At 40.2% G+C, this 112,856-nt stretch overlaps 5 protein-coding genes across 7 annotated transcripts; 4 read left to right on the top strand and 1 right to left on the bottom strand.

The window, feature by feature from the left end:
- Positions 1–2,031: 2,031 nt before the first annotated feature.
- Positions 2,032–11,839, top strand: zgc:56622 (uncharacterized protein LOC326033 homolog). The gene is made up of 10 exons (XM_037765963.1): positions 2,032–2,395; positions 3,995–4,171; positions 5,217–5,333; positions 5,997–6,074; positions 7,016–7,132; positions 8,134–8,246; positions 8,938–9,025; positions 9,100–9,183; positions 11,420–11,502; positions 11,572–11,839. Exons 1-10 carry the CDS (start codon positions 2,306–2,308, stop codon positions 11,603–11,605), a joined length of 981 nt encoding a protein of 326 aa, XP_037621891.1. The 5' UTR covers positions 2,032–2,305; the 3' UTR covers positions 11,606–11,839.
- Positions 11,840–12,409: 570 nt separating this feature from the next.
- klhl36 (kelch-like family member 36) lies at positions 12,410–21,034 on the bottom strand. Of its 2 annotated transcripts, none has more exons than XM_037768473.1 (9): positions 20,540–21,034; positions 19,050–19,133; positions 17,594–17,788; positions 17,199–17,321; positions 15,917–16,138; positions 15,425–15,736; positions 14,244–14,471; positions 13,826–13,983; positions 12,410–13,640 (listed from the first exon to the last, which is right to left on the bottom strand). In XM_037768473.1, exons 2-9 carry the CDS (start codon positions 19,107–19,109, stop codon positions 13,067–13,069), a joined length of 1,872 nt encoding a protein of 623 aa, XP_037624401.1. In that variant the 5' UTR covers positions 19,110–19,133; positions 20,540–21,034; the 3' UTR covers positions 12,410–13,066. The 2 variants fall into 2 exon arrangements, with proteins under 2 accessions (XP_037624401.1, XP_037624402.1); XM_037768474.1 differs by having other exon boundaries at positions 12,411–13,640; positions 15,431–15,736; positions 20,540–21,032.
- A 3,700-nt stretch (positions 21,035–24,734) lies between these two features.
- On the top strand, positions 24,735–38,624 carry cotl1 (coactosin-like F-actin binding protein 1). Its single transcript, XM_037768343.1, has 4 exons — positions 24,735–25,189; positions 26,079–26,161; positions 36,106–36,263; positions 38,468–38,624. The coding sequence occupies exons 1-4, from the start codon at positions 25,113–25,115 to the stop codon at positions 38,576–38,578; spliced, it is 429 nt and encodes a 142-aa protein (XP_037624271.1). The 5' UTR covers positions 24,735–25,112; the 3' UTR covers positions 38,579–38,624.
- Positions 38,625–55,148: 16,524 nt separating this feature from the next.
- On the top strand, positions 55,149–67,582 carry meak7 (MTOR associated protein, eak-7 homolog). The gene is made up of 9 exons (XM_037768458.1): positions 55,149–55,241; positions 56,840–57,016; positions 57,181–57,444; positions 57,606–57,750; positions 58,767–58,981; positions 60,617–60,803; positions 62,881–62,999; positions 65,237–65,416; positions 66,000–67,582. The coding sequence occupies exons 2-9, from the start codon at positions 56,846–56,848 to the stop codon at positions 66,123–66,125; spliced, it is 1,407 nt and encodes a 468-aa protein (XP_037624386.1). The 5' UTR covers positions 55,149–55,241; positions 56,840–56,845; the 3' UTR covers positions 66,126–67,582.
- A 4,297-nt stretch (positions 67,583–71,879) lies between these two features.
- Positions 71,880–108,993, top strand: plcg2 (phospholipase C, gamma 2). 2 transcript variants are annotated; one of them, XM_037768046.1, is made up of 34 exons: positions 71,880–72,043; positions 76,934–77,014; positions 79,651–79,842; positions 81,714–81,863; positions 83,843–83,936; positions 84,040–84,087; positions 84,775–84,859; positions 85,156–85,236; positions 85,336–85,379; positions 85,482–85,554; positions 87,438–87,539; positions 89,001–89,119; positions 89,448–89,533; positions 89,725–89,842; positions 91,236–91,404; positions 91,505–91,600; positions 93,017–93,103; positions 93,233–93,402; positions 93,629–93,829; positions 94,732–94,854; positions 94,955–95,135; positions 96,682–96,750; positions 96,855–96,964; positions 97,134–97,230; positions 98,040–98,112; positions 98,976–99,148; positions 99,419–99,521; positions 100,836–101,039; positions 102,573–102,712; positions 102,968–103,076; positions 104,860–105,024; positions 106,843–106,931; positions 107,047–107,213; positions 107,762–108,993. In XM_037768046.1, exons 3-34 carry the CDS (start codon positions 79,659–79,661, stop codon positions 107,802–107,804), a joined length of 3,753 nt encoding a protein of 1,250 aa, XP_037623974.1. In that variant the 5' UTR covers positions 71,880–72,043; positions 76,934–77,014; positions 79,651–79,658; the 3' UTR covers positions 107,805–108,993. The 2 variants fall into 2 exon arrangements, with proteins under 2 accessions (XP_037623974.1, XP_037623973.1); XM_037768045.1 differs by lacking the exon at positions 76,934–77,014.
- The last annotated feature ends 3,863 nt before the right edge of the window (positions 108,994–112,856 follow it).

Here is a 112,856-nt window from a genome sequence, read left to right as displayed (position 1 = left end):
GCCAAAAAAATTAAAGAACTCTGTCTGGAGCCGCAAAACATATGAAGGCCTCATAATGAAGGTAACACAGCCTGTTAAGTCTAATGCAGTGAGGACCCAAGTCCAAATGGGAGGCAGGACATTGAAGAAACATCTCAGGAGATTTTGCTGAAAGCTCCTGCTGGCTATTCAGCAAATGCAGTGTGCTTGTTCTGAAAAAGTCTTTCAATATTATTTTTTTGTTTTTTGCTGCCTACATTGTAGGCAGAGGCTGGCCTCAGGTAGCTCATATAAGCCACATGCCAGTTACCACAGGTACTGCTGATTAGGAGAAGCAAATGTTGCTGGCCTCAGGCCTAGGGTGTACCAGTGGTGGCTGGTGACTAAAAAAATTGGGACAGCCTGTCACTGAAAAACAAAATGTAATAACGCAGGTGGGGAAGCAGCACCTTTTGTAGTCCATCTTCGGAACATTGTAGTTTCAACACAGCAGACCCGCATCACTCACATTCGCCGCTGTCGCATCATAATTTCGGAGCCTTGTGTTAGTGCAGTCAGATTCTCCTAACACCACGGTTGTCTTTCCTTAGTCCTTATGATTTCTCCTTCACATCTTTCCTTGACCTCAGGACGTTTTCCATCGAGGTCAAGGATAAATGGTTAGGAAAAGACGTTAGGACGTAATTTTCAGACTTTTCGACTGCAGCCTCAGAGCTTTCGGTTCCAGAACAGCTGATCAGAGTCAGTTCAATCAACTCTGAGTAGGTTGAACCTGAACATAAAAAGCCATCATCAATAGAGCTCCGATACTACGATTCACATGGCGACAGGTAAATAAGAGGCAGAGCCTCCATTTTAATCCAATCGACATTTAGATTGTAGTACATGTACGTACAGTATACGCTGACAGTGCACATTTATCTATAAAAAAATTCAGAGCGGGGAAAAGTGTCAATAATATAATAAAGTTTTATTCAGTGTGGTCCATTAATTCATCTTTTACCAGACTTACATTTCCTTAATGATAAAGTGGTGGAATCTGACTGTGTATCAGACTGTAGCCTACATTACATCTACAATATATGTGTTCAGCTCTGATGGGGACAAAACACAGGAGCAGCAACTGAAGGTGAAAAATAAAGTTGAAGATTTAAAAATATATTTAAACATAGAGACATGATTGTAAACTCACAGTCTGATCCAGTAATAATGTGTTTGGTGATTTAAAGGTTAAATAGAGTAGATGATAATAGACACCTTACATAATATAATCTTGTATAAACTGTCTTATCTTGTTTGTAAGGTGTCCTGGGTGTCTTGAAAGGTGCCTATGAATAAAATGTATTATTATTATTATTATTATATTATTAATAACATATAATCTACAATATTATTATGTTCCATCAGTGCGACCAATCACACCGTGAGTGACAGAGATCATTATTCATTGATCCTGTGTCTGAGATTCATACCGATCTTTACTAGCATATTTAAACTGAGATACACATTATGTGCAATGAACTAGTTAGTGGAACTGCTCCAACAAACTGGCCGCTGTTTCAGTCACAGTGTTATAAAAATGAACTTCGCAAACAGAAGAACAAGCAGAGGCTTTATTCTGAGATGACGGTGACTTGATTCTGTGTGTACATATATTCTTCTCACACATACATATATTCTTCTCACACATACATATATTCTTCTCACACATACATATATTCTTGTGCGAGTGAAAATATATGTATGTGAAAGGAGAATGCATGTGTGTGTGAGTGCAAGAATGAATTATGTCTTGTACGGCCCCTCATACATATTTACAGCATTTGTTCGTTAAGTGTGCATCACAGTGATACAATATCACCATCTAATGCTGAACTTGAAATATTAGAGCAGGTTGTTTCTTACAGTGTGACCCTGCCTCGGTGTGTGTCTACATTATGTGTGTGTGTGTGTGTGTGCACTGCTACCCCTGTGAGAAGAGTGACCTTTGTAACATGCGCCTCCTCACTTACTGACTATACACGTGAATACTTAATGGTGGTGAAGTACTTTGTGTGTTGTCCAATAATTAACTACTGGACTGATAAGGTAAAAATAGGAGAGAGAAAGAAACAGTGAGAGGGGAAGAAAAGAGAGAGAGAGAGATTGAAGGAAAGAAACACGTCAGATAGAGAAGTCAAATCAGCAAAGAAAAAGGAAGGACGTTGACTCAGCAGTTGCAGATTAAGGGGAGAAAGAGGAAGAGGAAATATCTGACAGTGAACTAGTGTGCGCTGCAAGCGTATGCTGAGTTTCTCATTTGTTGCTTTTCCCTTGCCGTGGTTAAATGTACTCCACGGAGGACACACAGGTGGCCAGGACCATAGAGCTGAATGATGGCACACAAATGCCAGTTTTGGGTTTCGGGACATGGAAGGTAGTCTAAATACTCATTCCTATATCTTTCACTGTCATCAATTTGTTTTTTTGCATACTATTTGAGAGTAATGTTTTTAATTATGCGTTGCAAGAAGTCTGCCTAGGGAGGCAATTGAAAATACTGGCTTCTGATTGGCTACTGGCAGATTATTCGCCCTCCTCCGGGTCTAATGGCAAGGGACTTCCTCACAGTGGAGGTTCTAGACCATTTCAAATGGTGGGGTAAGGCTGGGGCCAAATTAGATTTTAGGGGTAGGGGAGACCGGGGCAATTGTAGCATCTCAAATATCTCCTATCAGAAACGAGACAGAACCATGAAACTCATTATGCACATGGTCTGTGATGATCTCGCTCTGCCTGCCAAAGGACAAACTGATGTCTCATACTTATCAAAGTTTTTCTGCCAAGACTCATTTTTGAGGTATACAAGTTTTTTTTCCATCTGCAGTATTTTCCTCATACAGTCTTAACCTTTAATGTCTATGAATTTAAATCTGTCTATTTTTTATTATCATAATGTTGTCTAACATTTGAAATCTTTGTCAAATGTTAGCTTTGTTGTTTCTAGCCAGCATGATTGCTTTTGTCGTGGGTGGTACGATTGGGGTCGATTGTAACGCTGTATTACAATTTTGACACCAAAAATGGTGTCTGACTTAGTAACAACTTCAAAAAACTTAAAAACGTGTTTTGTGTTCAGTTTAAATGTCTACGTAAACTCTATTCATCATGTAGTTTATGGCAGAGTCCAGTGTTTACGTCTCTTTCCTTTCAATCTGGGGACAAGGACTCAATTCAATTCCAGGGTTAAAAAAGACAGTAGTGCCATATTGGCTGACAATCAACACATAGCCTATTGAAACTCAGTAGTATTGAAACTCAGATTTAAAACCCGGTTGGAGCCATTTCATTTTTACACATTATAAACAAGGGACATGTGTAACATCTCAAATAGCACCAGTCAGAAACGAGACAGAACCATGAAACTCATCATGTGCATCACGGTGTGATGATGCCTCCCAAAGGACAAACTGATATCTCATACTTTAAAGTATACTCTCATAAACTAAAAAGTGGGCTACAAGTATATAACTAGTAAACTAACAGTATACCTAGAAGTTCACCTGTACTATAGATCACTTCATAGTATAGTAAATAGAACTTAGATGTAAACTACTTGAGCACTCAAAGATTACTATTCTCACTCTTAAAGTACACTTAAAAGTATACTTTTATAAACAAAAAATCGGGCCAATTTAGTCCCGAGAAGTATTGAAGTAGTACACTTACAAGTATACTACTAGTACATTGCTATTAGTATACGTACTACATAAAGTATACTTGGGAAATATACTTGGCCTTTACTTAAGTTAAAATAAACTTGAAGTATACTACGTTTTCGTAAGGGATATTACCATAAAGACCAGAAACAGATAATTTCTGAGAATATAGGCAGCATGCTTAAACTCCTTAATGCATTTTACATCGTGAACAGCACAAAGAGAAGTGAAGATTTTATTGTTTTCTTTTATGGCAGATAGTGGTGGAGATGTAAGAGAGTGAAAGGCCTATTTTAAAAATGTTTTAATTCTTGCAGTCCTGCAGTCTTCCCCGCTCCTCAGTCCAGGGTGCAGTGGAGGCTGCCATCGCAGCTGGCTACCGCCATATAGACACCGCTCACAGCTACAACAATGAGGCTGATATTGGCAAGGCTCTGTGCTCCAAGACACAGCAGGGCATCATCAGGCGCCAGGACATGTTCATCGTCAGTAAGGTGATTGCTTAGAAGAACAGGTGTTACAGCAAGGCCAGGGTGCAACATGAGGAGGGGGTATGACATTGTATTTGTTCACACAACAGATGCATTTTTTGAATTGCAGAGAGTAGGAAATAACACCTGTCATACCCATGCCCTGCATGAAAGTGGACAATCTGAAATTCTGTCTTTAATGTCTTTTCCTTTAGTGCCTTCAAATGAAACTGGTGAGCTTGTGTTTACAACATGAAAAGTCGTGTACACGATATGCTTGGCGTTCAATTAGTTACAGTAAGTCGTGAGAACACCGCTGCTAAGCAACCGCAATATTAACGTTACCATCGGCGTCTAGAAGCCACAGAGGGTAACGATTTAGCAAGCTAGCAAGTAGGTAACATAATGCAGGAAATGCAAAGGTATGATGACAGAGGAAAAAGATGAGGCCTTTGGGAATATCAACATTTTCCTCAGACATATTATAAAATGATTATGAACAACAATACACGGCTAAATTTACAATATATTCACTTATTATGTACCGAAAAATCAACTTCCAAGGCCTCCGCCATTTCTGACGACATCAACAAACACGTCACAAGTCTTGAACTCGGAGCTTTTAGAAACTTTCCACTTACGAGGTCGTGAATACCACAAGAGGGGCGCGTTCATGTGGACTCCACCACGTTTGAAGGCACCATAATTCCGAGATTAAAGTCAGAATTTTGACTTTAAGCAAAAAAATTCAAAAACTTTATTTTCAGAATTCTGAGTCTAAAGAGCATTATGAGAGCAGCGTAGAGCAGCGAGCCAGTTGGGCACGCTCACATGCACTAAAAGGTATGCTGGTAAAAACAACAGATGGAAGCTCAGATTACAACACACACACAGGTAGACATTACTCCACTATAGTTGTTTGCTGCTATATTAATGCTCTGAATAACATATAGAGAACCCTTAACAGAACTCAAATTTTGTCATATGTGGCCCTAATCCTATTCCGTAGCTGCCTTATATGATATTTTATTTCTCTGTTAACCCTTCTGTCCTGTACCTTTTTGCATAGCTGTGGTGTACCCATCATGCCCCAGAGGACATCCCTGTGTGCCTGAATAAATCCCTGAATGATCTCCAGCTGGACTACCTTGATCTTTACCTTGTGCACTTCCCCGTTGGCCTAAAGGTTGAGCGTAACATCCAAAACAGTTGACAGAATTCAATTCTTACAGCCTCTTATCCCCAAGGTCCTTAGCCCATACTAGGAATAAAGTATTTGGCTGAAGCTGGTATTTATTTTTGGGGCTTTAGAGACCATTATTAACGCTAGGGCCTGCCCGAACAATAAATGTGTTAAAGCAGCATTACACGATTCTGGACCATCAGGGAGCTGAAACCCTCCAAATCAAACTTAGAGAATAGCTCTAAAACACTAATGGTTTATCACATTGTTATGGCTAACACAAGCATCCCATTGGAGTTGTGTTTCTAACAACATAACAAATATAACTCCAATATTAATTCTGTTGCGTTTCCCCACCAACACCTCGACATTTATAAGTATACAAATAGAAAAATATCTGGGTCTTAACCACAGAGTTTTTGTGCAGGCCAGAGAACCACAATAATGAGCTAAAACTGTGTAGAGCGGCAGTGTTAATTCTAAGTGGGTTTGTGATATCAAAAATATCCCTTTGTGCGGAGTAATTTCTCTCTATTTGTTTTTCTAAATTTGCTAAATATCCTTGAAAGAGGGAAGTAATTATAATTATGTTGCAAAAAGGACACATGCCATATCTTTGCTCAGCTAGAAGCATCTGTTTGACTGTTACCTTTACATTTCTTCCAGAAAATGGGTGATGACCTTTTCCCAAAGAAAGACGGAAAGATGCTGACCTCTGATATAGATTATGTGGATGTATGGAGGGTAAGCACACATGTGTCCTTTCTGTTTGCATGTGTACTGGCACCACCACACCCACCATATATACTGTATATGCAGCTCTACACATTCATTCACAATATACTTATACTTCACTGCAGTTTGTTACGGCAGTTACAGAAAAACAGAGTAGAAATAGTTTCCTAAAATTAGTAGTTTTCTCCCTCAAGGTTAATTAGATTTTCTCTGGTTCTACCTTCCTATTGTGTTCGGGTCAAATTTGACACGTTGTCATGTCTTTCATATTTTTTCTGATCAAAACAAGGCTTCATCACATCCTCAACAACGGCCTACTAAATACAATAAAACACTAAAAAGTTACATCTGTGGTCTTATGACCCAGTAGTAATGCAGTAATTATGGGTTGTTTATGAAGAGAAATACATAGTAAATGTTGCAAAACCATCATGAAATCTTTTTTTTTTTTACAACAAAAGAAAATAATAGTAATACTATCCTATAGTAGTATAATAATGTTGTGTAATAATAATATTAAAATAATGTTTCATGCCAAGAAAGCATATTGACTTCAATTCAATTGTACAGTGGCATATATATATTTATATGTATAGTATATATGCATACATTATCTTTAAACATTTATCCTATTATCATAGGGTCGACACATAGAGACAGACAACCATTAACGCTCACATTGTCTTTGGACTGTGGAAGCCAGAGGACCCTGGGACGCTAACACAGGGAAAACATGAAAACTCCACACAGAGTGAATAATGAGTTAGTAGATAAAACATTTTACTGGATGATAATTTGCAAGGTCGGAGGGTTTAAATAAAACTTACCAAAACAAACATCCACCTGGCATGGGAAGGACATTTAGAATGTTTTTCATTGAAATCACATCAGCCTTTTGAAGTGGATGGTAGAGGTGCGTTTACTGTCTCTGTCTGTTGTTGTGTTTGCAGGGGATGGAAGCCTTGCAAGCCTCAGGGAAGGTTAAGAGCATTGGTGTGTCCAACTTCAGCATCCTGCAGCTGGAGAGACTTCTTGCTCTGTGCAGGGTGCCCCCTGCTGTCAATCAGGTAGGCAACTGCATATTTAGCTCCTTTATTGACATACTGTTAGCAGGAGAAGGTCTGTTCATTCAAAACATTATTATTTCCCTATACCTTCATACCTCTTTAAGTATGGACCCATGTCCCACATTTTCATTTATCGTGCATGTAAAAAATGAGCAGTCCGACCTCAGTTGGGTTGTCCAAATGAATAACCTGCCTCATTGAGCTCACATTAATCATTATTTGTCTTGCCAATAGAACGTGGTAGACATGAGGAACAGAGGAGATACTCCGGTTGGAAGTTGGATTTAGAATCCGTTCCTATGCAGGACTGAAATGTAGTTCCAGGAACATGAGTAAAAGTGAGGATGGCTTTACTTTATATTACATTCTTGTAGTGGGACGATATGCCCACGTAGTATCACACACAACGACGCCTTATAATGACACAAGACGATGGGTCCCACGGTGATGTGATACAGTTTCATGTGGTGACATTATATGGCATAGTAAGATAACAGCTAAAAGCAACAAATCATCTATATTTATCCATGATATCATAAAACATCATTCAACTTGATGACTAGTGTCATTTGATGTCATCATATTGAATGAATGAATGACATCATATGACATCACATCATCGACATTACACAAACAACATCATCATATGTCATGTTATGATTCAATATTTTAAATTATTTGCATAAATGGTTATCATATTACAATATATGATGTCACGCATGTTACACATTCACATTTTCGTGTTGGCCACCATAGTTTCCCTTCACGCCTGGTGCACGGTAGAAGTTTCAGTTGATTACAATCTGCAACCTCACCGCTAGATGCCGCCATATTTACACACTGCAACTTTAACATTGTTCTGTAGGGAGATCCTCCTGGAAAAAAAAATGTTGCTCCTACTCAGCAGCTGACTATAAATCCAAGTTCAGAAATTTACCAAGCTCTGTCTAGATCGGCATCCGTATGTATTTAGCTTTTGTTTGGTATTATATCATCCATAGATTGAGCTACATCCCTACCTGGTGCAGACAGAGATGATAGAGTTCTGTAAATCCAAGAACATCGCCCTGACTGCCTACAGCCCCTTTGGCTCGCCTGGGAGACCCCCAGAGCTGTAAGACATGCAGCATCACTCACTCACACACTCCACTGACTCAGACTGATGATTAGAAACCAATCAAACACCTGGATGCTTCTGTTGATAAAGGGGTGATGCTCCGAGGTCATTTTGTGATCCATAGAGGAATAAATGTTTGTGTCTGAGTGTTTGTGTGTGTGTGTGTGTGTGTGTGTGTGTGATATTTATTTATTTTTAAATATAAAAAAAGTATAAATTCATTCCTTTTTATTTCTTCCTTTACTACTACCTTTATATAGTTTGTTCTATGATGTGGCTCCTGAGAAGAGCTCCTTGTGGACTCCTCATAAATTCCAACTTTGTGAGTTGTGGAGGATCTTACTGATGTAGTCTGGCTTTGTGGGGTTATTAGGGAGTAAGCAGATGTCACAACACCCAGCCTCATTATGCTATATAGGTTTTTATTCCATCTTTCTTTTAAGCCTTATCTGATCCACCACTTGAGCTTGAGTTCAATAAGAAGTACATTTACAGTTCATAAGGATAGAGGATGACATGAATGACTGCAGACAAGGTGGGGTGGGTCTTTGTTGTTCCTGATGTGCAGACTGGTGTAGGATGCGGCATCAGACTAGTGAAATACGGAGTAATAGAAACTAGCCATTGAGCCTACTAATTCTTGTGAATGAAAAACCCTGCAGTGCTCTGTACTTTTTTTATTGTTTAGGTTCAGAGGAGACACTGATCCACATAAGCTCCTGGAGGACCCAGTCGTATCAGATATAGCCAAGAAGCACAGACGCAGCCCTGCACAGGTCAGTGTGAGGGTGTCTACTGTTTATGTGTACGTGTGTGTATTCCTTTGTTAGTAATAGAGGTATTCTCCCAGGTACTGCTGAGGTACCATGTGCAGCAGGGTATTGCAGTCATCCCTAAGAGTGACAAACCTCATCACATCCTGGAGAACACAAAGGTAAAACCTCTCTACTACTCTCTTTAGTGCTCACGCTGCTTTGTGGTAGTAGTGTGTTCATTAGACATTGTTGAATTTTTTATCTGGACTCTCACAGATTGTGGACGTTTGAATTATTTAGTTGCTTTAGGAAACTGCAGAAGGCCACTTGCTATTAAATGCAGCCGTGGACCAACAGAGCTCTGAGATCAAATTTAGTTTTTGAAAAACAAGCCTGACTTGTTATTTTGTTTTTAATAATACTGTATATATTTCTGGTTTTGTGTAGTAGTTAAAGTTTTCATAAAATATGATACAAAAATTACGGCAAAAAAAAAAATCACGTTGCAGCAAATTAATACAGAATTGCTCAACTGAACTACTTCATTATAACCCCGCAACAACATAGTTGGGGCTATAAAGCGCTCCGCGTCTCCCTCCGTCCGTTCGTGTGTCACACTTGGTTTCCGGAGCAGAACTCGGAAACTATTTAACTTAGGAACTTCAAATTTGGTATGATGGTTGACAGTGTGGTCTAGTTGTGCTTTTTGGGGGTTAGAAGTCCAGGGTGCCCATTAGTTAATTAGTTAATGCCCATTAATTCCATTAGTTCCAAAAGGGCAAAACCTTTGGCCATACTTTAGTAGAGGTCAAGCAGTAAGTGGGGGTATGTGAGCCATGATCACTTTTGCCCTGTATAAACCTGGCTATATCAGTGTAGTCAGAAAGTAGCACGACGATGTGCTAGATGAGATGTTAAGGGATCAAGTTATTACAATTCATCCGGGGGTGACATGAACAAATTTTGTGGAAATCCATCCAGTAGTCATCAAGGCATTTCACTCAAATGTTTCAGGAATTCACCCTTTGGGGTCTGTACACAATTTCAAGAGATAATTCAGTCTGAACTAAAATGGTGCACGAACAAATTTTTTGAAGGGGTGTTACACATCACGTAGGTTTGAATTAGTTTCATGGCCTGGAGTTAGTGTGTGTAGGCATTTTTGTTTTCCATTGGACTGAGAAACGTCATCATCCCTACAGCTCTGCTGCTACAGTAGTGTGGCTAAAAATCACTACAAACATTTGACAGTTTTTCTCGTTCGCTTTGGCTCAATTCTTGAATGAGAGTTATTTTTTTCAAAACAGTAAATTCAAATCTCTGAACAATTAGTTTGTTGCTCACAACAGATTCGAATTTTTCATTCATTCAAGCAAATTGCACGTGTTTTAGCAAGTGTGCAAAAGAGTCAGCACAATAACCACTTGCACACGTCTTGCTGATCAAAACTGATGAGTTGATTCTCAGTGAAACTGTCGTCCTCTTCATAACTTCTAGACATTATTTCATCGTTTGAGCCGTCACATGCAAAATGATCCATTCAATTATCAAAATTTGACAAACATGCATGTATATTCCATAAATATCTATGATATGGAGGAGGTACATTTAGCTGTATTTGAACTGGACTACAGCAGCTTTTTTTCATTTGTGCAGGGTTGTTTTTTTGGCATGGATGTCATTTTGTGGCAGATTTTCTGTTCATTGTTTATGACTTTACAGGAAAGATCAAAAGAAATGTTTCACAAATAAATGTACTGCATACATACAAATGTGCATATCCTTTTTCTGTGTAGCTACTAGACTATTGACTTTTCCCAGTAAACGTTTACGACATAACAGATACACAAACAGCATTCTGCTGGACAAAACTGACATCCTGGTATCGTAGTATGCAGTCAGTATCAACAAAAAAGTAGAAGAAAACATAGATTTGCATATGAGAAACATTTCCAGGGTTGTGTGTTGAACAAACATGTAAACATTTGACCAGTACGGCTCACACGATGACAAACAAACTTGACCCCATGACTCATCAGACAGTTGTGACAATTGCACTGACAGTTTAAAGAGGATGTTAAGATTATTTCAAGCGACTGAGAAAAACAGTAATATTAAATATAGTTCCTCATGTTGCATAATGCCATCATTCAACACAACATGCATACATGTTATCATGGAGTATGTAATGTATTAGGGACACTGGTGTTTGTCTGTTTTCACTCCTTAATAGCTAAGTTGACCAAATAGGCAATCAGCCCCCAAAGTAGTGTATTTCCCCTTAGAGGGGCTGGTTTATTAACTGTATAGCAAGAATGATAAAACACTATTGTCTAGGACTTTAGAAAACTTCTGAGCATCAATATAGTTGTCTGTAAAACCCATTTGTCAAAATCAGTTTCAATGTTTGTGCAGACCTTTGACTTCAGTCTGACTGAAGAAGACATGAGAGCACTAAGAGGACTGGACCGAGGGTGGAAGGCCTGCACGCTGGACGAGTAAGTCGACACAATGCAATAGTCTTTGGCAATGTGCAGCTATGTTCACACTGTTGTCCTGTTTGTCAGAATCAAGTCTCATCCATACTACCCCTTTGTATGAGGCTGCCAGGAGAGTGGGGAGAGAGAGAGATGGCACACGGGACCTACTGATACCGTAAACACCAAGACTGCAGACTACAGGGTCACACACTGTATATCATCAGTGCCTCGTTTACATAATAATAATGATAGAATGTGAAGACATATCTTCCAAATGAGGTTGTAATGAATGATGAAAAGTGAGGTGCTTACTTTTCTAATGTTTCCATATCATGAATAAAATACTTTGTGTTTACACAATCACAGTATTTTTTAATAAAAGGCCATTTGACAGGTTTAGACTTACAAATGCACAGTAAATAATTAATTATGTTAATTATGACAATATACAATACTGAGCACATTATCATTTTATTACATACTCTCTCTGCATATGTGTGTTAAAGTAGGCATTGCTGGAAGGACATTGAAAAGGCATGAAACTATTTCGCTGTGAGAATTTGTGCTTTGGTGTAGGGATGCATCGATCCGACTTTTTCAGTCCTGATACCGATATCAAGTGTTTAATTAATAAGCTGTATGCCTCACTGTGTGGAAGTGACTGGATCATTCTGTTATGTGTAAGGCAACGACAGGCATTGCTTACATAACTTTGTAGACACCAAATGTAACAAACAAATACATAGATATAACATTACATCAATTTAGAGAATTGTTATTTATTATTAAAATAATAAATCGTGCACCAACAACTTTGTAAAAAAAACTTCAAAATTATCAGGAATTAAAACTCAGGTGTAAACCTTTTTAATGCAACAACAAATTGGTCAAACTTTAAACAGGAATTAAAATTTCAGTATATGATATATATAGTATATAAACATAAAATTGAATTGAATAGATCGGCCCAATTGTCACCGATACGCGATCCGGTACCGGTGCATCCCTACTTTGGTGTCTAACAGAGTACAGGCGAGGCTTTTCAGTCTGCGGATCACTTTAAATCTGTCCATAAATTTATAAAATAACACATAAACAATCATTTAAATCCATCTGTACTCCAGAGGCAGCGGTTACAATGTTTCTTTTAGACGATGTCAATTGCACCACTCTTAGTCCTGCAAAGCAGACTGACTTTGGAGCTGAATGAGGAATTATGAGGGACTTTACAGATTTGTTTTGGGTAATGTGATCCTGCGTGGTCAGGTAGTGTGTCTGTTCAGTGTTAATGCTCCGGCATACAGTATGTTACTCAACTACAGGTCTTGTAGGAGATGTTCCACAAATGAAAGCAGAGTGAATTCTTTTTTCCCCAATCCCCTAACTAATCAGTGTCAGTTACCATTATCTCTCTCTTTGTGATGCTGCAGTGCCCTCGAGCTTGTGAGAAAATGTTTCTGATACCCGTGTAAGGGACATCGCAAAATATGTATCTTCTATTAAAGATTTTGTATCAGAAATATGCATCAGGCTCCGTCTCAGCCAAAAGTCAGGCCTTAGAGAAAGTCCTTCATCACTGTTGTTACGACAGGTGTAATCTTCCTTTTATCCCTTGTCCCATCTTCTTCTTCTCCGGAGAGGGTGATGATGCTGAGGGCTTCACAGTGCACACACACGCCGAGGCCCCTGCGATGCATTTCGGCAGGTCGGGTCCTCTGGACCACGAGTCCTTGTCAGGGTCGTACACCTGAGTGGCTCTGGAGAACGCCATGCTCTCCCAGCTGTAGCCCCCGAGCACGTAGATCCTCCCTGCCCAGACTGCGAGCCCAGCCTCGCTGGCTGGCAGCAGCAGCTTTGCCACCCGGGTCCATTGGCCGCTGCGCGGGTCGTAAGATTCCACCTGCAGGATGTCGAAGCGCTCTGTGGTGTCCTCGTGGTCGTCGCTGCCCCCGATGGCGTAGATGAGGTGGTTGAGGGAGGCCATGCAATGCCAGCCCCGGGCCTGAGACATGGCCTGGCGTTCCACCCACACTTCACTGTCCCGTGATGGATCATAACTCAGGACATCCCGGCGGTATGGGCCGATCTGATAGTCGTGACCACCTGAGATGTAGACTACACCACGGTGGACCGTCCCAGCATGGCCATAAGTAAACCTAGAAAAGACAGTATTCATTAACATGTTTTCCACAAAAAGATGAATATCACACACACAGTGTTTTGATCTTTTGGTAGTGCTATTTGAAAAGTCAACCAGCCACCAAAGCCATACATGAGGATATATCCTCAGGGGACCATAAATGACAAATTTCATGGAGACCCAGTAGTAATGTGTTCCTACCTGGGCAGTCCTGCAACGTAGGACCAGCAGTCCTCAGCGGGACAGTAAACCTCCACAGAGGACAGCGCTCCGGTGTCATTCCTCCCACCCACGGCGATCAGGCAATCTCCCACCGTCCCCAGGTAAAAATCCACTCGCCGCTCGTTCATTGGAGCACCCTGGAAAAGCATCACACTGTCACTGTGTCTGGGCTACTTAGCTGCTAAAAGACAAGCACACAGGAAGCGAGAAATAAAAGAATAAATAATGGCAGCTGGGGGGTGGGGGATCTTCTCAGATTACTAATTCGCTGAATGCTCTGACACTTTTTTTGTGCTTGAGTTGAGATGAATATCCAAATCGGCATGTTCTGCACACTTCATTTGTAAACTGAAAAGTATTTGACAAGGAGAATGGAACTGGCTCTTTGGTACAGTACCCTGGTCCACTGGTTGTGGCGGGGGTCGTATCTGTACAGCAGGTTACAGGCGGCGTCTCCGCCGTTGTCCCTGGACGAGCTGCCGCCAGCAGCGAAGATGAAGCCCCCCAGCACTGCCAGGCAGTGGTGGCTCCGCTGGGCCGGCAGCTCAGTTTCTACCGCCCAGCTTCCCGTTTCACCGTCCAGCCGGCAAACATTGGCGCTCAGCTCCTCTCCACGCTCTGACACCTTGAGTAGTAAAGGGAGATTGTTACAGGAACCAATGTCAGGCATAGTTTTTAAAATGCAAAGATGTGTGGCTGTGCAAAGCCTGCCAGTCGCTGTTTTTCTATGGTTACGAGATATTACCAGGTCAAAACTTAGAGCTTAAAATTCCATAATAACCTTTCAGCATATTGTAATTCAAGTGTTCTGAGAGAAAACTAGACTTCTGCACCTCCTCATGGCTCTGTTTTCAGGCTTTACATTTTTTAAAGCACCCCTCGTAGTTTCAGGTAGATCAGCTGTTCGAGCAGCGGAACATATCGTCATTCAAACCCGACAGAAACAAAATAAAACTCTACGAAACCGTCTTGGTTTATCTTTCCACCGGCCTCTTCCACTGTTCCAACAATATGGTTGAAATAAACTCTTAATCCACAGCGTTAGATGGGAAAATGTGTCGACCCTACACGCTGTTTTCCCACCACCGTGTCTCTCTCTCCCCACGGAGCAGCTGCTGCGGAAGGTGGGTGGACGGTGTTGGGGGGTTTTGGGGAATATGCGGCGATTTTCAAAAAATAATGAACTAGTTCCCAGTGATTATCGAATAGTATTTTTGCTTGGAATGCACATCCCTACTTTGTTTCATGTACGTATCATAACAACAGCTTGAATATCCGCCGTCCTCGGTCTTCCAGTTTCCCGTTTTTGAATGAGGAATAAAGACTATCGTGACCTGTTGGTACGGAGAGTTATTACGTACGTGGCAGTTGGCCGTTGGCTGTAGTCTTTGCGGTGTGTTCGAGTGCAACTTTTTGGCCAAGACAAAAGCGACGTGAGCCAACTCAACGGTCGGCCTTCGTCGCTGCTAGTTCTTTGATGTCAGGTTGGTGTGTCTGGGCCTTACATGGCTCCATCTGATTTTGATATCTCTCAAAATTGAATCATCATCATCAAATTGATCTGTCACCTTCACCCACATGTACCTCTCCTCCAATCAGCAGCAGCCGCTCTGAACCTCCCCTCAGCGTGGTGCGTCTTGTTTGCAGGAGCGGCTGGGCGCTGGGCCTGGCGTGGTACCCCAGAGCTTCCTCCACCAGGGCCTCGCAGCCGGCCTCCTCCGTAAGCAGGGCCCGCACCGCCGGCAGCACTTGGTCCACTAGGTCCCCCGCTGGCATCAGAGGGAAGCGGATGTGGGAGAGGAGCTGTCTGGCGTGGGCAGTCCGCTCAGGAGTCTCACTGAGCCACTGCAGGGCGGCCTGGAGAAGTGCCTGCTCGCTGTCATGCTGAACCTGATGATGGAGAGAGGAGCTCGGGTATTAATGATGGTGGCTTCTTATAATCTTACCCCACGTCTAAGCCTTATTCCCCCAAACATGATGCGGATCCCATGTTGTGTCGTGATGTGTGATTGTTTCCAAGGTCAGGACTAAACTTTCAATGTCAACATATAAACAACGAAGAGTATTTACCTGGCCACTGGAGAGGTAGGATGTGAGCTTGTGTAAAGGAGTGTTGTGAAGGAAATCGAGGGTGAAGGAGAGCGTAGCGAAGCGTGTGAGGATGAATTGGTCAATGAAGGTGTCGAGTCGCTCCAGACTGTAGAGCAGAGCCAGCTCCTGCAGGTACAGGTAGTTGTCCTCACTCACCTCCCTCTCCAGGTACTGGCAGCAGAAATCCACCACTCGCCACACCTGAACAACACCAGCTTTTTGCATTTGACTGGTCTTTTCAATTTTTTTTTATTTATTAACAATTTAATAGTATATTGTAACCGTATGGCAAGCCGTTTTAACATTTAATAGCTAGACAGGATATTCATTAGAGATATCTGCAACGTCATTTTGCCTCGTCAGACTCTAATTCAAAATATCCCTGATTACATTTTGACTGGTACGTTCAGCTCGGAGGACTAAAGGCTCGTTGCGATTAAAATGAGCTTGTAGCTGGTTGTCTACCTCCAGTAAGAGCCCTCGTTGGTGTTTTAACTATGTTTCTCTTATGAGTTATTGATCCAGGAAGTTTGAATCTGTGAATATCTTTCACTCTTTACCGAACTATCCAAGTGAGCAAAAGCTTCTGCTGACACTGTTCAGATGCTTTGTTGGGGCGATATCCGATGGGAAGCCTTAATGAGCAACGTCATGACAACAACTCTGACTAGTCATAATGAGGTTTGACATATCTGTAACTGTTATTTAGGATAGTCAGAACCGAACTACAGATATCTCTGTCGTTTTGACTAATCACAATGACCTTATACATATCTGGAATAAGTATTCTGACTAGTCAAAATGTAATTGTGGATATCTGTAATGTTGATTCCGTATAGTCAAGCTTAGCTATTAAATGTTAAAACGGCTTGCCATAGTAACCTCTATCATTAAGCATTTATAACCACTATATAAACAATGAATCAGTGCTTACTCTAAACAGCTATAAACCTCCTCTTAATTTGCACAAATTTATGACATTCTTTATAATACACAGTAAAATAAATATCTTACAGTTGATATTCATGTCACTATTTTAAACCCTAACCAACAAAGGATTTGCACATGTGCATAAATAAGGTATTACAACACTGCAAAACATCTAAGGTAACTGGTTCAACTTTGTTGGAAGGCGATGCATTCTCACCACTGAGTTTTGGCCTATAGCTGTCCTTCTGTCTTTCACATACAGTGTAATACGATATGATCACTCTAATACATTTAACATAATGTGTTGAACAGAATGATCTCAGTTTCTTACCTGCAGAAGGTGGGCAGCTTCCAGCACATAGTCAATGTTTCCTCCATCTAACGGCAGCTCCCCGCTGTACAGGAAGTCCACTACAGCGTTCAGACCGATGTAGGACATCCCAACCAGCTCCACCTGCAAACAGGAAGAGGACAATGGAGGTTAATCAGGAGTCGGACATATGATATGACACATTTATCAAAGCATGAGTTTTCCTGGTGACTTTACTATTAATAATCTACATGTAAATTGAGGCAGAGAAAGTGAGAGGAATGCCTTAATTAATAAAGAAACACAGAATGAGGAAGGGAGACAAAGAAACAAGGGCTCCCATTGTTCAAATGATTTACAATTCCCTGATTTTCCCAGTGTAGAAACATTTCTCTGCATCATCCTACAGTATGTACCTCCTCCTGGCGTTCCTCCCTCATGCCCAAGGTGAACATCGCGTGGAAGTATGGGCTGGAGACGGCCAGCAGGGCTCTGTGAGCAGGGACCCGCTGGTTGTCAGCCACCAGCACCACATCACAGAACTGGCTGTGCTGCCGCTGCTCGTTGAGGCCCTGTAACACCTCCACAGCTTGATCCACCCAGCGGAACACCTGCCAACACAACACGTTTGTTGAAGGTCTCGGGGTCTGCTTTTTCTGCACAAAATCAGTTTGTATGTGTCTGCTTAGATTTGAAGGTTCAGTTCAGCCTAATTCCGTTGAAACGAGTCAGTCAGTCTTTCCCCTTACCCTTGATCCCTCACATAACATACTACATAGCCACACCATAACCAGTCTGACTAATCGATAACAGAAATTTAGAGCCATCTAACCAAATAATACTTGTATTATTTTTGGCATATTTAATAATTGAACGCGATCGGACATTATATAAAACTCCACACTGCAGGACATTAAAGTATGGCATATTATTGATTATTCTGCATAAATACTTTGAAACGTTAACCGTTTATCATCGTGGAATAAGCCGTTTCTACCGGCATAGATATGATAGACGTCAGGGTATTTTCTTACTATAATCTATCTTTTAAGACTAAGATAGAGGATATACCCCGTTTATGCCAATCATATTTATGTCGGTACAAAACGGCATATGCCGCTGCAGGGAGTTAAATGCTGTGAATTAATAAATGTAGATCCCCCCTTCCTGGCAGACAGGCTGTATAGCTGCCTCTGCAGACTCCAGCCAATATTGAAATTTACAGTAAAACTATCAGGTGGACACGTAAAAACACACATTGTCATTTCAGACAATCCAAAAATAGATTATTGTGAGAAAATACCCCGACGTCTTTCATATCTATGCCGGTACAAACGGCTTATGCCACAATCACAATGTTTCAAAGAATGTATGCTGAATAACAATTAATATGCCATACGTATGCCTAATTAATGTTACGTGATGTGGAGTTTTATTAATGTGTGACTGCGTTTTATTATTAAACATGATAATAATAATACAAGTATTATTTGGTTAGTTGGCTCTAAATTTCTGTTATTGATTAGTCAGACTGGCTACAGTGGTTAGGTGGCTAGCTCTAGCCTCGGGGTACATCGGTGAGTATCAAATGACTTTATATATTAATATTTACAGCACTATGTTGTTAATAAAGACAGAAAACATATCAGGAGCCGGTGCTGGTACGACTGTCTGACAGTGGCCGACCACTTTCAAGCGGCACCTGCCGTTTGGAAACGGTATATGCCGGTGGAACAGGAGCGGCGTACCACTCCAGGGACCGACTTATGCCGCTGAACCACAGTGGCACACCATCAGCCACTTTTCGAGAGTCTGACTCTATGGCTAAAGTCTGTGATCAGACCTCTTACTGACACAGACACACACACTGACCTTGGACGATTCACTGATCCGCTGGGGCCGACACACACGACTTGGTTTGCTGTTATCCATTATATTCCCTCAGGCAGGCATCATCTAAAGGACACACACACACACACACACACACAGTATTACTCCCCTAACTAATTGTGCTCCATCCCTAGTACTAAATCATTTCCTCATGGTACGTGTCCATCGGGCGTTTTTTATCACGAGCGGACGCACCGCTTCCCAACATTGGACGCTTGGTGGGCTGTCACTAGACCCAAGGCACTCGGCACCTGATTGGACGAACGCTTTCCCTCAGTGGGCTGCTGCTCCCCGCTTTCAAACCGGAAACAACATGGCCGCTCGTTTGGAAACTTTCTTCTCTTATTTCACAAAAATAGTTCACCGAAATGTGTTTCTGAAAACATTTGAGGCGAGAAATAAGCCATGCAGTTGCTGAATCTGTCTTTATTTTGGGTCAACAACGTTTATTTTAAAATATTCTCGGGAGTTTCGAGAAGCAGCGAGTCGCATCGGACGCCCCTGATTTGCATAAAGTAGACTAGACCTCAACTTTATGCAAATGAGGAACGGCTGTCGTGACGGTCCGTCTCTCGAATCGCGCCGCCACGCTACCAGAATGCATTGCACGGCTGCTTTTATAGACAATGAAACGGAAGCGTGGAAAGGACGGATCCTGTGGACACGTACCTTCACAGGAGTGAAAACCAGGGAAGCTATGTCTCCTAACTTAAAGCAGCAGTTGGTAGAAATGGAGCATATATGATTAAAAAAAGTTATTTTTATAAAACGGGTTAGGGTCACTATATCCTGACAGTAGTGCATGAGACAGGTAATATGAAAAAAATCATGTTCCCCTGTGTCCTCCAGTGCTCCTAACGGCATCTGCAAGATTTCACAGACCGGAGGAAAACAACCAATCAGAGCTGATCTGGAGTCTGCCGTCCAGCTGCCGTCTACGAGAGCCACGAGTCAATCACTCGTGAACTCCGACCAAACGGTCAAACTAGGCGGCGCTGATCAAATATGAATCAATAGTCTGTTACTGTAATGCCTATTTCTCTCCTCAAATGTTTTCAGAAACATCTTGTAGTGTACTGTTTAGCTATCAAATGAGAAAGTTTGTGTCCCGGCAGCCATGTTGAGATCAGCTGAGGAAATACCAAGCACCGCCCACCAGCCGGAGCACAGCCAATAGGAACGCTCTCTCTCTGAAATGACCTGTGATTGGTCAAAGTCTCCCATCACGGTCTACATTTTTCTAAAGCCTGAAAACAGAGCCATGAGGAGGTGCAGAAGTCTAGTTTTCTCTCAGAACACTTGAATTACAATATGCTGAAAGGTTATTATGGATTTTTTGCCCAATGATGCCAAAAATATACTGCGTCCATCTATCTAGGCTTGTGATTTGGTCCTCATGCCGTTAGCTAGAGTCACTTACAGTCAAACAGACAGTTACAAGCTCCCATTGTTGTGAACTGACTAGTACTTACACTTGGACTGATCGTTGAGCAGAAGACATCTGAGTACACTGTGATGAAGTCAGCAGCATCAGCAGCATCTCTTGTTAGCGCAGGTTAGCATAAGAAGGAGGAAACGATCAACATGCGACGCTTTTCAACGACGACACAAACTGAACCGCTTCCCGAGACAGTCTCTTGTAACAATGTCACTTCGCACAGAGACATATTCCTGAATACATCGCTTCTTACACCACGGAGAGAGCTGAACAATGTAGCACACCGTCAGCTAGTCTGAATAAACAAATGGACTTCCGGTGTAGGTTTTCAAAATAAACTCCATTGTCTTATTACCAAAAAAGAAACACAGCATTCAAACATTCAACAGAGTGACTAAAATAATCTTAATGCTGTGTTAATATTCATATAACTGTTTTTGTGTATTGTCCAAATATTTGGACTAATTGTATTTTGATGCTAAATTGATGCAACATTGTTTTTGAAACTTTCATGCCAATAAAGCCTCATCAAAAAACTGTTCATCTGTCAAATGTTTCAAAAGTAGCTTAAAGGGTCATTTAATTGCTGTTTTGTAATTGCTGTTCCCCATGTTGTCCACGTATCTGTTATGTTTTTTTATTTTTTCCCACTCACAATGTTGTTTGGTTACGATTGCCCAGAATTCTTTATAGATATTTAAACAATATCCTCCTCACAAACACTAACCATACACTTCCACGCAACACACACACACACACACACACACACACACACACACACAATTGAATTGAGTGATAATGAGTACAAATAATAATAACCCCCAACCCAACACCTGACTGTGTGATAGCTTCCTGTAGGCCTATAGGGTTTCTAGAGTTGTTGCAAGTTTTGCTGCAGTTACAGCATGTCACTGGGATTTTTTAAAAGGGGGGAAAAACGGATAGCCTACTACTGACAGTAACCAATGGCTCTCAAAATGTGATTGTTTATAGGTTTTTCACTTAAAGATGTTATCATCCCATTATTTTCCCTTTTTATTTTGAAGCCAAAACCTTTCAACCAGATGTTATGACTCTTGGGAAATGCAGATTAATCACCCATGAGCCATCAGTTTAACGGAACTGGCTTTAAAAACACATCCAAGGCCTATTGAAGGAGGATAGGACACAGGTCTTGGGGTCTGAGGTATGACGCATGCGCAGTGTAACTGAAGCTGCAGTCGTGCGTTGCGATTGGCTCAATTTAGGCGAGTGCAGACCAGATTCTACTGCGCATGTGTTATACCTCCAAAGATATGATGCACGGACGAAGTGTGACCCAATCTTTTTCAATAGGCCTTGAAAACATCCAGGAAATATGCACCTAATGGACCAATCACAACCAGGACATTCAAGACTTGCAATGTCACCGAACATTTAAAAGAAATGTAACTAGGTCATATGACGATGTAGGGGTGCATTTCTTTCAAGAAGGATGGAGTTTGTGATTGCAAAGAGATAATAACTACACACTTCACTAATAAAACATCTTTAAGATGACAAAAGACTGTAGTTTTCCATACTTCTTGCTTTACAATATCCTGGACCATAGACAAACCATGTGCAATAACTGTGTAGTAATTTACAGAATACTCATGTCATGATGGAAGAGATGAAGTATAGGGCTCAGTCTCACAATTCAAAAATTGGAATACAACCCACCCACAAAAAATATTTCTAACTATCCTATAAATTCTGTAAAACTATATTGTCCCCAAAATTACCTCATAATAATGTAGGCTATGTAGAGCAGACATTTGGTATATTCCCCCTACATGCCAAAACAAAAAATAGGAGTGGTTAAATTGTGGCTCTATAATCAGAGCTGTGTATGTGGAACAACTGGAACAGCAAACCGAGCTGCCTAACATCCCTCAACAGAAAAATTCAACTGATAGAACATAAAGAAATATAGGATCTGAATGGGAGCCAAATCTGAACTAAATCCAGAGTGAGTGACCATAAACTAGAGATCAAAAGAGGTCACATATACAGAAAAGGACCATATCACTTAGACATTGAAATGGAGATATATTTTCTCTGTATATGTCCAAATTATAAAACCACTGCAGATCAATATTATGAAAGTCTTAAAAAAAGGTTTTCCAGACTTTATGACCCTGCATGATGATGAAAAACAATTTTTTCTGTTGGGGGGAGGAGATGAAAATACCAGCAGCTCACTTTGTTGCCTGCTGCCGCAAAAAATTAAATGTCTTTAATGACATATAGGTCTATTATGAAACCTACAGAATATATAGTAGTACAATATAAAATAGGTTAACCTATCTGGAGTTTCTGACTTGACAGTAGGCCTATTTGTACAATCAGACTGTAGGCTACATTTAACATCAATAATATCCATCCATCCATGTATTATCTGTAACCGCTTATCCTATTCAGGGTCATTGATGCTAATAATGTAAGGATGCTGGTAATTCTCTATTTTTATCCAGCTGCCGTCTATGAGAGCCGGCTGTCAATCACTCGTGAACTCCGACCAAACAGTCAAACTAGGCAGCGCTGATCAAATATGAATCAATATTATGTTACTGTAATGCCTATTTCTCTCCTCAAATGTTTTCAGAAACATCTTGTAGTGTACTGTTTTTCTAAAGCCTGAAAACAGAGCCATGAGGAGGTGCAGAAGTCTAGTTATCTCTCAGAACACTTGAATCACAATATGCTGAAAGGTGATTATGGAATTTGTGCCCAATGATGCCAAAATATACTAGCCTACTGCAGCTTTAATGCTCACTGTTGATAGTTCTTTTTTTATATAACCGTATAACCAGTTTGTACCATTAACACCTGAGTCATGGGCACTACTTTGCTATGAACAGTTGGGTGTAATGGGTTGGTGGACCAGCAGGTGGCGGAGGGATGCTGTAACAGACTATACCCAGAGTGATGGAGCTCAGACCTGGTAGATGGTGGTCGTTCCTCTCCATCGGGCCTCATCACTGTCAGTCATCAGAGAGCCGGTGGTGCTGATGGACTCAGTACTCCCAGAAGGGGGGAAATGACCTCTGACCTCTGTGCTGTCTGCCTGCTGTACTGACCCACAGCCTACATCATCACTGAACTTCATGCAGTCTACTGACACGTGCAACCACCCTGCTGACAGATATAGGCTGCTGTATTGTGTAGATGTATAACGTTTGTATTGTATGTAAGTGTATAGTAGCCGCTAGTCTTGTGCTGTAGGCCTACCTGCATTGTTAAGGATGTTGCAATGAACAGGATTTTGCGACAGGCCTATTTAATGTCCTACAGTTTTGTACTGTATAACCTAGTATATATGTGGGTGCTTGTATTTAAAAAGAATTGTCCCTCAGGGACAAATCTTATAACTGAAATAAAACAATTGAAACACAATTGGCGGATTTTAATACCGCTGCACTGGACAATTACACAGATTTAGCCCATTTAAAACCGGAAGTGGATTGTTTTGTTTCAGAATAAAACAGTGTGAAATAGACTAATCCCCTATTCTGCATTTTATGGCGTACAAAAGCAAATCAGTTGTACTTCCAACAATATATAATCCTTCACAGGACGTCAACAGACATGAAATGCATTTTACAATTTAACTCTTCTGTTGTTGGTGGCAGTTATTGTTTATTAAGGATTACTTTAGACTCAAATATAGCAAATGTGGGGAAATTAGAAATACTAAATGTCTCATAAAGATAATAGGCTGTCAAATTACGGAGAAAACTTTTTTTTTTTTTAAATAAATTGAAAATTAGGCCTACTGGTGTCCTAACCAGGTTGGTGAGAGGTGACGATTCTAAGGCTTTACGCTCATTTTTTCACCGGGCCTGGTGTTTATATCATGTTTATTTTTGTTTATAGCTCATATTGTATACTGGTAGAATTTCAATTTTTTTTATTTTTATTTTATTCTAACGTTTTTATCTATTATTTTGTTATTATACTGCTTATTTGCACCAACAAAACCAAAGCAAATTCATAGTGTATACCTCTTACACCTGGCAATAAACACCATTCTGATTCTGATTCTGATTCTGATAAAAAAAAAAAAAAAAAAATAAAAAAAAAAGATATATACTGTATATGTCTGGAATAAATACATCACAGCAGTGTTTTGTCTACTTTGTTTTGAAAGCCCGTACCGGAAACGCACTGTTGTATGTCGTGGTTGCCTTGACGACTGGCCCTCATCCTACCAGTGACCATTCACAGGCAGAAGGTGAAGCCGACGTCTGGAGGGACTTCTTCTTCTCTTCTCTTCTCTTCTCTGCTGGCAACCTGATCGACGAGCATCACCAACGCCCATAAAGTCTCTTAATACAGGAAATAAAGAAGCGAGCTGCCTGCAGAAGAAGAGACACGTCCTGTTCCGTTACATGAAGACCGGCTCATCGTTGCAGTGCAGTGGTCGTGATTTAGTAGTGATTGTATAACGATATCTCAGTGGATAGATGTATATCATCAGCTGTATAAGTTAGCTGCTGTATCACTGTGTAGCTCTCTCTCTCTCTTCATCTGGACGCAACGTTGACTACCACTGTTTCATTCCTGTCTCACGTTATATACGAAAAATGGCAACCCAGATCGATAAAGAGGCTTGCAGAGAGGCTTACAACGATGTCAGAGAAGATAGCAAAGACGTTAACTGGTGAGTATGCGGATACTTATCCATACTCCCTTAGAGAATGGGACTATTATGTCTATATCCTATGTTAGTACATGTTTCCTACATATAACCGTGTACATCATAATGAATAATGAAGATTTACTAGTCGTGTTTTAATTCGGCAACCATATAATACATCAATAAATCCTGTTTTTTTTCTCATCTCAGTTAAAATAATTTAATTCACAGCCCGTTACCGCCCACTGTGTCTTCACGGTGGCGAAGGCTGCTAAAATAAGAGGCGGACCTCTCATAAAACTTTACATTTTATTTAAATAAGCTCAGTTTGGCTCACTGGATGCACGCCGAATGGATGATAGATTAATAAAGACATAGAAAATGTAATCAAATGTATTATATGCCGCATGAGGGTTTGCATTTAACCAAGGCGAGGTTAAATTGCGTGATATTTTAATGTAGTTCAACCTGCTCACTCTGAATACGCGCTATAATGGCACATTGAGGGGTTTGGTTGGAGACATCCTGATCCCAATGCTTAGGCTTATAACAATATTGGGCTAAAATAGCCTCCATGCAGCATCCAGTGTCCTGTCCTATAGCGGATCCCATCTAGCTGATCTGTATTCTGGCTATTTAGCGGTCACACACTGCACAGTTATCAGGCCCAGCGGGGTAGAAGTAATTTCCTTTGTCCTGTATTCAGAGAGGATAACGTTATAGCTAGTAGTGACACTTGCACATGGCTGACACACACACACAGCTCACCACCTTGCATGGGTGTTTTAGGCATTTTTTGCATTGCTTCAGGCTGCAAAATGAGCCTGATGTGCACCCAATGCTATTATGGTGAATCAACAGATTATGAGACTGGGTAATACAGTAAGTGATAATGTATTTTTGCATCTTCCAGGGCTGTGTTTAAATATGAGGATACTACGATCAAGCCTGGCGGACAAGGAACTGACTATGAGGACTTCAAGAGCATGTGCACAGGTAAAGAGCAGATTTTTTATTTTAAATAATCCGCCCTATAGTTGTTAACCAAACGTTAACAAGTATCTCCTTTGCTGCTGACTAGTCATTTTGTGTTGTCTCTGGACGGGTTAAACAGCCTACTGTATATATGCCACGCAGCTTGACTTGGCAGGACACTAATCTTTTAAGACTCTGTGCTCTGTCACCCATTGGCCTTGAGCCCTGTAGCCTACAATAACTACACTGTCAAAGCACTTACCAGTGTATGCATTGCATAATCTCTTCTACAATACCCGGTGCGTGGTTTTTTTACAAGGTGAAATATTTAAGGTCAACCTTTTTGTATGGCAGTGCAGAATTGGGAGGATGCAGAAGCCTACTTTAAACTTTAGGCCTTGTTCTCCAAATAGTTGGCATTCATACAAGTTTGTCACTTACTTTGAATAAAAAAAAAATGTGCCTAGTACATGTTGCTGAATAACATGTTTTCCCTCTTGTCTGATTGTGTGTCTGCTGTATATTCACTGCACAGCACAGTGATTGATTAGTAGTATGTCTGTCTGCATGGAGCCCATTCTTTGTTCATCACAAAAAGAGAAAGATAGCAAAAAAAAGTCGAGGAGGGACTTTCAAATAATGACGTCCAGTGAGCAAAAATAACTATGGGTGCTGGCTGGATGTAGAGAAAAAATCTCAGTCTCTGTGTAAGGTCCCTTTCTTGTGTGTTATAGAGTAAAGCATCTGCTCCGATGTTGGGTGTGGCTCTTTCTGATGCTTGCTCTTGTTGTTTTTAAAGCTTGCTGCCTCAGGGCTGTTCTCCTCTTTTTCTTCCTGATATTTCAGAGCTCACATTCCTATGTTGAAATAAGTCATTTATCACCATGCTTTACAACACTTTAGCTGGTGCATTTTACCGTCAGTTCCTGTTCAGAGATGACACACGTATGGGCTTGTTTTTCTTATTTAGCAGTGAAGTTGTAACTCTCCAGAGAGAAAAAAAAACCCTCTGAGTGTAAGAGGAGCTGATGCAGACGGCTCGTCTGAGTGAGACTCAAAGAGGAAGACTCCTTTTGAATATTGATCTTTAAGTTATCCAGCTGCAGGAAGTAGGAAGTGGATGGATTGTGGTGTGCACAACCTGGATCAATGCAAGATAATATATATTGCATTAGGGTTGGGGAATAAAATCGATTCGCCTATGTATCGCAACTTTTTTTTTTACGATTTTGATATCTATTTTTTAATGCCAGAATCGATATATTTGTTTCATTTGAGTCTATGCGGAGGTAGAAGGAAGTTACCGCTTTTATTGTTGTAGTCTGAGTAACATGACGTCATATCTGTTCTGTATCCTTCAACCAAAACGAAACGAAAAAGTAGAAAACGTTGAAGGGTCTGCATGAATACGACCTGCACCCTCACATGTTAAATCCAACGTGGTAAACACTACACATCCAGTAAAGTAGGGAAACACTTTGGGTTTCACACATTGCAGGAAAAGCAGAGCTAGACATCACGGTTGAATGCAAATTTTAAAATACCATTACAAAAAATAACAAAAATAACACAGCAGTAAATCAGTCTGCATTTATCTATAAATTCATATGAGTGATTCTTACAGTATCTGTTGTCCACAGCTGATTTGTGTTGTATGAAAACCTCCTTCAGTTCCTTAAATCCCTGCAGCCATCTGAAGGCAGGAGGACAGACATGTTGCTGAATCTGGAGCCTCTGATTTGAGATGACAAAATACTTGAAGCAAATGTGCCATTACAGCCAGTGGACGGCCACTATGTGTACCTTGATTATAACCAACTTGTAACAACCCATGAAGTACTTGTTGAGATATTTCGCTGGATAAGTGTAAAGTCTGACCTGCTGGTGGCACTAGATGAAAATTCAAAGGATTAATTAGGTAAGGAATTTCACAGCAATCCAGGTGAAAGGTTGTCAAAATCCAAAATGGCAACCTGATGGTGGCACTAGAGTTTCTTCTAGTCTGTAGGATTCATCCTCCGGGGACTATGAATGTCTGTATGAAATTCAATCATGGCAATCCATCCAATATTTGTCGAGCAATTTCAATCTTGACAAAAGTGGTGGATGGAACGACCAACATTTCCTTCCCTAGAGCCATGCCTCTAACATGGCTAAAAACACTAGAAATCTATTTTGAAGATTTGAGGAAAATCGGAGAAACACCTTCCCATCAGGGGACATTCAGGACGGATAATTTGGTGACTTACAATGAATCATTTATTTTATCAGCAGAAACCATGTTTTAAAAGTCATGGTGGCAAATCAAATTAGATATAAGGATTTAGGACTCGGTTGAACAATGTCCTATAAAAGCAGTATAGGGCTCGAACGATACACGCATCTCCCGATTCGATACCATCACGATACTTGGGTGCCGATTCGATATGTATTGGGATTTTTAAATATTGTGATTCTACAAGTATTGTGATTTATTTTTGTTAACTTTTTTAACACTAGACCATGGGAAAAAGTTAAATCTTACACGTCTAGGGACTTTTACTTTGGAAAATATCTAAATTAATACAGTAAGAATGTTTGATTTTCAGCATGTATGGCTGAGCGAGGGCTCAGAGAGGGTACACAGGAAGATAACCTTTGGTGTGCTAAACTGAAGTAAATTTTTGCAGAGCAACGTGTCTCCCAACAAGTCTCTTTTTGCTGTCTCATCATTGCTGTAGTTTCAGTGCAGTTTTCTCTGCAGCGGGGAGGGAGGGGCTGCATGCAGTGTCAGCATGACTTTAAAGGGAAGACAAACCAGGAAACCAGAGGGAGGAAGTGTGGGTGTGTGGGCAAGCTCCAGGTTGGGGTGACGGTATGTGTTTATACTGGTTCCTCACTGGTATCTCAAACGGGTGACAATGACAGATAAGAAAGACAAAGGGAGGTAATTCAGGTGACTTAGTTGAATCAGGTGTGTGTGTGTGTGTGTGTGTGTGTGTGTGTGTGTGTGTGTGTGTGTGTGTGTGTGTGTCGGCCCAGGCAAGGCGTTGAAACTAGCCATGTCCTTAGTGGCTGCACTGATAAGACTTTTTTATTGTGGCTGCTCCTGTTAATGTGCAGCTGGTCTGATCTGAGAACGGTGCTCCTGAGGCTCTGCCAAGTTAAGTCCTAATCAGCTGCTTCAACAGGTACATAAAGATAATACAGGTTCCACTGTCAAAACTCTTTAATGCCATTTAGTAAACTCAACTGACCTTTTTAACAGTAACTCGGCTTAAATGAACAGAATTTGATTTCAGAATTTATCATTCGAAATAGAATTATCTTAATTTAAATTCATAAGGTGATTGAGTGTCCTTCTGAGTGTTTAGTTTGTTATGTTGGTTATCGTGGCTATAGGGCTGCATTGGAGACTACAACTTTGTGACAGAAAGCCTGAGTTACAAACTGGGGATGTAGAGTTTGCAAGACGTGGGTATTTACCAGACAGGGAGGGTCCACGAAAGACACCATTGAGTTGCAGTTTTTCTGACGAAGTCGGAATATCTTGGCCTCTGCTGCTTCAATTTTGACCATTGTTTTTTTAATCTCTATTTTGTACGTACTTCAGCTGTATGGAAGTGCAATATTAAACTGATGTAGTGCCCCTCATTTAGTCAATAAATTGATCAGAAAATAGATGACAAGAGGACATCTTCAAATTGTTTGTTTTGTCCAACCAACTTTCTAAAATCCAAAAGTGTGAAAGTGAAAATGACATGAAACAGGTCACGTTTTAGAACTTGGAACCAATGAATGTTTAGCATTTTTGCTTGATAAATATCTTAAAGCAGCAGCGGGTAGAAACGGAGCAAATATGATTTAAAAAAGTAATGTTTTATAAAACGGTCACTATATCCTGACATGAGACAGGTAATCTGAAAAGAATCATGGTCCTCCGTTGTCCTCTGGTGCTCCTAATGACATCTGCAAGATTTCACAGACCGGAGGAAAACAACCAATCAGAGCTGTTCTGGAGTCTTCCGTCCAGCTGCCGGCTATCAATCACAAATCAAAAAATATTTTGCCTGCTGAAGCTTTAACCGATTAACCGAATATCAAAATGAACTCTATCAACTAGTCAATGAATTGCACACAGACACAAGCTGATCATGATGAAAACTTACATCCCTCCAGCAGTGAGCTGCACAAGGTGTGCTCATGTTGCACATACTGGCTGTTGTGTGATGCTGACTGTCCCAGTCAGTGGGGATGGGATGCTCTGATCACTGTTGCTGCTCCACTTTGCGTTTTAGGGTGATGTTTCATAATAATGCTGCCTGGTAGAATTTAAGAAGTGACACTAAACAATTCTGGCTGGGTTTCTGTCAGTCAGTGGTGCATTGCAGTAGTGTTAGTGCAGGAAAATGGACTTTTGGTCAACTGTGATTGGTCTTTATAGATCTTCAGTATGTCTTCAATGGATTTACATCCAGATTTTGTGTGTTGTTAATCCAGTAAGGATGTTAATTCCAGATGAAAACATAATGAGTGTCAGGGGTTTCTTTGCCAGTAGTTGTCTGTCGGCCAATGTGGCCGTCGTTGAGCATCTGTGGCCATAGGTTCCGCAGCGTTGGCACTAGTCGGCACTTGTCGGCCTGTGTCAGTGGCTTTTTGACCGATTCAGCATGTTGAATCGGCACCGGAACCCTTCGGTGAGAGAAATCACTCTGATTGGCTGCTCAGCTTAAGTGACTTTGTGCACAAGAAGAGAAACGGAAGTGAGGAAAGCAAGCCAACGAGTAAAGTCAAGAGGGCACACACAGAGGCCTCTTCTCGTTTTTCATCTGATCATTCCAACACATGGGTATTTCACAACATGGCCATCTGGAATGAAGCTGAGTGGTGAGTGAGAGTGATGTGAAAATGGTCGGCAGACGCTGCTTTGTTTCATCTATGTATCTATGCATCTTGTATGTCCGCAGTCCTCGGTCTTCCGGATTCCTTTTTTGAATGACGAATACTGACTACCGCTACCTGCTGGTATGTAGGCAGGGTCTGAAACTGCTACTGCCACTGTGGCTGGTTACTGAACATTTCTACCGGCCACTCCAGGTTTTTGTCGGCCACTTCTGAAATCTATCTAGAACGCTTTAGTACTGTAAACACTGAGTCAGTGGTACCAGACAGTAGAAATATGCCATGGTGGCAGGTGACCTAAAATTTTACCTGCCACAGCCAACATTTACCCTGTATTTGGCAGGCGGCAGGTGCTAATTTCATCTCCTGTATATAGGGGTGTAACGATACATCGATATGGATTAAATATCATCGATGCAAAGTGAAAACATCAATATATATCGTCATCTTCAAGATACTCCTTTATTTTGAAATTCCCATGGCAGGTCTGTTTCACCATTGAATGTTGTTGAATGTTTAGGAAGTGCACCTCTTTGCTAAACATTCAAACACCGCATAAACATGAGAAATGTGGCAATTATAGTACGGGTGTAAAAAAAAAAATTATTTACCAATGTATCGCAATTTTTTTTTTTTACAATTTTGAAATAGTTTCTTTAATGCCAAAATAGATATTTTTTGCAACATTTGAGTCTATGCGGAGATAGAATGAAGTTATCGCTTTTATTGTTGTAGTCTGAGTAACGTGACGTCATATCCGTTCCGTATCCGTCAACCAAAACAAACCAGCCGGCCACAGTGAGCCGGCACAAAAAAGTATAAAACGTTGGAGGGTTTGCGTGGATACGACCTGCCCCCTCACATGTTAAATCCAGCGTGGTAAACACTACACATCCAGCAATGTATGGAAACACTTTGGGTTTCACACATTGACAGAAAAAGCAGAACTAGACATCACGCTGCATGCTAACTCTGGAACTCTGGCTAACACGGACAGGAAACGTTGTCGTATCGCGGTAACGTGCGGTCGAGCCGGCCGTCACTCTCATCTCCGTGGTCAAATGGGCCGACGCTACAACTGTAGAGCACCCATATACTGACATTTATGTTAAATGCATTCAAACGGCCTCGATGGAGCTGACCATGGATGTATAAAGAGAACGGAGCTGACGGGAGAGCTAGAGATGACCTTGGAGAAGTTAGCGGAAGTATACAGGTGTGACTACGTCCGGTTTTCAAAATAAGGTGTTAACAAAGGGAACTGTATATACAAAATACATATATGGAAATAAGATCGATTGGATTATATTCACCAGAAGTATAAAACATTACATGTCCCTTATAAATTAAAAAGAAAATACCACTAATTTGTGAGAGACATGTCTTTATTCTGAAAATCAAACCTTCTTAATGTATTCATTTATATATTTTTCAAAGTAAAAGTCCCCAGAAGTGTATGATTCAACTTTTTCCCATGGACTAGTGTTAAAAAAGTTAACAAAAACCGCAATATCGAATTGCAATACTTAAAAGTCACAATACATATCGAATCGGCACCCAAGTATCGTGATGGTATTGAATCAGGAGATAGGTGAATCGTCCCAGCCCTAAAAAGTCTTGAGGGAAATAGGTGTGAATGGCATAATCACACTTGGACATCTGTGTGTGTGAAATAAACGCTCTGTTACTTCATGTATAAACTAAAGTGAAGTAACTTCAAGAGTAGCCTACATTTTTCTACACACTGTACTACACCTTCTCTATATCTTCTTTAACAAATCAAAAATCTAAAAAGTCCACTTCCCCTGACTTAGTTGAATCAGCTGACTATGTGTGTATGTCAAGGGTTGGAAAATATGAAAGTCATCATTTAGAAAATGATCACTGCAAAACCTTGTGAGCTCTGTTGGCTCCAAGTTTAACCACAAAAACATCACTTCCTCTATAGTTGTCTCCCCACTATGGTGCTTTTAATCGCTGATGAATAAATAAATATCCATAAAGGAACGGAAGGAAAGGAATATGTCGAAATAAAACTCTGGGTTCAGTGCCTCTTCTTCCTCATGCAGTTTTTAGCACATGTCTGGCATAGTGGAAATGTATAATTTTTACTAAGAATATCTGATGTGAAACTGGCTACCTCAGCAATTATTACACATGCCATTATTTGCCGGCAGGACAGAGAATGGTGTGTTTTCTGCCTGCCAATATGACGGCTGTTAGAACATGTGACAATCAAGTGCAGGAGCTAAATAGAGGGCTTATTAGATTTATTATAGAAGCAGAGCGGGGGTGTCTTGCACAACTTCACCTACTTCCAAAGGTGCATGGAGAAAGAAAAAAGTCTGAAGGGGTCAAAACTCCAGCAACACTTGTAGTATAAAGAACAACTTTATTGTGAGACCAATGTGTTTCAGCTTGTGGCCTCCATCGGGGTCATCATAAAAACACATTTAAATAGGGTAGGTATGAAGCAGAAAAAATTTAAAGAGGTAAAAAAATACGACAGACATCCAATCATATACATCCACACATATGAGCCAATGGAACACCTGCAAAGGTGGGTTGGGTATATGGTCATATTGGATTCAGGCCAATCATTGTCCTAGACTGACAGAAAGAGAGAGGCAAGGAGAGTGTCCAATGAAAGACATGAGTGATACCATTTTGGTCCATAAAAGGAGAAGTGCACCTAAGGGGTGGTACTAAGTTTGTATAGAGGCGGGCTTAACCAAAAATGTGCCTATTTGATGTGGCATAGTCTACTTTGAAAACACTTTCATTTAAAACCTTTTAATGAAGTGCCATATATAGCAAGAGTAGGAAGAACTATATATGTACAGTATATATTAGGTGTGTAACAACACGTTTTTACAACGATACCATACGTATCACTTTCCATGGTTCCGATACGATTCAAGGCTTATATTTGGCTCATCCAGAGCGATACGATACGATTCAATGACTTGAAATCGATTCAGTAACTTTTCTTTTTGCCAAAAATTCAGTCAGAGTGACTGTGAAATTAATATCTGATACCGGACAGTGCAGGTCAGGATTCTTCAATGTCTTTATTGTAAGGGAATCAGGGATGAATTGATTATGGATATAAACAAGTAAACATAGATTAATGGCAAATACATACGCCTTTTATTTGAAAATAATAAAAAGTGCAACTTCATGACCTGCTGATTCAGTTCTCAAGATACAAGTAGTCCACCTACAGTGTTCATTTGGGATCTTTTCATACATGTAAACATCCGGAAAAACATTTTAAAACTCTGTTAGACCAACGTTTGTTTTTTACTTTACTCCCGTGATAATTTGCAGAGCGGACCTCATTACATGTTGCATGTCTGTGGGCAGTTCACGCTAAAGAGTGATGTTCCCTGCCCACATTGTTTAATTTGAATGGGATTTAGAGGCCTGAAGAGGTACAAGCCAGAAAGAAAAACAGCACAAGTGTTTTTTTTTCTTCTTTTTAACCTTGTTGCATGTATTCAGACATTATTCACAGTCAGTTCTAGTAGCGGACCACCGTGAGAGTGACAGGCGTGGTCACTGGGACACAACTGCAAGGCTCACAAAAGATTTTACTCATTTAGTCTGTTGACCTGAATATTTCCTCATTGCGCACACACACACACACGCACACACACACACGCTTCACCCAGTTTAGGGGTGTTGGGACTCCGCCAGAGCAATGGAATTACAAAAAGCAGAGCCTAGTATTCAACAAGACAGAAACACTTGACGCGACACCACAGGGCTGTAACAAACGTCTTTTTAAAAGATTTTACATTTGAAGCTTCTATTGAGGTTTTTCTTTCAATGTCTGTCATCATATTTTATGACGTCATCGCCCTAAAAAAATATGGAGAAAATAGATTTTTTATTATTTTCGCTCTATAAATGTAATTTATGGTGATGATAGATTGCTGCTAGACTGCCCTATTATTACAGGTGCGAGCCTCCCTTAACGTGCAGCAAGCAGAAGGGCTGTTTACTGGCAAGAATCTGGCAATACGATATGTACAGTATCATGATACAGGGGTTACAATTCAATATATCGCGATATATTGCAATACTGTACGCAAGGCGATATATTGCAATTTGTCAGCTAATGTCAGCAAAACTATCATAGTATAAAGAACACACCATCATATGCATAGAATCTGATTAAAAGAAAGTTTAGAGATTCAATCAGAACAGTGGGATCTGCATTTGCATTTATGACAGTTTCTGTAACATCCAACATCATAGCTCTACTTTGAGAGGGCATATACACTGAGAGGGTGCATCTCTTTGCAAATGAAATAAAATATTGACTGAGTTCATCTTTGCCTGTAAACTATTCATTAAAAATCGATACAGTGTTTTTCAGAATCAATACAGTATCACAAAACATAACATCGCGATACTTGATATTTCCTATATTTTCTTACACCCCTAGCAAGCAGGAGAGCAAACAGTTTTTTGGACCGTAGGGAAAATGTTGTTTTTGAAAGGCTAAATGCCAACAAATATGGATTGAAGCAGAATATTTTGTTATATCAAAACATTTTGTGAATTTTAATAATGATTACATCTATCTTTTTTTCAATAAATTTCGATTTTTGGTCTTTATAACGCTCTGGAGTTGTTGGAAATGTTTGGATCACACAAATCAGAAACAATGCTATGGAGCCACCACCGTAGTGTAGCCTCATCTTTATCTGCAACTGTGCAGAAAAAAAACATGCAAAAAACAAAAAGCTGCGCAGCATTCGAATGTTATGAATGAAGCTTCAAACTAATCAGTACAGCCCTACTACACCAGACTTACACATCATAAAACAAAGTGACACTATGGGATCACATTGTGTAGCTTTTTTCCATCAACAGATGTAAAAACAGAGCATGACCTTATAGCACATGACAGGAAGTCATTTCTGGTGTAACAACTGTCTGCTGTTTGTGTGTGTCTGACAGGAGAGTGTGTGCGTTTTCTATAGTGGAATGAAGTGTGTAACATTTCAAAACATCAGCTGTAAGAACCTCCAATGTGTACATTCAGTCTTAGCCTCTTCCATCTCTTCCCTCAGATGACGTTCGTCTGTTCGCCTACGTCCGGATCACGATGGGAGATGCCATGAGCAAACGAGCCAAGTTCACTCTCATCACCTGGATCGGTGAGAAGATCGGCGGGCTGCAGCGTGCCAAGATCAGCACTGACAAGGCGATGGTGAAGGAAGTTGTGCAGGTCAGAGACTCCGTGGTGTCGCATGTGGAGTACTAGTTAAATTAACAGTTGTTATCATGAGAGTAAAAGAGAGTGAAGCTGTAATTGTCCCTTCGGGAAAACTGGGTGGTTACAGAGGCAATATAGCAACGGAGTGCTGTTGGACAAAACTGGATTTTTAAAAACAACAATCCATCTAAACTCTGGATAACATGAAACTGTCAACAATGATTTTAAATATAGTATATAACAGCAAGCAATATATATATATACATTTGTATAAAACAAGCATATTTGCCCACTCCCATGTTGATAAGAGTATTACATACTTGACAAATCTCCCTTTATGTTACATTTTGAACAGATAAAAAATTTGATTAATTTGCGATTAATCCCAACTTAACTATGGACAATCATGTGATTAATTGTGATTAAATATTTTAATCTATCGACAGCCCTAGAGTAAATATACTGTAAACATTTCTGTTCTTCATTTTCACATATTGTTAAAGCTGCACTAATCAATACTATAAATTAACCAATATATTAAAGGTATAATATGCAAGAATTAACTGAAAAACAAGGTATAGAATGATTTAGAAACAGCAGCCGACAACAATAACACATTATACCTTTAACATTGGGAAAAAAATAGGACATGTAATGTGAAAGAGGTCACTCGTGGTGACATCCCAGAGAGTAAATATTGTTCTTACGTTCATCAGATGGAACACACGATTCCAAATGAATGCTAATGTTGCTCTGTCTGCTGAATATTTAAACAACATGGAAACTTTGATAACAGGTGATATTATGTTATTTTTATGTTTATGCAGCTTTAAAGGTACCCTGTGGAGTACTGCTCCATAGTGATACTAGTGATCAAACCCTTAACTAATGCTTAACCAAGCAGCCATGCTGTTATATCCTCGTCTGGAGGACAAAGAAACTGTTCTGTTCTATTTATTGCCAAAGAGTTGTAAGTATCAAGAAGATAAATCATTTACCTATTGTATATCTGACACCTGGTGGATTCATTTGATTGCATGTCTAGAAGGGGAACCCACAATTTGGGAAACTCTCGTGAGATGGTTAAGGTTAGGCATTGACCTTGAATAGTTAAGGTTAGGCATTGATCTAGAATAGTTAAGGTTAGGCATTGACCTTGAATAGTTAAGGTTAGGCATTGACCTTGAATAGTTATGGTTAGGCATTGGCCTGGAATACTTAAGGTTAGGCATTTATCTCAAATGGTTAAGGTTAGGCATTAACCTGGAATAGTTAAGGTTAGGCATTAACCTTGAATAGTTAGGGTTAGGCATTGATCTTGAATAGTTAAGGTTAGGCATTAACCTTGAATAGTTAGGGTTAGGCATTGATCTTGAATAGTTATGGTTGGGCATTGATCAAGAATAGTCAAGGTTAGGCATTGGTCTGGAATACTTACGGTTAGGCATTTATCTCAAATGGTTAAGGTTAGGCATTAACCTGGAATAGTTAAGGTTAGGCATTTACCTTGAATAGTTAAGGTTAGGCATTGACCTTGAATAGTTAAGGTTAGGCATTTACCTTGAATAGTTAAGGTTAGGCATTGACCTTGAATAGTTAAGGTTAGGATAGGTCGTCGGGCAGCAAGTCTCGCAAAAGTTTTTGCAAGTTTTTGGCAATTTGCAGGTTACCTTCTAGACAGAACCGAATTCCTCTGTGCCATTCTCTGGTGTGACTGGATCTTAAGTAGGGCTGGGTATTGAACATCAGTACTTTTTTGGTATCAACCGACACTGTTGTGTCTTCAGCATCAAGTATCAAAAGTACTGAATGTTGGAATCGATTTCCCAGTCAGATTCTTGACTGATGCATTGAGGTCCTTCTGTGTGGAGTTTGCATGTTTTCCCCGTGTTAGCGTGGGTTTTCTCCGGGTTCTCTGGTTTCCTCCCACAGTCCAAAGACATGCAGGTTAGGTTCATTGTTGACTCTAAATGTCCCGTAGGTGTGAATGTGAGTGTGAATGGTTATCTGTCTATGTGTCAGTCCTGTGATAGTCTGGAGACCTGTCCAGGGTGAACCCCGCCTTCACCTAATGTCAGCTGGGATTGTCTCCAGCCCCCCGCGACCCTGAATAGGATAAGCGGTTAAGAATGAATGTACAAAAATGTTAAGACATTAACCTGGTTTCTTTCCAACAACAATAACTTTGTTTTTTCTGAACTATGTTGTTTCTGCAGATCTTTGCCAAGGAGTTCATGTTTAGTGACCCGAGGGAACTGGATGTGGAGACCATCCGCACAGAGCTGAAGAAGGCTGGTGGAGCCAACTATGACGCTCAGGCAGAGTAGAGAAGTGCCATGGTCCACTGGAAGGGTTGGGGTTGGGATTGGGGGGGGGTGGGTGGGGTGGTGGTGTGGTGGCAGAACAAGTGGGGGCAGGGGGTTGGGGCAGGCTGCTACCTCTTGGGTAGAGGGCGAGGCGGGATGGAGAGGGCTCTTGATGAAAGGGAAATCCACGCACAAACAAAGCAGAGGTGCACCAGGAGCAGTTTGTACAACCAGTCTTTAAAATACTAACCACACACTGTTTATGCTGCCTAATTATGGCTTATTAGAAGATCGTAGATTCTCTTTTTTCCACTAGTTTAACAGCGTAATCATTTACTGTCAACATCAGCTTCAGAATAGATAAAAAAGCATCAGTGTTACTGTAGTTACTGAGTGTATTGGCCCAGTACAGATGCTGTTGGTGCACCTCTAAAATGATAGCATCTGCATTAGAGCGTTTATATACTTTATTTTAACAGTGTACGTGTGAGCTGCATTGTTCACATACTTGCCTGCATCGGTTTGTGTATCTGGAAGATTAAAAAGTACATCCACAGGACATCTGGGGGCAGATCAGGGCCAAATTGTCCCTGGCCGACACAGGAATATCTTCCTTGAGACCTTCAGATTTTGCACACAAAGATACCTTAACAAGGTGACACTCGAGGACATTACTGTATTGTTAAAGAATATTTTTTGGAAATATGCTTTTTTTCCCAGAGTTAGATGATTGATACCACTTTCTCGTCTTTACTGTAAATTTATAGCTGATGATTAGAAGCTGTTATTACACGGCTGTGTTGAACACTCGATTCTGATTGGTCAATTACGACGTTCTACGGTCTGTTATTTCTTTATAGCAGACCGTTGCTATGTATAGCAGACCTTTGCTATGTATAACATACCGTTGGTATGGGCGCAGTTCTGATGTCAGACTTCTTCAGTAAGTAGCCGTGTCATAAGCGGGATAATGTACAGCTAGCGGGTCATTGTTGTGAAATAAACCCCTTAAGTCGCAGTTTATTTCACAACAATGACCGGCCCGCTGTACATTATCCCTTACTTAACTTAGCTTAGTGAAAAGAAACAGGTCCAGAGGTAACAAAATCTGCTTACCAGCACCTCTAATGCTCATTAATCAACATTTCATGTCTCTCCGTACAAAAACTAAAGTGTAAAAACGACATGGAAGCCATTGCCAGGCAACCAGCGGATACTCCTGGAAGTCACTGTTCCTCGCTGAGAAATAGTTTTGCACGTAACCCACCGTGAGACGCCGAATTGTAATTTTTACACTTTGTTTATTTGTAACAAAAATGAGATGCAATGTATATAATGAATGAGCTTTAGAGGTGTTGGTAGGTATGTTCTTTTTCCCTTTTTTGTCTGAGCCAGAGTAGCTTTTTCCCCTTATTTTCAGTCTTTGTACTAAGCTAAGCTAATCGGCTGCTGGCTGTAGCTTCATATTGAACGGACAGATATGAGAGAGGCATTGACCTTCTCAAAAAATCCCAAAATGTTGAACTATTCCTTTAAGAGCTGGATCTTAAAGTCCAAAAAAGGACGCTGACAGCGGACTCGATGCAGATCTGTTACTACATAGGGTGTCTGCGTACACTGACGTGTCCACACTGACAAACGTGTACATGTCAGTGATTCCTGAGAATGTGCGTAACCGACACTCTGAAGGAGTGCAGAATATGCAAGTTAGCCACCGTGCACACACAAAATATGTACTTAAAAGCAAGTGCATACGCGCTCTTATCACAAACTGCCTTCTCTCCTCACCCAGCCTCTGCCCTCTCCCAAGTCAGCTCATGGTTGGTTAGCTACTGTGCTGTGCATCAACATCTCACACTCATCCTCATCTCAGCTGGGCTGCAGTTGAGTAGTAGGAAGTTGCATCAAGGCTTCAGAACTGTTTGCTATAGGAATCATTTCATGTAATGAGGATGGGGAAAAACTGAAGGGTTTCACTTCAAAATGGTGATCATGGACCGCGTCATAAGAATGAGTTCATTGACGAAGATAGACGTCTCATTTTGAAAGGAAACTCTGTACTTGCAGGCATGTGTTTGACACCAGAGCATGCTCTTAGTCATGATACACTGTACCTCCAGGAGGAAAAGATCTCCATTTTCCAACGGTATCCTTGGTGATGGTCGCTGGCTTGCTTTGACTAATCTTGAGTTATACTGTTAAGTACACTTTAAGCCACCGCTTCATCTCTATAGCCAGACAGCTGTGTTTGGATTACAGCCTCAAAGTCGACCATTATGTCTTGTCCTGAGACAGACTGTAATTCATCCTCCTGTCTTCATACTTGTGCTGTGTGCTGTCAATCCCTTTTATCGCTATAGTCCAAATATGTCTTTTTGCGTGTGTGATCATTTCTGGACCTTATTTCGATCTACTTTTTTTACTTTCTCCTTCCAGTTGTTGTTTCCAGAGCTGGGGCAGAATTTGTAGAAAGGTACATGGCAAAGAATGAGACTCTTGGTCTGACAGGAGGCTTTCTGCCTGTAGATATTACGCAACAGAAATACAGAGAAACAACTAATATAATAACTCTCAGCAGCACTTGTACTCAAGTATTGAATGTTTCCCAGAATCTTAAAGGATTCTGAGACTGGAGATCTTTTCCTCTGGTGTTTCATCTCACGATCTACCACTCCAAGGTATCCATGCCTACTGTAACCTACTGTGTTTGACTGCCTTAGCCTCCCAGGGAGAGAGGGGCATCATGGGAGCTTGTGAACACTACACTGTGATTGGCTGTCGTCCTTACACGGGGGCGGAACTTTGATCTGCTCACAGCTCATAGCAACATGGGCCTGGGCTCATCGTTCCAACCCAAGAGGAGCCATATCTCGGTTGTAGCATCTCTGTTTATTTGTTTTCATCCCTCTCTTCCCCCTGCAAAAAAATGGATGTTTTTCTTGTACCTTTTTTTTTTGTTTTTGAGATGAATTTTATTTTCTCTGAAGAGTTTTACCTTTTGATTTTATTTTTAAGAGCATTGTTATCTTGGTCATTGGCAGAAGAGATTTTCAAAAAAATAATGTAAAAAAAAACAAAGAAAGAAAACCGAGTGGGCACAAGATCAGTCATTTCAAAATAAAAATTGATGTTTTTTTCCAAAACCTGCTTCTCAAAGTGTATTTTTTTGTGTCTCTGAAGCCTATATTACCATGAATAGTAGGTCTTTTGGTAAGGACTTGAAACTACAAAAATAATCTGTGTTGTGTTACAAGGTTTTCTACGACTAGTTTCCAACTGAAATTAGGTTTCAAGGTTAGTAGGTATGACCATTACACAGGTCTGAAGTAGCATTTTTCATTTTAGGCCTTCTTAGATCTCTTACCAATGTAGGATGAGGTAATGGGAGCATTTTAGCACTTGTGGATTCAAGGTCCACACAGCAACCGTCTCTGGGAGCTTAGGGGACTCCCAAGGGTTTCCATGGTCACCGCTGTAATCGTCATGCTTAGCCAGTCAGCGGTCAGGGCAAGGAAGACAAAATGTTTTTTAGTGTTAGTCATACAGTGTGTCAATTAGGTCTGCACGATCTATCCTCGTATCCCTCTGTTGCAGCCTAACCATCCTCCCAGATCTCGGCTCTCATTCTGTTAGACCTCAATAAATGAATACATCACTTATTAAACGTTAGTCATTTCAAAAGCAATGTTATTAGGTGACTTATTACTGTAATAATCGGGAGCTGTAATGCTGTTTAGCTATGCTGACATCCTCTCTTCCTACAAAATCTAATTGTACTGTGAATGATCAGATTAGTTGCACTTAGAGAATATTTCCTTTCTCTGCCGTGTATTTAAACAGTTATGCTCTATACTAGGCAATTCACCAGGATAGGCAAATACATTGCTGATAAGTGTGATACCATTGAACACTGTGTCCTAACGTTTGAATCCACAGTCAGTAAGGCTCTTGCACATTGCATTCACATGGGTGTGGAAAGTCAGCATATCTACGGAGGCTGGGGACAGTCAGTGAAATAATCAAAGGCTGGACCCTGATTTCCAATGAAGAGGCCTAATTTGTGCGTTCTCTCGTCACTTGTGATGTTTTCAATGTGAGTGACGGCTGCTGGTCTGTATCAGGTCAGTAGATGGCTCCCAGCTGTTCAAACTCACACACCATCAGCATGTGTGTGTTATTCTGCTACAGCTGCCAGATGAATGGATTAATGGTTTGTCTGCTTGACTCAGCCAATGATCAAACATGACTTCTCTGTGTCTGACAGGCTGGCTGGGTGGTTGCAGAGATCTATGAGAACTAATAGCAGGTTGCGTAATGACAGAGCCCTGGTATCGCTCACTGTGGCTTCAAGTAAACTGTGAGGAAGTGAGTAGTCCAGGATGTAGTTTAAGCTCATGGGAGTTAAAGTGGGGGTAGTATAGGCAGCATATTTTTGGCATCATTGGGCAAAAATTCCATAATAACCTTTCGGCATATTGTAATTCAAGTGTTCTGAGAGAAAACTAGACTTCTGCACCTCCTCATGGCTCTGTTTTCAGGCTTTAGAAAATCTAGCCTATGACGGGAGACTTTGACCAATCAAAGGTCATTTCAGAGAGAGAGAGCGTTCCTATTGACTGTACTCCGGCTGGTGGGCGGTGCTTGGTATTTTCTCAACAGATCTCAACATGACTGCTGGGTCACAAACTTTCTCATTTTACAGCTAAACAGTACACTACAAGATGTTTCTGAAAACATTTGAGGAGGGAAATAGGCATTACAGTAACAGAATATTGATCTATATTTGATCAGTGCTGCCTAGTTTGACCGTTTGGTCGGAGGTGGTGAGTGATTGACAGCTGGCTCTCGTTGACGGCAGCTGGATAGCAGACCTCAGATCAGCTCTGACTGCTTGTAGGAGCACCGGAAGAACATGATTTTTTCAGATTACCTGTCACATGCACTACTGTAAGGATATAGTAACCGTTTTATAAAAATAACTTTTTTAAATCATATTTGCTCCATTTCTACCCACTGCAGCTTTAAGGAATCATGTCAATGAGATTAATGCTTTTTACATAGATTAGATCTCTTTCCGGGGGTCATATCAGTATGGGACATGCAGAAAATAATTGAGTGTGAGCATCATTTCCTCTTTGATATTGTTGTGCATACGTTCCAAAGAATGAGGAACTACTGGTACTGGATGTTTCAACACACACCTCCAGATATACACACAGTACCTTGAATTTGTTTTCATTCCTAAGAAACCACACAACAATTTCCCTGAGTGCAACCAGAGTTCAATTTTCATTGTTCTCACCTGTTCAAAGGCCCTGTTCAGACCTGGTGTATTAACATGCGTCCTGAGTGATCCGAACACAAGCGGACAGCTCTAAGTACAGACCTTTAAAGGTCAACAATGAACTTCCATCATCAAAGTCTTGTAATAGTGTAAATTTAAGGGATAAGATATTAAATTATCTTTTTATGCAGGGACAATAATTGTGTGCCTTTACTGTGTGGAATTAAAATATCACACATATATGCACAAACCAGGAACGTTCTAATTCATTTGTGATCAGCCATGTTGTTGTTTAGTTTTCATATATATTATTTTGCGTCCATTTGATCACAATAGGATCGATCGACAGGCATCTTGATTATTAGATTAATGCAGAAATGAGCTATAATGCACTATGACTAATAGGATTTGTTTTCATCATTCATGTCTTCATGTGAGGAGTGCTTTTTCTTTCTTGTTCCCAATTTACAACTCCCCTTAGCCATTTCCAAGTCTGTATTTGCCAGCTTTGTTTCATTGTTTTGCTTGTTAAAATGCAGGAGTGAGACATCACAACGTACACCAAGTCCTAGCGTAACTTTCTGGGATGTCAACTAAATTGAACTTGGTCTAGAAGACAGAGAGAGAGAGAGAGAGATGTTGGCATACAGGACATGTAGGAGTGTCCAAACAAGGACTGTCAGATCAGTTCCTGCAGAACTATACCACTCAGATCCTTCCTGCATTCCTCAGACCTCCTCAACACAGCAGCATATTTTACAGCCCACAGCAAGTCATGTGCTCTGTCCAAGCATGTGTGTGTGTGTGTGTGTGTGTGAGAGAGAGAGAGAGAGAGAGAGAGAGAGAGAAAGGCAAGAATTGTCTTTAAACCACCCAACGTCTCTAAATGTTTGTGTGATGACGATCTTGTGTGGAGACACGATGATGATGTTGGTCGGATAAAGAACTAAAACAACAAGTGTGAGCATGCGTGCTCTGCCCCAGTTTAAACATGCTACCCCACCGATGATGACGTGTCTTTTTTTTTTCTGCAAACACCAAAAGACTGAAACACATTAAACGTCAGTATAATTCTCAGTCATGGATACACAATAAAAGACATTTAGTTTAGAGTTTGAATTAAAAGCCTTTCAAACTTGGTCAGTTGTTTCCTTTCACTCTCAATCTGCGTCTCCGTCACTGCTGTTTGACTGATTCAACATTTGGTTAGTCACAGCTCAGCAGGGTCCCAAATCCAAACGGACCAGCGTGCTCCGAGTCGTCTGGTGAGAGCGAATGATGTTGGAACAACCCCTCAGTCTGGGAGTGAGCTCAGAACGTCTCCAAGAAAGAAAAAGGCAGGGGCCATGGGTGTGTGTGTGTGTGTGTGTTGAGAGGGGGGCTCTCTTCCCACGTAATGAATTAATCTACTCCAGAAATATTCCCTTATATCTTATTCCACATTTTTGAAATAAAACCATACCATATAAGGTTATTGGGCTTGTCCTCATAGAAGGCCTAAGTCCTGCCCCTTCCAGTGGACCACAAAGGACCTTATTTCAGAAAGAAATATGAACAATAGTCAACAGAGACAGATGAATCATTTTTTGATCCCGTTTGGATTACGCCATGAATCACACATATGATGTTTGTCAATTTAAAAGATAATTTTGCAGGTCAAGAAAGTCTCAGTTTGTCGTAGTATCATTTAGTTTAGTGTGAAACCGCTCAGTGAACTACATCTCTCGTTTCGCACAATATACGTCAGCAACACTAGCTAGCTAGCTAACTTAGCTGTGTTCCACGCACAAATGAAACGTGATCTGACCTGATGTGTTTTATCCAGTGACTCCTGGTCTTTTTATCAGCCGGGAAGAGAAAGACGGATCAGACCCGTTGCTGGTGTGAGTTCATCCCAGTAGGAAACACACAGACATCGTAGCTTCAGAGAGAGAGACGTCACTTACGCAACTTTTGGGTGTGTCGTCTTTCTAATTACTTATTTCTACGGTTTGATACTTCAACAGTTTTACAACTTTCTTGACTTTCAAATTTATCTTTTAAATTGACAAACATCATATGTGTGATTCATGGAGCAATTCAAACAACATCAAAAAAACATTTGTCTCTCTCCGTTGACCACCGTTCATATTTTTTCTGGCAACTTTCTCATTTTACAGCTAAACAGTACACTACAAGATGTTTCTGAGAACATTTGAGGAGAGAAATAGGCATTACAGTAACAGAATATTGATTCATATTTGATCAGCGCCGCCTAGTTTGACCGTTTGGTCGGAGTTTGCGAGTGATTAACTCGTGGCTCTCATAGATGGTAGCTGGACGGCAGACTCCAGATCAGCTCTGATTGGTTGTTTTCCTCCGGTCTGTGAAATCTTGCAGATGCTGTTAGGAGCACCAGAGGACACAGAGGAACATGATTTTTTTCAGATTACCTGTCTCATGCACTACTGTCAGGATACAGTGACCGTTTAATAAAAATAACTTTTTTTAATCCTATTTGCTCCATTTCTACACACTGCAGCTTTAAGTCTATAATTTATAATTTGTTTAACAAAATCTTGACTCACACATGGTCTCCATACGGGGATTTTATAAAGCCACTACGTCTCTGACCTCCGAAACTCTTTTATTTTGGTTGCTTGTAATGTTTTTGTGGTCCAGGAATGGCATGAGGCTACTGATGTATTTCACTGTGGCAGTCAGTCAAAATAAAATGTAAATTGCTAAGGTGTTGGAAGGCTGACTGAAATGTGAAGAGGGAGACAGACACAGCGAGAGAGAGAGAAAGAGAGAGAGAGAGAGAGCGAGAGAGAGAGAGATAATGGTTGGCGGGAGGATGAAGGGGGGTTTGGAAATTGAAATTTGCGCGACTGAGCAAAGCAAATGGGGGTGGTGGGGGGGGGGGGGGGGGGCGGGTCTCTTTTCAGATTCTTCCAGGCCATGTGAATAGGGAAGACAGAGTGACAGAGAGGGAATGTGAGAGTGAATGGGTCAGTTCTCAGAGCTCCTGTGTGCCAGCGCTACACAGTGTTGGCACAGAGGTGCCATTGTCAGAGACTAACGCGCCCGGGGCCACTTCATTCTCTCACCCCAAATGAGCATCTGTTTATCGAGTTTACTGAGTGCATTTACACTCAAAATACAAGCTGACAGTGGGGTGTCTGTTTGCTCTGATGTCAGTTGTTATTGTTGTTTTTTTTTATCTCCACTGATGATCCGCCCCTCTGAGTTATTCGCCTCTCATATGAAATATGCTACTGTTTGAATGATGTCATTTTTATTGCAAAGTTAGTCTGGTGTTATTTAATACTTTCCTTGTAGGCTAATTAACCGATCTCATGGATTTACCAAAGGCCCTAATCTCTAAACACAGAGTACGCCAAGTTCCTCTTGTGTTCTTTGCAGTTCAATGTGCAAGATGAATGGAAGTGGGAATAAGGGAGGATGGAGCATGCTCAGTTTGCAATCGGGAAAACAGTGTTCTTGCTAACATTAACAGCTGAGCTAGGCTCAGACTACCCTTACAAAAAAAGTTTATTCAAGTGTGCTATTAGTTTACTTCTTTTAAAACTTAAAGAGAGTATGCTTTCAGATTACTTTTTATATATTTATCAGAGATTAACTTAAAAAAATTATACTTAAGTATACTTGGCTTATGCCGACAAGTTTACAGAAAAGTCTGCGTGTGCTTAGCAAGTATACAGAAAAGTCCAAGTATACTTGGCTTATACCAACAAGTATACAGAAAAGTCTACGTGTACTTGGCAAGTATACAGAAAAGTCCAAGTATACTTGACTTATACTAACAAGTATACAGAAAAGTCAACGTGTACTTGGCAAGTATACAGAAAAGTCCAAGTATACTTGACTTATACTAACAAGTATACAGAAAAGTCAACGTGTACTTGGCAAGTATACAGAAAAGTCCAAGTATACTTGGCTTATACCAACAAGTATACAGAGAAGTCTACGTGTACTTAGCAAGTATACAGAAAAGTCCAAGTATGCTTGGCTTATACTGAAAAGTATACAGAAAAGTGTATGTTTGGCTAAGTACTACAAGTTAACTTAAACAAAAATCTTAAAGGTATACTTGCAGTAAAAAAAAATAGTAGTTTACTGAGAGTCTTCTTTAAAGTATACTTTCATAAACTAAAAAGTGGGCTACAAGTATATAACTAGTAAACTAACAGTATACCTATAAGTTCACTTGTAGTATAATTCATAGTATAGTTGCAGTAAAAAATACAATTTGGATGTAAACTAGTTGTGTAGTAGTAGTTTACTACTTTTACATTTAAAGCATATTTAAATGTATACTTAAAAAGTGGGCCAATTCAGTCCCAAGAAGTATAGAAGTAGTACACTTACAAGTATACTACTAGTACACTGTATACTTATTACATGTCCTGTGTCTCCTCAGTCTCCGTCTTTCAAAGTCTCTACCGTTGATTCTGTGTAACTCAGCTGAGACAATCATTCACATGATGTCACAGACTAGAGTACTGCAACATGGCAGCGCTCTCACCACGAAAGATGAAACAAAGCTTCTTTTTTCTTTTAATTGCTGACCTTTGTCATGTTTGTTATATAATTATTCATTAGACTGGAAATCCCTTTAGTAAACCAGCTTAACTTGGTTTACAGTTTCACTTCCACTTTAAGGCAACACGGATCCCCTTTCCTCCTCCCTTCTACATTTTCCCTTTGTCTGTTTCCCAGCGATGTCTTACATAATTCTGCTTTCGAACAATTACTGTATTTTTCCCCTCCCATTCAACTTTGCCTCCCCCATTCACTCCAATTACTAATACACTGTGCTGTGTGCTCATCTATTTCCTTCTGAAGATTCTACTCTCCTTTTAATTAATCTATAACTCTCTGCTCTTCATGGATCAGTGACACCCAGTAAAATAGTTATTCATCTATTGAACCTGCCTTATTGGCACATTGCACTGTCTTCTGTAGCCATGAGGTTACAGTGAAAGGTCAATTGCTTCTGTGCAAACCTTTATAAGAAGAACGAGAGTGGCTGTGCATTTTAATTGCACTCTAATATCACTGTAAATCAAGGCATGCGTCAACTGGAGAGCTATCGGGGATATCGGGCACTGACAAGAGAACTCAAACTCCAACAGCAATAGCTCAGCATGCAGCCTACTCCTGTTACATGAAACAATAACATGTCAAAGCAGACAGGCAGTGAGCTTCTCTCACAGCAGGTATTCAGAGTTAAACCTGCAGTAGGTAGTATATTTTTGGCATCTTTGGTCAAAAATTCCATAATAACCTTTCAGCATATTGTAATTCAAGTGTTCGGAGAGATAACTAGACTTCTGCACCTCCTCATGGCTCTGTTTTCAGGCTTTACACAATTTAGCCCGTGATGGGAGACTTTGACCAATCACAGGTCATTTCAGAGAGAGAGAGCGTTCCTATTGGCTGTGCTCCGGCTGGTGGGCGGTGCTTGGTAGTTCCTCAACTGATCTCAACATGGCTGCCGGGTCACAAACTTTCTCATTTTACAGCTAAACAGTAAACTACGAGATGTTTCTGAAAACATTTGAGGAGAGAAATAGGCATTACAGTAACAGATTGACTCGTGGCTCTCAGAGACGGCAGTTGGATGGCAGACTCCAGATCAGCTCTGACTGGTTGTTTTCCTCCGGTCTGTGAAATATTGCAAATGCCATTAGGAGCACCGGAGGACACCGGAGGAACATGATTTTTTTCAGATTACTTGCCTCATGCACTACTGTCAGGATATAGTGACCGTTTTATAAAAATAACTTTTTTTTAAATCATACACTACAGCTCTAATGGTGGCTTTGCCCCAGTCGATTAATAATCACAATACCAGGACCTGGAACTGACATGCCCAAGTGGAATGCAGCCATTATGTTATCAAATTGATGCAAAGTGGTGAATCCTTATTTTTTTGAAACCCCTAATTTGAAACAGTTTTTGCATTTTCAGGCATTACACTTATTTGGATGTCTGTTCCATATTTTAAAAGACATTGTTCTCAACCGGCTGAACAAATGTCAGACAGATTACTTTTCTGAGATATGACACATCATAAGCTCCTGTATGTCATGGGTGTACCGGGGCTGCCTTCTGTTTTAGAGGGTTTCACTTTACAGTCAAACCGGCAAGCAGAAGTCCCCAACACCCACATAAAAGCTGTGATGACATCCTGGATTATTTCAGCACATGAATCAGCTGCCCTCACAGAGACCAGAATGAGGAAGCTGTCTTTCACTGCAGCTGACAGAGAGAGATATGATTCTTAATAAATGTTTATGTATGTACAGTATGGTTGATCCCTGAGGTGGTACATTGAGGTGCATGCACACGCGCGAGGAAATAGTCAGGTTTTCCATAAGAAAAGTTGTCCCAAGGTCAGAGGAGTGTCTGGCTCAGGAGGTAGAATGGTCACCCACTAATCAGAAGGTCGGTGGTTTGATCCCTGGCCCCTGCAGTCTACATGTCGAAGTGTCCTTGAGCAAGATACTGAACCCCAAATTTCTCCCATGCATGTGAATGTTCATTGCTCCTGATGAGCAGGTTAGCATCTTCTATGGTAGCCTCTAGGGCTGTGTATTGGCAAGAATCTAACAATATGATACGTATGACGATACAGGGGTTACGATACAATATATTCTGATATATTGCGATACTGTAAGTAAGGTGATATATTGTGATTTTTTAAAAATCTAATTTTAGGAAATAATATAAAGAACACACCACCATATGCATAAAATCTGAGTGAAAAGATGTTTACTTTTTAATGCAATCAGAACAGTGGAATTTGCATTACAGTCCCTGTAACATCCATCATCACAGCACTACTTTGAGAGGGCACATACACTGAGAGGGTGCATCTCTTTGAAACAGAAATAAGTTCATCTTTGCATGTAAACTATTAATTCAAAATCGATACAGTATCACACAACATAATATCGCAATATTCGATATTTCCGATATTTTCTTACACCCCTACAGTAGCAGCCTCTATCACCAGTGTGTGACTGTGAATGGGTGAATGTTGGCTTGTGTTGTAAAGCACTTTGAGTGGTCACTAAAACTAGAGAAGCGATATGCTGTATAAATGCGGTCCATTTAGACCATTTGCCTTTTTGAAATCCTTCGGTAAACACATGCAAAACACTTAGGCACACAAGACAAATGTGTACAGGAACTCATTTGTTTTGTTGTTTTACTGTGAGACCGGGGAAACACAATTCCCTTTGTGACAGGCCTCACAGGCCATTTAAAACCTGAATAGAAAAATGCTTTGGGTTAGTATCGCTTTCACTCCACGTCATTGTGTCTTTTAATGAATGAAAATGTCACGTCATCATGTTCATGATCTTTACATCTGGACTGAGAATACAGACAAAACACAGAAAGTAAAAAGAGACTACAATTACATGTGGCAAGCTAGCGCAGATTAGAATTTCTTGAAATGGATATACACAAACACTTTGAAGTTGGGTGACAATTTCAGTCTGTCAAAGTGGATGTGTGATGTGTGACTTTTTTTTTCTCTTCTTTTTTTGAACTTGGTATTCAAATGATGGATTTCCTGTGCAGTCATTCAGCAGTGAGACTTTTACCATATAGGGATGCAACTGAGAGGTGGGGAAAGGGAAGAGAAAAGAAGAACTAACATGGCTCACTTCTCAAGTCTCAGCTTGCTGACAGCTGAATCACTATAGAAGCATGCACACAGCTCAGTTCATAGTAATCAAGCCAAGTCTCTCTTTTATTGGAACGTGTGCATGTACACATTCATATATCACTGAACCATGTGTAGCGCCTGGTTTTGTCTGTACCTGCTTGATGAAGAAACAAAGTAAGAGACAATGAAAAGAGCAAAGAGAAGGAGCTCGATAGAGACTGGTCTAAACTGTAAATTGGTCTGATTACACCCACAGGTTTTTCAACCGTTGACTCACCGTCATTCACCTGAATGAGCCCATTCAACTGACGCAGCAGGGTGCCAATGCAGAGGGCAAAAAATTCACCTAGTTTATCTGAATTGTAAAACCTTGTCTCATAGTGTTACACGCTGCTGTGTAGTGTTTTGGTGACAGTGTTTTCTCTCTCTCTCTCTTTACAACCATGAAAAGCAAGCAGGCTAAACCAAACTAAGAAATTGCGGTCTGTCTGTCTATTAATCTCCTTCGCTCCATTTCAGTGCTACGGACAACGCCGCACGTACACACGCACTCTCTATACACCTTATTCCTAGCCCCAATGATGCCTTGCGTGAACTATGTGCGCAACTTCTGGCGCGTCGTGTCACTGAACCGGAACCGGCGTTTTCCGGTACACTAATCGTCTCTCCTAGAGTGATTGTATTAAAAAATCTAGTAAAATATGTGTGAACACCACCTATTACACCACAATCAGGATAATGTGATCATAGCTCTGCCCTCTACTATGGAGGGATGGGAGGACGACCTGAAGAAGTGGCCTCAGATAACGTACACTAGCATATTTAGCTATGTTATTGACTCCGTTGCTACAGACGGTGAAGGGATGAACAATCTGAAAAGCTCTGAGGCAGATCAGTACTTCCACATTAACAAGGTTTCCTTGTTTTCTACACACAGATAACAATACTTAAACTATTTGTAGTCTAATGCTGCCCTGCACTCCGTGCCATAAACTGCCTTACATTTTAAACTGTACAGAAAATAGTAAAAGTAACTGGCTGTCATTAAACAGACGCTACAATGGTAGGTGATGGAAACTGTACCGTTGGTCACAACAATCCCTTTCTGTTTTGGGTGCATGTTCAACATACTATTGTTGAAGCCACAAATTTAGCTTTGACTGGTTGTTAGTACAGCTATGAACAGCACAAGAAGTACCACAGCTCAAATGCAAATTTAATGTTAGGTAAAAATCTGTTAAAAAAATAAAGCAGGATTTGCTAACATGAAGGCAAATTACTTTTCAAAATAAGCACCGTTGGTGGTTAGCCACTATGGTTAGTGTGGTGGCAGTTTCTGTTAAAACAAGACACAAACCAACGTAACAACTTGTCTTTCAGTGAATTTAATAAAAAGGCATACATTAATAACTAAAACATCTGCAGATGGACTGCAGATGGACTCACGAGCACAGCCACCTGTTGTGGACTGTGGCAAGTGAGCCCCGAATACAAAGAGTAGTCAGTATTTATACATTTAAAGCATAACATGAAGATAAGTGCAAAGAAGAAAGGAAGAGAAGGATAGAAAGTGTATCAATGCGTCAGCACACAGCAGACAACAGAGCATCACAAGACATAACAAGTATTTCAGCAATCTGTTGTTTGCAGTTACAGAGAACTAAAATGTCAGGTCACTGTATTATGGTGATGAAGTTGAACATGTGAGGCCTTGAGATTATCTAAAGGTACAGTGTTAAACTGCAGATATGAAAATTGCCATTACATTAGCCACTATGGTTAGCCTATGGCACTATCTGCTACTTACGCTACCTCACCGGAAGTTACGCCCATCATCATTTATATAGTAACGCCCCCGAGAATAAGGTGGATACAGAACAAGTTTATGCAATAATATTGCTGATAAACAATGCACGTGATAGGTAAATGTCAAATTGCATTGAAGCAGTCAGTGGGTGACGGTGACCAATATTGTTTGATAAAACCCAGATACAATTCAGGCTTTTATTCATAAAAATATGATATCAGACTCCAAAAGTTACCCGGGCCGTGCAATTTTTGGTTGTTGTTGTTGTTCTGTTTTCTTCCAGAAAACTGCCTACGCTGGGGTACCACTTGAATTACAATATGCTGAAAGGTTATTATGGAATTTTAACCCAGTGAAAATTGGGTTACGCCAAACATAAACTGCCTACCCCAGCTTTAAGTGTCTTATTTTGTATCTCTCTCCATCAACTGATTTTGTATAATCAAATTGTTACGTTAAAATGATGTGTCTTTTCAAAATATACACCTCACTTTGTATATAAAAAGACAAACTTCTGTTAAAATCTACCCAAAATAAAACAACCTGGACATTGCACATCTTGCATCACGTTGATCTTTTGGAATCTTACAGATTTTGGTTGTACTGAATAGCATCAGCACAAAGGTTTTTATTATTATCCTTTATCCTGTATGTAGACACCAACAGATAGTATCAACATGGTTATCATACATACAGTAGGAAGACGGGAAAAACTTTTTAATGTTGGTGATTCAGCGATGACAAATATAATGCATTTGGCTCACTCTATGTAGGACATTAGGTAGGTAGGTTATGTAGGTTACTTTAGGCAGGGGGGTAAAAAAAACTAGCAATCTAGCTACCGTCACTGCTAAATTCAAAAGGGGCCAGGTCAAACACAATTATGACCCAGTTATCAACTTTGTAACTTGTTTGTACAGTAAATGCATTCCAGAAGACTTATGTTCAGAAATGATTCTCCAGCTCTGTGGTTTATCTTATGCTGCACACACTGATTCATCATATCCTGTCTGTTTACTTGGCGTGGGCAGATGGCTGCACGTCACCTTCACATTCAGCTGTGTCGACGTGGGTGCATCCAATGTCCTACAAGACCTCATTATAATGCAACACACCCAGCTCAGTGCACTCACATAGTAAATCTCATGCCCTTAAAAGGCGCTTTTCAACTGCCTGCTGTTTCCGCAAAGGCCTCTGTCTGCCTTCTGGTTACTCCTGTGCAGACTCTACTGGTGAAAGATGGGACAGGACTGAAATTACAGTTCCTTCTCATGTTACTGTAAATTACTAGGTTTTTGTGTAGGCTTACATGTGGTTCTAGGCATATCATGTGTGTTTGCATGTGAAATAAATTATGGGATAAAATTGGATAAGGGAACATCAGTGATGTCGTCAGTCCTAAACTCATAATTTGTTTGGATTTAATATTTATTAGAAATATATTGGTGACTAAAAGATGGATAATAAATGCAGGAGTAATCACTAACACTTCCCTACAGTATGAGTCATGCTTTTTTAAAATAATGTAATAAAATTATTTCTTTTCCCCTTTTACTATTAAATAAATGATTTTCTAAATGTTATTTCATTTTTTTGAGGTAACAGTGTAACTGCACTTTGTGGTTGAATACAGCAATAGAGACGTTTTTTTTTTAATTTCATAGCATTCAATTTTACAAACAGTTGTGCCAAAACAAAACAGACCCAGTGTGTTAATGAACATAGCCCTCACTAAATAACAAGTCCATTCTCCCCGCCTCCTGACATCATGGACCAATCACATGAAGCAGGTGAACATTTGGCTCATTTGATTGGCTACAGTAAATGTCGTCACTAACAGCACCCGGAAGTTTACAGTGTTGTTGCCACTGTGTGCAGGATGGAGAGCTTAGCTGCTGTTCTTTAAAAGGTTAGCGACACATTCAGGGTTCATTATGAAGCTGTTTAGCTTTGAGAACATCATGCACGTTATGTTGTCATTACAACCACAGTGTTTGGCTAGCTTTTTGTGTGTAGGGGATAGAAGGGCAGTAATGTTAAAGCTGTGTTTTAGTGAACTGTACTCATCAATCAAGGTCCAACATGAGGAGTTAGTGTTGTTGAACCATGGAGACAACTGGCTGGCTATCATTACATAGCCTACTGCCTTTAAATGTAACATCCTGTAGAACAATACTAAAGAGCTTTATCAACACGTAGTGAGCAGCAACTAAAGACATACTATGCAACATCATAGTGTTGTATTTGTTGTACTCATAGCTGTAACAGGACTAACGTTACCATATCAAAGTGGTTATTTTACTTCAATTGAATTCGGATGGCTGAGATGAAGTTTTATGATACATTTTATTGCTTTATTTGAAAATGATTCATACAGTATTTAGGTTATGGGTCAGCCCTAGAATAGAGGTGAGGTAAATCATCACTAGATGTTTACTGTTTCCATTGGTTCCTAATCTGGGGGTTGGGACCCTCCAGGGGGTCACAAGACACTTCTGAGGGTTTGTCACACAAAATTATGGGGAAAAGACTAATTAATTAAATATGTTTTTCTTGTGAAAAAAAAAATTAAACCATTGGAGGACAATAAGGCAATAACATGTAATAAGGGCCAAATTTTAAGGGGCCATATGCGAAAAAGTTTTGGAAACCACTGCCCTGGATACTGAATCATTCATCAACTCAGTAAGACAGGACAACAGCAGCCATGATGATTTTGCCGGGATATTTACCTGTGTAAAGTGTCTTTGAGTTTCTTGAAAATCGCTATATAAATAAAATGTATTATTATTATTATTATTATGTTGTCACATTTTACAACTGATTGATAACAACAACTTATTATTGGAATATGTCAGACTTCTCTGAGGCTACAAAGTAGGTCGTTAATTAGGTGTCAAACTCAAAAACTGATTCATAATATCATCAGGGAACAGCTGTGATACACGACTATTAAAAAAGTGAATATAGTGCAGAAGAGACTGTTCAAAATGAGTATAGTGCAGGGTAACTCCAGTAGCTTAGTCTATGAATGTGCACTGTGTGTATTATTATCTGTCCTGCAGACCGTCCTCCTTTGTCCTCCTCCTCCCCAGAGATAAGGCAGGACAACAGCAGCCATGTAATGTGTCTTTGAGTTTCTCGAAAATCGCTATATAAATAAAATGTATTATTATTATTATTATGTGGTCACATTTTACAACTGATTGATAACAACAAACTATTATTGGAATATGTCAGACATCTCTGAGGCTACAAAGTCAGTCGTTAATTGAGTGTCAAACTCAAAAACTGATTCATTATATCATTTCTCTAAGTCCTGACAATGTGGTTTCCATTATAAGTAGCCAGCTAGATGGTGTTTTGATATATACAAATACCATATATGACTATAATGAAATCAATATTGCACAATATGCAATCTGTTTTTGGGTGAATTTTTTTAATTGTATGTTAATATAATGACACTGCTGTGTGTGTTCTGCTGTTCTTTGTGTTGGATTGTAGAGCACCATGGGTAACACAGAGAGTGTGGTGGTGCAGAAGCGGCTGGCCCGCTTCCGCCCCGAGGAGCGGCCTGTGGTTGAGGGGGTCTTTGACAGGCTCCAGGGAGGTACTGGGGACCCTTCAGGACCCCCGGGGAAAACACCAGTAGGGAAGACTCTAACGCTTGAGATGCTGCAGGTGGGATTGTTAAAGCAGTAAATAGACTGTATAATTCTTATACCTAAAGTAGGTGTACGCACTCAGAAATATGCTGTGTTTCTTTGACTATATTTGTCAGGGAAAGGTAGTTTCTGCCAGTGTGTTGCAAGTGTATAATCAACCCCTCCTTTTGTCTGTCCCAGTCCTCAATGGGCAGCCTGGCACCAGACTCCATGGTGAGGAGGGTCTACCAGTGCATGTGTAGTATCGACCCTGGACTGGCAGCACCCACAGCTTCTGGGAAGACCAGCTCCTCTGCTGCCTCTGGAGTGAGTCGAGAGCAATTGGTCATCTTCCTAGCAGACACCCTGCGAGGCACTGCAGAAGAGCGGGCTCCTCTCGTCATGGCAATGTCCCAGCGTGGCTCAGAGGCAGCAACGGTTGTCACATGTGAGCAGGTAGTAGAGGTGAGTAGAGGGTACAATTAAATAGGACATAATGTGTCAATTTCTTTAGTATTTCTCGTCTTCTTTAGTTTTATCTTTTGTCACAACCATCTCTTCTCACTTTGCTACCTCCATTACTCCCTACTGACGCCTTACTCTGGCCCTTTTCTCTTTGTCCATAGTTCCTCCAGGACCTGATTTCTGCTGTAGTTCAGATTGTGGTCCACAGAGGGCGCCTGCAGGCCTGGAAGCCAGAGAAAATGGGTGATGGCTCCCTGGGTGTCAAACTCCTGGCAGAGCAGATATGTTCTGAACTCAAACCCTCAGGTAAATGGGTGATTTGAAGATTTTTGAACATATTAAAGCCATACTTCACCCACAAAATGACCATTTGTATATAAATTACTCATCGTGTGTTATATTGAATTCTTGAAGAAAAAGTTTTTGTCGCATGCCTCCATGGTGACGGTTTTGCTGTTGCCCATTTACTTCAATTCATCAAGGATTTACTCCGTTTTCGGATTATCCATTCTCTGTGGAGGCATGTGAGGAAACAAAGTTTTCTTAAAGAATACAAGGTAACACGCAGTGAGCAGTTGATATAGAAATTATCATGTTGGGGTTGAAGAATTCCTTTAAAGGTGCTAAATGCAGGATTGGGAGCATTTCTATTGCCTCCGCACGGCTCTCATCATGGAGATGGCTGAGCCGGCGGCTCATAGCTAACGCTGCTAACAGTGAAAACAACGGCAACAATGCTGACAGAGCTAACAGTGTTAACCTGAGGGGGAACCGAAGGGTGGGTGCTCCGCTTCCGCACATCGATGCCGTCGGTCAGGACGGCGTTATCAGCTGTAACTGTCATATGAGAGCAGTACAGAGTAGCGGCCGTGAGCTAGCCAGTTAGGCACGCTCACATGCACAAACATGCACTAAAAGGCACGTGCGGCCGGCCAAGCTATGTCAACAAAACACAGTGAAGCTCTTATTACAATACACACACACACAGAGGGAGAGAGACTTCCTTCTTTGCTCAGGTAGACATTACTCCTCTATCTCTTTACATAGCAAATAGTTGGTTGCTGCTATATTAATGCTCTGGATATTCCAGAGAGCACCTTTAAGGAAGTGCGACTCGGCTTGACTCAACTCCTCTCCTCAGATCAGGGAGGTTATGTTGTTTCTTGTCTTGTCCTCTCCTCTTCTCTCCTCTCCTCTCCTCTCCTCTCCTCTCCTCAGATCAGGGAGGTTATGTTGTTTCTTGTCCTCTCCTCTCCTCTCCTCTCCTCTCCTCAGATCAGGGAGGTTATGTTGTTTCTTGTCCTCTCCTCTCCTCTCCTCAGATCAGGGAGGTTATGATGTCTCCTCTCTGGAGGACTGGATCTTCAGGACTTCCCAGGTGTCGTTGTACCTGGAGATGCTGGTAGCTGAGGGCCTAAATGTGTCCCTGAGTGGCCGGCCTGCCCCCACCCTGCTGCCCCCCTGCAGGGAGACGCCCTGGAAAGAGCTGAGGTGTCTGCTGCTGGACCTTCCCACCCTCATGTTTCTGGCACCACAGGTTAGAATACAAATGTATTTGGCATCATTCTGACCAAAATTTTCTGTTCGTGGTTTAAAGCAAATTTTTGGTGAGCGTTCTAAAACCACAGTGCAATTGATTTTTTAATGAAGTTAAACCAATTGGAGAATTGTCCCAAAGCTTCAGTTTAAATTATTTGGGGTGAAAATGGTGTTCAATTTACATTATTTGGGGACGTATACCGATTCTTATCAGCTGATGGTTAGAGGTCATCACGGGACCATAAATTTGTGCCCGAACCCAAAAAGAAATGTACTACCCGGAAACCAAACTGAACCCGTCTATTATTTGAAAGCTGGGACCCATGCAGAACCGGGAAATGTTGGAACCTTCCACCATGATCAGCGCTGCCCGATCACAGGTCTTCTCAGATCCACTTGGGTATTGCGTGAGTGCTAGTTGTGCAAAATGTCTAATGCAGCCAAATGTAATATCATTTCAGAACCTGTCTGTCTGTCAGAATTCTTTCCAACGCCTTGGACCGGACACAAGCAGAGTTATAGTCTTATAGTTACCACTACCATAAATTTGACCCGTTCTATTTCTATAACAGGAACTAACAGCACTGAGAGCATTGAGTCATTTAGAGCGGCATGAACTAGAAACCCAGTAAATCAAGTGGTAAGAGGAGGAACAGGTTTTTCCATCATATTGTGTATCAGTAATGTGGTTTGTTCCACCTACCTTATTGTCATCTAGTTTTATTGTAATTTCAGACAATTCATCAGACGTCACTATCGTGCCCACAGTGACGTCATTAACAGTAAAACTTCTGCTTTGCACATTATTAATCATAGTCATAATAGATTTGTATATTTATATATGTTTCTCCCATGACTTAATTTCATCTGTGACACTCACACCATTATTATCAGATGGTAAATGAGTTCTACTGTTAGTCATAGCTTTGACCTCTTCTCACTTTGCAACCTCCTGGCAAACAAATTAGCCCTCATGGTTTCCTTCAGTCAAATCTAGAATTGGTACATTCCTTAAAATAAAACAAAGGCCCATGCCTAACATTTCCGGCATTTGTTTTTACATTAATAAAAGGAACCACTTGTCACTGTACTGTATTTCACAATAATGCCACAGGCAAAGTTTGACAAAGTTCAACTACGAGTCATTCTTGCTAAGACCGGTAAGCCTTCCACTGTTACCTTCAGTAGGCAAAGTCAGAAAGTTTAGAGTCACTGGTAGGGCTGTGTGTTGGTAAGAATCTGGCGATACGATAGGTATCGTGATACAGGGGTAACGATTCAATGTATTGTCATATATTGCGATACTGTAAGCAAGGCGATATGGTGCGGAAAACTGTCATAGTTTAAAGACACACCACAAAATCTGAGTAAAAAAAGTCACTATGTGAAATAGCTACTATGGGGACTAACATCATCACACATTAATACAATTGGACTCATTGGATCCACAAGAGTCTCAGCTTTCCTATCCAATTTATTCATATAGAGGCATCAATATTAAATTGAGACTGTTTCATAACCAGTTAAAAACTTCTTGTAGTAGCTTTAAATAAATACAATAAGCCTGTGTTGAGTGATATTTTCGTACATTTTTACACACTGTCGTTTCACAACTCTTTGTTAATCTCTCCAGTTGCCAGACAGCTACAACGCCCCCTGGAGACTTGTGTTTTCCACACGGCTGCATGGGGAGAGCTTCACCAGGATGGTGACCGGCCTGACGAAGTGTGGGCCCACCCTGCTGCTCGTCAAAGACACAAAGGGGCACGTTTTTGGGGGCTTCGCCTCCCACGCCTGGGAGGTCAAACCTCAGTTCCAGGGTGAGAGAAGAGACTAGCTCCGTCTGATCACACAACACTTTCATGCTGTATGACTTCGATGTAATTTGCTATTAGATGAATACCATCTCTAGTTCATCAGCTGCCTTCAACAATTTTATAGAGAACAACAACATAAGCCTACATGACTTGCTCTCTCATCTTAGTAAGTGTGCAAATGCTACACAGTTAAGCATTTGGAATACTATGCTAGATACTAAATATGACTATGTATCTCAAATTATTGTCAGAATTGATAGAACTGATAACAAACGCTAGGATGAGCTTCCCTCAACATAAGCTATGGTTATACAACAGATAACCAGTGATGGCTTGAGCATTGTATATTAGCAACTAAAAGGGCACCATCATATTTTAACTTTTAAGTAATTATTACTCAGTATTTTGGTGAATTGAAAGTCACGCAAAGCTAAAGATTAAACTTAAATTTACTTTACGGATCATACAAATGCTAAAACAGTGCTGCACTTACCATGTTTGCCACTATGTTGACATGACATGATTTAGCCTGAGGATTAAGAAAAACCTCCAAACTTCATAAAAGTTTGACTTGAAGTGTCATTGCATCATCGTATTTTTCCTATACACCTTATTCCTAGCTCCCATGATGCCTTGCGCGAATTATGGGCGCAACTTCCGGCGTGTCGTGTCACTGAACCGGAACCGGCGTTCTCCGTGGTAACGGTACGCTAATCGAAACTCCTAGAGCGATTGTATTAAAAATCTAGTAAAACATGTGTGAACACCACCTATTACAGCTCAAACAGGATAATGTGATCATAGCTCTGCCTTCTACTATGGAGGGATGGAAGGACGACCTGAAGAAGTGGCCTCAGATAACCTACACTAGCATATTTAGCTACTTTATTGACTCCGTTGCTACATAAACTGCCTTACATTTTAAACTGTACAGAAAATAGTGAAAGTAACTGGCTGTCATTAAACCAACGCTACAATGCTGTGTCCTCCCTACACATGAAATCATAGCTGATGTTCTCCTGGCACTGCTGTCAGTCCTTTTAAGGACCTGACGTCTCTTCTCCGCTGGTCTTTCGTAGCCCAACCACAAAGTAGGTTAGGGGTTTTCCTCCGTTGGCTTTTTGTAGCCTAAATGAAATGAGCACACATAACGAGGGTTTATGGTCTCTTCAAGTTTAGGTTTCTCAGCCACATTCTTCTGGATTCCTCGTCTGTAGGTCGGCGATGGAAACTGTACCGTTGGTCACAAGAACAATCACTTTTTGTTTTGGGTGCATGTTCAACACACTGTTGTTTCAGACACAGATTTAGCTTTGTCTGGTTGTTAGTACAGCCGCCAACAGCGCAACAAGTACCAGAGCTCCGCAAGGACATTTTAGAAAATGCAGATTTATCGTTAGTTAAATATCTTTTAAAAATAAAGCAGGATTTGCTAAATTGAGGGCAAATTACTTTTCAAAAGAAGCGCCGTTGGCGGTTAGCCACTATGGTGAGCCTATGGGACTGACTAGCTTACTGCTACTTCCGCTACCTCACCGGAAGTTACGCCCATCATCATTTCTACAGTAAAGCCCCCGAGAATAAGGTGGATAGGTAATTTTTCACAGCATATATTTTTTGTGTAAATAATTGATTAGTTTTTAGGTGCATCAGTAAGCCAGTGTGTACATTCTCAGTGCACTAGAACTTTAAGGCACCCGAGGGTGCTGCGGTACCCACTTGGGGAATCACTGCTTCAGGTATCAAGACCTTGGTCTAAGAAACTGTTTAATACTGCTGAATAAAGAACAGAAGTGATTTGTGCAAATAACTTTCAAGCTTCGTAGAACTCATCCACGCAGGAGTGAAGTGTGATGTCGCTGATACATAACAGTGAATTTAGTCTTGTAAATCCATCCCGGTTGTGTAGAAACAGTACTATCATGTTGGCGTGGACCTTACCTCAGATCAGGACTGATATAAAGCACTGATAAAAGGACACATTGAGGAAGTAATACTAATTGTTTAAATACTGTGGGGCTGTCACTTGACTTTTCTCTCAGATCTTAATAATTTGTATATACGGTATGTGTGTGTGCAGGTGACTCCAGATGCATCCTGTTCACTGTGTTCCCCAGACTGAGGGTTTATACAGCAACAGGATACAACCAGCACTTCATGTACCTCAACCAGAATCAGCAGACCATGCCCAACGGACTGGTGAGACCGCACTAGTGTAGCAGAGGGTTCATGGCCTGTAATTATCACATGGAGCTTAAAATGTAATTCACTTAATTTAGCATGTGAATATTGTTTTTCAGATATTGTGTGATAGAGTAACATCATTATACAAGTTTTCTGATTGAGGAGACAAAAACCTTTATTAAAACTGCGTAACTAGTGGTCAACCAATCCTCTGACCTTTCATGTTATGGATACAATACAGTGTTATTTTTGACATACAGTATTTATTGTACAACCAATCTCAGAACCCATTGGCTATCAGTCTGACGACGATTTAGCCTCTGGAGGCAACAATATTTCAGGGTTTCCGTTGTAACCAGCGGATATCTGTATAACGTATATCCGGGACCAAGACTTTCTCTTCGGTACGCCGCTCATTGTTTACGGTGCGATTATCAACTTGAAACGCGAGAATGGAGTTGGAGTTGGCTAATCTCTATAAACAGATATGTGCATATGAATTCAGATACATTTTTAAAAAAGAAAGCTAATAAAAGGTTAAATTGTTGTGAGACAATAGCCAATGGGTTGCATTTCGGTCTATGTGTCTTTTGCTCTCCACAGGGACTGTTTACCTGCACGCAACCAAAGCCAACTCTAACGTAATTTGTCAATACTACTCGGACTACAAAAGGACTACAAACGGAAACCAGAAAATACAAAATCTTGTCCAGTTGCCTACAAAGTCGGCATTCATACGCAGATATCTGTTTATAGAGGTTATTGTATAATTTACACCAATCCACCAAAGCAAATGTTTGTCACATTGGTAGAACAACAGCCCTAATAGCCAGTAAACAAACAGGGCCCAACTAATCAATATTTATTAACAATGGATCAAATATTTATGTATCATGTTATAGTGGTCGATTATAGTGACAAACTTGCAAATAATTATCACCCAAGAGCTGTTTTCAGTGAAAAAGCTCTGATAAACCTAATGTAATGTATGCTACCTGCCCAGCACAACAACAGTTAGTTGTTGGAGACAATGGTTGGAAAATCAATTAACCCTCTGAGACCTGCGATCCCGACTGACTTTACTGTCTTTCAGAGGCTCTAGCAGGTTCACGTTTAGGCCTAGAGTGAAGCTACAGATATCATATAAAACAAGAAAAGGAATCCATTAAAGAAATGTGTTATTTCCGCCTATTCTAAAAATTATGTTTGAATATTTCTGCATATTGGGGTCCCTAAACAGTCTTGGAATGATAAATTGGGTATCACAGTAAAGCTGAGACTCTTGTGGATCCAATGAGTCCAGCTGTATTCATGTGTGATGATGTTAGTCCCCATAGGAGACATTTCATTGTAGTGAGACCATTTTTTGGAAATGTGACCTCACTGTATAAAGTGACCTGTGGTGACCTCTAGGATAATCACAGCCTCTGAGACCTAGAGCATTCAGAGGATGGATGGCTTTTCTAGCTAGATTGACAATAAGGGGGTTTCTGAGCAGTTTACACAACAGAAGTGCTCGACATCCAATTGCCAATAAATGCAATTCTTGCAGAAAACTCAAAATGTCAAAAGTCTTTGTCACCATTTCACAGCATGGCTTTTTCTATGGTGTTCTAAAAGCTCTTGGTGTCTTAATGTGGTATTTTGGAAGGATTATTGGTCAATTTTATTAATTCTCGATAGATAAAAAATGGTTAAATTTAACACCAAATCTAATTAATTAATTGATTAATTCATGCATGTTTATTTCAGATTTATGACTACAACAACTTGACAAAGTGTTGAGCAGCTTCTCAAATTAATCTTTCAGATGATGTACACCACTTCTATGTGACATCTACTGTTGACCTGCTATCTCCCCCTAAAGACCCCCTGTACCTCCCTAAAATAGACAAAAACGGGCCTATTGTGGGTCTCAGAGGGTTAATGCAGCTTTAAAAGGGGTTGGTAACATTCAGAAAATGTTAATCGCTTCTGATGTGGTCTTACTGTTGGTATTATTTTCAACGTTAACATGAGCATCAATGTTACTGTTCCACCCAAAGACTAAATTTTTGGCATCAGAATGGTCTCATGTTCATTTAAACTTCATTTCACGAAATATTGGTTGTTGAGCTCCAGAAATATTGTTCCCACTTTAGGATAGAACAATAAAAGACTGCAGTGATAGATACGATTATTCTTATTAAAAAATATTTGTCTTCATTCTTTGTGTTTTATGATGGATGTTTATGTTTTGTGGTCTTCATCAGGGTATGGGTGGTCAACACGGCTACTTTGGCCTGTGGCTGGACAGCGATTTTGGCCGTGGTCATAGCCGTGCACGGCCCAAGTGCACCACCTACGGCAGCCCTCAGCTCTCTGGAGAGGAGGACTTCACCCTGGACTCAATGGAAGTGTGGGCGGTCGGAAAACCCCCAGAACCAGAGGAGGTCAGAGTACTTGCTTTTTTGCCTGTATTTGATAGCACACACGAAACAAGGCAAGAGGGGAAACTGGGGGCGTTGTGGTTCTGTGGTTTGCTCACAATTTGGCAATCAGAATACTCGGTCAATTCTTTATTTATCCTGCAAATCTCACGGATGATTCATAGTGTTTTCCAAGGAAATCTTGCTTGACATATTTCTACAATCAGTCTTTAACTGTCCTACACTGCAGACTCACAGCAGTGTTGGAGTTCATCCACAAAGGTCACAGTAATAGGCAGGTGCTAATGCTGCTGCTGTTGGGGGAGACATTAGGAGCTCACAGGAGCTGGAGGAGAGATGTGAGAATGAAAGATGGTAGATATGGGTGTAATGTTTTCATGCTTTTTTTTTTCTAGTAATCCATATTCAGTAGAATTATGACAAAGCTGGCCACCCATTTTCTTTAAGAATTCAGGCAGATGCACATCAGGCATGTAATTAACTGTACCCCAAATATAGAACCTCATTTACATACCAGCTGCTTCCTTTAGAATACAAAGAATTAAACCCATGTAATGGTATTTCTGTATGTTTTTTTTTGTTTCAGGGCGAGGAGGGGAAGAGCAAGAAAAGTATCCTGGATGTGAATCCAGAGGTCCAGGCCATGTTGGAGATGGCAGGGAAGACTCTACACAGTCAGGGCCTCAGGGAGCCAGAGGAAGACCAGGAGTAGTGAGGGGCAACAGGGAGACAAAAACAATTTTAACTTATTGAGGCTCCCAGTCCACCTGGTACTGACTGACCTGGTATCATCTGATATACTTTACCTTTCATTCTGCTTGGACACTTTCACACACAAAATTGCAGCTTCTTTTAATTACGGAAGCCTTGAGAGGCAACTGAGAAAAAAAAAACATTCTGGACAAGTCTGATCTAAATAGTTTTCTGTCCTATGTCTATGACTTAAGAACAGGTGAAAAAAAAATTTTTGTAAGTTTTGTAATACTCATTTCGGCAACAAGAGGTTGAAGTACAGTGTAGACCGCTACCCCATGTCTAAATAGGACTAAAAGCATTCATGTGTTCAGCCAGAACTATTTACATAACTTGCTAACACACAATATATGTACCTTGTGTTTAGAGTGCGTGGAGAAAGAAAATGGATCACCAGAATGTTTTTTTTTCTCACTTGCCTCTCAGGGCTTCCGTATTTAAAGACACCACAGTAAAGTCATTCTCATGTTTACACCGATCACCAGTTAGAGTTGGTTTTGTCTGTGAGAAGATGTCATCACAACATAAACCAGGCTAACAAGGTCTAACTAGGTCTGAGGCAGCTAATAAGTGGTTCATAAAGTCTAATCTATCCCTTTCACACACTGCTGAAAGCTGAAAGCTACTAATGTGGCTTCAAGTCAGCTTTCGTAATCAGTGTGACAGGGACCAATGTGTCATGGGTGTGTTCACTCTTACTTCCACCAAGCTTCACTGGTGTTTGATAGAGACAAGCTTTTTTGAATTAATAGATACCACAGGAAATTCTATCAAAGAGGCAGTGGAAGCAGTTTCTTCTTCAGCAGCAGCCTCAGTCAACCAGAATGCAATGCATCCACATTATCTCTATTGAAACCACTAACTGAAGTATTAGGTTGAAGACAGTAAGTCACACCATTAATAATTATGTAAAACAGTAAAATAATACATGGAATTATCCTGAAGGTGTGGGTTCAAAGGAGGTAAGGATCATCTTAAACCCATTTTAAGAAAAGTCTAATAGTGAATTGCTGTGTAACAGATTATTTTATTGCTACAGTATTAAAAAACCTATTGGTTTAGGAGACAAAATCTGAAACGGGGCTGTTAGTCAGTCTCTATCTAGCTGCTTCACCGTCTGAGCAGTTAGACTCGACTGCAAGAGGAGAGATTGACTATTTATTCAAATACTGGGGATTCTAAATAATTTGTCCCTCAAATTACATATATTAATGTAACACTACGCAGTTAGTTAGCTATAGTTTACCCCACTTGTTTTATCAAAGTCATATAATGATAAAATGATTTAAGAATTTGACAAAATGTGAGTTAAATTGTACTCAGAACGAATGAATAGCCACTGATTTGACTGACACGAACAGGACAATAAAGTTACTGGGAAAAAAAAGGTCAATATGACCTTGAGCCCACCAATGATCTACGTTTTAGTGACCGTTTTTTCCAATATATTTTTTTGTCAGAGCATTTGATTCATTGATTGCTGTCGGGATATAATGGAAGAATTTCAAACTAATATAACAACAATGTTTTTGAAGGTTACCAACTCTAGCTTTAATAAAGTACAGAGGTGATTCAGTATATCACCATATTTTTAATATGGTTTAGCATCTTGCTTTTAGCAGTAAGTTTAAAGCTTCAGTCGGCAGTATATTTTTGGCGTCATTGGGCAAAAATTCCATAATAACCTTTCAGCATATTGTAATTCAAGTGGTCTGAGAGAAAACTAGACTTCTGCACCTCCTCATGGCTCTGTTTTCAGACTTCAGAACATCTAGCCTGTGACGGGAGACTTTGACCAATCACAGGTCATTTCAGAGAGAGCGAGCATTCCTATTGGCTGTGCTCCGGCTGGTGGGCGGTGCTTGTTATTTCCTCAACTGGTCTCAACATGGCTGCCGGGTCACAAACGTTCTCATTTTACAGCTAAACAGTACACTACAAGATGTTTCTGAAAACATTTGAAGAGAGAAATAGGCATTACAGTAACAGAATATTGATTCATATTTTATCAGCGCTGCCTAGTTTGACCGTTTGATCGGAGTTCACAAGTTATTGACAGCCGGCTCTCATAGACGGCAGCTGGACGGCAGACCTCAGATCAGCTCTGACTGGTTGTTTTCCTCCGGTCTGTGAAATCCTGCAGATGCCATTAGGAGCACCCGAGGACACCGGAGGAACATGATTTTTTTCAGGTTTCCTGTCTCATGCACTACGTTTTATAAAAATAACTTTTTTTAAATCATATTTGCTCCAATCTCGCCTACTGCAGCTTTAACTGGTTGCGGACCAATTGAAAACAGTGTAAAACATCACTGGCACCGCTAGGTGTTTATGTCCTCAAACCCCATTAGAAAAGGAACTTTGGACTATAAAGTGCATTTACAAATACCTGTAGCACAGTAGTAGGACAAATGATCACAAACTATCTGGTCTTGAGTTTGAAACATGCTTATTGCAATTACAATAATTCCAATTGTCATAGAGTATAGTGTTTGAAGTTGATGGAGGATTTTCTGTGTGTGTGTGCGTGTAGTGAATACATTATCAGTGTTGCTTGTATTAAACTAAGGAGGAGCTTCGAGGTTGCAACTACTACTTTCACTTGTGTTTCTCAGTTGAGTGAACTGTTAGTGTGTCTTCATTTGATCATATCCGACTTTGCCAGACAAGCTGTAAAATGTTGGCATCACCATAAATGAGCAGATCTCCACTTTGACACCTCTAATCCTCTAAATTGTACCAGTATAACCACCTGCTCAGAGACTGAGACAGGCAACTCTGTATTCATCCCCCCCTCCCCCTCTTCTGTTCTGCTATCATGCAAATTACTGAGGCAAGTTCCACATGCAAATCTCTTATGTAATGTTACAGTAATTCACACAGTGGTATGGCGGACATGGTTCCATAAAGAATGTTTATACTTGTCTTTATATTTGTGTATGGAAATGATTTTATTATTTTATTCCCAGAAAATGTGAATATATTTTGATCTCGGGATCACCTCATTATATGCTCTTCATTGCACTTATTCCAACCCAGCTAGATAGAATGCTGTTTTATAACAACTGACTGCATAGTGTATGGATGCTCACCCTCTATCTCTTAATATATCAATCAATCAATGCAAACTTTACTTGTACAGCACCATTCATACAGGTTAGGGCAGTTCTTAATAAGCCTATGACATATCTATGACTATCTTATTGTTATAGGCTAACAATAAGAGACATACTGTAAGCAGTGAAACAATGGAAGACTAATTCAAATAGGTCATGCATTACATAGCACATTCATATATTTGCAATTAATTAATTTACATTTTTTTTATGATTTTTTTTTTTACCCATGAACCCCTAAAAGATTTGATAATGTTTGTTTCATTTTGGACAGCACTATTCTCCAGCAACTCTCATGACAGTGGTGAAATGTAACTAAGTTCTTTTTCCCAGGTACTGTACAATTGTGAGGTACTTGTACTTTACTTAAGTATTTCCTACTTACTTCCCATGTTAACTATATTTCAGAGGGAAATATTGTACTTACTATACTTACTACTGTACTATTGATGAAACTACCCGGTAGTGTACAGTATGGTAAAATGAGCAGCTGCAACATTAAAATGCTCTATTCACTTTACTCCATCAGTCCTTATATAAAAGGGACTCTATGTAAGATTCAGAAATTGCTTGTTAACAACGACACCTGTGGCCGTTAAGTCAACGAAAGTCAGCGTTACATAGACATAAATGAGCATTTATCAAAACAGTGAGGCGACACACGTCAGCTAAAACTACAATATCACTCTATATTTCACCTGCTTGGCAGTAATGTTAGCTGACCAGACGGAGGTCTCTCCATGAATCGATGCTGATACTGTGTTTTCCTGCTTCAGCCTCCCCGCCGTGGTCAGAAGGAACAGGGGAGACACCGGAGTTTGGGTTGGAGCCGATAACGTTACTCGCTCCGGAGCCCCGTCTATTCACTCAGCAGCAGGAAACAACACGGGAAACCTCTGTTAATCTGGAGGAGCTGCAGCATTTATTTCTGCACAAACGTCCACTGTACATTCACTAGATATTCTCAGAGCTAAACTAACTCTTCTGCAGTGTGGAGTGTGTGCACATGCACGTGAGATGTGGAGCGAGAGAGCGAGTGAGAACGAGCGCGGTGTGTGAGTGAAGGCAAGCAGGCAGAGGAGCATAGACTCCGGCCCTGGAGACCAAAGCTACAGTCTCCCCTGTGTCTTCTGACCGTGGTCGGTAGGCCGAAGCAGGAAGAGTTGACACTGTTTTGCAAGACAGGCTTCACTAGATATAACTTTGCGATTTTGGTGTTTCCGTGTAGTTTGTGTATGAAAAGCGTAGCCACACGCGAGCGTGCATGGGACACCGACCCGCAATGATTTCTAAGAGTGTAAGTGTAAGAAGTTACAAACAGTCCCTTTAACTCCGAAAGGGATCATACTGCAGCATAATACCTACTTTTACTTTTGATACTTTAAGTAGGCTACATTATGCTGATGCAGCTTTTGAACTTAAGTTTTGAAAGCATGACTTTTATTGTAATAGAGTAGGTTCTTTCTTAACTGTGGTAGTACTTATTTTACTTAAAGTGGCAGTAGGCAGAATATGTTTGGCATCACCGGGCAAAAATTCCATAATAACCTTTCAGCATATTGTAAATCAAGTGTTCTCAGAGAAAATTAGACTTCTGCACCTCCTCATGGCTCTGTTTTCAGGCTTTAGAACATCTAGCCCGTGACGGGAGACTCAGAGAGAGAGAGAGAGAGAGCGTTCCTATTGGCTGTGCTCTGGCTGGTGGGCGGTGCTTGGTATTTCCTCAACAGATCTCAACATGGCTGCCGGGTCACAAACTTTCTCATTTTACAGCTAAACAGTACACTACAAGATGTTTCTGAAAACATTTGAAGAGAGAAATAGTCATTACAGTAACAGAATATTGATTCATATTTGATCAGCGTTGCCTAGTTTGACCTTTTGGTCCTAGTTTGTGAGTGATTGACAGTCGGCTCTCATAGACGGCAGCTGGATGGCAGACTCCAGATCAGCTCTGATTGGTTGTTTTCCTCCGGTCTGTGAAATCTTGCAGATGCCGTTAGGAGCACCGGAGGACACCGGAGGACAGATTACCCGTCTCATGCACTACTGTCAGGATATAGTGACCGTTTTATAAAATTTTTAACAATATTTGCTCCATTTCTACCCACTGCAGCTTTAAGTAGTTCTTATAGGATGTGAATACTTCATCTGATAACAGAGCAAAAATCTTCCATCTTTTCTTCTCACTGTTTTAAAGTATAACTGGGATTGCTTCAAGTCAGTGAAACAATTCATAGTCATCCCGAGGTCAAGGACCTTCTGGACCACTTTAATGGACCAGTAGGAGTCCTCGGACCGCACTTTTACCATCAAACATATGTTGATGGATTGCGTTGTAAGATGGCGCAGCTCTGTCTGAATGGTGCTCAAACTGCACTCAGCATCACAAAGACACCAGACTGTGACTGAGAGGCTTTCACATATAACGCTCATTTCAACATGTTGTAATATGAGCGTTCATCCTGACAGTTTCTGCCCTCCCGTCAGACGCCTCCTGCTCAGCATAGTTTGCATAGATACGGTCCTTGCTTCCGGTCCTCTTTTTTTCTTTTCTTTTTTTTTTACAACATGCAGGCTAAGCCTATAATGCAAGTTAACTTTTACTTCCTTGTACACACAGTTAGAGGAACTGACCGTTTTGCGGCTGGCCTCGTTGTCAACACTTACATCCTCTCCAGCTTCACTTCAGCACTTTCGAATCATGAGCAGATAGAAAACTACTTTGCAGAGCTGAAAACAACCCAAGTCTACTTGTAAGGTAAGTCTTTAGGTACAACTTTCTTCTAATCTCTTTTTTTGTTGTTGTTGGTCGGCCTACATGTTAGACTGCCTGTGGTGTGACACAGTTAAATAGAAGAGGGGAAATCCGCTTTTTACCGGCAGCCTATCTGCTGGGCTCAGGATGTGTGTGAGCAGGCGGCTTGATGGAGGAGAGATCCTGTCTGTCGATCACACCGGCTGCACCGGCTCACCCGGCTCTAATTAACTCATTAAGTAGTAGTAGTGCATTCACCAGTATAGTGCATTCACCATCATAGCTATTCTCATATATTACAGCCTAATGGTGAACATGGATACTGGGTTCTGCTGTTGGTGCTGCTGCTCTGGGGGGAACCATTGAAAGCTTAGTTAAATAAAACAACAGAAAAGAAAAAAAAAATACATATCATAACTTGGCTGCACGGTGGTGCAGTGGTTAGCACTGGTGCCTCATAGCAAGAGGGTCACAGGTTCGAATCCGGACATGCAAAACTCTCTGTGTGGAGTTTGCATGTTCTCCCTGTGTAAGTGTGGGGTTTCATGCAGGTTAGGTTCATTGTTGACTCTGACAATGAATGTGAGAGTGAATGGCTGTCTGTGTCAGCCCTGCGATAGTCTGGAGACCTGCCCCTCCGTGACAGGATAAGCGGTTGCAGATGATGGCTGGATATCATAACCAAGAGTGGTATGATGTCAATGATGTCGCTTTCACCATATGCACAGTTATAGAGAACGGTTTGTGTACAGAGCATGTGTGTATGGTATACTGTATATAGGACTATACGTGGTTATGCATGTGTATGAATATACAAATTACCTCATGGCCATGTGTTCTACTGTTACTAGCCATAGCTCAGGTATGTGTTCTCATTTCAATTGTAGACATTTATAGATAGCTAGTTTTTCATTTTTTCAGTCTGCGATGTGGTCCTGGGCAGGTTGGTTTTAAGTCGAAACCCGCTGGCCACTTGCTGGAAACAATGTTGATTAGAGCGCAGAGAGTAAATGTGCCATAAAAGTAAAAACAGTGAGCTTAAAGTTGGGGCTGGGCAATATGACGATATATATTGTCAAAACGTTTATTATTATTATTATTATTATTATTATTAATAATAATTTTCAGTATCGTGTCTATCGCAATATAGGCAAGGCCTATAATCATTTTTATTACCTCGGCCTTGGCGTAGGTTATGTTTTCACTGGCGTGGGTTTGTTTGTTTGTTTGTTTGTCTGTCCTTCTGTTAGCAGGATTACTCCAAAAGTTTGCAATGGATTTGAATGAACTTTTTTGGAGGGGTGGAGTGTAGCACAATGAACAATCCATTAGATTTTGGTGGCGATCCGGATCATGTTCCGGATTCAGGAATTTTTTTTAAGGTTTCCGATCAGCCTGAGCATTAAGACCACAGGACCACACATGCACAGTGTGACTGATGACGCGTTGATGACGCATGACCTCGCCTTCTTCCTCCTCCTGAGAACAGAGAGATACATGTGTGGATGTGTGGCGAGAATCCGAGGTGCGGCGGGAGCTGCTGACCGTCCGCGGTGAGAAAGAAAAAAGCGGGATGTGACTGAGAGACTGACGGGATGAGACAGGATGAGACTGAGAGACAACGTAGTGTAACGTTATACAGACATAACAAGGCTGCCGAATGAGAGAGAAATCCGCCGATACATTACACGGAAACACACTGTGCTAATAATAAAACGACCACCTCACGGTACCACCAGCTGTGAGATGTGATCTGTTTTTAAAGTCACACACCTTGGCGGAGGTCTTCGCTCTCCGAATTTCACCTAAAACGGTTGTTATATCCCCGCAACAACGTAGTCGGGGGTATATAGCGCTCCGCGTGTCCGTCCTTTTGTCCGTTCGCGTGTCACACTTTAGTTTCCGGAGCAGAACTCGGAAACTATTTAACTTCGGAACTTCAAATTTGGTATGATGGTTGACAGTGTGCTCTAGTTGTGCCTTTGGGGGTTAGAAGTCCAGGGTGTGTCTGAATTTCATGTTGAGCACCTTTAAAGTGGAAATGAAACGTTCAACCAAGTTAAGCTGGTTTACTAAATGGATTTCCACTGTAATAAACAATTATATAACAAACATGACAAATGTCAGCATTTTAGAGAAAAAAGCAGCTTTGTTTCATTTTTCGTGACAAGATTAGATCTGACTGCACTACATATTCTTGGTCCGCCATGAAAATACACCGTGTCATGGGACACCAAATTGTCATCCACTTACTGACACACATTTGCTGAGAAGATAGTGGGGACAGCAAATGTGCTTTTTTATGCTTGTGTCTTGAAGGTAACCCCAAAGTTGCGAAACTCCCGCGAGATGGTTAAAGCTGCAGTGGGTAGAAATGGAGCGAAGATGATTTAAAAAGTTATTTTTATAAAACGGTCACTATATCCTGGCAGTAGAGCATGAGACAGGAAATATGAAAAAAATCATGTTCCTCTGTTACTGTAATGTCTATTTCTCTCCTCAGATGTTTTCAGAAACATCTTGTAGTTTACTGTTTAGCTGTAAAATGAGAAAGTTTGTGACCCGGCAGCCATGTTGAGATCAGTTGAGGAAATACCAAGCACCGCCCACCAGCCGCAGCACAGCCAATAGGAACGCTCTCTCTCTGAAATGACCTGTGATTGGCCAAAGTCTCCCGTCACAGGCTAGATAATTTAAAGCCTGAAAACAGAGCCATGAGGAGGTGCAGAAGTCTAGTTTTCTCTCAGAACACTTGAGTTACAATATGCTGAAAGGTTATTATGGAATTTTTGCCCAATGATGCAAAAAAATGGTTGCCTACTGAAGCCTTAAGAGAGTTTGTAGGCGCGTATATTGACATGCATTCCTTCGGTGTATATGTGTGAGTCTTCCGGTGTGTATCTAAGGAATGACACACCAACAGAGCAAACACGTTCAAATCCAGCACAGTGGATCATCACATCCTCATTTCATATAAACACTGTTTTTTCTGTAGCAGGCATGTTTTTGCATGCGTAACATGAACACATACATGTATGGCTGTATTGGCACAGTATTTGTGTTATATATTGCTGCAGCATCAGTATGAGGAAATTTGTTAGTCTAAATAAGGCTGCAGTGATCCCAATAGGGAGAGTCCCTTCACAGGGGTAAAGGTTTCAGCAGGGAAAACAGGGGAGAGTTGAGCGATAATGTCAGTTAATCATTAATATCACTTCAAAATACCGAAGAACACTTTTAGTTTTTATGTTTCAGGTTTTATAGATATATTATATTCCATTTTAATCTATATTAGTGTAGATGAAGGCACATAATGGATATTTACACGATAAACTTACGTGGTTTTCACATTTATTGACATTAAGCAAGGAATTCATCTGCACATGAAGATATGCCTTGTTATACCTTTTTATAATGATAAGCATCAAAGCATTTTTTTCTGATTTCTTTCTTGAAGTATATGCATGTCTTTTCAATCACATCTAAAAATGGGTTCTCAGTGCCAACGATTTTGTGCATGAGTTTATGGGATTTGTCTTCTCTTTGATTAAACATTATTTCTCTTTCAGTCTTGGAATATGCTAGAAAACTCTCCACAGTAGCTTTTTATTGACATTTCATAACATAGTTTAGTTCAAATTTCATTCAACAGAACTCCCGTGGCACTGTTTTGTTTGGATATCTCTCTGGTTTGCAAGTTAAATATTAGGCATTGTTATGTACCAGGTTGACCTTCAACACTGCTCCACAAGTATGTGCCCACGCTAGTTCTAATTACTCTTTTGCTATGACTGCACTACATATTCTTGGTCCGCCATGAAAATACACCATGTCATGGGACACCAAATTGTCATCCACTTACTGACACACATCTTCCCCACCATCTGAGAAGATGGTGGGGACAGCAAATGTGCTTTTTTATGCTTGTGTCTTGAAGGTAACCACAAAGTTGCGAAACTCCCGCGAGATGGTTAAAGCTGCAGTGGGTAGAAATGGAGCAAATATGATTTAAAAAGTTATTTTTTATAAAACAGTCACTATATTCTGACAGTAGAGCATGAGACTGGTAATCTGAAAAAAATCATGTTCCTCCTGTGTCCTCCGGTGTCCTCTTGTGCTCCTAATGGCATCTGCAAGATTTCACAGACCGGAGGAAAACAAGCAGTAAGAGCTGATCTGGAGTCTGCTGTCCAGCTGCCGTCTATGAGAGCCGGCTGTCAATCACTCTTGAACTCAGATCAAACGGTCAAACTAGGCAGCGCTGATCAAATATGAATCAATATTCTGTTACTGTAATGCCTATTTCTCTCCTCAAATGTTATCAGAAACATCTTGTAGTGTACTGTTTAGCTGTTAAATTAGAAAGTTTGTGACCCGGCAGCCATGTTGAGATCTGTTGAAGAAATACCAAACACCGCCCACCAGCCAGAGCACAGCCAATAGGAACGCTCTCTCTCTGAAATGACCTGTGATTGGTCAAAGTCTCCTGTCATGAGCTAGATTTTTTTAAAGCCTGAAAACAGAGCCATGAGGAGGTGCAGGAGTCTAGTTTTCTCTCAGAACACTTGAATTACAATATGCTAAAAGGTTATTATGGAATTTTTGCCCCTTGGAACAATCAGTTTTACCCAACTCCAATCAAAATCACCCCTTCCTCATTACCACCATACGCCTATCTTACTTTCCCCCTCAAAACCATCAAGCAGTATACTAATACAGTGCACTGTAGGTATAAAATTAATGATTGACATCGAGAATAAGTGATCGTATTGAAACAAAAACAAGAGGCTGATAATAATAAAATGAACCGAGGCAGAAAGAGTGCATGGTCACAATAAGATATGTATCTGAGCTCTAACATTTGCATGTGATATTAATACTGCTGTCGTACAGGTGGAAAAGTGACTATTGTGAGGACCTGTGGCTGGAGAGGACAAACAGAAACACCAGTAGGCAGGAGAGCAGGCATCCCTGGTAAGCACGGGGGTAGATATGTCTTTAATTTATATTTTTAAAGGGGAACGCCACTTATTTTATAATGAAATTCAGTTTACTCGTCAAAAGGAGTGCTAATCAGCCCGTGAAAACATTTCATTTATAAGTCTGTAAGTTCTGTGGCCTTAAAGGGAACGCTCCAAAGTTTGAAAAAAAAAAAATAAATAACCCAGATGATGTCATAATTGTTGTCTCTGACTTCAAATGTTTAAAGGGACTGTATGTAAGTTTTTACACATATAAACATTTATTAATCGTTTTTTATTGACAATGTAACCTTCGTTTTGTTTTGGGTATCAAAATGGCAAAATTCCTATTGGACAGGAAAGCTAACATTACTGCCAAGCATGTGAAATATATAGTGTTACTGTGCTTTTAGCTGCTAATGTTGCTAACGTTAATAAACATAATGCCTGTCAATCGCGTTCAGTCTCGTGTTTTGACCGATGCCCGCTCACATCTACGTAGAGCGAGCACAAGCGCGAGCAACAGCACGCTGACTGTTGTTGACTTAACGGCCACAGGTGTCACTGTTAACAAGCAATTTCTGATTCCTACATACAGCCCCTTTAACAGAAAGCTGCATTACAAACCGAAGGTGTGGGGTATGAAAAAAGTGGGTATTTAGGAGGCAGAAAGTGTCTAATAAAAGACGATATTGAGTTGCATTATGGAAAATGTAGGATATGGTGTTTTTGTTGTTTGATTTCCTACTAGAAATTAAGGATGTCCCAATCAGTTTTGTTTGGCCCTGATATCAAAACTTTCAAGTTGATCAGCTTGATATGATATGAATAAAAGTTTAATTGGGAGAATGCCACTCTTGAAATTGACATGAAGCGATCAGTAAGAGAAAAGACATATAGTATCACCCTGTTGGAGTGGCATTACAAAAATACTCACGGTGTGTATCCACTCACGGTTGTATAGTAGTGGTGCCACAGAGTATGCTTATTTAGCCTCATAAACAATCTCTGGCAGAGTAGCAGACTCCAGCTTGTAGAGGGATGCAAGCCCGTCAACAGTCAAGTTGAAAAAATTAGGTTACTCACGGAATTAATGTGGTGGGCGGTGCTTGGTGTTTCCTCGACTGATCTAAACATGGCTGCCGGGTCACAAACTCTCTCATTAAACAGCTAAACAGTACACTACAAGATGTTTCTGAAAACATTTGAGGAGAGAAATAGACATTACAGTAACAGAATATTGATTCATATTTGATCAGTGCTGCCTAGTTTGACCTTTTGGTTCTAGTTTGCAAGTGATTGACAGCCGGCTCTCATAGACGGCAGCTGGACGGCAGACTCCAGATCAGCTCTGATTGGTTGTTTTCCTCCGGTCTGTGAAATCTTGCAGATGCCATTAGGAGCACCGGAAGACACAGAGGAACATGATTTTTTTTCAGATTACCTGTCTCATGCACTACTGTCAGGATATAGTGACCATTTTATAAAAATGGCCCGGAATGTAAACAAACCTGAATGAGAGTGTGCCCTTTAGGTGGCCCACAATTCACTTCCCTTTCAGCTGCCCTAACGTCGATAGACTATAAATGAGCGTGAGCTATATAAGGCTTTGGCAAAGCAAATTCCAGCCACTCATCAGAACATTTGTGTGTGAGATCAGCTTCCTGTTTCTGTATGAAGGAGAGTCCAGACACAGTGAGTAGAGGTTAACAGGTCACCCAGCACACAGCTCAATTTGTGTCTGGACGCAATTCTCTGAAATTTTCAAGTGGACATTTCTGTGGAGGGAGTGGGATTTGAGGTAATATGGTGTGGTCTGGAAACAGTGAAGAAGATGTAGGCTACATTGGGGATGTTGTATTTCTGAGTTAGCTGCGGAATATCTTTGGGTTTTGGACCATTCGTATCTTCAAACTAGGAATTAGGATCTGAGAAATTATGATATTTTTTCACTGTTTTTGGACATTTTATAGACAAAAACATAAATTGATTGATCAGGAAAATAACCAGGAAAATAATCAATTGTAGAAGGCCAGCCCCCACCAGGGTTAAGTCAGATTTAAAGCTGCAGTGGGTAGAATTGGAGCAAATATGATTAAAAATAGTTATTATTTTTATAAAACGGTCACTATATCCTGACAGTAGAGCATGAGACAGGTGATAATAAAAAAAAAAAAATCATGTTCCTCGGTGTCCTCTGGTGTCCTCCGGTGTCCTCCGGTGTCCTCCGGTGTCCTCCGTTGCTCCTAATGACATCTGCAGAATTTCACAGACCGGAGGAAAACAACCAGTCAGAGTTGATCTGGAGTCTGCCGTCCAGCTGCCGTCTATGAGAGCCAGCTGTCAATCACTCGCTAACTCCGACCAAACGGTCAAACTAGGCAGCGCTGATCAAATATGAATCAATATTCTGTTACTCTCCCGTCACTAGGCTAGATTTTCTAAAGCCTGAAAACAGAGCCGTGAGGAGGTGCAGAAGTCTAGTTTTCTCTCAGAACTCTTGAATTACAATATGCTGAAAGGTTATTATGGAATTTTTGCCCAAAGATGCCAAAATCGTTCTGCCCACTACAGCTTTAAGAACACTCGATAATCTCAGCCTTTTACACTGTGAATGAGCGTCTCTGTGTCTCTCCTGTCCTGTCTCAGCTGCAGAGATGGCTCGTCAGGGGTCGCAGGGTGAGATGACGGAGTACAAGAAGATTCTGATCAAACGGGACATGGAGATGGGCGTGGTCATGACGGTGTTTCGGCAGAAGGCGGAACGGCTCACTGTGCAGGTCATCATGGAGACCCGGCAGGTGGCATGGACACGCACCGCAGACAAAACTGATGGTGTCTGTGAGTAATAAACAATAATCCTCTTCTCAGTTTATGTAGTATTTTTCAAAACACAGTGACAATATCTCTTCACCATTAAAGCCACTCGGCTAGGAAGTCTGTGCATTGTTAGATGACTGCATTACTAGAAGATGCTATTTCATGCGTAAGTGCATTTCACGTTATATGCGTGATGATAATAAAGGTACCCTGCGGAGTGCATAATGTTTTTTTCAGGTTGTACGTAAGTCTGACCTATTCTCGTATCTCAGGAACGCCTGGAGGAAATTCTTTTCAAATTTTGCACCAACTTCCATTTGGACTCAAGGATGAACTGATTAGATTTTTGTGATCAAAGGTCAAGGTCGCTGTGACTTCACAAAACACGTTTTTGGCCATAACTCACAAATTCATATGCTAATTATGACAATTTCACACAAATGTCTAACAGGATAAAATGATGAATTGATGACATTTTGGACAAACGTGGATGTAAACTGCAACTTGACTGGTTGGCCGAGGCGTACAACCACGAGGCGGTAATTGTAGTTGGCTAAAGGCTGGCCCCACACTAAAAGATTTTTCAAATCTTAACAGATTTTGAAAATGTGAGAGAGCCCACACATAACGACATGATATGTTAAATTTAACTGTTTTCTTCATATAGTGTGTGAAGAGCAACAATTTGTTCAAAACAGCACACCACACACTAACAGATTCATTCATGAACAACAAGAGTCCCCACTAAAAAAAATCTAAAGAAATCTCGCAAAATCTCTCGCGATCAAACGTGACTTTAGTGTAAACAAACATGGCGGAGGAATTAGCACGAAGCAGAAAGAATTAGCGATGTTCATTTTTGCACCATGGATGGAAGAAGTCATGGAGACACGTTAAATAAACACTCGTGTTGTTGCCACAAATCAACAAGTTGGTCCTCCATTTCTGAGCTCCATCCTACTACTACTTTCTGCTTCACGTTTAGCACTAGTTCATGCATTAGCCGCGGCCGCCATGACGGCGGTGGTTGTCCTTCCTTCTTCAGTCAGCTTGGTTCTCTATTGGCTATTATCCTTTCCCATGTGACCGCGTCATCAGCTGTCCTCTGGGTTCCCGACACACACAACAGGATATCCCATCATACATATCGAACATGTTTAATATTTACGATTTCAGATCGGTGCGGCCAGGATGGACTTCTGAGCCGATCAGAGGATGTAAAAATCACTCTTAACATACCTCACACCACAGGAACATCTGGAAAGATAATCTGTAGAACCATCAACATATCGGGGCTTTGCTGACCGTTGTCGGCAGGAATCGGGCCCAAAATCAGCTTGATTCTCGTGTGGTGTGTACCCGGCATTAGTTGTTGTTCATTTGCCTTTTTGTCTCAAAGAAGACATGAACCACAGGGAAATCAAGATCACCATGCTATAGACAGCTTTCAGGTCATGTTACGGACTGGCTATAGCTAGCTGCTGTACTGCAGTCCACAGCCCGGCCCCTTAGGCAGCAGTTGGCATGCAGAGTCATTAAATTCTGAGGAGTTTATTGCTACAGTCATAGTTGGTTCATAGTAGTCAAAGATTTGTGATATAGCAGTAATATACTCTAAGAAAGATAGATATTAAGGGTACATGTTTTTTTAATATATTGAATCGCAAGCATCAGAGTCAAAGTGTGAAAATAACTGTGCCCTAAAGAACTATCGTAGTCAAAGTGAAACTGAAAAAGGACCATGTTACTGTACATGTGTTAATCATCTCTTGTGCTTTGTGATCTCAGGCTACAGATGAAACGATGCCTTCCCCAGCGATGATGATTTACAATCATCAAATTACCTTCAAAACATAAAATACCAGAAATGCTGTTTGTGTGCTATGTTTCAGTGGACCTGTTTGAGATCAGAGAGGTTCGTCCAGGGAGGAACTCCAAGGACTTTGAGCGCTTTAAAGATGGGAAGGACAAACACAGTGAAAATACCTGCTTCACAATCTTCTATGGCTCACTGTTTGTTCTCAACACCCTCAGTCTGGGAGGTGAGGGCTTCATTTATGTCTTCTAATTACTTTTCATCAAAAGTGGATTTCTGCAGTATTCTGTTTACGAGTCTCCCCTTTACAGACATGCCCACTTTATGAGAATCACATGCAGTTTTTTGAATGGAGTATGTGTTATTGTCTCCTATTCTAAAATGGTGTGTTTGAATATTGCTGCATGGGGTCCATAAACAGTCTTTGAATTACATAAATTGGGTATCGCTGTAAAGCTGAGACTCTTGTGGATCCAATGAGCCCAACTGTATTCATGTGTGATGATGTTAGTCCCCATAGGAGACATTTCATTGCAGTGAGACCATTTTTTGAAACTTGACCTCCCTGTATAAAATGACCTATGGTGACCTCTAGGATAATCACAGCCTCATGAAACTTTACAGCCACAAACTACAGACCTAGAGCATTCAGAGGATGGATGGCTTTACTATGTAAACTGGCAATATGTGGTTTCAGAGCAGTTTAAACAACAGAAGTGCTTGCCATCCAATCGCCGAAAAATGCAATTCTTGCAGAAATCTCCAAATGTCAAAAGTTTTTGATCCCAAATCACAGCATGGCTTTTTCTATGGTATTCCTCAAGGTCTTGGTGTCCTAATGTGGTATTTTGATCATTATTTGATAAATTCTCCAGTGGTAAAAAATGGTTAAATTTAGCACCAATTAATGAATCAGTGAATTAATTCATTCATGTTTATTTCTGTTTTATGACTAGAAGAACTTGACACACAGCTCAGCGCTGAGCTGCATCTCAAATTAATCTTCCGGTTCCCAGCTTTCAGATGATGTGCACCACTTCTATGTGACATCTACTGTTGACCTGCTATCTCCCCCTAAAGACCCCCTAAAGACAAAAATTGGTCTATTGTGGGTCTCAAAGGGTTAAAAATGTTAACCACATGTTTAAAACTGCAACTGTTACGTTTAGGTATGAGGAAGTGTTGATCTCCTGCCACCGGTACGGTCGCTAATCTAACCCTGTGGGTCGTATTAGAGGGTAGGAACAAACAACCTATGTGGTCGTGTGGGTTGGAGGACGGAAAAAGAGCTACCCTGGCAATATCGAAAGTTAAAAACTCTACTTTGACACATACTAAATGTATCTTGTTTGGTTAATCCCTACATAACAACAATTTGTGGTTTTCGGGTCAGCTCCATGTTAGAACAGCACTTCTATGCAGCGTCTCTGGGCTGTTGCGCAGGTTGCTCGATGCGGTCAAGTTTTAGATTTAGTCTCACATCATGGTAACAAACCTGGCAACCTCACTGGGAGGATGTTGTTAGTTAAGCACATCACTCCACCACTAATTGTGTTTTTTTTTACATTTCTGTTGCTAAACAGCTTAAGAATTGTGTATCAGTCAGCTTTAGAGTTGTTGGTTTGCATGTTTTTACATCCTGAACAAAGCAGGCTAGCATCCTGTCTTCATGCTTAACTGGACTAACCAAGTTTTAACTCCAACTTTGTAATTAACCAAAATGTTGAACCATTCTCTTAAAAAATTTACATTAAATGCCAATTATTCCATATGCAGGAGAGAATTGTGTACTTGAACAAATCTCGGTAAAAATTGTGCACATTGATGAAGCAGTTTTTTAACATTTCTTAGATTTTCCTTATCATTATATTACGTCTCCTTTAATCTCAAATGCTATTGGAGTGACATTGCCTGATCAGTTTGCATAGTATTTTTAATTTTTAATTTTTCTTTTTCTTTTCATTTGATACCGTACAGTGTAGATTATGTTCATATTTTGTGTTTAGTGCACCTCTTGCTCCAGGAAGTGTGTGGGAGTGTTGAACACCTCTTGTCTTGTAAAAAATTTGAGCTCAAAGGCCAAGCGTTTCCTAAACCGCGGGTCTGATTACGTTTTAAAAGCAGACCCGCTGCTCATCATCCTACAGAGCTAGATGTCTGCTTAGTACAGTAATACATTTACTTTCTGTTTTGCTCATTTTCCAGCTGATTCTGTTGAGGAGGCACAGAAATGGCTGTTAGGACTAGAGTTGCTGAGGCAAGAGACACTGGTAGCTCCAACTCCGGTTCTTATAGAGAGGTAGATGTGAACGCACGCACACGCACACACACACACACACACACAGTTATTAGTGATAAAGACTCATCCAATCATTGATCCGTCTGTATTCTTCTCCCTCCAGTTGGCTGAGGAAGCAGATGTATTCTGTCAATCAGACCAAAACAAACAGGTACTGTATATATATTTATGATCAGGTTACTTGGTCATACTAAATCTGTATATAAATTATAAAATCAATATTTTGTCTTATGACTGGTATGATTTGACTTGATGAGACATTTTCTTTTTACCATGTAAATTAGGGATGCACCGATCCAACTTTTTCACTCCCGATGCCGATATCTACCAAACTTTGTAAAGCAAAAATGTAACAAATAAATACATAGATTTAAATTGATTTAATTGTTCTTTATTATTAAATTAATAAATCGCGCACCAGCCACTTGGTAAAAGAAACTTCAAAATTAACAGGAATTACAATTCAGGTGTAAACCTTTTTAATGCAGCAACAAAACCTAAACAGGAACGAAATTGAATAGATCGGCCCCATTGTCACCGATATCCGATCCAGCTATTTGAATCAGTATCGGCCCGATATCTGATCCAGTATCGGTATCAGTGCATCCCTAATGTAAATGATCACAGGTAAAAACTGTGTTTTCTAATCTAATCAAATTTCAATATGTAAAACCTGTAGGAATGTGTTGCATTGCATGGCTGCTGATCACTTCCTTTGCCTTTTTAAAAAAATATATTTTACATACAATAACCCATATTGAATTCATTAAAGGTCATATTTATGATCATGGGGCCAGATGCACACATGATGTGTACCGTCTTTTTGTGTCTTTCCCAGCATCTCCATGAAGGAGCTGAAGGCTCTGCTAGCTTTGCTCAACTACAAGGCCCCCAGCTCTCGTACTCTCAAAGACAAATTCCTGGTACCTTGTCTTCTTCTCTTCATGTCATGTCCTCCTCATTGTTGTGTTTAATTAATAATATTGAATGAATTGTAGACACCTCTTTCTCTCTCTGGCTTTAAAACATGACTTCATGATTAAACTATACATAGACAACATATAGATGTGGACAACCAGATGATTATTAATCTATTCTACAATGCAATTTGCATCATTTCTATCATATCAGAGATTGTAAATGACTGATTAGACATGAACTGATTTGGAAATATTCCAACTCTCTGTCTCAGTCAGTGCTTTTTGTTTGGCTTTCGCAGGAAGTGGGAGCAAAGAAAGACCGCCTGGACTTTGAGCAATTTCATAAATTGTACAACCTTATAATGTTTGAACAGAATGAGGTGAGTCTGAATTGATCACAGTAGAGTAAATATACACTCTGTATATTATTGCACATGTGTTTTTCACGCATTTTCATTCATATTATATTTCAAACTCAGATCCTGGATGAGTTCAAAAAGGAATCATGTGCTTTTATTCTGGGGTGAGCGCCTGTTTTTCTCTATTTTTCTCCTGATGTAAATGAAAGTTGTATAGTTTGTAGTTTGTGAGCATGTCTGTGTGTTTGCTCTTCTCCATTATACAGTAACACAGATAAACCAGATGCCTCGGCAGTTCTGCTCCATGACTTCCAACGATTCCTCATGTACCAGCAAAAGGTAAAAGAAGCTACAGTGAATGATTAGTGCGCCGGAGGTGTTGTTCTAACTTTGCATGTCTGACTCATTTTTTATCTGTCAATCAATTATTCTCTCATCCCCTTTCCCAGTAATTCATACTGTAACAAATAAGAGCTGCAATTATTTATTATTTTTTTTTATCATTAAGCAATCTTTTATCTAGATTTTTGATTTATTCACAAGTCACTTAAATCTGGGGGGTTATTTTTGGCATTTTTGGGTAAAATTCCCCTCTCTGTCCTAAGCCCCTCCCACCAGACGAGCATAGGCACATACATGCACTTTTATGGCAAACTGTTTTAACATTTAATAGCTGAGCTTGACTATGTGGAAATAACATTAGAGATATCTACAACATCATTGTGACTAGTCAAAACGACAGTTAGAGATATCTGTAGTTCAGTTCTGACTATCCTAAATAACAGTTACAGATATGTCAAACCTCATTATGACCAGTCAGAGTTGTTGTCATGACGTTGCTCATCAAGGCTTCCCATTGGATATCGGCCCAACAAAGCATCTGAACAGTGTCAGCAGAAGCTTTTGCTAACTTGGATAGTTCGGTAAAGTGTGAAAGATATTCACAGATTCAAACTTCACGGATCAATAACTCATAAGAGAAACATAATTAAAACACCAACGAGGGCTCTTTCTAACCGTAGTAAGGTAGACAACGCGCTACAAGCTCATTTTAATCACAACAAGCCTTTAGTCCTCCGAGCTGGACACATGACATCGGTCTCTATGTGCAGCCGGCTGTGAGACGCTGTGGATCAGATAGTTAGAAAATGACATGAAATAGAAAGAGCTCATCATCAAGGAATCTGTGGCCAACGAGAGCTTTGTTCACTAGAGAGTTGTTGTAGAAATTTACAGCGTATTTTAGATTTATTGTCTCCAGACACACTTTATAAACCCATACGGCTGCAGTGCAGTGCCATAGTATGGTTGAATAGCTTCACCTCCCACTTGCCGTAGCTGTTATTTATTACAGATATCATTTCGCCTCATCAAAACTCTAATTCTAGATATCTGTAATTACATTTTGACTATCCCTAACTCCAATTAGAGATATCTACAACGTCAATATGACTAGTCATAATTTATTTTTAGATATCTAAAAAGGACAATGTAGATATCTTCAGTTGAGGGGAATTAAAGATATTTGAACTGGAATTCTGACTAGTCAGAATTAAATTGTAGATATCTGAAACTGGAATCACGGATATCCATAATTCACATTGTGGATATCCATAATGACAAACCCCATACACATGAATGGCAAAAGTAGTTTGAATTGTACCAGTCAAAATGTAATTATGGATATCTAAAATTAGAGTTTTGCTTAGTCAGAACAGAATTAGGGATATCTTGAACTAGAGTCTTGACGAGGCAAAATGACGTTACAGATACCGCTAATGAATATCTTGTCTAGCTATGAAATGTTAAAACAGCTTGCTATAGCACCTTAAAGAGTAACCTGTATGAGTAATAGTCATTCATGTCAAACATCATCATGACTGTGATCCCAATGCTGTTATATAGCAGCAATTTTATGACAATATGAGATGACTTACTGTGATCGAGGCTGTGGCAAGTTCCAATATGGCTGAAAGGTTTCAGAGATGGAGAGAAAATGTTGCTAATAGTTTAGCCTTAGTTGTAGCCTCCAGTTGTACATTTTTAAAATAGACATAGCTGCTAGGAACAAGGACAACAAAGCTGAACCAATACAGGTAAAGCATAGACAGAACTGTTATGTACACAAGCAGTGAAAGAAATAGGTCTACACTGACTGTTCACTCATTCTAACATTTGCTTTGATATCTTTCTCTCTTTTTTCATGTCCCTTCATCCCTCAGGAACCCTGGGCCAGTGACCTGAACCAAGTCCGAGAACTGATGACCACCTTCATTGACGACACCATGAGAAAGACCAATGATCCCGAGTTCACCGTCAGCGAGGTATTCTGCTCTGTGCCTGCAAGTATTGTGTGTAACAGAGATAGAATATGCAAAGATATAACAGACTGCGATAAGACCTGTCATGATCGCTACTTTTGTTGGACGATATATTATCCCAGAAATAATTGTGATAAATGATATTATTGTCATTTTAAGACCGTTTCACACCACTGATATAATGATAATATGGTAGCATAATAATGCTAAAGTACGCCCTTTCAAAGAGCAACGCACTTTATTCAGAATATTCAGACATTGGAATTGGATAATGAAAATTATAAATAAATAAAACTTAAATAAAATAAAACTACACAACCAAAACAAAAAATGAAATGGACTCTCGGGCTCTGTTAACAGCAATGTCTGCGCAATGCCCAAGTCGTATAATGGTAGGGAAAACCCTGCTGTTTATTCTGGCATCATGTTGGTTGAAATATTGGTGATTCTTATGTAAACAAACAGGCATGTAAACACAATATCAAGTCATCAAAAACAATCAAGGTCTTGTCCATATATCGTACGATACGTCAATAACGTAAAAATGATCGAGGTCATGTCCATTGAGCATACGATACGTTGATAACGTAAAAATGATCGAGGTCGTGTCCATTGAGCATACGATACGTTGATAACGTAAAAATGATCGAGGTCGTGTCCATTGAGCATACGATACGTTGATAACGTAAAAATGATCGAGGTCGTGTCCGTATATGGCACGAGAGGTCGATAATGTAAAACGATCAAGGTCATGCTATATCGTAAGATAAGTCAATAATGTGAAACACTCAAGGTCATGTCCATGTATCGTACAGTAAGTTGATAACGTAAAAAAGATTGAGGTCATGTCCATATATTCTACGATAAGTTGATAATGTAAAACAATTGATGTCATGTCCATATATCGTACGTTAAGTCGATAATGTAAAAATGGTTGAGGTCAAGGTCAGGAGGAATAGTGCTGAAAGCTTTGTTGTTGTTTTTGTATTTGGAGTTTCCATCAGTTTACTCACTCAAGCAGTAATGAAGGTTATTGTTGTTGTGGGTCTTCATGTATTCATTTTTATGGTGTGGCTTTTGTAATATTTTTCCGGTCTTGGGCTTTCTAGATATTTTGTATTGTATTGCTGGTTGTTTTCTGACTGTTGTGGTCACGCCACCCCTGTTGTGAGAGGCGGTGTCCTGGCGGGTCATTCACAGATGAATCGTATTATTTAATCATGTATTCTCTTTCCCGATTTGTGTCTGTGCCTCACCTGAATGTTTAAAACTGGCATTACTGCTTGAGTGATCACGCTGATGATGGCTCATAGCTGAAACACGTTTTATCTGCGAGTGCCGGTGATTTGTTTGTTCTGTCCTTACCAATGACAGGCACCCAAGTTTTATCGTTACTAAAATGAATCACACAAATAACGAGGGACTGTGTTAACTCTTAAATCTGAACCCTTTCTCCTCCTCTAGTTCCTCAGTTTCCTCTTTTCCAAGGAGAACTCTGTGTGGGATGGAAAGTTCTCAGAGATCACCAACCTGGACATGAACAACCCTCTATCCCATTACTGGATCAGCTCCTCACACAACACGTCAGTATGACTCCCCACACACACACACACACACACACACACACACACACTACACAAGTAATATTAGAACTATACATGTTATATATATATATTGAGTCTATCATATCAATGTATATATCTTTAGTAAATTGTTTATTAATATGAATAAAGCCATTAGTTACACATTATAAACCTCTTATTTTAGAAAATGGTACCAGATATCCTGCTAATTCACCAACAAGCAAACAAAACTAAAACACAACCTCCATAGCAGAGGTAACAATACATGACTAAGGTTTTAATTTTGTGAAATATATCCATAATCTAGCATGTCTCCTGTGTTCAACAGATATCTGACAGGTGATCAGATTCGTAGTGAGTCTTCCACAGAGGCTTATGTGCGCTGCCTGCGTCTGGGATGCCGCTGTGTTGAACGTCAGTATAAACCAGCCCCAGTGTGCTACACTTACATCACAGATGTATTTTATTTCACATTTGGGAGTTACATTGACCGCATTGGGCTCATTTAGGGCCATTTTACCCAGCATGAATCAGATTAGTGGAGGTATACAATAATAATAATTCATATTTTATTTTGTGCTTTGTGTGGTACTGAATCTGTCCAGTGGACTGCTGGGAAGGGCCCGGGGAGCCAATCATCTACCATGGCTGGACCAGGACGACCAAGATCAAGTTTGAAGATGTGGTCAAAGCCATCAACGATCACGCTTTTGTCAAGTCAGAGTAAGAATCAAATAACACACTGTCAACATTATTTAATTTACAACTGGGCTGTTGTTGTACTGGGCAGCATCCAGGTCTCAATGTCTTTACCACGAGTTAGATAGAGGTTTGAAAAAAATAAGCGTCTAATTTCATAATTTCAAAAAATATTTTTTTTCTTTTATATTGATTTAATTATTCTATGAAATTTGTTAAGCAGCATTAGGCTAATTTACTCCCATTTATCTTTATTCTCTAAACTTGAATTGCTTAATGTCATTAAACTACATCGAGGTGTTGTTTTTGTCTGCGTGGGGGTATATAGCGCATATAGCGCTCCGCGTGTCCTTCTGTCCGTTTGCGTGTCACACTTTCGTTTCCGGAACAGAACTCTTAAACTATTTAACTTAGGAACCTCAAATTTGGTATGATGGTTGACAGTGTGGTCTAGTTGTGCCTTTTGGGGGTTAGAAGTCCAGGGTGCCCAACATTTTTTTAATTTTGGCCAAAGACTGTGATTGTTTACGACTTCAATTTCGTTTCCGGAGTAGAACTCGTTCCATTAGTTCCAAAAGGGCAAAACCTTTGGCCCTACTTTAGTAGGGGTCAAGCAGTGAGCGGGGGTGTGTGAGCCATGCTCGTTTTTGCCTTGTTTAATACACTAGTGCAAGGAAATGTTTCCAACATTGTGTTTTTGACTAAAGAAAAGGTGATTACGGTACATTTTTCTTTTCTTTTTTTAAACAAAATAATCAGAGTGACTGGACGGTGGTTGCTACACTTCCGCTACGATGCCGTTGGTCGGGACGCCGTTATCAGCGGTAACAACCATATGAGTGCAGTGCAGAGCAGTGGCGATTAACAAGCCAGTGGGAGACACACACACACTGGGACCCATATGCTCAAAATTAAATATGACCAGAACCTGTTCTTAATTCTATATCCCAAAAAATCCAGGCTATCAGCATATGCTAGAATGTATGGCTTACTATATGTTTCAGATTAGTCATTTTGAGTTAATTTAGAGGAAGATAGAACCAACCCAGTTTGTCATCAAAATGTGTAATAGCCACGTTGCTCCACAGCTGGTTTGCTTAGAGCATTTGACTACTTAATAGCCTTAACTTTTGTAAATGAGTTCAGAAAAAGGTCCTATTATTAATAAGCGTTAGCCTAATTGACTGTAAAGGTTCTGCAAAATAGGAGACTGACAATCAACAGTTAAGTCAATGCATGTAGCCTATTAATTTATGTTTTAGCCTATTATTAGTACAATATTAATGCATTAAAAAAAATTCTGCTCACTATGCACGCACATTGACATCCCTCGTGGCCACCTCCAAACATCTCTGGGCCACGCCGGTTAAATATTCCTAGAAACGCCACTGGACAACCATACCTCTCTCTCTCTCAGTTTCCCAGTGATCCTGTCCATAGAGGAGCATTGCCCTTTGGAGCAGCAGCGTCAGATGGCTCGCATCTTCAGAGAAGTGTTTGGAGACAAACTGCTTACTGAACCTGTGGAGCAGTTGGCTGAGCAGCTACCTTCACCTACACAGCTGAAGGGCAAGATCATACTCAAGGTACTGTGTGTGTGTCTAAACAGTGGAATTGGTATGACAAACGATTTTGTTTTGTTGTTATTACTAATGACTGTGCTCTCCTTCTGTCCTCCGTGCACAGCACAAGAAGCTTAATGTGGAGGGAGGAGGAGTCACTAGAGACTTCAAGAAGGGGCAGAAACAGGGAGATCTGGATATCTGGGACCCTGTGGACCAGGTACTGTCAGAGGGGTCAAATGGGTATGGCAAGGTAGCTGAGGCTCCTTAACTCGTGTTAACCACTTCCTAACATAAGGATGATCGGTGTTGATCTGTTTTACATCACACGTGGAGCCTGTATCACAAAACAAGGTCAACCTTTTTGTGATCAAGCTGGTTATCAACTAATTTATTTAAAGCAGCAAATATGATTTAAAAAAGTTATTTTTTGACAGTAGTGCATGAGACTATGAGGTGAGACATGAGGTAATCTGAAAAAAAATCATGTTCCTCTGTGTGCTCCGGTGTCCTCTGGTGTCTTCCGGTGCTCCTAATGGCATCTGAAAGATTTCACAGACAAGAGGAAAACAACCAATCAGAGCCAAGCTCGAGCCTTGCCGTCTCTGAGCAGCTGTCAATCTCCGACCGAACAGTCAAACTAGGCAGCGCTGCTCAAACATGAATCAATATTCTGTTACTGTAATGCCTATTTCTCTCCTCAAATGTTTTCAGAAACATCTTGTAGTGTACTGGTTAGCTGTAAAATGAGAAATTTTGTGACCCGGCAGCCATGTTGAGATCTGCTGAGGAAATACTAAACCCCCAAGGAAGAGCGCCGGTCGTTGATGCCAATTTCCGAAGTGGCCAAATGGCGGTACTACAACTTCCGTGTCAGTCACGTGATGCCATTGGGCCCAAAAATACTTTTTCCCATAGACTTACATTGGCAAAACTGTAACTTTTTTTTGAGGTAAATCAACTCCTCAGTACGAACACTCTAATAGCCCTTATTTAAATCATTGGGCCCTAAAACTTGTAAAATGCACTAATAGCTGAATCCAGAGTTATTTCCCTTCCTCCATTCATGTGAATGAGACCCAGACCGAGGCTGGAGCAAGGGCTGGGAGGCGGGTTTAGCAAGCCGTGACGACAGGGTGACGGCTGTGACCCCGTGATCGAGCCATGTAACCAAGCGGACGCTATTGCGCCTGCTCCATGGTTCCAATGGATGCTGAAGATGGCCGGATGATCCGGGTACTTTATCGCTCAGAAGTCGAGCCATTTTTTCTTCATGCGCCACTGAGCAACTCTCATAGGAATGGACGGGGCCCCGCCTCCAACGCTGTATCCAGTTCTTTTTATACATCCATAACCAGCCAGAGCACACACTCTCATTTTACAGCTAAACAGCGCCTGATCCGCGCTACTCACGCAGGCCGTGTGGCTGCTCAAACCGGTTAACTTGGGTGCCGAAATAAAAAGCAAGAGGTTCCGCAACGCACACTGTTCATGCATCACTGAAAAAAATCTCATTATTAATGTGAAATTATTTGCGTATACTTCCTATAAATATGTGTGTTATTGTTTTAAGATACAACATTCCTTTATTAGTCCCATAGTGGGGACATTTTCAATTTTCATTTCTCTTTCTCAGCGGTGGAACAAGCACTTCTGTGTGATCGCTGACGACAAGCTGTACTACGGTGAGGAGTACGAGGAGGAGGAAGAAGATCCCAAGAAGGTAAAAAATATTTTTTTTGCTTTAACTTCTCATTACAAAGTAAATGTTTATTGCACAATGTAATACCAGTCTTGCAACCAACAACAAGAAACAATAATAAATTGTATGTATTGTTCTTGTTTTTCTCAGATCCAGGACATGCACTGTTCAGAGCCCTGGTTTCATGGTCGCCTAAAGGAGGGCAGGCTGATGGCCGAGCGACTGATCCAAGACTACTGTGCAGAGACTGGGGGAAGAGATGGCACCTTCTTGGTTCGACAGAGTGATACCTATGTCACAGACTTCACCCTCTCCTTCTGGTACAACATCCAATTTCTTGATCTCATGGCCAGCCCAACCGAAAACTTGAGGAATGTAGTTTTTTGTGTGTGTGATATACTGTCCCATTGCAGGGGCCGCCTCTTTAAAAAGTCAAAATTTTAGAATGTTTTAGCTTTTACTGCTTTTAGGTTATTAAAAAGGTGTGTAGTATATTTGAATCAATTGTATGTATCTGTAAGCACATGTCTTCTGCATGTATTTCAGGCGCAATGGGAGAGTCCAGCATTGTCGTATTCGCTCAGGTTCAGAGGGGACATACAATTATTTCTACCTGACGCCAAACCTGCACTTTCCCGGCGTATACTCCCTGATCCAGCACTACAGAGACAACCCGCTGCGCTGCCAAGACTTTGAACTGCGCCTGACTGACGCTGTACCACAGCCCAACCCACATCTACAAAAAGGGTTTGTCATATATGAACAAATACAAGTCTGATACATCAATTTTGGTCACAGTAAGGTTGTCAGAGTGGACAGGACTTCACAGAAGTTGTGCTGGGAGCGTAATACCTGAAAGCAGCATCACCAAATGTTTTTTGTTCTGCTTTGCGGAACAACTAAAAGAGAAGAACCGGAGGATCTGAGGGGCTTTCCTGGTTCATAAACCAAAAGCATTTCTGCAAGGTAGTCTGGTGCAAGGCCATGTAGTGCCTTATAAACGAATACAAGAATTTTAAAACCAATACGTAATCTAAACAGGTAACCAGTGTAAAGACTTTAAAATAGGCGTAATGTGTGCTCTCCTTTTGGTTTTAGTCAGCACTCGTGCAGCAGAATTTTGAATTAATTGTAGCTGATTTATTGCATAGTTTGGTAGACCAGAAAGGTGAGCGTTACAATAGTCCAGCCTGCTAGTTATAAAAGCGTGCATCAGTCTCTCTGTGTTGCTCAGAGAGACTAGAAATGGTCTCTTATGTTTGTAACTTCTAATGGAGCGTTGAGCAGCTATAGCCTCAAGTATAGATGGGGAGCAGGCTGGTAAGCTCACTTCTTTCTAACTCCACACCCCCCGATTTTCTCAACCCACCGATGAGCACCTAAAGTAAACCTTTATATATAACTATAAATATGACCTAAATTTGATTTGAAAGTACAATGACTTTCATACTGATGTTGGTTTGGTAAAGCTTTACCTCTAACATTTGCTTTGCATCAACCACAAATGCAATTTTCACATTTCATATTCACTCTCATACACCCACAGAAGCACAGTAACTCTTTCCCCTCTCTCTCTCTCTCTCTCTCTCTCTCTTGAATCCATTATGAATATGCTTTAATGTAACCATAACTGTGTGTGTGTTGTGCAGGTGGTTCTACAGTAACCTGAGCAGAGGTCAGGCAGAGGATTACCTGCTGAGGATTCCTAGAGACGGAGCCTTCCTCATCCGACAGAGAGAAGGAGAAGTAGACTCCTTCGCCATCACATTCAGGTGCAATCACACTTAAGACTTTATTTATTTTTGCCATATATATATATATATATATATTATTTTTTTTTGTATGTGTGTATCAATCATCTCTCTCTTTCAGAGGCGATGGTAAGGTGAAACACTGTCGGATCCAGAAGGAGGGCAACATCTACCTGATGGGCACCACGACAGAGTTTGAGAGCCTCGTGGAGCTGGTCAACTACTTCAGGAAGAAGCCGCTATATCGCAAGATCAAGCTACGTTACCCAGTCACCCCCGAGCTGGTGGACCACTTCAGCACAGTGAGTTTACTGTAGCAGATAGATGTTGTTAAATAAGTGCACAATGTGACCTGGGATGTGATCTAAAAGGGTAAAAAGGGCATTTTTCATTTCATCTCGACTTAAAAGTAAAAAAATATGATATTATGTTATTGGATTATAATTATTGATGCATTAATAAGGTACATGTGGGGCTTATTTTTCACTATATACCCTGCTAGGTAGCAGTCAAGTCTTATTTTCATTCATAATAATACATTATAATGTATTTACATTATTGTATTATTAATCTGAAGTGGCAATTCAACTACTAATTACATTTTTCAAATAAATGTAGTGAAGTAAAAATTACAATATTTGCCTTTACAATGTAGTGGAGTAGAAGTATGAAGTACCATCACATGGAACTACTCAAGTAAAGTACAAGTATCTCAGAATTGTATTTAAGTACAGTACTTGAGTAAATGTACACACTGTAGTTACATTCCACCACTGTTGTGGTTGACATTTCACTCTTCAATCTCAATCTGCTTGTGGTGCTTGAATGAAGTTCACAAAAGTCATTAGGATTCATAATCATGGAACCATGAATGTCTGTGCAAATATTTGTGCCAATCAATTTAGTAATTTATTTAGGATAAATAAGCACTTTGACCTGCTGGCGGTGCTATATGAAAAGTCAGTGAATCACCAAAAAGACAATAGGATTCATCCTCTGGTCCCCATGAATGGCTATGCCAGGGGTCAGCAACCTAAGGCTCCGGAGCCACACGCGGCTCTTTAACCCCTCTACAGTGGCTCACTGTGGATTTTTAAAAAATGGAAATGAATAACTGTTTTTTGTTTACATTTTCATTTATATTTATCATTGTTGTAGGTCTATGGTACGACGGAGTATAAGGGCCACATTGAGGAAAAAAAATAAATCTGAGATTTCGAGGATAAAGTCATAATATTATGAGAATAAATTCATAGGTCATAATATTATAAAGTAGTAATTTTAAGTTACGTTATGACCTTATTCTCATAATATTACGACTTTTTTTCTCGTAATATTATGACTTTATTCTGGAATTTTTTTTCCGTCAATGTGACCCTAATACTCCGTAGTACATTAACATTTTGGCCCTCACTGCATTAGACTTATATACTATATACTTAGACTATAAACTGTATTACCTTCATCACAATGCTCAAATGTTTTGCAGCTCCAGACAGATTCTTTTTTTTTTTTGCCTAAAATGTCTCTTTTGACAGTAAAGGTTGCTGACCCCTGGGCTATACAAAATGCTATGGCGATCCATCCAGTAGTTGTTGAGATATTTGAATCAACTGACATCGTCATCCCTAGTGCCCCACTGCTAGTGTGGCTAAAAACTGATATTACAAAAAAAATGAACATATACTGTACCTTCCAATGCATCCTAAAGTCACCTTTTATTTTGCTAATCCTTTTAGCCCCGCTACTGGACATTTAAGACTACTATCAGTTCAATATATGTTTTCTAAACCCAATAGCATGTCATCTGCTCTGACTGGTACCTAACAGTGTATTGTGCTAACACAGGAGAAAGACTGTGCCTGTCTGTATGAGATGAAGACCTACGTGGAACCCAACGAGATTGAGCCCTCACTGGTGTGTATTCACCGCTGTACTCTGTCAGCTTTGGCTCTCTGTTGTCTTGTGCAAGTTCCTTTGATGAAGACATTCATGATTGTGTGTGTGTTTGTCTCCTTTAGCCACGAAGTACAGTTAGGGCTGTATATAGCTACCAGGCTGTAAAGCCGGATGAGCACACTTTCAGCAAAGGAGCTTTGATACACAACGTAACAAAGGATCCCAATGGATGGTGAGTCCACACACACTCTCATCGGTCGAGTCTTTGCCATATCTTAGGAATTAGTCTCTTTATTCCCCTGCATAATGCATGTTCATCTGCATATACTTGGCTAACATGGTCAATTGCAAACACACACAAAGAAGTGTTCACATTGCACTCATCATTCTATTCTCTACAGGTGGAAAGGTGACTATGGTGGAAAGTTGCAAGGTTTCTTCCCATCTAACTATGTAGAGGAAGTGTCCAACAACACCAAACCTGAGACCAAAGGACAGGTGAAGATAAGAGTTTAGGTCACAGTTTAAATTAAGGTCAATCAGCATAGAGAGGCAAAGTCCGTCCCCTTCCGGTGGACCCCCATGGGACCTTATTTCAGAAAAAATATGGACAATAGTCAACGGAGAGAGATAAATATTTTTTGATCCCGTTTGAATTATGCCATGAATCACACATATGATGTTTGCCAATTTAAAACATAATTTTGCAAGTCAAGAAAGTCTCAGTTTGTCGTAGTATCATTTAGTTTAGTGTGAAATCGCTCAGTGAACTACGTCCCTAGTCTCAGACAATATACGCCACCAACACTATCTAGCTGGCTAAATTAGCTATGTTCCACGCACAAATGAAACGTGATCTGACCTGATGTGTTTTATCCAGTGACTCCTGGTCTTTTCATCAGCCGGGAAGAGAAAGACGGATCAGACCCGTTGCTGGTGTGAGTTCATCCCAGTAGGAAACACACAGACATCGTAGCTTCAGAGAGAGAGACGTCACTTAGGCGACTTTTGGGAGTGTCGTCTTTCTAATTACGTATTTTCACAGTCTGATACTTCAACAGTTTTATAACAAACTGAGACTTTCTTGACTTGCAAAATTATGTTTTAAATTGACAAACATCATATGTGTGATTCATGACGCAATTCAAACGGTATCAAAAAAACATTTGTCTCTTGCCGTTGACTATTGCCGTATTTTTTCTATAACAAGGTCCCAAGGTGGTCCACCGGAAAGGTTCGGGACTTAGGCTCTCTATAGTGATTCACTGAAAATGATCTGTGTGTGTTTGTGATGTGTATTAAAACAGGACATGGAAGACAACCCACTAGGTGAACTATGTAAGGGTGTTGTAGACATCTCCAAGTGCAACATCCAAAACTGTGAGTTCTTTTTAATGTCTGATGCATTGCTTTACATTCACATACTCCTGAGGTTGAAGGATAGTTTAGTCCTAGAATCAATACTAGAGTACTTCCTTGTTTTATGTATGAAGCGGTACAGTACATGAGTTGAAGCAGCGGCACTGTGTGTGTGCTTCACCAATCAGCCATGGTTATACCTGCAAACCCCGCCCCAAAAGTTCCTGTACTTCCTGAAAGTACTGCCCCCTGACCAAGGCCTTTTTGGGGGGTAAAATGTCCCTGGAAAATGTCCCGGGAACTTAATTTAGTTCCTAGTTCCGGGGGAAGTTCCTGCGGTCGAAAAGGGGCTAAAATAAGAATCCCTGCCTTTTGCTAGCCACTTAATTTCCTTACACTACTACCACAATCAGTAGAATAACATGGAACCATTAGTAGGAGTGTCATCCTTGTGCTTGTGTATGTACTCGTGAGCTTCCCTTATTGTTTGTGCGCATTCACCTGCAACCGGGTCATCAATGCGGTTCTCCACTAGTGCTCACCAACCCCAAAGGGCACCATTTTCTACATTTTTTTGGGGGCATTTTGCCTTTATTAGATGCTGTGCATAGTGTATACTAGGGGTGTAAGAAAATATTTTAAAAAATCGAGTATCGAATATCGCGATATTATGTTTTGTGATAATGTATTGATTCTCAAAAACATTTGATTTTTAATTAATAGTTTACATGCAAAGATTAACTCAGTCAATACTTTATTTCATTTGCAAAGATAGTCAACTGAATCTCAAATTTAGAATGGGATTCAAATGTGTATTGTCTATAAAAAAATAGAGGCGTTGTGCATCACTCTTTGCCCTCCCTCACTGTGCCTCTTGTTTCTAGTAAAGAATGGTAAAAATGGGAAGCCCAACGTGTTGACGCTGCAGGACACGGAGCAGGACAGTCTGCAGTTTGACGTGGCAGCAGGCTCTCTGGAGGAGCTGTTTGAATGGTACCAAGTGGCCTGGGACGTTACTCAGAGAGCGATGAGCAATCAGTATAACAGGGCGGAAGAGGTTAGTATCTCATGGTATGTGATCATATATGTAGAGGGGCCCTCTTAATGTTGTAACACAATAGTTTATAAAGTCTGGTATTTATAAAATCATTCTATTTCAATCAGCAGTTTTTACGTGTTGGCAGGCCGTGTAACATTAGTTAAGACTAAATCTGAGGAGAGTATATAGATTGAACCATACTGTATAACCACAGTGGGGTGTTTTACAGGTGGTCTGTCAGCGTCACTATGTAAACAGGAAGTGGCTTTTTTTTCTGTCCAATCTCAGATCAGACAGCAGGGGGAAGTGGAGAAGAAAGCAGAGGTTGCCATGGAGATGTCGGACCTGGTGGTCTACTGTCAGCCGCGCAGCAAGGAGAAGGACCGCTTTGGTAAACACATGCAGATGCACATACTGAACCCAAAGACCTGTGAACACAAGCAACACGACGATGAGACGAGGGCTAAAGAAACGTTACCGCAGCTGCAAACAGTCTATATTCTGCATGTGTTTAGATACGGACTACTCAGTGTAGCATTCCTTCAGTATGATTAATGATAGATTCTTTAATTAGTTAAGTTTTAGATAATAATCAATGCTAAACTTGGTCTTATCTTTGTAACCTCTATGTCACTTCATAAGCTGAATATAAGCTTTGTAGTTGTAAATATATGTATACATATATATATACATATATATATATGTATATATATATTCATATATATATATTATGGCTGTCAATCAATTTGAATATTTAATCGTGATTCAAGCACGATTGTCGATGATTAATCGCAATAAATTGCAAATTAATCGCACATTTATCTGTTCAAATGTACCTTAAAGGGAAATATGTCAACTATTTAATACTCTTATCAACATGGGAGTGGGCAAATATGCTGCTTTATTCAAATGTATGTATAAATTTATTATTGTGAATCAATTAACAACACAAAACAATGACAACTATTGTCCAGAAACCCTCACAGGTACTTCATTTAGCATAAAAAAATATGCTCAAATCATAACATTGCAAACTGCAGCCCAACAGGCAACAACAACTGTCAGTGAGTCAGTGTGCTGACTTGACTATGACTTGCCCCAAACTGCATGTGATTATCATAAAGTGGGCATGTGTGTAAAGGGGAGACTCGTGGGTACCTATAGAACCCATTTTCATTCACATATCTGGAGGTCAGAGGTCAAGGGACCCCTTTCAAAATGGCCATGCCAGTTTTTCCTCGCCAAAATTTTGCTTAACTTTGTAGTGTTATTTAGCCTCCTTTGTGACAAGCTAGTAGGACATGGTTGGTACTAATGGATTCTTCAGGTTTTCTAGTTTCATATGATGCCAGTATCTTCACTCCGTTAAAACGATTTTGTGTTAACGCATTATTTTCACATTAACATTTACAGCCCTATTATATACTGTATATATACATTATCACTGGAAGCATGCTTGACCCACCAATCAACAAACCCAACAATCTTCCTCAGCTCCCTCACCCTTAGCAAGCAACAAATGTGAGGTCACTTAGATCATCAGCTAGCACCATCAGTTAAACAATATGTTAACTAGCAACAACAAGCAGCTAAGGATATTCAATGTAACCACAGGTGTCACAGTCCATTATATTGGTCTGCTGGTATCAACTGCTCAACCTACAGCACACCTCTGAAATGACTGCTGTTTTCTTTGTCACTACAGACAGTTACAGTTACAAAGAGATCCGCTCCTTCGTGGAGAACAAGATACCAGGAAAGAGCCGCACCAAGGACTTCCTGCAGTACAACCGCAAGTCTCTGAGTCGCATTTACCCAAAAGGCCAGCGCGTGGAGTCCTCCAACTATGACCCTTATCCACTGTGGGCCGTTGGCAGTCACATGGTGGCTCTCAATTACCAGACTCCAGGTACATTAGTTTATTAGTTTAAGCTACTCTTTGTTTATCCATCCATTTCCTTGTCTTAGGGGATTGGTCCCACAGTCCCATATGTGACCTCTGTATTCTCTGTGACTCGATCAGACTTCTCAGTGCAAAACTTGCACTGACCAGAGATAGTGGCGCTTCCAATAGGCCTGGACATTGGACATAGCGGACAGCTCGTACAGCGAAGATGAGAACAGTGGGGCCAAGTTTGTAGTTCTGTTTCTGAAAAGCTAAGCACAGTTTGTGGAAATACTGGATTCATACGTTGGTTTCACCCGGGCAGACAGTGAAACAACCGTGCGATCACAAAGTAACTTGGAAGATGCAAACTGCTGCTGATAGATAGATAGATAGATAGATAGATAGATAGATAGATAGATAGATACTAGATAGATAGATAGATAGATAGATAGATAGATAGATAGATAGACAGTTGGATAGAAAATGTAATTATGAAGTCCAATTAGTGAGTCCAGTAAGACCTCAGCAGCCTCCCAGTCCACTGACAAAATGACAGAGCGGGGATGTGTTAAGCTTTGTTTATGCACGCGCACGGTACCGTGTTGCGGACCTCCACTGATGGCGTTCGCACAACGAGCACGCACAAAGGCGTTTATGCTCAACACGTTGTTCTTTGCAGTATTCTAATAATATAATATAATCCAATCAATCTTATTTCCATATATATATTTTGTATATACAGTTCCCTTTGTTAACACCTTATTTTGTAAACCGGACATAGTCACACGTGTATACTTCCTCTAACTTCTCCAAGGTGGTCTCTAGCTCTCCCGTCAGCTCCATTCTCTTTATACATCCATGGTCAGCTCCATCTGGGCCGTTTGAATGCATTTAACATAAATGTCAGTATATGGGTGCTCTACAGTTGTAGCATCGGCCCATTTGACCACGGAGATGAGAGTGACGGCCGGCTCGACCGCACGTTACCGTTATTTGACAACGTTTCCTGTCCGTGACAGAGTTAGCATGCAGCTTTAGCCGCGATGTGTAGCTCTGCTTTTCCTGTCAATTCGTGAAACCCAAAGTGTTTCCATACTTTACTGGATGTCACGTTACTCAGACTACAACAATAAAAGCGATAACTTCCTTCTACTTCCACATAGACTCAAATGAAGCAGATTCTGGCATTAAAACATCTATTTCAAAATCGTAAAAAAAAAATCATGATGCATAGGTGAATCGATATTTTTCCCACCCATAGTGGACAGAGCAGAGTCTGGAAACTTCCATGAAAATACAAGGCCAAGGGGAAGAGTGAGGTACTGAGGTGGAAAGGGGGAGAAAGAGAGGCAGAGCCGACAGCCCCTTTTGGTGTTTTCTATGGATTGATGTAATCAGCTGGAACAAGCAGTTTACTTCCATCATCTGTTCTTATTGGGAGTGTTTCACATATATTTTTACAATAATTTCAATAATGGCTGACATATCTGTCAGCTGTATGGTATGACACGTATGTGGAGCAGAGGTTAATATAATGTGTATGTGTCCACCCAGATAAATACACCCAGTTGAACAGCGCCCTCTTCAGTCTGAACGGACAAACGGGCTACGTGCTGCAGCCGGAGTTCATGCGCTGTGATAGCTACGACCCTCACCAGGAGAAGAAGAAGGTCAACTACGAAATTGCGGTTAGGGTACGTCTGTACACGAAACACACATAATAACTGGCTAACACATCTTCATCATGAGGTTGCTTTAGGATATATTCAAGTTCAGGGCCAGGTGTAATATTGTGACAGTCCAACTGCATCATCATGTTAGAGGTGCATGATGCTGACTGGCTGATCTTCATTTTGTAAGAAGGTAAATGCTGGATGAATAGCAGGATACTGACATTTTGCGTGTTGGTCTGGAGAGAACTTTATAACAGCAGTTGTGTTTGTCTGCAGGTGATTGCTGCCAGACACCTTCCTAAGCCCGGCCGCAGCATCTCCAGTCCATTCGTGGAGATCGAGCTGTGCGGGCACACAGAAGAGAAGTTCAAGACCATTGTCTATCGTAAGGAAAGGCGGGAGGGGGTGATGGGGCGGGTGACAGTTAAACCCATAGACATATATACATAGAAGCCGCTTTGGACGCTTCAGCCCATTGCGGCGATACGTCAACGTGGGCGCCATATTGGACCTGGCAAGATTGGCCTGTAACCCTATACAAGTGAACGGGGGAGCTGCCGTTTTTCTGGATAAAAAGCACTATAACGTCTACATTTGTCAACCGATTTCAACGAGTCGTTATCATATTAAAGGGTTTATGATCTACGAGGAGTAGAAAAATAAAGATTTGTTTCCAGTTACTTAGAATCTGGATAGTTGAGCTATAATCGCTGCTAGACGCTCAGGAGACGAGTGTGTACCTTAGGCTGACATGAACTGAATTACTGACATGATAGAAAATAATTCATTCAAAACTCACGTTTGTCAAGTATGGCTTTGGCTTATTTTCCTTGTTTAAGGCTAATATAAGTATGATATAATATAATAGTAAGGGGTAAGGTACATGGAGCCGGTCATTGTTGTGAAATAAACCCAGACAGGCCGATGCTGCACCCCGACGCGAAGCAGAGGGTCTTGCATCGCTCTGAAGGGGTTTATTTCACAACAATGACTTATTACAAGACTACTTAAATCAAAATTTCACACAAAATGGTCCTCCAGAGTCCGACATCAGAGCTGCGCCCATTGCAACGGTCTGTTATACATAGCAACGGTCTGCTATACAGAAATAACAGACCCCAGAACGCCGTGATTAACCAATCAGAATCGAGTATTCAACAAAGCCGTGTAATAATATTATATAATATAATATAATGGAATATCTTCCTCCGTTTCCTTCCTTTCAGTCTATAGGCTACCGCTAACACTGCTACAGCAATTACTATTATGTACTTACTAATAAGAGCAATCAGAATAACAGGCAAATAGTAGTACATAAATAAATAGTGGTAACAATAAATATTAGTATAATAATATTAGTTATGATCTGAATTTATTAAATAATGGTGATAATATAGCAATAATAAAAAACAAAATAATCTAATAGCGTAATTGTTAACCAAGACATGCCATCAGTTTTATTGTTTGCAATATTAGACACATATCGTTTTTAATACGTATCGTACATTTCATGTTTTAAACAGGATATCATGTTAGATATGAACATCAATAAGCTAATATTAACTTATATCGATTAGCTAACAATAACGAACATTAGCTAGCTCTTATCTGATGTTAAAGAAGCAAATGTTTTGTAAAGATGTAACGTTAACTTGAACAGTTGATAATTTGAAAAATGATTAAAGGAAAATATGATATGATAGAAGTAGTTTTTAATAATGACCTAATAATTGATTGAATCCCACCATATCGAAAGACAGACCGCTGATCCATGACGGGAAGCAGTGACTTTAGCGTATTTAACAGTTATTACCAAAATCTTTGGGAAAAGAAAGAAAAAAACGTTAACTTACCGTTACCCCTCGTAGATCATAAACGTTTGAATATAAAACGACTCGTTGGAATCGGTTGAGAAATGTAGACATTATAAAGCTTTTTAACCAGAGAACCGGCAGCTCCCCCGTTCACTTGTATAGGGTTACAGGCCAGTCTTGCCCGGTCCAATATAGCGCCCATGTTGACGTACGATCCAGGAGCCAATGCGACGTCTACGTATAAATGTCTATGGTTAAACCAATGGGACGGAAAGAGGGGAGAGGAAGAAATGTGACTGAAGTGAGAAACGATTTGTGATCATATGAACAGTGCTGTGGTTCTGTCGGCTGCAGGTGATGACGGTCTGAACCCGGTGTGGAAATCTCCAGCAGACTCAGTCTTCACCGTGTACGAGCCTGAACTCACCTTCCTGCGCTTCGTGGTCAACGAGGAGGACATGTTCTCAGACCCCAACTTCCTGGCTCAGGCCACATTTCCTGTCAAAGGCATCCGCTCAGGTGGGAACACACACATACAGCACAGAGGGCCAGAGCTGGTGAACGGCAGCTCACATATAGTTCTCATTATCAAGCAACACTATTGTTACCGATTATTTGTTGCAGGATTTTTACTTACTTTATTACTTTTCAGTTCTACCTTCTCTTTAGCATATTTAGAGAGAGTTCAGATTCCATATTCAGCATGTATGATCAGTTAAGAGAAATAATTCTACCTTCATTTGACACCATCTTCCACTGGTTTCACTACAGTATGAAAATCAATTTTTATAAACTTGTTTGAAATAGTTAATCCATCACAGTGAACATCAGGTCTGCTATTGACGTTCCGCTGCAGAATGAGGAAGCAAAATGTCTGCCAGAATGTCTGCTCTGCATTTTCACCATTTATTACACGGCTTTGTTGAATACTCGATTCTGATTGGTCAATCACGGCGTTCTGCGGTCTGTTAATTCTTTATAACAGACCGTTGCTATGTATAGTAGACCGTTGCTATGGGCCCAGTTCTGATGTCAGACTGCAGAGGACCATTTTTGTGTCTAATTATTGATTTCTTCAGTAAGTAGCCGTGTAATAAGCGGGATAATGTATTACAGCTAGGTCCACAGGTTTACTGTCTGATTTCTGGTCAGTTGAAGATTTTCAATTCATTTAGGTGCATCTTACAGATCTTGAGGCCAAAGGTAACAACTCACACATGATAATAACTCAATTAAATGTGATAAATTATCATATATATATATATGATAATTTATCACATTTAATCTAGTTTTAATACCATTGTTATTATGGTTGCATATTCCTAATTTCATTCCTGTTTAAACAAATATACCACAAACTTACTGACACACAGCAAAACTGGAGCACATGGGGAGGTGCTAAGGCATCAGGTATGGGGAAGTTAAATTAGCTGGGGAGTTGGTGCTGGTGCACAATCAAAATCCCGCCCCACTGGTGCTCCAGATGACCTGTCTGACTCTGGCTTAATCCAGTGTTAAAGCAGTGGGTAGATATGGAGCAAATATGATTAAAAAAAGTTATTTTTATAAAACAGTCAAAAAATCATGTACCTCCGGTGTCCTCCGGTGAAAACCAGTCAGAGCTGATCTGGAGTCTGCCGTCCAGCTGCCGTCTATGAGAGCCGGCTGTCCATCACTCTCAAACTCCGACCAAACGGTCAAACTAGGCAGCGCTGATCAAATATGAATCAATATTCTGTTCCTCTAATGCCTAATACCAAGCACCTCCCACCAGCCGGAGCACAGCCAATAGGAACGCTCTCTCTCTCTCTGAAATGACCTGTGATTGGTCAAAATCTCCCATCACGGGCTAGATCTTCTTAAGTCTGAAAACAGAGCCATGAGGAGGTGCAGAAGTCTAGTTATCTCTCAGAACACTTAAATTATAATATGCTGAAAGGTTATTATGGAATTTTTGCCCAATTCTGCCAAAAATATACCACCTACTGCAGGTTTAACAGTGGTGGAGCCGGATAGTATTCTAGCATAGAGGCACTGGCAGCATATAGTGAAGCTGCCATGTGTTGTCTGTAGTGTACCAGATGGGTATAATTACATGCAACAGGATGCATTTAGACCTACAGTGTGCAGAGAGTGAGATGAATGAATGGGGAGTACGTGGGGGTTCTACAGCAGTGATGTAAATAACATGAGATTTGTAGTAAATGGGCTACAACAATCGAAAACACAGGTGTGGCCCTTTCATTTTATAGTTTGATATGATTGGTTGATATTGTATCATTATTTACAGGCTTAACTGTGTGCACATAGAGCTGATTGAGTGTTGTGTTTCGTCAGGTTATCGCTCTGTACCTCTAAAGAACGGCTACGGTGAAAACTTAGAGTTAGCCTCTCTGCTGGTCTACATCAATGTACAACAAGCAGGGGTGAGCAAACACACACACACACACACACAGCACATCAATGTTGAATTACATCTTACAGTTTGACGTCAGTATGGAGCTGTTTTTGTTAAATTGGATCACATGATTTGTCCTTCAGAAAGCAGAGGAGGAGCTGTACTCGTCCTTCACCCAGCTGAGGAAGAAGCAGGCGGAGGTCAGCAGTGAACCTTTCCTGTACGACACACACACCAACATTCAGCGCTCTGCCCTCCCTCGCCAACACACCCAGCTCACGAGAGAGGGCAGCACCGGCGAGAACCAAAAGTAAGCCTCAAACTCACAGGGTGTGGGGACAACTAGGTGGTTGAATTAATCCCCTGAGACCGGCGGGATCGCCCCCGCGATTAACGTCCCGGTCTTGGTGTCTTAATGTGGTATCTTGGAGGGATTATTGATCATTTTTATCAATTCTCGATAGATAAAAAATGGTTAAATTTAGCACAAAATCTGTGTAACAAATGGTATCAACCCAAAAATTTCTGCAACAACTTATGAGACATAATAGAGCATGGGGATGGACATCATATACTTCTATCATCATCTTCTAAGCCCTTATACACTTTTACAATTCATTTGAAATAATTAATTAATGAATTATTAATAAAAATGTACAAATTAATCTTCATGTTCCAGCTTTCAGATGATGTACACAAGTTCTATGTGACATCTACTGCTGACCTGCTATCTCCCCCTAGAGACCCCCTGTACCCCCCTAAAAAAAGACCAAAAACGGGTCTATTGTGGGTCTCAGAGGGTTAAATGAAACATATTAAGTCTCTAATTATTCCCGCTTTATTTTCTCTGTGCCCCAGGACAAAAGAAAAGAAGATAAACAACAGTAAGTTCTACTCGTGAAGATTCAGTAGAACTCACCTGTCCACGTCCTTCCTGCCTGAGCGCTGGAGAAATGCAGACCACAGATCTAACATCACCTCTATCTTACTCAAGAGTTGATTGATCTGTGCAGTTAAGAGTTTTCCAGTTGTGACACGTTATCATTTTTTTCATTTTCATACCAAAAATAGTTTTCTATTTATTTAAGATAAGAAACTTGTGGTCTTAATATTTTCTCAAATATGGAAGTATTGGAACATATTAATGTAATTCTCTGTAATTCCCTAAAAGGCCTCTGGGAAATGTAGGAAACCATTAAACCAACCACCAAAGTAGAACTTCGGGCTGGGCAATATATCAATATTATATCGATATTGTTAAATGAGACTAGATATTGTCTTAGAATTTGTATATCGTAATAACTTCTCCTGGTTTCCTGCATTACAGTAAAGTGATGTCATTTTCTGAACTTATCAAACTGTTCTAGCTTTACCCATTTAGTCGTTATATCCACATTACTGATGAGTATTTATCAAAAATCTCATCGTGTAAAGATTTTGCAATAGCACCAATGGTCAATCCTACAATATCGTCGCAATATTGATATCAAGATATTCAGAAATATTGTGATATTTGCTTTTCTCCATATCGCCCAGCCCTAGTAGAACTGGGTGAGGCAGGTTGAGGGGAGGTGAAATCGTGTAACTACTTTATTACAGATGTTGTTGTTGAACATTTCCTCTGCGGGCCACAGGCAGCCAGCGTAGTGCTTCACAATTCTGCATTCAGTCTGTAATCAAACTGCATCACACTGATACTTAAATTATATTTATTTTCAATTAAAGAGGAGTGGAACTGAAATAATAGTTTCACTGCAGTACAGCAGAATACAGGGAGCTTGTGTTGAATTAATCTTTTTTGTGTCTAATTTCAAATCCTGATGAGTGTAAATCGACTGATATAGAGCACGGCACACGGGCTGCTGCTGTGTGACGTATGACATGGAAAAGCTGTTTTTTGCTGTGTAGTTTCAACAGTGGGACGTTATTTTCTGTGTGGTGATGTGTTGTATCTTTGAAAGTGAAGTCAGATTAGTGAAAACAGGTGATGTATTGAGAACATTTCATGTATGAATGAATGAAGCCGATGATGTTTATAGCTTTCTTATAATTCCTCAGTCAATAAAGAATGCTTGGTGAACTATACCCTATATCTCTGTTCCATCTTACTTTCTTATTTTGACTAAAGCTGTGTTGGATTGCATTCATTTTCATATTAAGCATGCATTCATGCTGTTAATATTAAAGCAGCAGTGGGTAGAAATGGCGCAAATATGATTAAAAAAAGTTATTTTCATAAAACGGTCACTATATCCTGAGTGACATGAGACAGGTAATCTGAAAAAGAATCATGTGCATCTGTGTCGTCCGGTGTCCTCCTTGAATAGTTAAGGTTAGGCATTGACTTTGAATAGTTAAGGTTAGGCATTGACCTTGAATAGTTAAGGTTAGGCATTTACCTTGAATAGTTAAGTTCAGGCATTGACCTTGAATAGTTAAGGTTAGGCATTTACCTTGAATAATTAAGGTTAGGTATTGGAGTTTATGCATGTTTTTGCAGATCTCAGATCAGATTTTGCAGTTTGCGGGCTCCCTTCTAGACACGACCCACTTTCACAGAAAGTGCAAAGGGAAAATCCTGCAGAAATAAATAAATACTATTTTCATAATGAATGAATACATTTAAAATACATAAAAAATAGAATGTAAAAAAATAACTAAATTTAAAAGTAAATAGAAATAAATAAATAAAAGGGATAAATAAATAGAAGAGTATATAGATGGGGGAATTAATACAAAGGTGAATAAATAAAGCAAATTAAAACAGAATTATGTTATGTCACATTTGATCAATTAATTAATGCCTACAAGTATTTTTAATATTATATTTTGGCAATTTAATGACATATTTATTTAATTATTGAGTCATATAATTATTGATTTTTGATTTGGTCAGGTTCTGTCCTCCATACATATTAGGGTATAAGTGAATAATAATGCCCCATCTGTAAAAATTATGGGAAAGGCAGCCCGGCCATGAGTTGACAACTCTCTGTAATAATCCTGCTGACAGACAGACAGACGCAGTATAAATGATCACACTTTATGAAGTCGGTATTTTTCCCTTAATTAGATCCCAGTGTACGTGCGTGCATGAAAGTCATGGTAACAGAACGGTGACATGAACCGAGGCTGTATCAGAGCTGCAGGCCTTTGCAACTTCTCATCTACACATCGTTTATAACATACTATACTATGACTTTTTCATCATTTTTTATGACATACTATACTGTGAATTTTTTTTAATCCCTTTTTTCAACATACTATACTATGACTTTTTCATCACTTTTTATGACATACTAAACAATGACTTTTTTCGAACGATGATGCTGTAATTTATCGATACAAGTTCATGTCCTTTTTTGTAAAATAATTATTGAACTGATCATAACTTTTATTTATTTGGGAACAAATATATTTAATGAAACATTATCTAAAAGTTTTCTGATGCTGCACTTTTAGAGCAAACATTTCCAGAAGAATTAAATGTTCAGACGAAGACTGTGATATGTGTGAATAATAAAATGATCATTCAAGTAGCTATAGTAAGTTTTGACTTTAAGCTTTTTCGGAGTTATCTTTAGTAATAATAAAGATCCGAAATTATGTGAAATTGCATAGTTTATTGTCACATTTTCTTGGGGGAGGACCCTCAAACCCGATATCTCCTAATATCTTTTAGTCACTGTAGATATTCAGAATGTGTCTCTGTATAATATGTACGAGCATCCTGACTGGGACTCTGCTCCTAAAACCTGAATAAAGAGCTCACACACCTCAGCTCTACATGTGTACCTGCCTGTCTGGCTGGTGGTGATTCCAGCCTATAGACATCCTGTAATATATTATAGAGCGATACAAATAACACAGAATGAACCTTAACTATTAACACTATATACAAACACACCACCTTAACCCTATAATATTCCAGTGTGAAAATTTAATGGAGTATTATAGGCCTACTACAGAAGATGCGTAGCCCTAGTATAATAATAGTAATAAAACCACAGCTGATTGATGACACAATTTAACATGCTTAAAGAAATAATGAATAAAGGAATAAGTCGCAAGAGATTGCTGATAATGGCCGACGCACACGCCAACATGTGAATAAGAGGAGTACCGGCACTTATTAGTAATTATTATTATTAGTAGGAATAATGATCATTTTGGATTTACATAATTAATCTGTGTTTATTTATACAATAGCTATTCCATTATCACTGTTATTTTATTACTTTTATTATTATTTCTTATTATTTTACTGTACTTTTTAAAGTGTATTACAAACAAAAATGTTAAATGACGGTAGATCTGTAGTTATTACTCGTGTCACTGAAAGAGCGGTGTATAATTACTTACAATGTTTTACAAGTTTGTCTTGTAAAAAGATTAAAAAAAGAACACATGCCACACACATCTGAAACATATTCACAGACAATTTATTTTTGATTGAAATTATTTCACATCATAGTTGTTATTTTTCCTGTTGAAGATCCTTTGTATTTTTATTACAACAGCCACAGAGCAGCAGCAGCAGCAATAATAATAATAATAACCCAGCAGGAGAAGCAGATCAATGCGGAGAAAGACTGAAAAAGAGAGAGAGACATGATGGGCACCCCTTTTCCAGCTGCCAACAAATATTTTACTACAAGGTATTATGGGAAATAAGAGTTGTTTTTTTTCAGTCTGTCAGATTTGTCAGGCTGAGCCACATCTGACCCTATTCCTTCCATAACAACTGTTAAGACATGGTAGAAACTCTTTACAGTTTGTGTAGAATAATAAACATCAGAGAGATAATGGACAAGAGGGAGGAATCAGGACGGGAACGGAAAGCAAAGCACAGTGAGCTCCACAGGATATGGAGACACGACAGAATAGAAGAGGCGTTTCTATTCAACCATTACATGTTCTACAGTAATACAAAACCTTCCATTATAACCTCAACATGCTGGCCCCTAGGATCACAGTTTGGACAAGTGGCACCTCATCATGGCCAAAAAACTGAGGGATAAGTTCAGTGACAGGATCTCCCCAAAGACTTCCCACCAGGGTCTGAAATTAGCACCCGCCAAATGCGGATAAATTGTTGGCAGTGGCAGATCAAATCATCATGCCACTTTGGCAGACAGGGAAAACGCTAGTGATGGGAATAGAGAACCGGTTCCCAGCTGTCCGATTCCTTGGCATCTCATGCCTCCGTGACTATTGATTCCTCTTCGTTGCTTTCCGATTGTTACGCATGCACAATGTGTTAGCGTTACCTGTTAGCAGCCGGTGGGCAGCCCACACCTGCTTGGTTCAATAAAGGAGATACTAACGTTAACAGAGGTGCCATTACATTACATTATGAGGCATTCAAGCTATGCTCAGTAAAAATTACCATGAGGCGAAGGTAATTTATAACGTTATCATGATGTTTTCAAATGTAATCTTGTAAATTAAGTTTTTGAAACTTGAATAAATCAAGTTGTTTTCAAAGGAATACAAATAGATATTACAGAGGGAGTTATGAGCTGTTTAACTTCCTAACACTAGCCTTAAACAGCTTATAATACAGAATTAAAACTACTAACGCCGAGATGTTTTTTAATCAAAGCAAATATTTAAAGAATCATAATCATTTGAATTGTGATATTTATGCAAATAACCACTATAGATGACAATAAAGTACAGTACAGTACTGTGTACAGTACCCTCATGTTTTTTTATGTAAAATATATAAAACATTGAATGACATCAGATCTAAAATATTATTCCTTCATGTAGCGCAGAGATTTCAAAAGTGGCAGATACAATTTCAGAGTGGCAGACAAAAAAACAATACTTGCCTGCCACCGTGGCAGGAAGTGAAAGAAGTTAATTTCAGACCCTGCTCCCCACTTCTTTAACAGAATAGTTCGCTTTCATGCCGAGTTAGATGAGAAGATCGATGCCACCCTCATGT

This window comes from Sebastes umbrosus, chromosome 4 (assembly GCF_015220745.1).
Source record: "Sebastes umbrosus isolate fSebUmb1 chromosome 4, fSebUmb1.pri, whole genome shotgun sequence".
NCBI lineage: Eukaryota > Metazoa > Chordata > Actinopteri > Perciformes > Sebastidae > Sebastes > Sebastes umbrosus.
The sequence above is the reverse complement of the archived record's forward strand: the minus strand, read 5'-3'. Positions and strand labels throughout refer to the sequence as shown.

Excerpts from the sequence above, each read along its gene's own strand:
- plcg2 (XM_037768045.1), top strand. The coding sequence starts at position 79,659 with ATGGCTCGTCAGGGGTCGCAGGGTGAGATGACGGAGTACAAGAAGATT. Across the intron at positions 87,540-89,000 it reads CCGAGTTCACCGTCAGCGAG|TTCCTCAGTTTCCTCTTTTC; the intron begins GTATTCTGCTCT and ends CTCCTCCTCTAG. Across the intron at positions 89,843-91,235 it reads CACGCTTTTGTCAAGTCAGA|TTTCCCAGTGATCCTGTCCA; the intron begins GTAAGAATCAAA and ends TCTCTCTCTCAG.
- meak7 (XM_037768458.1), top strand. The coding sequence starts at position 56,846 with ATGGGTAACACAGAGAGTGTGGTGGTGCAGAAGCGGCTGGCCCGCTTC. Across the intron at positions 57,017-57,180 it reads TAACGCTTGAGATGCTGCAG|TCCTCAATGGGCAGCCTGGC; the intron begins GTGGGATTGTTA and ends TGTCTGTCCCAG. Across the intron at positions 57,445-57,605 it reads CATGTGAGCAGGTAGTAGAG|TTCCTCCAGGACCTGATTTC; the intron begins GTGAGTAGAGGG and ends CTTTGTCCATAG.
- klhl36 (XM_037768473.1), bottom strand. The coding sequence starts at position 19,109 with ATGGATAACAGCAAACCAAGTCGTGTGTGTCGGCCCCAGCGGATCAGT. Across the intron at positions 15,737-15,916 it reads CCTACCTCTCCAGTGGCCAG|GTTCAGCATGACAGCGAGCA; the intron begins GTAAATACTCTT and ends CTCCATCATCAG. Across the intron at positions 14,472-15,424 it reads TGATTGGAGGAGAGGTACAT|GTGTCAGAGCGTGGAGAGGA; the intron begins GTGGGTGAAGGT and ends TTACTACTCAAG.
- cotl1 (XM_037768343.1), top strand. The coding sequence starts at position 25,113 with ATGGCAACCCAGATCGATAAAGAGGCTTGCAGAGAGGCTTACAACGAT. Across the intron at positions 25,190-26,078 it reads GATAGCAAAGACGTTAACTG|GGCTGTGTTTAAATATGAGG; the intron begins GTGAGTATGCGG and ends TGCATCTTCCAG. Across the intron at positions 36,264-38,467 it reads TGGTGAAGGAAGTTGTGCAG|ATCTTTGCCAAGGAGTTCAT; the intron begins GTCAGAGACTCC and ends TTGTTTCTGCAG.
- zgc:56622 (XM_037765963.1), top strand. The coding sequence starts at position 2,306 with ATGTACTCCACGGAGGACACACAGGTGGCCAGGACCATAGAGCTGAAT. Across the intron at positions 5,334-5,996 it reads ACTTCCCCGTTGGCCTAAAG|AAAATGGGTGATGACCTTTT; the intron begins GTTGAGCGTAAC and ends CATTTCTTCCAG. Across the intron at positions 7,133-8,133 it reads TGCCCCCTGCTGTCAATCAG|ATTGAGCTACATCCCTACCT; the intron begins GTAGGCAACTGC and ends TATCATCCATAG.